At 46.5% G+C, this 142,506-nt stretch overlaps 6 protein-coding genes and 1 long non-coding RNA gene across 11 annotated transcripts; 5 read left to right on the top strand and 2 right to left on the bottom strand.

Annotated features, from left to right (window-relative positions):
- Positions 1-27,614: 27,614 nt before the first annotated feature.
- Positions 27,615-78,319, top strand: adgrl2b.1 (adhesion G protein-coupled receptor L2b, tandem duplicate 1; the record flags this gene model as incomplete). The annotated part of the gene is made up of 22 exons (XM_084457844.1): positions 27,615-27,690; positions 40,034-40,247; positions 44,749-44,858; positions 45,734-45,748; positions 47,015-47,815; positions 55,171-55,467; positions 55,904-56,004; positions 56,447-56,632; positions 57,711-57,749; positions 60,783-60,966; positions 63,224-63,346; positions 63,509-63,714; positions 64,316-64,489; positions 65,712-65,921; positions 66,236-66,456; positions 67,367-67,433; positions 70,291-70,382; positions 71,858-72,026; positions 72,447-72,575; positions 72,985-73,081; positions 74,157-74,276; positions 77,430-78,319. The coding sequence occupies 22 exons, from the start codon at positions 27,615-27,617 to the stop codon at positions 78,317-78,319; spliced, it is 4,521 nt and encodes a 1,506-aa protein (XP_084313970.1).
- A 2,906-nt stretch (positions 78,320-81,225) lies between these two features.
- Positions 81,226-100,846, bottom strand: LOC311325723. Its single transcript, XR_014631016.1, has 3 exons — positions 100,791-100,846; positions 100,549-100,686; positions 81,226-81,418 (listed from the first exon to the last, which is right to left on the bottom strand). It is a non-coding gene; the product is annotated as an uncharacterized lncRNA (long non-coding RNA).
- A 7,500-nt stretch (positions 100,847-108,346) lies between these two features.
- prkacbb (protein kinase, cAMP-dependent, catalytic, beta b) lies at positions 108,347-117,756 on the top strand. The gene is made up of 10 exons (XM_084458448.1): positions 108,347-108,597; positions 113,499-113,560; positions 113,677-113,805; positions 114,856-114,954; positions 115,062-115,144; positions 115,318-115,444; positions 115,533-115,628; positions 115,786-115,908; positions 116,028-116,192; positions 116,305-117,756. The coding sequence occupies exons 1-10, from the start codon at positions 108,552-108,554 to the stop codon at positions 116,428-116,430; spliced, it is 1,056 nt and encodes a 351-aa protein (XP_084314574.1). The 5' UTR covers positions 108,347-108,551; the 3' UTR covers positions 116,431-117,756.
- Positions 117,757-118,197: 441 nt separating this feature from the next.
- Positions 118,198-119,973, top strand: exosc4 (exosome component 4). The gene is made up of 3 exons (XM_084458444.1): positions 118,198-118,374; positions 118,740-118,946; positions 119,562-119,973. Exons 1-3 carry the CDS (start codon positions 118,204-118,206, stop codon positions 119,919-119,921), a joined length of 738 nt encoding a protein of 245 aa, XP_084314570.1. The 5' UTR covers positions 118,198-118,203; the 3' UTR covers positions 119,922-119,973.
- Positions 119,974-120,308: 335 nt separating this feature from the next.
- On the top strand, positions 120,309-128,591 carry gpaa1 (glycosylphosphatidylinositol anchor attachment 1). The gene is made up of 13 exons (XM_084457860.1): positions 120,309-120,384; positions 120,729-120,842; positions 121,038-121,217; positions 121,356-121,467; positions 121,671-121,818; positions 121,902-122,003; positions 122,082-122,278; positions 123,178-123,374; positions 123,778-123,931; positions 125,516-125,587; positions 126,569-126,765; positions 127,540-127,710; positions 127,829-128,591. Exons 2-13 carry the CDS (start codon positions 120,769-120,771, stop codon positions 128,070-128,072), a joined length of 1,848 nt encoding a protein of 615 aa, XP_084313986.1. The 5' UTR covers positions 120,309-120,384; positions 120,729-120,768; the 3' UTR covers positions 128,073-128,591.
- Positions 128,592-129,172: 581 nt separating this feature from the next.
- Positions 129,173-136,678, top strand: LOC311325445 (alanine aminotransferase 2). 4 transcript variants are annotated; one of them, XM_084458151.1, is made up of 12 exons: positions 129,173-129,340; positions 133,007-133,244; positions 133,348-133,437; positions 133,571-133,679; positions 133,829-133,962; positions 134,064-134,307; positions 134,438-134,517; positions 134,619-134,755; positions 134,832-135,006; positions 135,100-135,255; positions 135,449-135,561; positions 136,311-136,678. In XM_084458151.1, exons 2-12 carry the CDS (start codon positions 133,137-133,139, stop codon positions 136,399-136,401), a joined length of 1,437 nt encoding a protein of 478 aa, XP_084314277.1. In that variant the 5' UTR covers positions 129,173-129,340; positions 133,007-133,136; the 3' UTR covers positions 136,402-136,678. The 4 variants fall into 4 exon arrangements, with proteins under 4 accessions (XP_084314277.1, XP_084314276.1, XP_084314279.1 ...); XM_084458150.1 differs by having other exon boundaries at positions 132,945-133,244; XM_084458153.1 differs by having other exon boundaries at positions 129,173-129,344.
- On the bottom strand, positions 129,493-132,927 carry LOC311325446 (ranBP-type and C3HC4-type zinc finger-containing protein 1-like). Of its 2 annotated transcripts, XR_014631012.1 has the most exons (8): positions 132,059-132,927; positions 131,462-131,636; positions 131,172-131,285; positions 130,945-131,086; positions 130,748-130,838; positions 130,078-130,663; positions 129,600-129,707; positions 129,493-129,522 (listed from the first exon to the last, which is right to left on the bottom strand). XR_014631012.1 is itself a non-coding variant. In XM_084458154.1 (6 exons), exons 1-6 carry the CDS (start codon positions 132,314-132,316, stop codon positions 130,220-130,222), a joined length of 1,224 nt encoding a protein of 407 aa, XP_084314280.1. In that variant the 5' UTR covers positions 132,317-132,927; the 3' UTR covers positions 129,587-130,219. The 2 variants fall into 2 exon arrangements, 1 of the variants encoding a protein (XP_084314280.1); XM_084458154.1 differs by lacking the exon at positions 129,493-129,522 and having other exon boundaries at positions 129,587-130,663.
- Positions 136,679-142,506: the final 5,828 nt, after the last annotated feature.

Below are 142,506 nucleotides of genomic sequence, written 5' to 3'. Positions count from 1 at the left end.
CAGGTTGAAGAGGTGATGGGACTCATTTATATGGGGAGGAGGGGGGGGGCGGCCTGGTTCACTGCCCTACTGTTCCCCGGGGCCTCAGTCAACATACCTAGCTAGTGTGTCAAGGGCATTTCCAAGCCCCTTTCCAGACGTTTGCAAGCCAACGGAGGTCAACCTCTCAAAAACTCTGGAGGAGGAACTGAGCTGGAGTCAGTTTTCTTTTTCTCTCATCTCCTCCATGCTTCTCTCTGCTGGCACGCAGTAGTCCTAATGGATAGAGAGCGTGTATTGGATTAGACAAATCATTTGATTTGTTTGTGAAACTGTTCCAGGAAAAGAAACAACTTGACATAATTTATCGTACATTCCGAAAGAATAAATGTGTTTGTTTTGAAACATCAACCATTGAAGATTTAAACGTTTTGTTTGATAAGCCACGTGCTGTCTGCCCTGGCCTGGAGGGAGATGATTTCACTGTATGTGGATTTGACTGCATTCAAATCCATTGGCGAGAACACATCGAAAGCTTCACAGAGAGAACAGGAGTTGTGACGTGTGGATAGAGGGAAGTGGAGTGCAGGGCCGAGGTCGGGAGCTTGGTTGTTATGTTGTGGGACACTGCTGTAGTTGTCTGGTTGGAATCAGATTTGCTTCGATATACTTCCTCCAGCTGGGGACCATGCAAATGCTATGAGCTAGATAAGACTTAGGTATAGGTACTGCATTTGTAACGCGCTCCCCATCCAGTTGTTACACTGGCCCGGGGCGCCATTCACACACCAATGGCGGCAGCTGCCATGCAAGGCGCTTGCCTGCTCTTTGGGAGACTTGCCCAAGACTTACCTTCAAGCCCTGTCAGGGCCTCTGCTACTGGTTAATTGGTGCCGCGTCCTCCTCTCTTTTCTGGGTCATTGCGAAGACAGAGGTAAATCTGATGGTTTTGTCCTTCTTAATTTATGTGCAATTTGATGTGTTGACACCCTCGTGTTGAAATGTGAAAATCCGTCATGACGACACCAGAGGGTGCACAGGAAAGGGAAAGCGCGCGCAGGATTGATTTCTCGCTATCGACTGGAAAGTCCACAGGCTCTGCCTAGATGCTATATTCTAGCACAGATCTCAAACCTTTTGTAGTGAACAATACTCTTTTTTTCAGGGGGGAATTAACTCAGCATGTGATACTATTCAAAGTCTATCTCTTTCCCAAGGCAAACAGGATGGCTATTTTCTCTACAAGTCATCTGCAGTTAGTCAAAATAAAGAAGAGAGCAATCCCCCCCCCCGGTGAGGTTCACAGAATACATTTCAGCTCCAAGCCGCACTAAACGCTGCCGGCTGCCCCGCTGTACAAGCCTGCATGCTATAGTCTAGTGCAGTCTTTAGACCCGAGGCAGAAAGAACAATCCTCTCTCCTAGCTCGTGGCTGCTTCCTTGAACTGAAAAAAACATGTTAGTGAACCGAAGCGCCTCTGAGTCAAAGAAAAAAAAATCTATCATTTATTATTCAAATGAAAAAGGTCCGGCAGATGGTGGGAGAGAGGGGCCGTGGACTCGCGGCAGAAACCTCTGCTCTCTACCTCTGTGATTTACTCCGCCCGGGACGAAATAAAAAGTTCAAAGGGAATCAGAGATCGTGACGGATCTCATTAGCATATTCCCAATGAGGGACTTTTGGAGGCAGAGGGGGAAAAGAAATATTCCACGCAGGAACTAATCAATGTATGCTGTGTACACACAATGCAGCTGCCGCTGCTGCACCAAAGGCGTGTTCGTTTCCTCTACATACAGGAGGAAGGTCAGCCGGTTAGATTTCTTCTCTTTCAAGTGCTCATTTTTCTGGTTTGCACATATACAAGCAGATAGGCCTATTTATGTTTTCAGTTGGTGTCCAGTCCAGCAGTGATGAGTTGCAGCAGCCTATTCAGATTCACTGACAGTGACCTGAAATGAAGTTTACAGAATGAAGACGTGTCTTTATCACACAACAATGTTACAAATGGTATAGGTTCCTTCAGCATATACAATGACTTCATGAATTCTAGAAACATGAGAGCATAATAAAGTTGAGGCATATTTGACTAACCAGAGCACTGTAAAATACAGACATGTGTCTGTTGAATCCACCATAAAATCGAGGCTGGTCTTGTAAAAGTGTGGAGAGCTCTTAAGCTTCCCTCCAGACAGAAATGACCTCAGCACCTGTCCAGGGGTCACTCTTTTGTTGGGCCGTAGCCATGGGCACCCAGCAACAAGTAGGCTAGCCACACAATCAATCATATTAACCTCAGTTTGATTTATAATGTTGTTTTATTTCTCTCTGGATAGGACCTTTTCATATTCCCTCACCCCGAAAAAATGCTGAAGAGGGGCAACACCATAGGTTGACCCCTGCACGATAGTGCGTAGCCTACGTATGTGCGTCCGCAGTACCAGAGCCCGCCACTGGGAGGCGGTGGCCACAATTCATTTTTCCCATTGCCGAATATTTTGCTTGGTACAGAAAATATTATGCTTGGTGTCTCAGTAAAACGATAGTCTATTCTACCCAGGAGACCGTCTACTTTCTAAATCCACAGAGTTCAGATCTTTAGATGTTTAGTAGCTCTTTTGGTGCTTATTCTTATTTGGACCTTATTTGGAAATACTTGCACAAGACCGCCAAATGTAGCCTAGGCCTACTGTAGGCCTACATAGGACGCACCACTCTCACATATCACGTCACACACACTGTGTACACAAACTCACATACATATTACACTTTGCACTTTTACACTCACTGTATATACACACTGACCTCACTCCATTTTGTATATTGTTTTTAATTTTGTGTTCGTATTTTGCACTGCTCTTTGCACTGTCCTGTCTTTGCTCTGTCCCGTTTCATCCCTGCACCCTGTCCAATGTTGTCTCCATCGCCCAAAACAAATTCCTAGTATGTTGTAAAACTACATGGCAATAAACAAATTCTGATTCTTATTCTAATTCTGTTTCTGACCCTGTAGAATGCATTGAGCCACTATGGTGTTTAAACGTACAGCAGAGGGAGCCATCGACCAAATGAGCAGTAGACCATTTTATTGCATGGCTTGTTTAAAAATTAAAATGTTTACATTGTTGTGAGGTTCTTTTTACATTAACTATTTTAAAGGTGCAATAGTCAAGATTTTGATGTAGACTAATTTAAAAGAAAAGAATACATCCACAGCTTTTAGAAAGGCGTGGAATAAAAGTATTGCTTTTCCCCAAAATATTACAAATGTTGATGGTCCAAAATGAAGGTTTTGTTTGCCTTCGTTTGAGATGTGGTTTGGTTCCCACCTTGAACAAGGCTTGTGAGCCAATAGTATTACGACGTTGGTACCACACAAGCAATCAGGAGTTCTAATACTGTTGACTCACAAGCCTTGTTGTTAGAGTTGTGTTTTTTTTTAATGGAAGAAAAAAGATTAATCTCCAGAAAAATCTATAGCACCTTTAATCACGTATATTTGAATGCCCTACTTACTTTTGAATAAATCCTTACATTTCAGACCAAACAAAGAAATATATGGCAGCTCTATAGATAAATCTAAATACTTACACATTCGACAACTGCTGACAACATGCGTCATGGGTGGGACATAACAGGTTTACTGTCGTGGACTGTACCACTCCATTCTCTGATTTGAAATATTGGACTGGGAAATGTATTCATCCCCAGAGTGAAAACTATATTTCAGAAACTGAAATCTGAGTGAGTTTTTTTAGGCTCCCTGTGGTGCTGTTCTTATGGACCACAACAAGCCACAGATCTGGCAGCTGAGACCTGCACTCAGCGTAACTACAGAGGAACAGTCTCTTCAAATACAACAGGAATCTGGTTAGAGATAGAATGTTATAAAACATTAAAAAAGCCAAATATGACTTTACACAAAGGACCTCAGAATGTCAAAGGACCCCAAAAAACATATAAAAGAACAGAGAAAACATTCTATTTATTCCATTTGACAAAAAGTGGCTGTCATATTCATTTTGATTCATATCCCTTGTGATGAGAACACAGTATTAAGATGGAGTACTTGTACTGATGCAGACAATCTCAACTGCCACTGAAATAACAAAGTAACCTGTTGCACACTTTTGAATATTGTCATTTAAATGATTACACATTTGGTTATTCCTAACTAATCGAAGGAAATCTCAACCCTGCCCTTGTAGACATTTAATAACACAATCACATATATTATGTAGGCCTACTGTATGTTTTTAAACAGGAACACCCACATCTGATTTGGCAACCATTTGTGTCTTTGCTTGGCACAGATGAAAAATGGGCCTCAATGCTATGGAACAAAAAATCCAATAGCTTGGAAGACCCCTGAACTCCTCTCCCTTGGCAACAACTTTTACTTTTTTATTTAGTCTTTTTTAATGATTCGTGACAAGCATGTTGCAAAACAAAGACTGAGGCCATACTACGGAGCAGAGAAAGAGAGGAGGGGTTTTGGATTTGGAGGTCAGCTTGAGAATCATTTTGTAGGGAGTCTAAAAATCACAATAGTGGAGGCATTCAGAGTCTTGGCAAGACCACAGACTGCTATAGAACTCTGGCTCTGCATGCAACCCAGGGCAGATATCCATCAGACTATTACTTGTTTTAATTCCCAGTGGAAACACAGGCACTTTTATGTGCTGTAAATTTCCGCCCACCTCCTTTGCATACCGGACAGTGTTCTGGTGGTGTAAAAGAGGAAATTAAGAGACCACCATGAGCCTCACACATACCTTGGATCACTGCAGCAGCAGCACCCCGCCCCCCTACCCTCCCCCCACTACCAACACACACCCATTACCCACCCACTTCCTGCTGTTGTATTAGGGACCGGAATAGAAGCGCCAAAGTGACACTGACGTGCCCAGTGGGTCTGCGAGTGCTCAGGGCCCACCCTGGGATGGGAGAGGACCACCCCGGTTTGGCCCGATTTATGGCACCCGCACCAGCTGATTGCAGGGCTGACACTGTGCATAGCTGGCAGGTTAAGAGACATCGGGTGTGATTCAGTGTCACTGACTCACCTGGCTCTCTGCAGGTGTTTGGCAACACACATGCCTATAGGATCATACTGGACATGTCCCCCCCACCACCCCTACACCCCCCCTACTGTCATCACGCTCATGTCAGGGTTACTGTGAATTGTACATATTTTACATACATGTATTATTATTAATATTATTATTACTGTTATTACTACTATTATTACTATTATTATTACTATTGTTATTATTATTATTAATAATAATAATAATCATCATAATCAGAAGTAGTAGTAGTATTGTTAGTATGAGTCTTATTTATCATTATTTATCATTATCATTTTATGAGATCTAGCTATGCTATGCTATGCTATGCTATGCTATTATTGCTTTGAGCTATTGTGTTCAAAGACACATAGGAAGCAGCCAGTCTGACTGTAAAGGCAGCGAAATTGAGACCAGACCGGGCTAGAGATGAAGCATAATCCAGAGCAGATTCACCCTGAGTTTGAATAAGGCATTGTGGAGCGGCACTCCGGACCCACTTCCTGTACAGTTAACAAGCTTCTTCTGTGAGCGGGGGGGAGGGGGGAGGGGGTGTCATAAGCTCACTAGGTGTGATGAGCTTCCCACTCTCATTCCCACTTTGGGAGAGGCATTGGCATGCTGAGCTTTCCTGGATGGCTAGAGGAAAAAGTGCTGGGGAGTAAGAGGGGCCCCCGCCCACCCATAGCTTTTTAACCAGCCCCTGTATAGCGCAGTGTGCACGCACGCAAGGCAAACCAAAATAGATAATGAGGAATGTCAGCCTAAAGAAAATCACCTCCTCTACCAAGACCAAGCTGTTCCGGAGCACTGGCATGCATTCCACAGCAACGCGGAGTGATTTATTGCAACCAAAAAAGACAAGTCTTCCAAAAAGACACTTAGCCGCACAGCTAGTTAACGCCAACTGGTAGTGACTTCTGATGAGTAATGACATCCCTTTGAATCAGTGTCTTTATTCTACCATGTCTAAATGATGGATTTTAAGTTTGGATTAGTTTCCAAGATGGGCAGATGAACCCATTTCATAATATCTTGAAACAAAAAATATATAACGTATATATCCTTCTATATACATGCAAATATATTATATTATATACAGTATACATACATATATATATATATATATATATATATATATATATATATGAGCTATATATATATATATGAGCTATACTAGATATAATAAACTATAGAATATATTTGCTATATTTTTGCTCTGCTGTGGGTCAGTTGTGTTATCCTGTTTCCTGGACCACTGGTAGAACCAGGTTTCAGTGTGCTCACCAGCAGTACATTCAGGGTCCATACAAACCCAATTAAGAATCAATTTCAGCCAGTGTCAGACAGTCTGGCGCCTGGAGAGGGGTAAATGCTTTTGATATGAACATTTTATCGTTGTTTCACAGTCTCCCATTGTCTAACAGTCTGGCATGTGTAAAGTATCTGTCATGAGGCCTTCCTCTTTAGCATTACCACACCAACACCAAGTCAAACAGTCTTCCTCCACACATGGTATGCATATGAAAAGGGAAGCTGGAAGTCCAGCAGGGTAGAAATATTGATATGCTAAGCGATATATATATATATATCCACTTGAAAGGCAGAAGCTATACAATAGTCGAGAACAAAGTGGTTTTGGACAGTACGGATGAAATGATTGGCATATTTATTCAACCAGTTTTCTTTTTTACTCAGACTTTCAGTTTGGCCAAGAGAGAGAGGTCATAGCAGTTCCTGTGTTGTTTGCACAAGTCATATTTGTTGTTAAGTATATTGCCTTGTATTCCCAACAGCAAAAGATATAAAAATAAAAAAAAGATTTTAAAAAACACATGAAGACATAATACATGAGGAAATGCCCTATGAAACTCTCTAATTCAAAAGAGCAAATGCATATAGACTTGAGGCCCTCACACCTGTCATGTGGCATATCTGAAAGCTTCCATGACAGTGAACTGGGCCTAACCTGCTTCTTTTATCATTATTCTGTTACTTTGATGAGACTATGTAAGGATACGAGGCAGCATACACTGGCAGAAAACAGTAAACAAAATGTCTCATCAAATTACAGCACTGCACTTTCAACAACACAAGCCCCTGGTCTAAAAGCACTCATATGTGATACTTCAGTGATAGCAAAGTACTGTGTGCAAACATAAATCGCCCACATCACTGCCTAAAGTATCTTGAACTCCAATCTAGACAATCACAATTACCCATAGAGTAAACAAGCCAGCTGAGAACTTATAGCAAAACATAACAAAAATCCATCCATCACCCATCTTAGTTAAATGATAATAAAGGCATAATCACTCAATTATTATTTGTCAGTAAATGTAGTTAGAACTAATTTGGGTGCTGCATATATGGATGGGTGTTTGATGCTTGAATGAAATAGCCACATGTGTTCTGAATTCACTTAATTAAATATTGATTGAGGCAATGTATTTTGGATTCAATTATATTCTTGAGACATTATAATATCTTTATAAATTCAACAGTGAGGAGTCCATTAAACCTCACTTTTCTACTACCTGTACTTTTTTCTGCCAACAGGTAGGGTTCTATATGGTATTGATTTGTTACGTGAGATGACGAGAGTCCATGACTCACTGAGTAAAGTGTTGTCTGAAACCTACTCTCTGGTGACAGCCTCTATTGAACAACTCTATTCATTTCCAAATGCTTGTGATTCAGAAATGCTTCTCTCACTCACAGTTCACATTCTGCACCAAGCACAGACACCAGTGAAGGAGATACTACGGTTAAAGGAAAGGTACTCAAAGTGATGGTTGACAATGTAAGTACTCAAGCTGATAGATGACAATGATGTTGAACATGAAGTTATTGGATAAACCGTTAGTTTACCTTTAAAGTGCTTGGGAGCAAATCAAAAAGAAAAGATTGAGCCACAATGAACTCAATATTTTGCACTTTTGAACTGTAATTCCCAGCATCCAGTAATTGCAATATAATTTGTATAATTGGAATGGAGTATTAGTGTATTCTAGTAACGTTTTGCAAATTAAATTATTAATAATATTTATAACAGACTTAATAGTCTCAGAAGATGATCTGCATGAAAACCCTGACCCAGAAGACAGACAGAGGGACATTGTGGGCTATTAAAGCTTTTTCTGTCCTTATAAAATGTGTTCAGTTTCATTACATTCTTAAAGGAAAATATTTAAACACAAAGATACATAAATTGAGGCTATGTATGTATCTTGTACTGTATAATTTCAGTACTTTCAGTACAGTCTCATTTGACATGGACAACTCTTTTAAGTAACGAGAATTGTCTGCAACTATATTTGGTGGTATTCTGATTTATTACGTCTGTGTGTCATGGTTTGTGTGTCATGGTTAAACTGTACGGCATGTTTCTGAGCTCCAGGTGCTAAAATTAGAGACAGTCCCAGAACTCGAGTGACAGATTCCAATCAGTGGCACGCAAAGATGACCCAGTTTCCTGCCTGTGCTATCTTTTTATTGACTTAAGATATTATTATGAATATACCTGTGAAAAGTACAACACATAGCAAAGTATTTTGTTAACCTAACCTTTTTGTGTTTTTTTTGTTTTTGTTTTTGTTTTTGTTCAAGTTTTACTGTGCACATCTCAACAGAGTGGTGTGTCAGCTACTGTATAATGGAATTTTTAAACACTGTAAATCTTTTTTTCCAATCCTTTCTCACTCTTTACACAGGAGGAAGCGACATCTGGTTCCATTTGGCAGACTTGCTGCATAGAAAGGGAGAAAAGGGGATCAGCCACACAACAACAGAACGATAACCTCCCATAACCATACGCACATAGAAACGCCTATAAAAAACAAAACAGCATTGGCCATGAAGCCTGCTTTTCATTCTGAAGGAAATCATAAAGATAACAAACATGAAATATCTGCACTGCAAGGGTTCCGTGAATGTATTTCATCAGATGTTGAATCAGTGGGTCAGCATATGATAATCTGTTACGTCATCATTTTACTGTAGATTATTCATCATGTCAGCAATAGTGGGACAAGGTTCATCTGGTGAACAGTCAAACATCTTGGAAAGCTGTGACATTCTAATTCCAGTTTTGCTTTGTATGTCCCTCTTCTGCATGTTAGAACATTTCACTGTGGCTCCAAGGAAGGACTGAGGAAAGGCAAAATGCCATGAGCCAAAGAAATCCTGAGAGTGGACCAGTCTGGATTCATGTTGCTTGTCAGATTTCATCTGATGTGGAGGGCTGGAGTCTTTTTCCATGCTTGATCTAACGTCTGTCATTTGAGTCTGCAGTTGACAGAGGACCCCTGGGAGAAGATATGGGGGGACTACATGCTTTTCACAGAATGAGTGTAGCTCTGCTTCTGAATTACAAAAAAGGCTTGGGAATAGTTCCACTGCAACATAAGGGCTAAGGAGTATAGATGAGTTAAAGGTCCCGTAATAAACTCCTTTTCAACAAGTTAATATAGGTCTCTGGGGTCCCTAAAACATGTATTTGACTATTTTTGCTGAAAATACCACTTAGAATAAGCATTCTAGCATGCCTCTATACGACTCTGTTTCAGTCCTGTTCTCGACAGGCCGTTTCTGTGTCTGTAGCTTTAAATGCAAATGAGCTGTTGCTCCCCACCCCTACTCAGTTCTGCCTTCTGAAGTTCAAAACAATGCAAATGCAGCAGGACGGTTCTGAATGGTTAAGCCCACGGTAGACTTGCTGTTTAACAATGCGTACGTGTAGACAGGCGTGTATCTTGCAGCACGTTAATTTCGGAGGACCTGCACAGCCAACCACAGCCAAAAGGAATGCAGGAGATGCATCGCAACCATCTTTTGGTATGCGTACATGTAGTTAAAAGCTAGTCTACCATGGGTCGTTTTTTCAGGTGGGTGGAGGTCTCATTATAATGGGTTTTGTTCTGACGTCATGACTCATTGAATCACACATCTTCTGAATATGGCTGCCCAGAAAAAAACAGACTAGGTCTTATTGTGTGTGCTAGATGGCCCATCAGAGACACAAATGTATGTGCACAAGCACTGAAAAAGTGCATTTTTCATAATAGGAGACTTTTATAGGGGACATTTATAATTATCAGAATAACAGACTAAGGCTGGTTACACCCGACAATTAACAACTACATTTTCATGCGATGACCCCCCCCCCTGTGTTTTACTGTACTTTGTAGGACAGGCAGATCATGTGACGTCTGATCCTACATGAGACCTCAGGTGGACTCAACCTTGAGCTCTGTGTGACCATGTTTGGAGCCCTATGTAATAAAACTATAAAGAACCTCACATGAGGGACTGAAATGGAGTACACTGGGCACTCTAGGGGTGCATGGAATTAGCTTCTTCTCAACACAGCCTGAGCAGAGTGTATTTGTCTGTGTGGAACAAACATTAATCCAACACCAGAGCAAATCCCTCAAACTCGTTTTAGACTCTTTTCTTCTTTCGACGAATGTCTTTTTCCTTTCTCACAGCAGATTGTCTTTGAATTTGGGGCTTTTGATCATAATGAGTAAAACCACCAAATAATGACTCAAGACATATTTACCACAACACCCCCCCAGTACCCTCTTATTAACCGCATGAAGGCTTGTTGAAACGCTCCACAATCCTGAATGAGGTTTTGGCCATAATGTGAACAACACATTGGGAGGAACACACAGCCATGGGAACACCAAATCAAAGAGACCTTGTAGGGGTGGAGGAGTGGGAGTCTGAGACATGCTGACTTTTGGGGGGTCCTTATAACAGCAGCACAAAATCCACAAATATGCCACATTCAAAGATTTGAATAATAATCCTAAAATAATGTCTGACAAGCACATTTCTCACATTTAGTGTAGAGGTTGTTGAATGTAAATATTGTTGGCCACAAGTTATGCTCTTCTGCATATATGTATGCATGTTTAGGCTACTAAGAATACTGTCATTAATTAGGCTAATTACTCTGACAATAATGTTCAATTAAATTAAGTTAATATGTTTACCTATTAATATTAATAATTATTATTATTCTAATGATAATAATAATAATAATAATAATAATGATAATAATAATATTTATGTTCAATTACACAAGTGAATATCTTGTCATTCTAGTGTTGTGATAGTCTTCCTAACACTGAGATATCATCAAGCTTTGAAAAGCAAGGAAACCTAACAATCGTGAGAAAGACTGCAGGGTAAGGATATGCATATGTATAAGTAGGAGCTATTCCTCTCAACATTCAGCAAAGCCTCTGCCAAACACAAAAATGACTGAAAAATCATGAGGCCCATATTGAATATGGGGCAATAACGTCAGACTGCAGTGAAATGGCAAGAATAAGCATTTTCTGGGGAATAACATAAGGGCTCTGAAAACCGAGAATGGCCTCTTGTATTCCTTTGGACATATATGGACTTGACCACAAGCCGGAATGAATAAAACATACAAATATTCCAGGCACTCACGGGTCACTTCAAATAAAGTAGAACGTTTATACTTTCAGTAGTACCCTATACATAAACATTATTTCTCTAAATAAGAATATCTGCCAGTGGATTAGCATCATTACATCTGTTTTCTCTTACTCTGCTATTCTTTATTATGTAAAATTATGCCTTGGAAAACATGAGAGCTCGGCACTAATCCTCTCACTTTCCACCTGGTGAATTTGACCCAAATTCGCATTTCCCCCGTGCGGCCAGGGGACTGGTTTTTATTGAAGCCACGTGTAACAGAGCCCACTGACCTGGCTGTGTACTTTGGCTTCTGAGAAAGAGAGGGGAATTCATCTTCAGGACAATAATAGTTTCGAACTTTTGCCATTGTTTGTTTCTTAAATAGTGGCCCCTCTTTGAGGAATATGTTATATGTATTATGTGTGCAAATAGACCTCAGTAAAATAGGCAATAGTGTTTTTAAACATTGAGAACACTGCTTAGCTCTAAAAATAGGGAATAGCTCTGACCAGAAATTAATACTCTTATTAACAGTATGATATCACGTTCAAAGGAAAACTGCATGGGGGTTTGCTTTGAGAACCTGAGAGAGCATTACCATAAACCTGTTGAGCATTATCCAGCTGAGTAGATCTGTTTCGCTCCAGTGCATCTTTTGTTGAATAATGGTGATACAAAATACAGTTCACGTGATATTTTGAGGCAAAGAGGTCATAGAAAAACAGAGAAGTTACACCATTTCTGTAATTCAAAACTACATATTGTCAGCAGTGGACGATGCAAAGCTTAATCGGTGAAGTATCCCTTTAATCTCAGGGTTATGAAGTGACTGGTGGCCATGTTGATAATGTACACATAGCTGGGGAAGCCAAAACAGGTGAAACATTTCCTCTTGCTCCAAGGATCATAAGAGGGGTGTTGTTGGTTTCAAATTCGGTGTTTGGATATGATCGATTTCACTTGCTTATGTTTTTCCAATAAAGCTGAGGAAAGGTTTTTAGGCTACATTCGATTTATACGTATGATGGATGTGGAAGATAATGTGATCACAGAATTTCTGAGTTTTCTGGAGTAGGGGTGAAAAATGACCTAGACCTGTGGGTGACAAAAATATGCAAATGTATGACACGTTTAGCTAACCTGTCCAATAGGCTGTCTTTGTAGGCTATACATAATGACATCACATGAATCAGTTTCATCAGGTTTGACGCTATAGTCTCTGTCTCTCTGTGTGTGTAGAAATGTGTTGAAAAACAGTCCCTCCCGCTCTCCGCACGATCCGGGCCAGGTTTTGTGGTCGCCCTAATTCAGAGCCAGCTGCTGCAGAGCAGGGGAACCGGCGCACCGTTTCTCTCCTCTTGTTTGCCTCGTGAATCCGACTGTGGCACTGGCTGGCTGCTCGCTGTGGATGGAGCCACCAAGCAGTTGGAGCGCAAGACCGACGCATTGAGCCCCGAACTGTGAACTCTCAATGAGGTTGTTTCTGTAGTTTTCGGGACTTCTTCCGACATAATTGATCATGTGGAGAACAGCCGTTTGCTTCGTTTGAGGATTTAAGATGAGTGCTTCTCATTAGTGTCCTTTACTGAAAGGTTGAAGTCGAGTAGCCTAATTTTCCTAGCCGTTGCTTTCCCTGCTGGGGAGACTGGACGCGTGCGTGGGCAATGGTGAAAAACTATTGATAGCGTAGTTTCGAATAGCCCTTTGCGATGGAACATTTTGTCCGGTCCTCCGGGACGCACGGACTTGAGGCGCGAGTGATACCTTCCCAATAAGTAGAGCATGCATTGGAACCACGGACGTCTTTGTGTAGCCCACTGCGCACAGCGAGTGCCGGGGGGCCCCAGCTAGAGGGCTGACCGTTCTCTGTGCTCCATCGGTAGGGAGCTGCAGTCTACGTCCAACACCATTCAGGACTATAGCCTACACCCAAAGGTGAGTTAACATTCCGCCTCGGTGGTCTGTCTACACTATTTTGATAATCTGTCTGCTTCTAGTCGAGAACGCTTCCATCCTCCCCGTGATGCTCAATTAACCAAATTTAAAATGATTATCTCAATTCGTGTCAATGTATTTCTTCATTTGGCACTAACATGGCCTATAGGGTAGTAAAATGCCAAAAGAACCCATGTGAGATAATGCCTTCAGAATCTCTCCGTATCATAATGGTTCTCTTAAATTGAGCTGCTATCGGGCCTTGGGTCATTGAAAGAAAATAAAATAAAAGTTCCATGGGGCACCCATCCAGATGTGGATTTTGGCAGCCACTGAATGTGGTTGAATACCACTAGCCTATTTAACTAGCCTCGACAATTTTAGCCCTTTTTAAATGAAGAATAGAAAATAACAAAAATATTATTCTGTGTCGGAGCGAGGTTTTCTTAGGCTACATGTGGTTCAGATACCTCACCGCACTGTAGACGAAATAGTCGCATTATCAGAAATGCAATGTGCGGAAGAAAAGCTATTATATTAACTTAAAAGCTAAATGCTGTCAGTAATGCCACAAGGATGGAGTGGTACTATGAATACATGAAACATTTCCCATTATCCGTAGTCCCGAGGACACAACGACCTAAGTAGCTTCTTGTCAGTTACTGTTTTCGTCTACCTCTTGTGCTGCGGCTGTAAAATAAGATCATTTCACTGAACATGTATAATTCACAGATATCCAAGCCAGTCATGTGTGAGCACACAAACACACACACGCATACACAGCGAGGAGGTGTGTGTGTGTGTGTGTGTGTGCGCGCGCGCGTGCGTGCGTGTGTGTGTGTGTGTGTGTGTGTGAGAGAGAGAGAGAGAGAGAGAGAGAAAGAGAGAGAGAGCTATGAGCGCAGGTCTCACGCGTGAGCTGGAGTTGAGTCAGCCATGCTAGACTATAGGACTGGGTGAATGCTGAATCTTTTTCTGTTAAACCTAGTTCATTTTCTTACCTGGGATCTAAAAGTAGGTCGAATTAGAGTGTAACGTAGGCTATCCTCACGATTTACAAAGATTTACGATTATGAGAGCTATAAGAAAAATAGCCCATTCTGATCTGTGCAGGGTCGCAGAAACATTGTTATTTATTCATTATGTTATTATTTATTCGAGCTGGAATGGACATGAGGAATTTATTGGGACAAATGTTAACCCACCCCCCTCTACCCGCCGCACTGGGTTGGCCCATTTGTCCACGCCGTCTCCAAGCGCCATCTCATCTCAAATGGCTTGAATGCGTGCTAGTGTGATTTCTAGAGGTTTTTTTGTAACCGTCCATTTACATATCAAAGTGTCTGCATTTCAATAGAGACAACTTGAGCTCCCAGCCCCCTTCCTCCAACTAGTTCTGTCCTGAAAAGCTGGTGTCATGACTAGTGTTGGCCGTAATGGAAGCACTAGGCCTAAGCAGCAGCAGTGTAGGCTATGTACTGCAATGTTTCTCCGACATTTATCTTCTCTTGGGTGTCAATAAGGCTATGCTAATTTGTTTGTGTGTGTCTGTGCGTGCGTGCGTTCTTTGTAACCTATTAGGCCTACCCTCTAAAAAGAGATGTCAAAACGACACCAAATATGTGTAGCCTACTTCGATCTGTAACACAATACTGTGTTCTTTCTAACACACAATGGGTAAAATGTGTGTAAAAAAGCTATTCACACATTAACACAGGGTGTTCTTTTCTCAGGGGGTTGGGATTAAAATAGATATTCTTACAATTTAGGACATCTATATTTTCTAATTATAATAGCCTATCTTGTAATAAAAAAAAGTTGCTGATTTAGAAAAATTCAAAGACAGCCTTTTTGAATGATCAAAATGGGGAGGGGGGGGGGGGGTGACACTCACTAGGCAGGTAGTTAGGTTGACAGAATCAGAATCCGTTTATTGGCAGGTACTTTTACAGCATACTAAGAATTTGCCTTGGTCAATGGTGCATAACATGAAGACAACACTGGACAGGGTGCAGTGACGAGACAGGACACTGCAAAGACAGTGCAAATGAGCAGTACAAAATATGAATACAATATACAAAATGGAGTGCAGTGAGTGTACAAAGTGTAATGTGTGTGAGATGTTTATGTAGGGACCTATACAGTGTGTGACGTGATGTGTGTGCGCTGTGCGTGCTATGTACAGTGCAATCAGTCATTTCAAGTTGGCAACTCAAAATGATTGAATGCACTTATTACAGTTCTGCAACTTCCACAGATTACGGATTTATTTCATTTAGTGTCATAATGTCAATCATTTATTTATTGATTGCTGTCAGGATGTAATGAGAATTACAAAAAATATATCAAAACGTGATTCTGAGCCAAACTGCATACTGCACCTTCAAAATAGACTTATTGTGTACAGTCTTGTACTTTTGACTTTTTTCCAAAATGTTTTGCTCCGAATAAAATGTTATATGGTCATGATTCATCTTGCCAGTTGGTTGGTTTGTTTCCAGGCCTAAAACTCTTTATATAGCCTAAGGATTTAATTAAACGTTAATGGAGTGAATGAAGGCAAAATTCACTTCCGGAAACTGAGCCGTTCTGCCCACTCCACTGACTGATTTTGTTTGATATCAGCAGCCTATCAGGCAACCACCAGTTTGACCTCTGGTATTCCCATATTTATTCTAGACTGATGTCAAAAACGTGTGTTATACCATGACTAGTAATGATTAAGGGGCAGTGTAACATAATGTTAGCTACATTGCCACTACAAAGTGGGAAATATTAGCTAGCTAGCTATTTCAAATGGTAGGCCTACTGCCAAAAGGGCACAGAGCCAGGCATTGGTAGTTCCCCCGAGAGCTATAAACTGTGTGAAATATATTGAGCAACCTGAACCTACCCAGACAAAATATTGACAATGAAATGTGCCCTAGTTAGTGATGGCTATAAGTCGATTAGCTATCAAGTTGGTTGAAGCGAATCTAGTGGTGACATATATCTATAGCTAGCTAACGCTGTAATATTTTCCTGCTAACATCGTTACCCATAGAGCTAACATTAGCTAGCAATGGATGTCAACACTAGATTCATGTAAATTTTTTGTTTGAAAACTTATTTCTGAAACAGTGCTACAACGCTTGTGTGGACGGAGAACATTTTAGTTTTAAAACACCATTTAAAAATGAAAACATATTATTGTGGGCGTAGAAAGCCCATTTATATGTTATTTGTGCAGTAGTGTAGTATGAGGTTGTGTTGTAATTAAAATATAAGTCGGTAACATTCTTGAATTTATTTTTCATTAATTTCTCAAACTAAGCTGATTCATGATCTGTTTCTGTATTGAAACAAGAACATGTTTTTAGAGACTTTAGGGGCTTATTGAGAGGCACTAGTTTGAGGAACTTATGGCCCCTCTTGTTTTTCTGTCATAGAGAGAATGTTTATTTTCCTTGTATATGCAACTGTTGGTTAGCTGTGAAAGAATGCAATAGCCTACCGAGTGTTGTCACACAGTGTTTATTTGATTTATTGTCTCTTTTAGTCTTGCGATAAAGATGCTGGAGCAAAGTAATATCGGAAGAAATCACTCGCACACACACACACACACACACACACACACACACACACACACACACACATACACACAGTATAATAGAAAAGTACGTTCATAGAAAGTTCATAGAAAATAATCAGTCCACAGCCTTAACTCTATTACAGTCCTATAGATGTTTAATTTCTTCATTCATTTCATTTTCCCTTTAATGCCAGGATTTGCGTAGGGGCTGGCCTAGAACCTCAGCCACATGCCCTAGTTGGAGTGTGGATAAGGGCAGGTTAATAGTGATCTAGTCTCGGGATGTGTGATGTCATGATGGCTTGCTAGTGCTGCTGAGCCCCGAGGCTGGGAATGTAAATACCAGAAGGCGTAGAGCGACTTCAGACGTTGCCGTGGTCAGGGGGGTCACTGGTCCTGATCAGCCTGCTCCTGGGTAATAAAGTGGGCCTGATGGCCCCGCCCTGCCCTCCTGCATAATAAAGAGAGCCTGCTGCCTCCCGTGTGCTGTGTGCTCCCAACAAAACCACATCAGAGAAACTCAGTCAGGTACCTGTAAGACCGGGAGTTGGGTTGGCAGAGAGAGAGAGAGAGGGAGAGAGAGGGAGAGAGAGAGAGAGAGAGAGAGAGAGAGAGAGAGAGAGAGTGAGAAGTTCAGCCGTCATCTTCAATCACAACAGGTTGGTTTGACAGCTGTCTTGTTCTGTTTCTCTGACACACTCACTGTCAAAAGTTAGGAACAAATAGATGGTGAGAGAGAGAGAGAGGGAGAGAAAAAGAGAGAGGGAGAGAGAGAGAGAGAGAGAAAAAGAGAGGGAGAGAAAAAGAGAGAGGGAGAGAGAGAAGGGGGAGAGGGAGGTTGTGAGAGGAAGGGGGGAGGAGAACGAGAGGGAGGTGGATTCCATTGGGTAGTATTTCCAATTTGCCGATGTCCATCATAGTCCCTTTTCTCAGTTCCCCAGAGATGAATCAACCTCTACTGGAACAAATGATTTACCGTGAGCATAGTTGACCCGCTAGACGAATGTGTACTTTACTGAGAATGGGCATCTGAGGGGGCAAAGTCTCCCTCACCTCCTCCTGTTCTTTAAATGACAGTTAACTTTCCCCCGCCACTTTAGAAATGGATGTTTGATGATCAACAGAGGCCTGGAGCTTAGGTATATAGCACTCACACTGGCTGGATATGTTCTCACCAAAGGGCTCCCTAACGCTGAATGGATTTTCCTCTAATAAGAAAGCAGCGCCCGCGGTGTTTTTGAAGTCGTCGTTGGAGGGGCTGGTTTTGAGTGATGGATGGTCCGAGGTCTTTCAGGTCTGCGTTAACCCTTTGGTGTGTGCAAAGCTCTCCCGGTTGGGGACCCGTCGGCGGCACGTGATGGATAGTCTGGGGTCTTTAGGCTTCATCTATCAGGAGATTAGCACTGACCTGTGAGTTGTCTGGACCGCCCTCCAAGCTTCTTCACCACCCCTGGCGGCCATTAGCATAAGACAGGACGCTCCTCTGTCCCGAGGGGATACAGAGATAATGTGGTTGATTTGGTGGTCTCGAACCACCTCAGGTCACAGGAAGTGTGCAGCTTAGTATGGGTATTAGGTGTATTTGTCAGGTCATTTGTCTTTTACCAGTGAAACCCTTAAAAAAAAATGTATCCCCTACTAAAAATGCATGGCGACACGATGCCATGTGTTGCGGTAATGCATGATGCCCCACGGTAGAGACACGTCCGCCGTCTCTCTGGGATTGCTGAATCTTATAAAAATGCAAATAATTTGCATTATGGCTTTATATCTCATCCCGTTGTGGTTCTTTCTGTTAATATTTGCATCGATGGGATGGATGGGGGAAAATGGCCATCACATATAGCCAATTGCACTCTATCAGTCTAGCCTGTTTTTCCTTTGCAAAAATCTCTGGGGTCTGTTTTTATGATAGACAGATTTAATTTTTTGAAATGGTTTCAGTGGAGTACTTGAGCCAGTAGCTTTAGAAGACATGATTTTTTTTTAACAAGTGCCAAATCTATCTGGTAACTGGAATAGTTTGAGGATGATAATATGTGATAATGTTATAATGTAATAGGCTAATAAATTATAACAAAGTAAACATTATGATTGTGTATCACATGTTTCCTCTTTTATAAACAGGAGGGAAAAGGGCTTTGTATTCTCTGTTGGTTCATATTCATCTTCTGTCCAACACATAAATGTCACATCCCATGGTGTTTCTGGTATTTGATGTTGTTGTTGTTGTTTTTTCATCTTCGGAGGACCATTGGTGTGGATTTCAATGAGCTGTCTTGGTTAGACAAACAGTTCTTCATAAACACAAAAAGTCACCTCCCTTGCCCTCCACCTACCATGTCTAATGTCCGTTTGCAGCCTATTTTGTGTCACGCTTGTGGCTTGGGATGGAGCCATTATGTTTTCAAGGTGAGGAGATGTTGTCAATGCCCTTGAACGGTCCTTGGGCTTTGATTGGCAGCCCCTTGTCACTCAAGCAGAGATGCTGTGAGAGTCACGCACCAAAGAGAATCTATTACCTTGCTGGGGAGGGCACACTTCTGCAGTAGCATGGCCTGTGTCGATGTGGTCAGCCATCTTGGTCTTTATGTGTGCAGTATAACCTGTTCATACTATTGAGGTAATTGCTTTTGACAATTTGACAAAACTGAAAATGTGGATACAATTCTGGTATATTCTTGTAGGTTTGGGTTCATTTTGTTTAATTAAGACCAAAGTCTACATGACAATACTGGATTTACTTTGACTTCACCGACTCAGCAAGAAGAGCTCACTGTCTCTTTTGGAAACCCTCGTCTATCTTCATGAGGAAAACATTATGCACTCCCCAAATAGCATTCTTCCCAAACGGCATACTGCCCAAAGAGCATTCTAGCAAACCAAAGCGGTGCGGTATCGGAGATTCGAAGCGAGCCTTCTTCATTTCCCCTTCCCCCTTCAGGAGCTGGGGTGATTTGTTCCATCTCAAAAGCCTCCCGAAGACGGGGAAGCTCCAGGCTCTGTGCGCACAGAGAGAGGGGGCTTGTTGTTGATCAGCCAAGCAAATCAGATTTGGATATTTGGAGAGCTGTGAGTTGTGATTGCTGATTGCTCTCAGAGTTTTAATTAGTAGAGTCATGAGCAGCCTGTCATCTGTCTGCAGAGCAAAGTATCAAATGCTTAAAGGGAACAAGTGATTACTTTTGATGGTAGTTCTTTTAGGTAGGAGTTAGGACTAAAAAAACAAGGATGCATTTTTGTTAATATGGCCTGTTCAGTATTTCTTCTGAACATCCACTTCATACTTGTGAAGTGGTTGATGATTTATTTTTAATCCTCACAGTGATTGAGGATGGTATCACATCTGTCAATTTACATCCTGCTTATCATCTTCTATATCTGGCATATGCCCAATCCATCATGATTAAAGTACCTAGCAGGAAACATATCATGTCTGCAAAACATGATTTCCTTGCAGTTGAGTGAAGAGGGAAACTTAATCCAGAGTTGTTGTGCTTGCAGGTAGGAATGTAGATGAAAGCTTTTCTTTTTTTTTTACTGTGCAGGTTTGTGTCCTCTGCTGCGAAACCTTTGTTGGGACATTTTAATTAAGGCAGGGCTGGTTGTAATAGATCCCAGCTTAGTGGGATTTCACTGTCAATGAGAATGGGCCCAGGCATTGATACCGCCCACTGAATGTCTTTCACCTCTGCCTGCTACGGAGTCCAGACGACTCAGTCTGGGAGCAAAGCACATCAGACATCTCCGCCGATTTGTCATTCCCCGCACCTCGATACGGCGTCTGTCCTTTACGCGCAATGGCTTAATCGGTCTCCGAGGGCCAGCGAGCACATCAGAGAACGTTGGAAGTGCGACTTCGTCTCCCGCTCCTGGCTTCTGCACATCTGTTGCCAACACTGTTGCCACCTGGAGTGTCCTTTTACTGAGCACTTTCAGTATGCTTCTGTGTTGTCACCCACCATTTTGAAAAATTCATCAGGCTGTTAGATAATGCTTCCCGATGATGGTGAATTATTGATGGTTGTGTTGGTATGAGTGGGACAGGGCAGGCTTTTAACTCTGTGAGCTAGCGGGTCTCTTAACCGGTAACTAAGGGACACTACACAAACACCCAAAGGAATGATGTACTGGAGGAGAGGGGGAAAAAAACTGAGTAAGGGGGCTGAAAATAAAACCAAGAGAAGGCGTATCGGCCTGAGCCACAGAATAAGGGAAACTTGGCAGCACAGCAGAGAAAAGCTTTAAATCCTACAACAGCCTTCTCTCTTTATCTTCATCACTCTCTCCCTCACCCTCTATCTCTATCTCCCCCTCTCTCTATCTCTCTATCTGTCTGTCTCTATCTCTCCATCTCTATCTATCTCTATCTCTTCCTCTCCATCTATCTATCTCTCACTCTCTCCATCTATCTCTCTCTATACATACTGTATCTATCTATCTATCTTTCTCTCTCTGAAGCATTGTGAAGCGGTGCTGTTTATTTGTTTCTTATTTCAGTATTTTGTCTGGGGTGTGTGTGTGTGTTTGGGGGGGGGGGGTCCTTTTATTCTTTATTTTTTTGTATGCATTTGACAGAGTTACCTGGCCAACTTAAACATCTCCATAATAAAAGGTGCTGGTTTCAGTGTGACCTGGGAGCTCTCTGGTAGAACCCGGGGTGAAAGCGAGAAGGAAATGATGAACACTCTGACAGCAGGAAAAACAAGTCTAACCGGGTCTCATTTCCCAAAGGAAATACTGTTTAATGCAGGGCTCAGACTCAGGCTTGGCAGTGGAACACTGGACCCCTCCCCCACTCAGATAGCGAGGCCCCAGTCTCAACCGGTGGGCTTTCAATAGATCCATTTACAGGTACTTGGACTAAGTAACTTCTTTTGTTTGCTTTGCCATATGGCGTTTGTCTTACATTGTGTGGTTTGGTAGGTGGGTGGACTGCAAGGCGGTGTGTGTCTTTGTTGGTTTGTGTGCATGTGTGTGTGCGCGCACGTGTGTGTGCGCGTTCACTCGGTCAGAGGTGGGAAGAGGAATTCTTAGTCACCCTTGTATTTTTACTAAAACCGCTCGCGTTACCACATTTCACACAGAATAACCTCAGTCTGAATGAGGTCGACGGGTGCAGCTGCGGGCGCAGCAGAGCATGTCTGTCGTAGCGTAAGAACACGTTTCACCTGGGCGGGTGTGATGCTACCGCCACATCACCTGGGGCCAGTCTCATGGCTGCTGCCCCTTGTGCCTTGAAGGACTTGAATGTTTACATTCAGTGAATGATCACAAGCTGTCCTGCCAGTTATTCCTGCAGTTGTGAACTTGGGTGTGAGTGAGGTTGTCAAGCCAACCACAGTCTTCACTTGCAAATGGTGATTGAGTGTTTGAGTAAGGCGGGGCGTTGGATCAGTCGGGGGTGTGTTTGTGTGTGTGTGTTTGTGTGTGTGTGTGTGTGTGTGTGTGTGAGCGCGAATAAAAACCATTCGGCCGGAGGAGAACGGAGTCTGGCTTTCAGTGAGAAGATATGGAGGGACTGATTGAAAGTAGAAGCCCGGCCCGACACCGGGCAGTGTGTGTCTGCTCCACCCTGACCCCGTTCCCCTAACCCTCCAGCTTAACAAACTCAGTCAAGGTCAGTCCGTATCCATTCACTCCCCTGCCAAGGCATAGCCATTGAGCTGAGGGGGGGGGGGTCTAGTAGAATATCAGTGAATGAAACTGACATTTAAATTCTTTTTCGGCTTTCCCCTGGAATACATTTGGGCTCATTACAAGCTCAAGTAACCTTTACAAATTGGCCAGGCCGAGAATCCGTGGGATGGGTATATGTTTTGAGCGGAACTTTCATGTGGGTTTCACATTAAGTTTTCATTAGCGTGTGTAATGTCAAGGCGGGCTCCAAAGCTAGTCATTAGGCCGGCTGATTTCGGATTCTGACGGGGTAAGTGAAGGGCAGTGACGGTAATGATGATGCCGGCGGAGTTGACGAAGCCTCCGCGGCTTCTCTCGTTATCGCGCCGCGGCGGTGGCGATACGAGACAGGAGCCCTGTCTCCCGGCACGTTAACTCTTTCCGCTCCGCTCCCCCCGTGGCCTCCCTGGCGTCTACGATACGGCGCTCCCGGCGCCCACCCCCACCCCCCCCCCCCCCGTCTGGGCTTTTGCGCATTCTCTCTCTTTCCGTTTCGTCCCTCTGTCCGCTCGACGCCCCCTTTTCCTCTCCGCCGGTTGGCCGAGAGCCTCGCAGGATGCCAGCTGTTAGCAGCCGGCTACCTGTTTGCCACCGCGCCCGCCTCTCCTGTCCCCGGAAGCCCTTATTAGCTCCGCGGCGTGCGATTGCTCCCACCTGACTGCCGCGGCTGACGCTTGGCCGTCCCGGCAGCAGATGACAAGTGCTCTGCACTACTGACGCCGCCGAGGAAATGACATCATGTCCCCGAAGGGTGGAAGAGCACCGCCTGACAGGGGCTGTCATGACAAAACAGCTCATCATGAGCATCAGGGCACACTGAACACATGAAAAAATATATATACGGGGACCAGACACACACACGCACGCACACACACACACACACACACACACACACACACACACACACACACACACACACACACACACACACACACACACACACACACAGAAAGCCCATAGAAACCCACCAACCATCTCCTCATGTATGAAATTCCCCTCATACATGTCTGTTTTTGTCCTGAATGTCAGGCATGGAGGAGGAGGAGGAGGAGGAGGAGGGGAGGAGGGAGAGGAGGAGGAGGGGGAGGAGGAGGGGAGGAGGGAGAGGAGGAGGAGGAGGAGGGGAGGCGGGCTACAATAAACGTGCTAGTGGAGGAGCGAAGGACGGGGCGCTGTGGCGGGCGAGGTCCGGCCCGAGCAGACAGGGCCTCACATCTCTATTTCACTTGTAGGTTTTGAAGACTCCTGCTGGAGTTTGGCTGCAGTCTCACTTGATATGTATATATGCACGCTTTATCTCCCCCTCGCCACCGCTGACAATCGAAAATAAATTAACATTCCTGCGCTTTATTTTCTTCCTCTCTAAGCCGGCGGAGAATACTTGGGGGCGAGCCCGGGAGGTCAAGCCATACTCACGGGCTGTCAATCCCCCCTCGCTGACCCCGACGCCCCTTTCTTTCGGCTCTCCCTTCCATTCTTCTCTCTCCCTCTCCTCTCTCTCTCTCTCTCTCCCTCCCATCCATTCAGCTCCCTCCTGTCCTAGAAAGCCCAGACTCCCCTCTCTCGCCGGGCTTGTTCTTTCACTAGCCAGCTCTCCAGCTTCTAAGAGGCGACCGCAAGAGATTTGTCAAAGAAGGCTTCACCTTCACTCGGTCCGCCGGCGCGAACGGCCGGGCGTTTTTTTTTGTGTGTTTTTTTTTCCGTGCGAGGACATTGTTGGCCGTCTCTTCCCACCCATTTATTCTAATTACGTTTTAATTGCTCGCCTTCCCTTTTTAAACGCTTGCTTATTTTCTCTATCATTCCTCTGATAACATAGATTAGTCTGCAGCATGTGTTTTTTTCCACTCCATCATCTGGACTGGTGATGAATTCGCCTCCTCGGCTGTCTTTGGGTGGGAGGAGAGAAAGGAAAGCAGATGTTGTTAATGTTTGTGCGTCGTTTTTCATTACTTGGACATATTTTTCTGTGTCTGTCCACGAAGACATACTGTTAATAGAAATTGCAATGTGGTGATGCATACCTTTATTTTCCCGTGGGACTGTCCAAAAACAAAAACTGTTCATGGCTCTCAAGACATCGGGCGTGTGAAACACCGAAGCAAAAAAAATGTCATGTGCACGACGAAAGCAAGTCATAACTTTGTGCACTATTTCATAACTGCCACTGTGGCTGGATGTTATGTGAACGTTATTGGTGGAGAACCAAGTAAGCTCATCCCCATGCTTGAGGGGCTTCTGCGGGAGATAATTTCTCTCAGCAAACTCCGAGGGGTTAACTACGCCTCAGTTAGCTCTTTAGATAATTTTCTGCTTGAGAACGCCCCATCCCCCCTCCCCGTCCCAGCGTCTTCACCCGCAACGTAAAAATTATGATACGTCTGTCGGCACTGGTGAAAAGCGTCCTAATGTTAATCGGCTAATCCTTTTATCTCAAGTCCGACCCAAATCCAGTCTCCAGAAATCCCAGCAAACAAAACGGTGTTTAGGGGGATGAGCGCGGCCGGCTCCTCCGCCAGCTTAGGGGGAGAAAGGGGAAACGTGTTACTCAGCGGGGGCGACGGCGCGGGCCGGTCTGATCAGGAGGATGAGCCCCGGGGCAGGCGGGACCCCCCCAGGCCAGTCGGGCTCTCGCCCCCTGGCGTCTGATTGGGTTGAGTGGTTCAGCCTGGCCCAGCAGGCTAGGAGGGTAGGGGGGATGTAGAGGTTCCCCTCACAGCCCCCTCCCCCCCTCCCCACAACACGCTCCAGTCTTCGCCTGTCAACTACCATAATGCTGCCCCCTCCTTCACAAGCCCCCCCCTCCCCCCAGGAGTCATATTCGGAGGGGATGATAAATGGCTGAGCACTATGGGAGGGCACCGTCACGTGTGCCTCTGGAGATTTTAAATGGAAAGCATTTCTGGTCTCATGCCCAAAATGAGTCTGGTGGCCGCCTTGCTCAGAGACAGGAGGTTGTTAGCAGCTGAACCAGCAGCAGCAGACCCATGTTAAACATTCTGCTCAGGGGCAGAGCAGCGGCCATGTCTTATCACATCCGGCGGTGCCCGATGGGGAGATAAGCCATTTTCTGGACAAAATAGAATCACATGGCACTCGTCACATGTCAACTCACTTTGACTGATAACCATACGTGCTCGGCAAACCGACGGTTTGGCAAATGTGACCTCAGCTGAGGAGAAATACCCTTGGCCAACGTGCGCTCTCAGGACCAAAACAGACCTGCAGTTAGACTGTTTTTAAATGGCAGCCTCCTGCCAGGCACTGGGGCCATTTAAAGAATGAATCCATAATGGTGATTTCAATTACGACTCTGTATGCTAATATTGAGCCTCCCAATGTTTTTTTATTAGTATTTTTTATGCTGCCAGAAATCCTAGCGCATTAGCGGCGCCCGGAGGGCGATCGCAGCCGACAAGTGCTCAAATGTAGGTTCATTATAAAATAATCAGGGTAGCTGACGTTGTGGGGCTCCGGGGGGGAGGAGCAAGGACAGGACGTGAAAACTTGTCCTCTTCCTCCTCCGATCCCTCACCTTCAAAGCGTGATATCCTGTGTACTATGTAGATAAAAGTGTGTGTGTGTGTGTGTGTGTGTGTATGTGTACCGCATGTGAAACGCAGGGAATATGACCTTTGGAGGGGAGAAAAGGCGTGTGTTAGGCTGTGTTTGGGAGTGTGTGTGTGTGTGTGTGTGTGTGTACCGGATGTGAAACGCAAGGAATATGACCTTTGGAGGGGAGAAAGGGAGTGTGTTAGGCTGTGTGTTTGTGTTTGGGTGTGTTTGTGTTTGGGTGTGTGTGTGTGTGTGTGCGCGCGTGCGGCGTGTGGTATTTGACACATCCTCCCACCTCGGTATTTAACTTGTTGTCGTGTTCTGATGAGCGGTCCCCCTTCTGGGGTGTTGCGTCTCGGAGCCTAACCTTTGCCGAGACAGACAAAGGCGTCTGGGCTGTTTGTGCCTCCCCCACGAGATAAGGAAGGAGACAAAAGTAGCTCACAAAGAATCCCCTGTCTCTAATGGTGTCCTGCGCCGGCACGTCGCCTGAGCGACGAGCCTCTCCCCGTGCGGAGAGTGCCCTGCGGCCGCTCCGGGGAAAGAGAAGCACAGGGGGGCTGGAAGCAGTCAGTGTCAACATTCATCCGGCGCAGAGAAGTCAAACCGATTCTATCCAGGACAAACGAAGAGTGCTGCCAGAGACGCTAGCAGGCGTTTGTCGATTTAATTTGACTGTATGTCTATGACTGTTGTCCTGTTTCTTGTGTTTTCATTTTATTCATTCTTTCTATGCTTTTTAACCAGTGTGAAGCCCTTTGCGAGTCATCTCTGTGAGAAGTGCTTTGTAAATAAAATCGACTTACTTACTTAATCTTTAGTATTAGTTACTGGTTGTCCGCCTTGGGACAGACACTATGCTTTCAAATAGAGTTTGAATGCATACAGTTACGCAATTATACAATATGTTAGTTTGCTTGTTCACATCAAGGAGTACAGTAGACACTGTATGTGTTTTGTTTATATGCTTTTTGGAGGGGAGAGAGGGTAATTTGGTAGGCACGCCTGTCCAACAACATAGGCACATTACATGGAATTCTTGACTCTCTGAATGTGAATGTGTGTCTGTGAGTATGGCTATGTCGCTCACTGATCAAACCTGTGCTGGATGTTTTCCCTAACGGCAATGCCGATTGCATAGCCTGTGTGAAGATGATGATGGTGATTCTGAGGTGTCGCGGTGCACATTTTTACCTCATTCTTACCCCCTCTCTCTTCCTGTTCTTGCAGATGAGAAGATGACTGGTGAGGCATCGCCAAGAACCACCGATCGTTGACAGTTCTCAGCTCTCTCCTCTATTTCTGCGAAACATTGAACCACAACCATTAGGCGAGTAGGCACTCCAGAGCCCATTTCCCAGGGAGCACAATGGCCTCATCACTGTGGAGGAGTCCCATGTTCCAATGCCTCCTGCTCACTCTCATTCACTTCCATTCTTCGGAAGGTAAGTTGAGAACCATAACAGCATTTCTATGAATCTCATGCGTTTTCGAATCGGTTCCAGTTTTTTACTTTCTCAATTTCTCGGCATATTGTATATAACGATTGTGATAAAACGTAATGTTGAATGTCCTCAAAGGTTTTGCCGTTGAAGGTTCACAATTGCTTTTAGGTAGGTTTGAAGAGTGTGTACCCACTACCCAGGCTTTTGCGCATCACTGGCTATTGGTTTTTGAACGCACCTTGATGCACAGTTCTGTGCCCATCATTGCACCTGGTTCCTTCAAATGAGGGGTTTGGCGTATTGCCAAAGTGAGGAGTTCGGAAAGAATTACTGACGTTTTTCATGTTCTCTAAAGACATCCCAGAAGGCTCTATTTTCACTTCCCTCCAACACTTTTGATTGGTATGTTTGGTTGTAATTGCAAGTTTAGCCTCAAAAAGCCTTTCTGTTATATACCCATCAGAATTGCTGATGTTGGTATGTCTGCTTAATGATAATCATTATTTTTTTTGTTCTCTTTCATTGTTATTGTGCTCTAGAACAGAGTAGGCTGAAATCACATGCTTGTGTGCCAAGCATTGATTACAGCTAAGCGTCAAAGCAAATCTTTCCGGAGGTTGCTGCTGAATTGTTTTTCTCTTTTTATTACAAACTGTCACAGACTTGCCTCTCTGAGACGCATTTGGACCGGGCTGTGGGACGTGATTGGTTAACAAAGAGAGATTGCAATGTAACAGCGGAGACTGTCAGTCTCTCCGACAGAGATATTCTCTCTTTGTAGATTAGCAATTGTAGAGAATATGAAAGAACTCCCAGGGACAGCAGACTCCGAGGGGAAATTCTTCAGAGGTGCATAAAGAATAGAGCTCTGATTCGGTGGGCTTAGAAAGCGTCTGGGTCGAGTGGTCCCGGTGATTTTCTTTTTAGGGGGAGGCTCTGCGTTGGTATGCAGAGAGTCAAGGTTTTGGGTTTCGGTTGACGCAAGGGCTCTCTGCCTGTATGAATGCATATTTGCCCATCCATCAATGAAGGAATGTGTGTGTTGGTTGCTCTGAAAACAATCCCTGTCTCATCCCATCCACATGCCACCCTCCTTCACCCCCGCCAGGCCCCGTTGGCCCTGCATTTCTGAAAGTATAGAGCACATTTCCCTGGATGCCCGAGAGAAAAAGGTCTCAGTGTAATTAGCTTCCTTCTGTCAGCAGCCAGAGTCATGATGTAACCATTTACATCCAAGATCCATTGGAGAAAAATGCCTTTGTGTGCAATAGTTAGCCCTTAATCAAAGCATGTTCATAAATATCATACATTTCATATATAGCTTATAAATATTAATAAGGTAGGAAAACAGCCCACAAAATGGAGTCACAGTCTTATTAGTATAATACGCTCTTAACTCAGAGCGTTTATATTGTACAATCCATCCTGGCATTACCTACGGTTAATGCTGTTCACTGTATTGCACTCTTGTATATTTTGATTGCAAATCCTTTGTGTACTTACTGTACATTTGTTTTTAATCCAATCTATTTAAGATCTATTCAGTATTGTCTCAAGCTGACTTTTTAAGTAATCTCGGTGTGCATTAGGCTCTAATATTCCTCCTGGTATCTTTGAGTCATTATCTGACTGCTCTCTGTATGTTGACACACCTTAAGGAGCTAACTGGGCCGTGGAAGAGATCAGGTTTGTTCAGTGGTGTTTTCAGACCGCCCAGCCAGTAGGAGAAGATTTGACAAGATTCAGAGTAAGCCAACCACAAAGGACACAGGCTCATACCTGCCAGGCTCCCATAGTGCCAGTTATTATAATCTTCAAAGAAGGAGAGTCCTGACTGTGGATTATGTCTTGTGATTTATTTTGTGTAGACATTAAGGTGGCTGTTGTGTGTTCTGTAGTGCCAGGAGTAGAATAGATATCTCACAAAAGAAACATCCATACATGCACAAGAGGGACATGAAAAGATGTTGTCGTTTGTCTTTAGTATCTGTGTCATCTCTGTAAAGACAGGGATCAGGATAACTTTGGAAACAATGTTCGTTTTGTTCTGTGTTTTGATTGCCTACAACTCATTTTTAGATGTGGTTTCAACATGAGCTGAGTCTATTTGCCAAGCATATTAAACAGGCGTGGAGAAGAGGAGTCCATGTTTTGCTTCTTTGAAGACAGTATTTGTTTTGGATTTTAAGCCACAGTCAGCAATATTTCCAGCGTTTCACTAATATGAGCGTAACGTCAACTTTCATATGAATTCGACAATATTGCTCTCAAAGGGTTTTTGCCTGAGAGATGTTGTTCTATGCCCTCCCAGTACATATATGGGCTATAGACTTGACTGTAACAGCAAGCAATGATAATTATGACTCTCAACACAATCACATTACTCCCGAGCCATTGGCGCTGGAGGAGATTCCCATGTGTCACGCTGCTACGTGCCGTCGACGAATCAAACAAAGGTGAAGCGCCTGGTTCTCCAGCTCCGGTCCGCAGGCCACAGACGTCCAGCCTGTCAAGCACGGCTGCAGCTCAGCCTGGTGTGTTTATAACTCATATCTGAACGCCACCAGGCTGTGACGGGGCTATCGTGAGTGATCAGCTGAGTCACGGGATACTCCCAGATGGCCGTGTGGCGCGAGGACACGGAGATCCAATTTTTCAGTTTCTCACGGGCTTTCTGCCCCGAACAGGAAGTCATCCATGAAACGAGACCGGTTTTATCACCGGGACGTGAATTGGTCCGGGCGGACGGGTGGCTGTCGAGAGACAGATCTCACCCAGTCTACAACTATTCTTTCATTACCATCTCCTTCATTCACTAATGACCCTAATGACTGCTGCCCTGTAATATGTGTCAAATGGGATTTGTTTTGATTTCAATGTCTGTTCCCCTCAAAGTTAAGACTGCTATTTGATTAATAGCAGACGTCTCAAACTGCTATAAAAACAGATCATCTTGTTCGATACCACCACATTATGGAACAAAATTCAGAGCAAACCACCTAAGTGGAGGGAATTTTATTCAGGGGGAAATGAAATGCAATATCAACCTGGAAGGGGTCGCCCTAGATTTAGAGCAACACAGTTTTCCGGAGTTGGTCTTTGGTAAAAACCAAAAAAGCAGCAAGAATGTTCCCATGTATGCAAAGAGAGAATTTAAGAGTGCACCTTTGGAGAGGCCTGCTTTATAGTGCATTTAGATGTGATTGTAAAACACACTGTTATATGACCAGATGATGAACAGACACTCAATCTAATGGGGTGGGAGCTCCAGCCCCTGACAGTTTGGTTTCATTTGTTAAGCGTGCCTTAAATCTGGCTCGCTGGCAGCAACACGGCCCGGCTCAATTCACACCCCTCACAGTCACTAGAGTATAAACATCGGACCAGATGCCCACATCACTTTTTCCATTCAAACGTGTGCTCTGTATGGACTCTGCTCAGACAGCTCCATTGAAATAATGGAGGAGTCTAGCATATAGCGTTCTCTGTAGTCACACCCTTTCAGAGTGTAAACTTTAGGATCTAGTTTTCACAAGTCACTTCTTCCCAGGGCTTCCAGCTGTCATGACAATGTAATGCCTTTAATCCAGAAAGGAAACAGAAAGCTTTTAAGATAAGTTGAATAATCATACCTATGTCATCGGTGACACATCATCTTTATTTGAGAAAAAAATATTTGCAAACGGTGTTGATTAGGTTATATATATGAGACAGCAACAAAAGGATATTCATTTAAGATAATGGGAGGTTTGATTTGTGCCTCTATATCGACTAGTACATATTATTCAAAGAGGTTTTTCAGTGTTTTCGTTCATTCATTAGTGACAATGAACAGACCATGGAACACAGAGTCGCTGAGGTAAGACAACAAACAAGAACAAAAAAGTGATCTAAACAGGAAACGCCAAAGATAAAAGCAGCAATGATGATTCAAAGAAAACAAGGCGATGAAAGCATATTTTAGTCTCGGATACCTGTGTGCAAATTAGTTTTTCATCAGCTATCTCCATCTCCACCATGACACACATTTTAAGCTTTAATGTGTCAAGGGGAGTTTGGTCTCAGAACAATACCATCCTGTCCTGTTTGGAAGAAAAAGAACATACTCTTCAGACACTAAGAACAGAAAGGCTTTGTGCTAATATGAAAAGGCTAAGAAACCTACAATTATCCTGAAATTATCCCAACACTTTGAGACCCATTTGTTGCTGGCACTTCCTTTTTCACTTGGCTGCAGATAATGTTGAAAAAGTAGTTGATAATGAATTCCTGGCATTTTGAGCACACAGCAGATGCTAGTTTACTCAAAGAATTGTAATAATAACCGGAGGAACGCTCTTTAAAAATGAATTTGTTGCGTGCGCGTGTGTATTTGGTCGGTATTTGGTCGTGTGGATTTGTGTCTCTGCTCGACAGCTTTGTGTGGTTTATCTGTGTGTAGCTGTGTCTGGGTGTGCTCGTCTGCCAGCTCTGTCCGGGGGAGGATGAATGCTTCTCTGCAGAGTCTCACTGTATCAGTAATCCCCTGAGGCTAAGAGAGGCTGGGCCGTGGAGCATGACCACCACTGTTTTTGTCCGGGAATTAAATGTCACCTCGGGGCGGGTCACCTGCAAACAAAGGACCGCCAGGCGATTTTGCAGGTATAAAAAAAGCCCGAAATAAGGAAGCGCCCTCCCCCCACCGTGCAGGAAATTGAATAAGTGAGGGGGGGAGACACTGTGGCACAAAGAGTGTTTTTGTTTGCTTTACGCTATCAGTATTGACCTCCTCTTGTAGCATATTCCCCCCTTGAGTGCACAGGGGCACAATGGCCTCGATCAGGAGAAGGGCAGGAAGCCGTCTGTCACCAAGGTCTCCGCACCTGCCTATGTCTTATCAGTGGGCCTGCTTGTTGCTGCTATTGACCGGAGCCTGCGCTGGAGGGTGGAGGGGGGCAAGGTCATCTTGCTCTAGTCAATCAAAGTGGTCAGTGTTCCAGCGATAGCGCAGGAAGGGGGGTGACTAATGTTGTGGAATGTGACTTGATTCTGCTCATCACTCACTACCCACAAACCCTCTGGATGGGACACCTTATAGATGGGACACCTTATAGAAGCCTATGAGCCCATACAGAGCTACAGTATAGAATGAATCGCTTGTTAAACCCTCACCCTAAAAAGCATGATTGCGTGTATCCTTATGAATATCAGTGTGTGTGTGTGTGTGTGTGTGTGTGTGTGCGTGCGCGCACTAGCCCCTGTAGTCTCTCAGGCAGTGCCTAGTCCCTAGTCAGCATCTCTGTCTCAGCCTCATTATTCAGAAGCCATGTAATCCCTGTTCTAGTTGCAGATCCTCAAGGCAGTCCATCTATGTGTCGTACGGAGGGAGGGCGCGGTGGGGCGGACTCTGGCTCAGCAAGCACAGCACAGCCAACCTTCCCCACCAACCCAACCACCCACAGGGAAGCACCTGACTTTTTTATGAGGGGGGACCTTGTCTTTTTCCAAAAGCCCAGCTGGGGTTTCAAGTGCAGGGGTTAGCAGCAAAGTGCGCCACTCGGGGAGTTTAAGCAGCCCCAGTCATTCAGGGGGAGATCAAGACGACAACGACGCCCCGCCCGCCGCCCCACCTGGGAGGTTATTTGTTCAGACTCGGTCCTCCCTGTGTGTCTCATCACGGCAGATACGCCACAATACGAACAGTAAGCCCGCCGCCTCGCCTTGCGGCGGTGGTCCGATTCTGTCAACACGACGCTCTCTCCCTTGCGTACATCGGTTTTTTTTTTTCTTTCCTTCTTAACTCCCAAGAAGAATATTTTGTGCTTTTAAATGTTTAGCCCCTGAAATTGATGTTTGTGTCTTGTGTAGGGAATTTCTTTGCATATTACAAGGTGTTAGATACACCCCAGCTTTCATCTAAGGGAAGTGTGGATAGACGACAAGAACAGACACCAGAGGGATGCTACGATGCCGAAATGTTCCTTTGCCCAGTGTCATCCCTGTCATGATGAGTCATATTAATGGCCGACCCTCCTCCTGCCCTCTGAGGATTATATGCATTAGCCGTGTAATGATGTGCTGCTCTTCCTGAGATGGCTTCCTTTGATGCTCCTCCAAAAGGCCATGAGGTCATTGAGCCCATTGACAGAGAAGAGGGAGTTCAGTTTGAACAGGCATGCTAAGATAGTCATAACCTCGCCAGAGGCTGCCGTGTTAATTCTCACTCCCACGGGGGGAGTGCCTCGTCCTAGGAAGTCCTCAGCTGGAGTCGAGCCTGCTGCTTCTTAGAACCCAAATAGAGGCTTCACGCCCATACTCCACAGTGGAATTTGGAGTTGTTTTGCTAACAAACCTGACGCTCAGGACAACAACAAAAAAACAGGGCTTCAAAAAAGAAAAAGAGAACGGTGAAAATGAGGGCATCCTCGCGCGATACTTCTGAACTGAAGATTTAGGAGAGTTTAATGGGCTCGGGTGTTTGCATGCCAGGGGCGTATTTAGCTGTGAGCTGGAGAGGGAACGGGGGGGCTGAGGAATGACACCCGAGCGTCTGCTGCGACAGGATCTATCTCCGGCTGAACAGACCCACCTGAGCGCTTCAGAGGCAGCACCAGGGGGCTCTATCATGCTTAGCCCTGGCGATATGACGAATCCTCCTCCTCAATCTTCCTCCAGCAGACACGCATCAACATGCAATGCATGGGAAGCTCTCCCGCCTGCCCGTCCGCTGTTTGTCTGAGGAGAGGGGAAAAAAACATCCAGGAGATGAACCTGAGAACGCGCCACGGTCATGAATACAAATAGTGAATTTGGAACCTGAAGCGCCAAACACTGTGTTGTTGCGCTATAAAACCTGAAAATGAAGCTATTGTCCAGGACGCGTCTCTCAACCACAAATGGCCTGGCTTATATCTCCGGAGCTATTTCTGAACGCTTATATCGGAATCGTGAGTGTTTGATAGCAGTTGGCTGGGAAAGCAGGGTTTAGCCTTTGGGTTTGTGGTCTTGCCTGACACCGTCTTTAGAAGCAGTTCCCAGCAAGGTAGGGCAGAGGGAGGGCCGGGTGTCATGGGAGACGGTGCCGTATGTCCTTGTAGATTTTCATCCTGACGTTTTGGCGGTCGGGATGACATACGAGCCGTCGCTCCGCGGTCAAGCCTCCCCCTCAGACTAGCGCATGTGTTTGACAAGCAGATGTTATTTTGCAGGTCCCAAATCTCTTGCCTCATCTCCCACCTCAGTCCCGTGTGTTTGGACGTGTCTCCGTTTGAGAAACCTGGATGTGTATTTGTTAGGCCCCATCACGCACGTCAGACAGCAAACAGGGATGTGAAAATCGAAAAATAGTCCTCTATTAGTTACGTAAACAAGAGATGGACTGCCTTGCCCACATGCTGCCATCGTGCAATGTCAATTTTTATTTCTACATAAATCTATTGTTTTTGTAATACCTTGGCATGCAATCAGCAAGTTCTATTGAGCAGATTTTAAAAGCAGAGAACAAAGACCAGGAAAAATGAGTCTTCGCGGCCTTTGTTCTCACATGTTAAGTATTCAAAAAGGCTTTCGCTTTTTTTTTCCCCTGCTGTTTTTTAATTCCCTTTTGGAAATCTTGACTTCATCTTTGGAAAACATACTGTACACTCGCCCGCTCTCTCCGGATATTGGATTATGGAGGGAGGCATCCACGCAGTCGGAGGAATGCTTGACTCCGAGAACCCCGCTTTCTTCCCAAGACGTCGGCTACCAGTAATATTGAGGATAAAACAACAAAAAAAGACAAACAGTCTCGGAGCACCCCCGCCGTGTCCGCGGTGGGGCCACTCTTTTTCCACCAAAGGCTACACCCTCCTTTCTCCCGTAGAGAAAGCGTCCCTGTCAAGCCCGGGCCCAGAACAATGGGGGCCAGCCTGGGGAAACAGGCCCATTTGCATGCAGCTGTTTGCCGTTTCCAGGACCACAAAGCCCAATCAAAGGAGCCTTAATGGAGGATGACAAGCGTCAACCAACGCCTGTGCGCTCTGTCTGCTCAGCCCTCGCCACTCTGCACCCCTGCCCCCCCCCCCCCCCCCGCAACCCCCCTCCCAAAAAACGGCCCAGTTTTCGACAATGATCAAACATTCCACCGCGTTTTTTCTCACTCCGTCTGAAGTCTGAGGTCTTGGTGGAGGGAGGTTTAGGGTGGGGGAGGGGGGGGGGGGGGGTTAAAGGTCACCAAAGATTGGTCTACTAGGCACGATTCTGGGAAAGTGACAGTTAGGATGAGCCTGAACATGACTGTATGTGTCACTGCCTGGTGCTCTTCACTGCTCCTAGATTCCCCAGGTGTGAGTGGCTTTATATTACACCTTAATTATCCTTTGATTTTCTTCCGGGGTTTAAAAGCGTCAGACGATGGCACTGCATCACTGGCTGGTGGGGGGGTTTTTCTTCCCAGATTCACCCATCTGAGCCACAGTGCCACTTCCAATTTCAAGGGTGTTGATAGAAAACAAAATATGTATTATGGAGGGGGATTGTTGCCAGTGAATTACAGGCTGCGGACTGAGAAAGAGGAGACGCTCCCAGAATGCAACACTATTGAGTGGCAGTATTGGCCTCTGCCTTGCGCTCTTGAGCTCAATAGTAGGCTTAGCGCCGGTCAGGGGGAGGAAACAGAAAAGCTACTCTCCCCCCAGTCACTCACTGACCAGAATGCCTGATAAGGCGTCGTGTCAACAAGACCAGGAGAAGGGGATCACGGCCAATTACGTCCCAGCCGAGGCAGTTGCCATGGCGATTTGATTGCTTATTCCGTATGATATATTATTTACTTGGCTCGGAGCCTCGGCGTGATTTAACGTTAGTCTGATGGAGTGATAGAGCAGCCACGTACTTCACGAACATTGATTTTTCCGTCAAGTTTTCTCGAAGCTGCTCTTGGCTGCAGCTGGCGGCCTCCTGTTGCAGGCGTCAACTGCTGCAAAGTTGAGCAGTCAAACAAAAGCACGGAGCCGGAGATAAAAGGAGTTTCACACATGCTGTTGACACACGCACGCACAGACATCTCTTCAAAACCCCTCTGGACCGTTTTAACTCTATAGAACCGCACTGACATTCACTGCAGCTACAAATTTAATGTATTTCTATCTGTTTCTGGGTTACAGCTTCCCAGAGAATTTTGCAGTACTTGCAAAGCAATTCCTGCCTGAGTTGTTGAGGCCAAAATGGCAGCCTCAGACCACAAGGAAGTCTTTTTGGCCTAATGTTAGAAGCTTGGAGTTTATCCTCTCTGGGCACAAACCACCTATAAACTTTTGAGAATGATTTTGTCATTATCTGTCCAATAACTAGGAGCTAAGACAATCATTAATGAGACCAGGGCTATCTCAAGTTGAGGCGACTTAGCAATTTGTCCAATGTGGGCCTCCAGCACAGTCAAGATACTCCCTTTAATTGATGTCCTGTTGCCCTATGACCAGTCAGATCCATACAGTGCAGGGGAGGAAGACGCAGGCGAGCCCCAGGCTTAATCAATCGCTAGGCCTCTGTTGACAGCTGTGTGCGATCAGACCATAGCAGACTGATAGATGGCCTGTACTGCTGGTGGAGTTAGGGGGAGGGAGGTTACAGTTAGGGGGAGGGAGGTTACAGTTAGTGGGAGGGAGGTTACAGTTAGGGGGGTACATTCCCGAGGAAAGTCGTTCATTCACAATTTAAAAACCCCATGAAACGCATTCTTTCTGTCTGCTTTCTGTAGCCGGTGTGATAAACCTGTCACTCGCTGCATGAAGAACGGCCAGCCAGCCATTCATTAGTCTTTGTGGTGAAGCCGGGCCCTGGTCTGCGTTTCATCATTCCCTATTTTGGACAGGTTTTCTGGAAGGTATGGCTAATTATGGTCGTTATTTCTCTTATTGGACTAGATGAAGTGAGCCTCCTCCCACCCACTTACAGCTGTGCCACACTGTCATCCATTAATCCATGATAAACAGCCGAGCTAAACAGAATCTACTGCCCAGTTGATCTATTATCAGCGGGTGATATAGTGATGGAATATGCAACGGTCCCGTCGTTGTGAGTTTGTATATCATTGGTATCATAATGCCATAGGTGAGCTGCCTAACAGACGGTTGGCATCCCTTGGGAGCTACTGTAGCCCATTTTTGAGGGGAATCGGTTTGCTAACTCATCACTCGTATTACTCCTACTACCGTCTCCCAGGTATTGGCACCTGTATCCTGTCCCATGTATTTGTCTGCGACAGGCCACAACGGCAGCAGAACATCACGTTAACTGAGCAAGGCACAACCAGCCGAGATACCGTGCAGACGTGTGAGGTTGGGGTCACGGGGGTAGGAATTTCAAGCAGGAATCACTTCAACTTTTGCTTCAAACAATACTAATTGCGTCAGGCCCGGCTGTCAAAAGTGGGAGGGTAATTAGCGCGGGGGTGTGCGGAGCGGACTCGGGGTGGTTAGCGTTCATACATAACAATGCAGAGCAGCCAATGGGAGCATGAAAAAGGTAACAGACTGAAAGCACGGCTAATTAGGGGAGAGCAGAGCAGAGCAGAAAGCACAAATGGCAGCGGCCCCCTCTGGGGCACACTGTTGCCACGAACAGCAGTGATTATTGACAGTTCATAAGGCGCTCTGCCTCGCACTCCTTCCGCAGAGTGGATTAGCATTTTGGTTTGGTCTTAATCTTCGTCTCTGACACACAGTAGACCTGATAAAGGCCACAGGAATTTGTGGTTGTTTTTCCCCCTAGTTTTTTTGTGCGTGGCTGTAAGCCAGCGCACCTAGGATAGCAAATGTCCGGTTGTCAGTCCCTCCCTGGCTCCCTCCCTGGCTCCCTCCATCCTGTTGTTGACCTGCAGTTCTATGTTGCAAACACAAGAGGCAGATAGACTGCAGTTACTGTTTTCGGCCACGGGAGGGCAGCAACAGTCCACGCCACGGACCCCACAAATCAGCCCCTGAGAGGGCTAGAGAAACACGGTCTTCACCGGTGGGGGCAGGTGGGTAGCCCGGAGAGGGCTCCACTGCCCCCGTCCCAATATGACGCGAGGGGGCGGAGTCTCGCCACCACGCCACGAACCCCACAACTCAGCTCTTGAGTGGGCTAGAGACACAGGGTCTTCACTGGTGGGGGCAGGTGGGTGGCCCGGAGAGACCAGCTGACCAGCTCTGACCAGATGACCAGCTCTGACCCTAGGGGGCGGAGTCTCACCATCACGCCACTATCCACTCCACTGATCCCACAACTCAGCCCCTGAGTGGTGCTAGAGACACACTTGTCTTCACCAGTGGGTGCAAGGAGATTGCCCAGAGGTCACTGTACTGCGCTCAATCAGCTCTGACCCAAGCGGGCGGAGTCTCGCCACCACGCCACTATCCATGCCATGAACTCCACAAGTCAGCCTCTGAGCGGGCTAGAGACACACGGTTTTCACCAGTGGGTGTATGGAGATTGCCCAGAAGTAACTGCACTACACCCGAACCACTCTTGACGCGACGGGGCGGAGTCTCGCCACCACGCCACGGACCCCAATGCCTGAAAGCATTGGAACTGATGTGTCCAGGCAGGGGCGTGCTGGCCATCTGTAGGTTCTGGAGAATCACAGCCAGGCTAACTGACCTGGACCTAAAGCCCCCCCCCCCCCCGTCGACAAGTCACGCAACAAGAACATTTTCCTGCCAGCACCCCCACTCAACAAAATGTTATTATTATAAATACAGAGGCGGCTGGTTCAGACCCCAGGGCTGTTTTTTGGCATTATCACAGTCAATTGTTTAAGATTTTAAAATTGAGTGAAATAGTCAATGTTCCCAAAGCACAGCTATTTGGTTTAGCTCCTATCTTCCGGACTCCATGTATAGGTTTTTCCTCCGATAAGGACCCCAGGCCAACCCTTCTTCGTCAACGCTGTAAAATGGATTAAATTACTTTAACTTTTTTTCTGTCTTACTTTTACTGATAGAAACAAGTAAACAAAAAAAAAGAAAGGAAACGACGGCCTACTGTATTGTGTGAGACAAATCTTTGTCACTCAAGCTTGTCTGCTTGTGGCCGGAGGGTGATGGAGGCAGGGAGTGGGAGTCTTTAGTCTCCGTATTTTCTCAGGGGTATAACACAATTACATCATGTATCCCATGACTTCAGGTTTGATGTCTTTCCCAACACGTGAAGTGGTAATGTAACTGTATTGTCTGTCTTTCCGCCAGGGCTCATTGCGTGTTATGACCTGTATTCAACTGCTGCACAAAAGGCCTACTGTGCGCTTCTGAAAGCAATTACTTCTGTACATCCATTAAAATGTATTCCCTCCCGTTTCCCCCCGCCCCCCCCCCCCCCCCCCCCAACCCTTCCGTGTCTCCAGGGTTCAGCCGCGCGGCGCTGCCCTTCGGCCTGGTCAGGAGGGAGCTTTCCTGCGAGGGCTACGCCATCGACCTCCGCTGCCCGGGGAGCGACGTCATCATGATCGAGACGGCCAACTACGGCCGCACCGACGACAAGATCTGCGACGCCGACCCGTTCCAGATGGAGAACGTCAACTGCTACCTCCCGGACGCCTACAAGATCATATCGCAGAGGTAAGAGGGGAGGAGGGGGGGGCGGGGGGGGTGGAGGGGGTGGAGGATGGGATCTCGTTTCGCCAACATGACCAGGGGCGAGGGAGGCGCGGGGAGGGATCCTGCTTTTGTCTGATCCTGAACCCCCAGTTGTAGTTTTGACTCGTATCTGCTTTCACCAACCGGATGCTTTCCGAGTTATTGTCGGGGGGTGGAGGGGGGGGCACAAAAAAACAGGAAACTGGTCTATGAGTTAAAACCAAACAGGTGGAACCTGGTAACTTGGAGCAGCGCTGCCATGCCGCCTCCGCCCGCTGCGCCGGTGTGGCGGTCGACGGTCCGGTCCGCTCAGGGCCCCGTCACACGAGCCGGCGGCCTCTTGATCTCCCGTTTGGAACGTTCGGTTCCCTTTGTTCAAACACTCGTGCTGCGTCGACGCAGGGCGCGACCTCGGAGCCTCCCGAGCGCCGTCAATTCGCAGCGTCGACCGGCCGAACCCCCCGGCTCATCCGGCGAAAACAGAGCCCCGCGCTCCGTCCCTCGAGCCGTACCCCGGGGACCCGTCCTCCCCGTGCTCGCCTCACGGGCCCCGCGAGCCGTCGCAGCGGCCGGGGGGGGGGTTCCTGGGTCGGCCGGGTCGCACGCCATTTCCAGCGCGGTCACAGAGTTCTCTGACAGACAGACGGCATTAATCTCTCTCAGATACAGTGCCCCCCCCCTCCCCCCCTACCCTTTTCGCCTGTGAGCCGGTGCACTCCAGCACAGACTCACAGATAGTTACTCTCCCCGGCTGGCTAGAGCCCCCTTGAACAGCTCTTCAGACTAATCTGCCAGACCAAAGACTTGGAGAGCAGAGGTGTGAGAACGAGCGAGCGAGCCCAGAGCGTGCGCCGCCGCCACCCCCGGCTAGCGCGCTCCGCAGCGCTCTTCGTTCGCCAGATCAGAGGAAATGGATCCTGACAATAATTAACATTGATGCAATAATAACTGGGGAGTGTCTCTCTGCCCGGCCGAGCCTGGTGAGGCTCCACGCCGCTGGATGCTGGAACCGCGGAGGCGAACGCGACGCTGTGGGCGGAGATAACCGCTTCCCACCGGCCGGGAGGCTCTCGGGGGAAGAGAGGGGTGGGTGTCGCTCCCACACACTCACGCGCGCGCACACACACGCACACACCCTCAGCCCGAGAACCCTGACAGGTAGAAATTGTGTTTGAGAAAAACGCAAGAGAAGTTCATGCACACAGGCCCGACGAACAGCAAGCGCCTAAAGCGAGTGAGTCATGCTCCCGCGAATGAGCTTCTTTCCGCAACGCCTGGTGTCATTGGGATGTCATTGGAGGAGAATAGGAGACGGTAGCAGATTAATCGGCGAGGATTTTGAAAAGGAAGCTCTGGCAGGCTTTTCCTGCGCCCTCCCCGGCACTAGCCCCTCCCCACAGAGACGACCAGAGAGTAATGGCCTCAGGCAGGGGATAATGAAATTGTTCTTAATTAATATTCTCAGACGGAGGCTGGCTTAGTGTAGCCAGCAGGAGCAGCCTCAGCATAGCCTCGCAGACAACCCCTGTAATATGATCATGAGGCCCTGGTGATGTTGATGGGGGTGATGATAGTGATGGTGATGGTGATGATGATGATGATAGCAGTGATAGTGATGATCTCTTGGCTGCTTTTGTAAAGGGTGCTCCGGAGGCAGCTGGAAGGGAGACGGGAAGATGTGATGACTGTTTGTTAGTGCAGTCCATTACTAGGCAGAACTGATGGCTCAATATTTCTATGGCAGTTACATACTGTACTTTGGAGCAGATATTAAGTCACTTGTTAGGGAATATTTGACATTCCACACATTTGAACTGTATATTATGCTCAAATGGCCTGTTAGATGAATGGGTCACACGCTAGTTTTCACAGGTTTTGAATATGAATTGTCGCCTCCTTCCAAGTGGTGAGGTCTACTGCTTAGGTGATGGTTCCTTCCACAGATCAGTTCCACTGATTGTCTCTGACTTTGCATCTTCCATCTTCAATATTTATCACTCATCTGCAAGCTGTTTCTTTCCCCCTCTTGTGACAAATGTCTGTTAGCCTCTGCGTCTGCTGAGTGCCTTCTGAACCCCAAGAGACCTTGATTGAAGTGGGACCAATTTCATCACATATTTATCCAAAACCACTGCTCTCTTTCTCCATCACGCGTACACAACACATAAACGCGTACACAAACAGAAACACACACACTTTGCAGTTTGAGGTCCGAATAACATTTAAAAGCCAAGGCTACTTCAAATCCAATAAATAATAATAAATCCAATATTATTTCTTTGTCATACAGTTTTCATTTCCAAAAGAATTCCGTTTCCAGTTACACATGAAGAAAGAAAGTCATTTCACTCAATTACTGTACAGGCACTAGCCACCTGCAGTGTTTATTTAAATGATGTTTTTCCTCCCTAGGAGAGTGGTAATGAAGTCGCTGGGGTAGAGGTGGTTTCGAACTGCCACCACTGCCACTCTTCAGGCGGTAGCACTGCCATTGACCTCTGGCATTCAGAAAAACCTGGGTTTAGTCAAACTTGCACTGAAGAGGGACATGAATTATATTCTGACCTCCTCTGCAGAAAACCACATGATTCACTCATGAACGGCCATTAGCTCTTCACTTGACTCTCCCCAGTGTGTCCTGTTCACTTCTGATCTCATCTCCCATTCACCTCCGTCCTCTTCTACCTGCCCTCGGCGTCACCTACAGAACATTAAGGCCTGGGTCACACAAGCTCGTTGACCCCCCGATCACAGGACTTTCGGTTTCCGTTTGCACCTCGCAGTCACACGAACACGGCGTTAGCGTTGGGAAAACCCGTTTCAAGTTTCAAGAACGCTGCAAGGGGTGTTTTCATTCTCATTTTCCAGGATTCCGTCGTCGTGTCAACAGGCGAAGGCGATCTCGTTTTGATAACGATGATGCATATTCGGCTATTGTACAGTTATTATATTATAACAAAACATAATTTTAAAGCCCATAATGTGATTGTAGGATTCAGTGTGATTGCTTCGTTGAAATACTCTTTTCTGACCAAGATTCTATTAGTCGAGCAATAAATCTTGTTAGACAAAAAATAGGCGATAGGCTATATAACATTAAGAAAATAGACTACATTCTACATTCGTTTCCTTATTATATGATTTATGTTGTGTTAAGACTGAAGACTGATTTGCTTACATACATAGCCGCGGGAGCCTATTTTGAACAGAGTGCTGAAAAAAAGGGTCTTAAGTCCAGCCCAATCTCTAAAATGCAAGGTTGCACAACACTGTAAAATGTTGGCCTATCATTATTTCATTTTGTTCTGCTATTCTATTTGATTATGCTCTGCTATTCTAATCTGTTTTATCTATGTTATGTAACATTATGTACAGTAATAGTAGATCCAGGGTAGACCAACTTGAGATCGAGTGGAAGCGAGTTGAGTGGACGCACCTGGTCTAGAAGGCCTACATCAAAAGAAACAACTACAATAATAATAATAATAATAATAATAATAATAATAGCAATAATAATAATACAACGAATTAGGCTTACTAGTTAACTACTAAGAAATAGGATCACCCTCATTTGGAAATGAAGCCTGAGAACAGGCTGACCAAGATTTCCTTTGCTTGAAGAGAGGCAGCCCTAAATAAATCCATTCGACAAGTTTATTTAGGAACAAATTATTTTCATAGATAACTGTCAGGGTCTGATTGCATGTGCATGCCCAGAGTTGTGATACGCGTTTCCATGTGACCTTGATAACTTCTGGCAAAGCTGATAAAACGTTTGTGTAACTTGGAGATCATTCTCGGGAGTGCAGCCTTTGTCAATAATGGCCCAAAGCTATGGAACACAATAGCTATAGATATCAGGGAAGCCAGCTCGCTTAATAGTAGTTTAAAAGAAAGCTAAATACGTATCTCTTCACTTTAGCTTTAACTAGCTCCTTTTGCACTTGCGGGCTATTGCATGTTTCTTTCCTTTTTGATGTATAGTACAATATTTTATTAAATTGTCATTTTTACACTGTATTTTATTTGATTTCTTATCTTTATCTCTTGTTCTGTTTTATCTTCCATCTTATTTTCCTGCTTGTTTGTTCATTTATATCTATTTTTATGTGAAGCACTTCGCGCATGCACATTCTCTTTTGAAAAGCACTTTGAGATGCATTTATTTGTATGAAAGGTGCTATTCAAATAAAGTGTATTATTATTATTATTATTATTATTATTATTATTATTATTATTATTATTATTATTATTATTATTATTATTATTATTATTACCGTTCTTATCTCAACGTTGTGTAACCCAGGCCTAAAGTTCCTGCTCTGGTAGATCACATTTTCATCAGAGCAATGTCATAAAGGTTTCACGATTTGTGTGGACGATGCAGTCACACTATTCATTCCATCTACGTTGTCTTACTCAAGTGCTCTGCTTAGCACATCAGTTCCTGCCATGGCTCAAATCTCTGGTCCATCTCTTCCAGGTGTAACAACCGTACCCAGTGTGTGGTTGTAACTGGCTCGGACGTCTTTCCCGACCCCTGCCCTGGCACCTACAAGTACTTAGAGGTCCAGTATGAGTGTGTTCCTTATAGTAAGTATTCACCCTCAATGTTGTCCTCAAATTGCACTCCACCTGTCTTAATACATTATGTTACAAATTTCTGACCCCTTTTTGTCGTTGTGCAGTTCTGAATTAATCCCTCTTAATTCCCCTTTGAATATAACTGATCTCCCATTCCTCCTTTTATCCTTTCCCAGGTTAACTGATATCCTCTCATTCCTTAAACTTCCAGGTTCCTGTTTTCCCTTCCAGCTGTCTATCTTTGTCCTGCTTCTGGGGAAGGGAAGCCCATATTTGGGCAGACTGTACATTGTACTGTGCAGTCATTGTTCATAGCTCTGCCAGTAACGTTGGTGCCTAGTTATGTGTTGTGTGTGGGTGTGGGCCTTTGGAATCCAGTTTACATGTGTCTCCGAAGTGAACTTACCTCCCCCAGTTGGCACTGCCAGAAATAACTTGGATCGCTGTTTTTCTAAGAATTTGATTCCATCTGAAGAGATACATTTGAGTCAGAGCCTTGCCAAACACATTTACCTAAAAGGGTGCAACCGGGAGCTTTTCATAGCACTTACTGTTGTAGATGCCAGATATTAATATCTGTATAATGTTTTCGATGGCAATCTCACAAGAAAAGCCTACGCCTACTTTTCCTCTCAAGAGCAAGATAGATATGGTAATGTGTCTCATCTAACCCGTGTACCGTTTGAATCACAGGACCCGAGACCGACGTCTAATACCGTCCATTCCTCTCCTCTCTTCCTCTCCTCTCTTCCTCTCCTTCCCGCTACGCTGCCGCCGGCTGCTCCTCCCTAACCTCCTCTACTGATGTACCTGCTGGTTGACTCATGATAACCTCTCTCTCCCTTTTGCACTCTTTTTGCTTTCTTTTCCAATGCCTAAAATAGAAGTGGAACAAAAAGGTAAATGAGTGTGGTCTGGTCCTCGAACCCCTCCCCTGCCCCCCCCACCCAAACGCTCCTTGTTCAGTGGTGTTGAATCCAGACCCCCCTCTTGTCTCCCCTCCCACCCCCCCCTTTTGATTGCCTCCCTCCCCAAATGCCACCGCCCCACAGGGGGATTGATTGCAACACCGAGTCCAATTGAATTTCAAAACCCGATTCGAAAAGGAGTCCAGCGGTCTCCCGAGATATTTTCTTGGATATATATGCACAGCATGTCACAACAGAGATCGGCATCTGATGTGTTGATTTGTTTAGCGAGAGATCCCGACCCCCCCCCCCCACCCCCCCATAGTGAGACAGTGAGTAGTTACCAAACTTGTGTTTAATGCCTTCTGGTCCAGTCTCGGTATGCTTGGCCTACTCTCTGCAGCACCTTCAGCACGTGATGGTCAGGTAGCAGTGATGGCTAAGCGAGGCTGGCAAAGACTGAGCATGTCTAAAAAGAAGACAAAAAAAGAAACGACTAACCATTTGGTATCTATTGGAGTCATAGAGGTTTGCTGTAGCCACCCCCAGCCATCAATGGTTACCTGCGTGACAGAAATAGACTGAGGCGTCTACTGCTAGCTGTCGTTCTGTCTTCTCTCCCAGTCCCCCCCCCCCCTCCCATCCTACCTGCGTTTCGCTGCCACCTCCATTAAGACTCTCGCTTCGTCCCTCCGCAAGATGTGAAGTCTCCTCACTCGTTTTCACTTTGCTTCATGACCTGAGTCATCTGTGCGTATGCATGTGCAGTGTGTTCCATTTTACTTAGCTGTTAAGTCTTGTGTTTGATGCCAGATGCGGGCTGGCATTAAAAGAGACGTCTCTCCCCCCGGTTTGTGTGTTAGGAGCCCTTCTCAACACTAGTCTGAACCCTACCTCTCCCATCTCACATCTCTTGCATTTACAGGTCTTTTCTCCTTTGGTTTCCTTTCCGTTCGTTTTGTCCCTCGCAGTAAAACGACTGTACGGCAGAACCGTTACGAGCAAATCCTGTCTCCATTCCAACACTCATCATTCCACACAGCCATCTGGGCATAACCATTTGTTTACCCTTTTTTCCCTGTTCACACACAATAGCACAAAACGCCAGTGTAGTTACGATTCTACCAGATAGACTCTGACACGATGTCTCTGAGGTTTGCTCCCACGCGGTCTTTTTCGGACAGCGGCGAATGAACGACGCACGCCTCGCCTTCTAAACACTCTGTTTTGTTTTCGTTCCCCATTCTCTGTCACTAGTTTTCATTTGTCCCGGGACTCTGAAGGGGATCGGCGAGCCCACCTTCGTGTTCGAGGCGGAGCAGCAGGCGGGGGCGTGGTGTAAAGACCCCCTCCAGGCGGGCGACAAGGTGTTCTTCATGCCCTGGACCCCCTACCGCACCGACACCCTCATCGAGTACGCCTCCATGGAGGACTTCAAGAACGGCCGGCAGACCACCACGTACAAGCTGCCGCACCGCGTCGACGGCACGGGCTTCGTGGCCTACGACGGCGCCATCTTCTTCAACAAGGAGCGCACGCGCAACATCGTCAAGTTCGACCTGCGCACGCGCATCAAGAGCGGCGAGGCCATCGTGGCGAACGCCAACTACCACGACACGTCGCCGTACCGCTGGGGCGGCAAGACGGACATCGACCTGGCGGTGGACGAGCGCGGCCTGTGGGTGATCTACGCCACCGAGCAGAACAACGGGCGCATCGTGGTCAGCCAGCTCAACCCGTACACGCTGCGCTTCGAGGCCACCTGGGACACGGCGTATGACAAGCGCTCGGCGTCCAACGCCTTCATGGTGTGCGGCGTGCTGCACGTGGTGCGCTCCACCTACGAGGAGAGCGAGAGCGAGGCCAGCAAGAGCCACGTCGACTACGTGTACAACACCAAGCTGGGCCAGGGCGAGTACTCGGACCTGCCGTTCCCCAACCAGCACCAGTACATCGCCGCTGTGGATTACAACCCCAGGGACAACCAGCTCTACGTGTGGAATAACTTCTACATCCTGCGCTATGACCTGGAGTTCGGCCCTCCGGACCCTGCTGAAGGTAAGGATCAGAGCCCCATGTCTCTCTCTCTCTCTCCCTCTCTTTCTCTCTCTCTCTCTCTCTCTCTTTATCTCTATCTCTCCCTCTCTCTCTCTCTCTCTCTCTCTCTCTCTCACTCTCTCATTCTGTTTTCTTCTAACACAAGGATCCTCTTCCGTAAGCAAGCATGTACGAGAAGTCATACACGACCGCCTTTTAATTAGGAATGCATTACAGGTGTGATAGGTTGAGGAGGGGTTCTTTGAAGAGCTGATTTGCAAACAGAAGCGACAAATTCACCTCGGAGCGAGGGGCGGCATTCGCCGGGGCCTTGCTGGCACACGGCTTCGGTAAAGCCTGCTTTTTATTACCATAAGGCAAGCACAGGCCTTCGCTCCACCTGAAGCTTGGACCCTCTATCAAATTCTCTAATCTCAGGCTTTAGCTCAATCCGTTATGAACACTGACCTCACGAACCTCGTTTAATGCTCGAAATGGGATTGCACCCCGTATGACAGAAAGTTATCCCACTGCCTAGCCTTTAGACTTGGACATCTGTTGCCATGGCTACACCATCAACTGTTCCGAGGACCCCCTCCCCCCGGCCAGTACAAAATAGACACGGAGACAATCTTAGTTAAAACCCAAGTCAGAGTGTGTGTGTACGTGTGGGTGTGTGGGTATGTGTGGGTGGGTATGAGTGAGTGTGTGTGTGTGTGTGTGTGTGTGTGTGCATGGGTGTGCGTGCGCGCAAATCATGGCGGGAAGAACGCGGGCGCGGCGAACCAAGAGCTCGCTGAGGGGCGCGGCGTCCTGTCAGGCGGAGCGCGGGCTCGGATTCATCTGTGGCGTGCCGAGGAGAGACAGACATGTCACCAGATCGGCCCCCTCGCACCGCGCCCATAATGGGCGTAATTACTGTACCTGCCCTCCTCCGGGTCCCCGGGAGCCGTGCTTCGTCCCGAGCACCGCGGCGCTAGCCAGCAGGAGCTCACCCCGCCCGCCCGCCAGTCAGCCAGCCAGCCAGACGGTGTAGGATGTCACGGGCTCAAGTCCACCCCCTTGAAAATGCAGCGTTCCAGATGAAGTTGTTTGGATTCTGGACTTCTCCGTGCACCGGGTGGGTCTGTCAAGAGTGAAATGTGATCCTTGACCCGCCAGCGTCTCCGCGGAGGCCATATGTTCGTGAGCTCCCGGCTGCTTGTCAACACGGCTGTTTGTTTCTCCGCCGCGGTCTTCTCCGCTTTTGTCCCTCAGACGAGAGGCCCTGACACGGGGGCCCTGGCCAGGCTGGCCCCGGCGTCTCCTGACTCACTCTCAATTAAGTCCATGTAGACGCTAGATACTGCAGTTTTAATGAGTTCTCCATGCCTGAAGAGAGACAGTTTGCTGCTTGCTGCTTGCTGTTCACGCTCGGATGTATGTAATTGTAATTAACAACCAAATTATCATAATTACCCTCCTCGTCTTCTACCCTTCACAAATGGGGAAAAGTGGACCAGGCTGTGCGTTTTCTAAGAGGGACTTTAATGGGCACTTTGAGCCAGCAACTGTAGCGCCTCAGTAGACGCAAACACAACAGAAACTCTCTTCCCACAGCTTGTGTACATGTCATCACGAACACACTGACCGTTGTTGATTTTAGCCGTTATTTGACGAACGCTCTCTAGCTGAGGTTCTGCCGGTGTAAAACGCATACTGTAAGACTGTGTTTTGTATGCGCAACTGGCCGCCATAGACCGTTAAGTGTATTTTACGAGAGCGTGTTTTCGAAGGGCCTGTACTCTTGAGAGAAAGAGGGCGAATAGAAAAGGGAGTCAGCCTGCCAGGACGTCTATTCAGGGTTCTGTGAATAACACTGGCAAGTAATTGGTTCATGTTTATTAGGTTTCCAAGATATACACCTCTAACGGCTAGAGTATGGAGCTATTAGGATTTATTATGGCGCGCAGTAGAATGAAACAACCTGTTCATCTAATGGTGCTGAAATAATGTCTATCTCTCTGAAACTGTGAAGGACTTAAAGCGGAGAGAAAATTAATTGTGTCCATTAAGACCCCCGCACCCCCCCTCCCCCCCGCCAGGAAAGTTCCAGAAAGAGCGAAATCACAGCAATTTTCTGCTTTAGAGGCCTCAATACTGCATCCTCTGCTCTCCTCAATGTGTCAGAAACCTGGAACCCTGCTGGTCACAGAGCCAGACACAGACAAAGCCCATTAGGCATCTATGTTAAAGGGAGGAGATGAAAGCGGGTACAAATGAACCTCGATGTGGCCATGTTTATTTTCGGTGTGCAGAGAGGGGCTCCCTACACTCCAAGCCTTTATAGCCGGTCCAAGATGAATTGATTCCTATTCTGAGCTATTTAACACATGCACTACTCCGAAGTCCAAACTCTGTGAATGCTTCACGAGTACAAAGACATCGAGGATCAATGCTTAGATAGGCCACTACTTTAGAAGTCCCACTACTGAAGGAATAGGTAGCGTACATGCCAATAAATAGAACACCTTGAGTGGCGCCATTGCAAAATGTGTAGGGACACTTGCAAGGTACTGTCTGAGATGCTGAAAGACATCAACTGGGTCTCGGTCCAGCGAATTCCAAAATAGCAATCGGAGCCGCGAGTAATTGCCAGGGGTATTTCAAAGTACAAAGGAGAAAATTAATTTGCCTTTGAGGTTGCATTGATCTAGGTCTAAAGAAGAGGAGCATGAAATGAATGGCTTCATCGGGGAAAGGCAGCCAAGCAACGTACGATTTAGCCGCACGAGAGATCCAACGCCACAGATGTCGTGTGCTGCTGCGCGGAATTAGGGAGGGCTAGTTAGCCAGGCTCTAACGGACAACATCTTCTCCTGTCTCGCGAAGCTAATGCTATCAAGCCGACGTTATGCTCATTCAATTTTGCCCCTTAAAAATCAGTTATGCACATCGCCATGTTTTTTAAATCATCGCACAAAATGCGCCAGAGTGAGTCATCAGGCTGCATCCCGCCCGGACTCAATAATACATAATAAATAAATGCATCGAGCCTCGAAGCCTGGTTACTCATGTTACCCTTTGAAGCAGAAGTGACAACAATAGAAATGTTTACCAGGGTCGAGGCAGCCCGTGCCACGTGAATTGAGGGTGGAGGGAGGGGGGTGGGGGGGTGGGAGGATCGGTGCATCGGTTGAGCCATGCAGGGTCAGGGTTCAAGGTACCAGGGCACAGTTTGGAACAGCTCTGTTTGTTCTGCCTTGTTGCCATGGCTCATGGCTGACCTCACGATTGGCAGACTATGTGACTTGTTGTTCAAATGGACGCTAATGAACTGGAGGAAAGAGTTCCAGTAACTGTGTGTGTGTGCATGTGTGTGTGTGTGTGTGTGTGTGTGTGTGTGTCATCCCGTTCCCTCTTTCTCCACATGGGTGTTCTGTACATGGCGCTGGTGGGGACTGCGAGGAGGCCCCCCGGTCTTCAGTTTCAGACCTCGTAAATCTCCACAGGGGGCCGTACGGAGGTCCAGGTTCACGGCGCTTTTTCGGTCTCCTGCTCTTTAAGGAGCAAGTGTCAAGAGCACACACGCGACACTAGATACACACGGCATACATCGCCCAGTGTGCTCGTCGCTTCAGTCCAGCCTATTAAGACCAACATGTAGGATGTAAGACAAAAAAAACACGAACACTCAGCGTTCAAGACCACATGATGATGATGATGATGATGATGATGGCGGTCTGTGTCCGCTCAGCCAGGCCCGATGGTTCACTTAGGACCACTACTACGGGAGACATGATGGATGCTCGCCTGGTTTGGGCCGGAGCGCCGCGGTATGAGCCTGCATATAAACAAGCTCATGTAAAATTCATGGCTTGTGGGATTTCTTGTTGCTCTATCATTAGCTACTGAGAACTTCAAAACAGCAACAACACAGCCTATGTGCTCTTATCTTGGAGCTAGCTATTCACAGAGGCTGTCAACTAGAGTCTAAATGTTTGTGTGTGTGTGTGTGTGTGTGTGTGTGTGTGTGTGTGTGTGTGTGTGTGTGTGTGTGTGTGAGAGTGTGTGTTTGTTTGTTTGTCTTCACATACACCCACAGCCTTTTTTATTTGTCAGGATGCGGAGGTGAGCTCTGTGTTGACGTGTCCCAACAGTTTGGGGTTTTAGGCCAGACTTGCTTATTATGTCCTTGTACTTCACTGTAGTGTAGGTGTCTGTTTTCACACTTCGATAAGCACTGGAGGAGGAGTAATAGAATGTCACATCGCTCCCTAGTTTGAAACATTTGCATCGCCTACATAGACATTTCAAAGCTCACTGATGATTGTTATTGTCGGTTGTCAGGTTGACGATTTGACAGCACTTTCACGTTTTATTTCAAAGGTTCTTTCTAAACCCTTTCGCTTTTAGTTGTCAATGAATTCACTTAGTGAGTGTTGTTTTGCTGCCAAACTTCCATAAGTAGCATCTAACGCATAAATGAGTTAGCCTCTCACTCTCTCACTCTTGCACTTTGCCTTCAGCACTAGATTATGTTCTTAGTCACTTAATTAGAAAGGAGATACACTTGTGAGTAGTAGTACACTGACTTCAAGCAATTATTGTAAGTTGTTTTATGTCATGTTTTTAATGTAATGTAATAGAAATTACTTTGCCTGCTCATCAGCTGCAAGGAGCTGCAGCTTTGCCCAAAATTAGTGTGGCTGCCCTGATACAAACACTGAACTATTACCTTGCAAACTATTAAGTCTAGAATTATTTTGCCGTTGCTCAGCTTTACCCAACATTAGTGCATTAGTGCAACATTTGTCCACCCAATAGTAGTAGCTAGCTAGCTTGCAAATAATAGCCAAACCAAGCTATCATTCAAACGGAACTTGCCAAACACAGCATGTCCCCTATGTTCTGAGGGGGAGACTGGCATACAGTATAATGGACTAAATGGCTACTGATTGCTCCAACTTATCAAGACTAGCAGATACGTTAATTGGATGGGCTCAGCTGGAGTAATAGCAGATGTACAGTATATAGTTGGTGTCCAAAGTGCTACAACGCGTATCAGAACTAGTTAGTACTAATAAGTATTGTGAAGCTTCCATGAGTAACAAGCATTGTGATTATTTTCATTATTATAACAATTGCATTATGTTGGTAGACCCATGAAAAATCGGTTCTGTTCACTTCAAGAAAAGATCTTAGAGAAACAGAATAGTAAAAACATCTGATGGTCCAATTCTGGTCTATTTCATCATTTAATTAACAAGTACAAAATGAAACCTGGCCTGGAATGTTGTTTCAACTACATAATAACTCTACGGACAGTACTCAATATCCTCCATTTGAGTGCCGATGCGCCATTTCTAAGTGTTCCTTATACTAGTGAACACCTAATGTTATGTATAACTGGCGTCATTCCACATGGAGTGTGACTTGACAGGCCCTTGAGCGGAATGACAGCTAATTGGGGCACCCCTCTCTGGGCTGTGAGCAAGCAGAAGACACCAGGCTTTCACCGCGGCTGAGATGGCTCATCATAATCAAAAGCAAACTGTCGAGTGTGTGAGCTAGGGGACATCAAGAGAAATATATTAGAGGAAGGGTCGCTGTCAAGTGGCTTCGTTTGTGTTCATCTATATCTATTCATGTCTTTTTTTTTCTGTCACTGCGGCGTCAACTCTCCGAGCAGGCGCGGTATCAGACTGGACCGCATCTCTCCAAGATAATGACTGTCCAGAAGCTTGACCTGGACATGTCTCAGGTGTACACAGCCCAGCAAGCGAGTGCTATGAGCATTTCTCTCGCCGTGGTTTAATTGCCTATAATTAGCTCTCATTTTGTCAGATCGCTTTTCTGCCCAGAGACCAAAAATAAAACAAAGAGAAAGAGACACACTCCAGACACACACAGGCAGATAAAGAGAAAGAGAGAGGATGAGAGAGGAAGACGCGCGCGCACACACACACACACACACACGCACACACACACACACACAGACCGAACACTCTTCCACACTTGGCTATAAGCTCTCCACTAACATCTGTCTGTGACAACTGGACATGTGCCAGCCATCAGATTTGTATGTGCGCCACTTAAAGGGGTGCAAGGGCGCACAATGAGCGGGTGAACGCGGGGCGATCGAGCCTTGCTCCCGGCAGGGGAGAAGGTCACCGAGTGAAATGTCATAACACAACAGCACCGCGGGGCGAACCGTCCGCTTTTATAAGAGTGACTCCAGTGTCACAGACAAACTTCCGGTGCTTTCCGGCTCACGGGGGGGGGGGGGGGGGGGTCAGCTGGCTCGAGCAGCAGGCTTTGTTGTTCGCCCCCTCAGGGCTTCGAAACAACCCAAAACAGGGGCCGATTTTGCCACGGACTTCCATATTTCACCGGAATGGAAAACAAAGTCTTAGATCAGCTGATTGGCCAGGGACGCTTTGTTACTATTCAGATGCATGAAATGGAGATATGTGTCTGATGATGGGGTGTCAGATATGTTATTGCATTTTTTTCCCAGAAGCACCCAGGGCCCCAGAGACAGCACTGCGGGTCTTTTCATAATGGCAGACTCCATTGTAGGAAGCTCCAGTTATCTCCACCAGCCATCATGTGGCCAGGGGTATAATATATTTGATCATTCAGGCAGGAGACAGCCACATGCGCGCACACACACACACACACACAATATACTTTGTTTCCTGCAAAGTATATTGATTTATTGTAATTATCTCATTCCTTGTCTATGTGCATCCACACTAATGAGCACAGATTTAGTAACACACCAGGACGGAGTATGCATACGCGCGCACACACACACACACACACACACACACACACACACACACACACACACATATTCTCTAAAGATTTTGCATTGCATTGAATACAACATTATCGCTGATGTATGGTTCACTCCAGGAGCCCTGCCGTTGAGTTTGTTCCTCATGCGCGCTTTATCAAACAGAGACATGGAATGGTAAAACAAAAAAAGTAAGATTCAGGCGGGCTTCGTCTTCCCTGTTGACATTTAATCAGCCCAAGGTACTGACGGACTCGCTGTAGAAGAAATCACTGCCAGCCATGCAAACGGATGCTCCAGCACCTGTCATCCCCTTATTTGCTGCCTCACGTAAGGTAAAAAAAAATTAGCTGCACTAGTGTAGCGTTTGCAGGTTCTCCTCAACTTCGTGCGGTGTTTGGGCAGAGTTATAGCCCACAGGAATTATGGGAAGCAGCAAGTCAGAGGTGGTGCAATTAGATGATCTACTGGGAGGGGCGGAGCTAAAGCAGTAGCGCCAGGGCGAGCTGTCCCTGCCCACCGGCGCACCGTGTGAAACTCAAGGCGAGGTGTTTTCAGCGCGTTCTAACAGACGCCGTCCTGCTCCCTGCCGCAGTGCCGACCACCGGATACACCACCGCGCCGACCCCGCCCGAGACCACCACCGCCATGGTCACCACCGCCACCCCCGCCGCGAAAGGACCCCCGAACACCACCACGGCGGCGGCCGACCCCCGGGACGGGAGGGACCCCAGCCTGGGCGAGGGCCCCCGCGCCACCGCCGCCCCCCCGGCCCCGGAGATGCCCCCCACCCCCCGGCGCTTCTGCGAGAGCACGGCGAGGAGGGGCATCTCCTGGCCGCAGACGCACACCGGCACCACGGTGGACAGGCCCTGCCCAAAAGGAACCAGAGGTACTGTACGGCAGCGAGCAGATAAGGACCCGGTCTTGCTGGGTCCAATGTGGTCAGATCTAAATAAATGTGGTCAGAGTACTAAATACTTTGCTGTTATAGTCCTAGAAAATGAAAATAATGGCCGGTAAAGAATGTGAAAATGTGACATAAGAAATGCTAATTAGGACCAGTGTTGCTATCAGTTGTGAGGTCCAGGCTAAAGTCTTAAGAAATTCCCCCACTTTCCACCGATGGACAAAACAAACCTGGCAACCTTCAGTCCGGTCAGCTTTTCCTCGTCTTCCTGACCACAGCCCAATCCTGGGAGGGGGGCTTCCTGCTGTAAAGAGTCCAGATGAATGGGGAAGCAGCGCGAGGAGCTGCAGGGGGCGGCGGTCTCTTTCTCGGTCTCTCTCCCTCTCTAAAGTCTGCGTCTGTTTCCGCGCGCCTGCAGGCATCGCCTCCTACCTGTGCACTGTGACGGGGACCTGGATCTCCAGAGGGCCCGACCTCAGCAACTGCACCTCACACTGGGTGACCCAAGTGGCACAAAAGGTGAGTATTATAGTATTATAGTAAGCGATGCATCTTCCTTCCCCTGGCCGAGGGAGGGGAGCAAAGGAATACTTAGTACAAAAAATCTGCTACTTTCTCCGAGCACCAGTCGAGCTCCTCTTTTGGACTATTGGACCTCTTAGAAAAAGCATCGACCACTAGAAAACTGCACACTGAACCTCATGGGTCATGCGTGCACGGCTTTGTTTACTGAAATACACGCTGAATGTGGGCGTGTATAATCACGCCGCCCGCAGCAGAATCGCTTTGGCGCCAAGCGGAGGCGTCAACTGAGATCGGCGTGCGTGAGAGGGCGTTGCGGCGCTCATCCGTGTGCTGGTTCTGCTCTGACCCCTCTCCTGCACTGTGGTGGCCCCGCCTCCTTCCCTCCCCCTCCTCCTCCTTCCCTCCCCCTCCTCCTCCTCCTCCTCCTCCTCCCCAGATCCGGAGCGGAGAGAACGCGGCCAACCTGGCCAACGAACTGGCCCGCCACACGAAGGGCCCGGTGTTCGCCGGCGACGTCAGCTCCTCGGTGCGCCTGATGGAGCAGCTGGTGGACATCCTGGACGCCCAGCTGCAGGAGCTGATGCCCAACGAGAAGGACTCAGCCGGACGCAGCTTCAACAAGGTACGCCGGCGCCGGCAGTCTTTTCCACAGGCCCTACCGTGACCTCTCATTAGATAGTCATTAGATAGACTCCTGCGCATACACACACACACACACACACATACCCATGCTGTGTCCCTCCAGTTTAGAGGGTAGGAAAGGCCTTACCCTGAGGGGGCTCATTCCTTCCCAGTAGTGCTGCTTGGTAATTACTGGCTTTTCCCATGTAGCCTCACCTGGTAGCCCGGCCTGCTAGGAGCTGATGGCTAGGAGCTACCGCCAACATAGAGAATAACTCTCCAGTCCCAGCATGTAGAGAGAGCTGACCCCCCCCCCTCCCCAGCAGCCCTCAGCAGGGAAGGGGAGTTCTGGGACCTACAACTGCACAGCAGCTGACAGTCATCTGGAAAAATTACTGATGCTTTGAAGACAACATTGTTATTCAGACTTTTTGAGACCCAAAAAAAGGTTGCCGGGCGATTTGCACCAAAATCAGCTCGGCATATTCTCCTGTTGTTGTCTTTTAGACTGGCCCTTGGCCTTGTTGCTTGGTCAAGTGCTCTTTCCTGTACTTCTCTGCGGTTGAGGGAAAACCCAAAAGTGTGCAACGCTCCAGCTGAACTCTGTGGGGGAAATGCGATGTTCTCTTTTGACAGAGAGACTCAACAAAGGGCTTCAAACGCCGGAGCTGGTGGACAATCAGCCCCCTGCCATGAAATACAAATGACCCTGTCAAACATTGTTTATTGACTCAATGCTTTTTAAAGCACGGTTAATGCTAAGCGTGACAATCTGATCTCAGCATTTCCCCCCCACAATGCTTTGCGGTGCCGGGACCAACCCCTTGTTGTTACAGTATGTACCCTATATACTGTACATAATTCGCACACGGCCTCTGAAATACAGTTACAAGCTTAGCATTATTTCAAGGTCATATGATGTAAGAAGGTCTTAGTGTAATTATTGAGATGGAAGCTGGGTATGCAATACTGTGCACTTCTAAATGTCTTGTGATTTAAAAAGGTGCTTTGTTCCCCAAGCTCTTTTCTTCCTAACGGAGTGTGTCTGTTGTTCTTAATCCTCTCTTTGTGTGGAAAAGCTTCAAAAGAGAGAGAAGACTTGCAGGGCTTACATGAAGGTATACTCGCTGGATGTACACGGCCACTTCAGCTCACCAGCGCCCCCTCTGTCCGCTCTGCAGCATGTCTGTCTGTCCGTCCGTCTGTCTGTCTGTCCGGCCCATCTGTTCAACTGTCCTTCTGATGGCCCGTCTGTACGCATGTCGCCGTGTCTGCTTCCCCTGCTGCCGTTTCTGCCTGCGCGTCGGCGCGCCTGTCATCCTGTCAGTCCACGCGTGGATCTCTCGCCCGCGCCAGTTTGTCAATATCTCACCGCTTATCTGTGCAGCCCCGTCCCTCCCGGGTCGGTTTTCTTCTCTTTCTTCTCTCCCCCCATCCCTTTCTCTTCCTCTCCACTTCTCTGTCTTGTTCCCCCTCACCCACTCTCCCCCCTTTATCCCTCTCTCTATCTGTTCCTCCCTTGCTCCTGTCTGCTTTTTGTGCAATGTATGAGTAATTGCCTTCCCACGGCCATAATTGCACCTTCCTGTCAGCCAGAAGTGTGATCAAAGTGGCAATGTACTCAGTTTTTCAGTTGCTTACATTTTACAATTTCCAGCCTTCCTTGTTCCCCTCCCTGCCAAAGAGATCTTTTGTGTTCTTTTTTCTCTTTCTCTCCCTTCCTCCCTCTCTCTCTCTCTTCTCTCTCTATCTGAAGGATTCGTTTTCATCTCCATTAATGTGTTTTCGATCTTGATTTGTTTGTTCTTTTCCATTCCGTTCATGTCTTCTGTCTTGTGCTGAACAGTGATCTGAGTCCTGGCTCTCTTGCGTAAACACACAATGGGCCCGGGCGTCGCGGTAACGCCTGCTCATCGAGCTCGAGAGTTTCACAGCGACAGTTGGCGGCTCTCCATGAGTTAGGGTGTTTTTTTTTTGTCCGAGGTCTTTTTTACTGGGAGAACTGAGGATACATCTCCCTCCCTATTGATTTAAGGCCGACCTCTCCTTTGCACCGGTGAAGTCAGCACCACCCAAGTGGTCGCTGGTGCGCTAGCACCCACCACACATTATTTCCCGTAAACTAGCTATGCAGGCTTCTCCGGTACCACCCCTGTGATTTGTAGTGTGGTGTGACCTCCACCCAGGCGAGAATTAAAGAGGATTCAGAACACCGTCAGTACACTAGTTCTTTTCAGCGCTCCGTAAATTAGAGACGTGGAATCTTTCTTTCTTTTTTTTTGTCTGCGAGTTCCTCTCGTCCTGCGACGACGGCTCACCAGGAGGGGATACCATTTAGTGTCTGTCTGGGTGTAATGGCTCCAGCTCTGTAATCAACTCTGCTTCTCTCTCTCTCTCTCTCTCTCTCTCTCTCTCTCATATAACACGCACATATCACAGCCACAGCTCACGGACAGCTCATTCCTATGTCTCTGCTAAAGACTCATATCTCATAGAGGCACTCCAAAGCCTGTGTCCAGACTCGGCGCCTAGCTGCGCTCTGCTCTCACAGCTGCGGGTAATGCTAGCAGTGCGGTTAAACTCTGTGGTTATTTGTCGACCGCAATTTGATAGCGACTACGGTTAATCCTTGGTCTACATAATCCATGCCCCCCAAAAAGAGGTAATTGCGCCTATGGTCAATTAGTGTTGTGGATAATCACAGCTGTGGTTAATTGGTACAGTGAGCGTGGAGAGCTGTTGTGGTTAATTACTGGCATGGCTGAAACGGCCCTCTGTGGTTAATGGCACCTGTGGTTAAATTGTCACTCTGGTTTATCAGGGCCCGGCATGAGATGGATTTCAGATGATTATTGCGATGCCTATCTATGTTTAACTTATGCACTACAAGATATTATGCCCGATTTTATACACGATTCACAATCCTGCCGGGTCTGTCCTAGTCAGCAGCAGTCTGCACTAGTTGGGGGTAGTCGGAGTGGCAATTTGGCACAGAAATCTGTAAGTGTATGAGGGGTACAGATTTAAATCGGCAATTGTATGATGAGAACAGACTTCTCCCGATCCGAGTTGGAGCTAGTCAGAGCATATCAAACATGTTTGATATTTTTGAGCAGATTCTGGACGCAATCGTGTAGTGTGAACTCGTCACTCGTTGGTCCGGTCGTTAAATGTGCGATACCCAGTTTTTCAGTTGTCATACAAAAATCAGCAGAAGCCAGTCATCTAGTGTATACTCCCAGAAGCCAGTCGTCTAGTGTATACTCCCAGTCGTCTAGTGTATACTCCCAGTCGTCTAGTTCCCAGTCGTCTAGTGTATACTCCCAGTCGTCTAGTGTATACTCCCAGTCGTCTAGTGTATACTCCCAGTCATTTCATAATCTGTTAAGATTGTGAGTCTTCTAGTGTATCCGAGGCTTTAGGGAATAGTACACTAAGCTACATAGGGGCCATGAACTCTCTTTCGTGGGGTCGAAGGGACCTCTGTTTTATCAACATATGATGTCTCTTGTATGGTTTAAACTGGAATGTTTTGCTTACTTACCGCTTATCAGAAACCAGGAAATGAAAGGATTTGCCATTGAAAACAAACTGAATGATCCTCATCTTGACTGAAACTGCAACTCATGGACAGTCTTTTCCCTTGATAACAACCCTCAGGAAAGCAGCACATTTCTGGGCCATTATGGCCAATTCCTGTTATGGAATAAAATCATTGTTAGTGGAGATAATTGTTCTTTGAAGAAAGAGATATTTAAGAACCGGAACTGAAATAACTGCACACTGGATGACGGCTCCATTTGGTTTGTGTGTCTGCTTCCCCTGTGGCCTTATGGGCTTTGCAATTCAGAGAAATAAATAGGTTTTAACTAGCCAGAGGGAAGCAAGTTTCCTCAAATTACACCTTTTCTGTGAACAGCAGATTCTGTAAACAGCGCTCTTCATTTGAGTTTTTTTCTCATGTCGTACTTAGTTTGAATGACCTTTTGGTATTTTTCATTTGAGTTATTGTTATTGTTGTTGTGGATCTTGCTTGCCATTGTTCAGTGCCCCCCCCCGCCCCCCCCCACCTCCCTGTAGCCTTTGGTTCAGCAGACGTCATGAGGAGAAAAGACTGTGTGCTGACATTTCACTTGTTTCCACGGATACAGGCCATTGTGGATACGGTTGACAACCTGCTGAGGCCAGAAGCCCTGAAATCCTGGGAAGACATGAATTCCACAGAGCAAACGCACGCCGCCACCATGTTACTGGATACCCTGGAGGAAGGGGCGTTTGTCCTTGCCGACAACCTGATCGAGCCAGCTGTAGTCAAAGTGCCTGCAGAGAATATCAGTAAGTTACTTTTCGATCAAACATAAAGCAGAGACATCTGCCTGACGTATATGCCAGTCAAAATCGAGAATTTAAATGAATACTCCCGTCTTGATGAAATAGCTTTGGCTGGCTGTAAAATGTACATATATATATACATATATATATCTATACATATTTTATTTTTTTACAATTGGTTCCATCCACGGTATTAGAGGGAAAAACAGCCGGTCCCTCTGTAAGCACACTGCAGAACCCCCCCAGGCGTTGTTCTGTGGGTTTATTCATTCTAGACTGATAAAGAACCTGGACAGCTATTCCTTGAGGAGATGGAGAAGTGGTTTTAAAAAGAGCAAATTTAGTTGGAAGTCACGGTGGGAGGTTGTGATGTCTTTCTCGATGCTAGCCAGCCAATATGTTCTCACAGGCAGTTTATTACAAACGTGTGGCTGCTGTGGCTCAGGAAGTAGAGTGGGTCATCCAATGATTGTCGGGTTGGCAGTTAGAATCCCTGCAATACATTGAACCCCAAATTGCTCCCAATGAGCAGGTTAGCACCTTGCATGGCAGCTGCCGCCATCGGTGTGTGAATGGGTGATTGAGAGAGGCCATTGTAAAGCGCTTTGGATAAAAGCGCTACAGTATATAAGTCCATTTACCAACATGATCTCATTCATTTAAGTCAGCTTTGTGCGGGGAACTGTCTTTTTTTTCTTCTAGTTATTTGTTTCCATGCTTTTGGTTGCCCACTCACCTTTTTGTCTTTCATTTCACTGATTCTAAACTGTTTCTCACATAGTTAAATATCTTGCTTGAATCTTGGCTGAAGATGAAGTGTCCAACCCACAAGCCAATTTAATAGTATTCCTGTATTGTATCTGTTCTCCTCAACCATTCCCCATTAAATTGTAATACAGCGAGCTAAGCAGATAAAGCATGTGCCTAGCCAGTTGTATAGTGGCTAATATTCTGTTTAATATGTTATATAATATGCGTTACCTAATGTGGGGAAAGTTAATGGCTTAATTCAGTCACTTCCTATGTGGTTTCTGAGCTCTGGATGGAGATTATACGCAGCTCCAGTAGTAACAGAGTCGAAGCGTTCCTGGCTCAGCCGCGTGAAAAGCCGTCTATCTTCAGGCTCAAGGACAAAAATGTGCCCCGCAGCTCACCGGATGAGCTGACAAAAGTCCCTAAAAAGATCCTCTCATTCTAATTAGCATAGTTTCCCCCCCCCTAAAAGATGAATGACACCTGGAGGCGCCTGTGAAGGGCATGAGGAGAGAGAGAGAGAGAGGGGGGGGGGGGGGGGGACTAGACAGAGAGTCGGAGAACAATTCCTCATCCCCGTCTGTCAAAAGAGACTGATCTGAGGAGGCGCGGTTGCTTCTTGATGCGAGGGAGTGTCCTCCTGACCCCCCCCCCCCCCCCGCGGTAATTTCACACATCAAAGGGAGCGCCACCCAGCAGCTGGCACGCCAGCAAGCCCAGGCACGGGGGCGGCTTCTCAGAGATCTGCCCGGCGAGTCCAGCGTTACCTCAACCCACGGGGGGGGGGGGGAGTAAAGAGCCCCAATGATATTTTTGATCTTATGAATATTTGACATTTCTGCTGCACCGGCTTGTGCTGCTCACTTCCCCTCCCTCTCTCCTGCCCTCTCTCTCTCTCTCTCTCTATTTCTCTCTCTCTCTCTCCCCTTGTCCTGCTCTCTCTCTCTCTCTCTCTCTCTCCTGCCCTCTCTCGCTCTCTCTATTTCTCTCTCTCTCTCTCCCCTTGTCCTGCTCTCTCTCTCTCTCTCCCTCTCTCTCCTGCCCTCTCTCTCTCTCCTGCCCTCTCTCTCTCTCTATTTCTCTCTCTCTCCCCCCTTGTCCTGCTCTCTCTCTCTCTCTCTCCTGCCCTCTCTCTCTCTCTCCTGCCCTCTCTCTCTCTCTCTCTCTCTCCTGCCCTCTCTCTCTCTCTCCTGCCCTCTCTCTCTCTCTCCTGCCCTCTCTCTCTCTCTCTCTATTTCTCTCTCTCCCCTTCTCCTGTTCTCTCTCTCCCCGAGGAGCTCCACAGCCCGGATCTCCTAGCTTTTTTATTTTTTTGATAGTAAACAGTGCTGGATGGGCTATTGACGTTAAGATTGGATTCTGTTGCTGGTCCACTGGACCTGCGGTTTCCTGTTTCACCCTCTCTGACCTCTGAGCTCTGTGAAACTCGACGCGTTGCCGTCGCAAACGCGCCCCGCGAGTAACGCATGCCGCCCTCCCTCCCTCCCTCCCTCCCTCCCTCCCTCAGTACTGGACGTGTACGTGCTGAGCACCGACGGCCAGGTGCAGGACTTCAGGTTCCCGCAGACCAGCAAGGGCGGCGCGTCCATCCAGCTCTCCTCCAACACCGTCAAAGTCAACAGCAAGAACGGTAAGCCGAGGCGAATCCCCCTCAACCAGGCGGCGCGCTTTCAAAAGCGCCCTTGAAAATGGGCTTTAGAAAACTGAAGCGCGTAAATGCCATTTCATTTGTCCAATTTTGTTTTATTTATTCCAGTGGCATTAATGTGGGGCCCTGTGTGTTTGGTTCCAGGGGTGGCCAAGCTGGTATTTGTTCTCTACAAGAACCTGGGGCACTTCCTCAGCACGGAGAACGCCACCCTGAAGGGGGCGGGGGAGGCGGGCAGACGCAACCTCTCCCTGACCGTCAACTCCCACATCCTGTCCGCCTCCATCACCAAGGAGTCCAGCCGCGTGTTCGTGTCCGACCCGGTGGTCTTCACCCTGGAGCACCTGGATGTAAGCACCCCCAGAGCCCAGAACCTCCAGCCAGCCTGGGGATGAACCGTGGAGAGTGAAATGGCAGGGTGGTCCTTATTTATTAGATGGAGATAAAGGCCAGTGACATGATATCCAGCATAGAGCTCTACCGAGGGAGGGGGGTTGGAGGGTTGAGGGAGGGAGGTGGGGAATGGGAGTACATTCGATGTTCCTTGGTCTCTGTTGAGTGAAGGCATAAAATAGTACTAGTGTTTATCTCATCGTTGTGATGGTTGTGCTTTTAGTCTTAATGGAGCTGGGGCTGGTTGCGCTCGGAGACCAAGTCAGGTCCGTCCTAATGCTTCCTAGTAGCGTGCGCTCTGGTTCATTTCCATAGCAACCCCCCCTACCTTCTGCCAGTTGACATTGGTGTCAAGGTAATGAGGATGTCTAGACTGCGGTATATGATAACGCGCCGTAATGGACTGTCCATTCTGGCACATTATCAATATCATACTGTATACCACAGTCTAGACGTTCTCTTGGGTTTCAAGTTCATTCTCATGTGTTTCAGGTTAATGGTTTTGGTTTTATGATGAGTGAATGTGTCTTTTTATTTGCTTCTTTTTTTTTTTTGTAGAAGGAACACTACTACAACCCCAACTGCTCTTTCTGGAACTACTCGGAGAGAAGCATGATGGGATACTGGTCCACCCAGGGCTGCCAGCTGCTTGACACCAACAAGAGCCACACCACCTGCTCCTGTAGTCACCTGACCAACTTCGCCATCCTCATGGCCTACCGAGGGAACGCGGTGAGTGGCCCCACGCTCTGACCCCACCTGATGCCTGGTTGGATGCCTGGTTACCTTAGTTACTCAGTTGTCCCCCATTCCGCCTTATTAATGCTGGGATGTAAACATGGCGGGAGCGAGATGCGCAACTCAGAGGAGATGATTAGATTTGAGGAGGGGCTGGCGAAAGAGGGCGAGAGAGTGGGATGGAACGCAGAGCAGAGGTATCGTCGGAGGATGAATAGCACATCTAGACTGTCACTCACTGCGTCCAGAGCCAAGCAAAATAATTCAGGAATAAGATAGTCGGAGAACCGAGCCATTATTGGGAATGAATTACATTTTCCCTATGGTCCGTGACTAACGGCCTTCTGCGCACACGCATGTCTCCGGGAATCATGGGAGATGGCGGCGCGACGATCTTTAATTTGCATTTCCACTCGACGTGAAGTGAGCTGGATCCATATGTTGGCGAGATGCAATTACAATTCAATTACATGATAAATATCATGTGCTGCCTCGCGAGCACCGAGCCAGTTATAAATGTGGAACATAAGTTTTGTGGTTTGTGTAATGACATGTCCCAACTCGTGAACTCTGTCCCCGTCATCCGTCGCAACCCGAACCTTAACCACAAGTGGAAACCAGAGCCCCGGGGCTAAGCCTTAACACACCAGCCCCTGGAGCTCACCTCAAGTACAACTCCTACCCTCAATAAAATTACATAGGCCCTATCACGGAAGGGATTACCTCATTCTCAGACCACTGGCCTCGATGGGGATACTGTATGGTGGGTCTATTTTGGCGTACGAACAGATTGAAATGTGTTCAGCCCCATAGCCCGGGACACACGGCCCACGGCGCTCCTCGTCGAGAGGTCCCGCGTTCTGTAAGCTTGTCACACGATCGTGCCCCACTGTCTTTTGTGGCAGTTTACTAATGACCTATATTGCCACAACATGTGGCCAAGAGAGTAAACATGCCACAACATGTCATCGGAAAATGGCCAGGTTGTGTGGCAGAGATTGAATTAGCTCCATCTGCCAGTCATCATCAGGGAACTCTGCTCTTGATGACTGGAGTCGAAGACCATACATGAGGATGCTGAGTCTATTCTGTCCTACAATGAGAAATATGGACAATGATATGGATGTAATTTCTATACTGGTAGCCCTTTGTTTTTAATTGAGCTTGATTTAATTGAACACTGATAAATCCCTGCTATTCCCTGTGTGTCCTCCAGGGGGACGGAAGCGTCCACGAGCTGCTGCTGACGGTGATGACGAGGATGGGCGTGGCCGTGTCACTGGTCTGCCTGGCCGCCAGCCTCTTCACCTTCTGCTTCTTCAGGGGACTGCAGAGCGACCGCAATACCATCCACAAGAACCTCTGCCTCAACCTCTTCATCGCCGAACTCGTCTTCCTCGTGGGCATCAACATGACCGAGGCCAAGGTAGGACCGCCCAGCTTACGGTGGACAGATCAATCAGAGTCTGAAGCCTTATATTGTTCAAGGTTTCTTTCTAAGTCTTTCTAATTATTGCCTTTTTACTGCCTGCTACTAAGTGAACTATCAAAGGGAGTATTTGTCCTATTCACTGAACACAAAGCCTTATCAGTATCAGATCACATACTGGTTCCATTCCAACTGCAGTGAATGTGTTAAGCAATTCACAACAATAGGCAAAAGTCTGAATTTAAGAGGCGACCATCTTGTATCCTGCCAAGTGTGTAACCTCTAAATGAGTCCCCCTCCCGTTCTCTCAGCTGGTGTGCTCCATCATCGCGGGGGTTCTCCACTTCTTCTTCCTGGCCGCCTTTGCCTGGATGTGCCTGGAGGGGGTGCAGCTCTACCTTATGCTGGTCGAGGTGTTTGAGAGCGAGTTCTCCCGCAGGAAGTACTACTACGTCTCCGGGTACCTCTTCCCCGCCGTGGTCGTGGGCATCTCGGCCGCCATCGACTACCGCAGCTACGGGACGCAGCGGGCGTAAGTGTCCGCCTCCCTAGCGAGCGTAATTGCTCTCGTTGTCTGTGTGTGTGTGTGCGTGCAGCAGGTCCCTCAGCCCTGTTTCGTATAAGAGACCAGTCTCCTCCCACTCAGATATGGGTGCTAATGAGAGCAACATTACAGAATCTGGTCCCCCTCTGGCTGCTAGCAAATTCACACCCTGTCAGTGCTAAAAGAGAGCGCTGTGAGCAAAAGAGTTGAATTAATGAATTCTCTGGCTAGTTGTGCTGGTCTGCTGGGGGTTTCTCTCTCTCTCTCTCTGTCTCTCTCTCTCTCTCTCTCTCGCTCTCTCTCTCTCTCTGTGTAAGGAGGGCTTTTTCTCTTGTTCTCAGGACTCTACTTCCCTGTGGCCTTTATCCAAGAAGGAAGCCATTTTGTTACATCCTAGTTCCTTTGCTAGTTTGGATTTATGTGCAGCAGAGATCGGCTTTTCTCCACATTACGGTCGCGGAGGAACAACCGCTCCATTCGATTTGAAGCCCTCTTGAGATAATACACAGAGCGTACGGAGCAGTACATGGGATGAAGCACCCCATGTTTTCTATTAGGGCTGAGCTCCAGAGTCAGGCTGCTCTCATTTGTAGTACATCGGTAGACTGTGATGTCATCGATCCAGCACCAGAGCCGCTCTGGCGCTGTGTCGCTCTGGTCGGTTCTGGCCCAAAGCCAGCGAGTCTTCAAGGTCAGGCTCTCATCACTGTGGTGAAGGGGTAATCATGGTAGCCGAATACCTGTATGAGGCCACCGCCATCTATCTCCTAGCTCAGCTTGCACTGATCGATGCCTCGTAATAGGTTTGTAGTAGAGTGTGAAAAGAATGTGAAGGTTTCTCAGTCACAGAGTGAAGAAGTAGAACGGATAATTTCATCTAACGTCTTCTGGGTTGCAGGTGCTGGTTGAGGGTGGATAACCACTTCATCTGGAGCTTCATTGGACCCGTCACCTTTATAATCATGGTGAGACTTACAGGAACGACAGGAGTGTGTGTGTGTGTGTGTGTGTGTGTGTGTGTGTGTGTGTGCGTGTGTGTGTGCGCGCGTGTGCCTTCGTGAGATAAATCCCTTTCTCTCAAGGACAATCAGAGGAAAAACAAAAAACAACTTTTCGGTTGTTTTGTTTTTTCTCGGGGCCCAGTCACTTAGCGACGCTATCGCAGATCAATTTGCATGAGTGGAGAGTGGTCCATTACAGCCCGACACGAGGACACGGGCATCAGCGGCTCGGCTATGAAATCATCCCTTTGAAATCAGAGCGGATGAGCGGTGGTAATGCCAGCCTGGCTGTTAAGAGTCTGAAGAGCCGACACACAGAGGCAGCACTTCTCTACTGCAATCAGGACGAGCAGGGGAGGGAACGTCTCAGGCATGAAGGTCATTTGCTCAGTGAGAAGCAGAGAGAGAGAGAGAGAAACAGAGAGAGAGAGAGATGAACATGGAGGTAATGAGCGGGTCGCGCAGACGGCCATTACCACAGGCCAGAGCCCTGCAGGAGATCATGACACGGTCCCCGGCCCATCCCAGCGCACTGACGGACATCTCCATCTTCACTTGTTAATATTTCATGCGCCACTCGCCGAGGTCGCGCACAAGCGCGCGCGCACACACGCACACACACACACACACACACACACACACACTAGTAGAAACACACGGGGACACTCACATGCAGTATTGACAGACAGACTAACAGTCATGTAAATCTGCATGCGCTGTACATACGTAATGCACCCACGGGAAGACTCTGCCATGGCAGGTTTTTTTTTTTTTCCTCTGATGAGGGAAGAAAGTCCCGGGGACGAGGTGGAGGGACGAGGTGGAGGGACTCGGGGGGGGGGGGGGGGGGGGGCGGGCGCCGGGGCAGGACTCGCTGTGCACTCTGCGTCAGCTTCCTGTGCCTGGCTGGCTGGCTGGCTGTCTGGCTGTCTCATCAGATCTGTGTCATCACTCTGGCTGTGTTAAATGCATCTCCAGCCTCTCAACTCATGTGCTGGGAACTCAGCCCTGGTGGCTCGGAGACAAATCTCGGCGTCACTCTTCTCTCTCTCTCTCTCTCTCTCTCTCTCTCTCTCTCTCTCTCTCTCTGTTGTTGGTCTAGTCCATGGGTCTCCAACAGGCAGCTCGTGAGCGGAAAAAATCCAACAACAATAAATAGAAATTCATGGAAACCTCTTCCCATTTCACCATTTCAGTATTTTTAGGGGCCGGGCAGCTCAGCTGCTGGTCACTCTTGAATTTTCCAATATTCTGATATTTCTTCTTCCTAGGAAGTCTGACTTCCCATGCATGAAAAATCACCAAGCTTTGTACATAGGTCCAGTCCTATGCCCGAATGGAATATTGTGGGCCAATAGTCCTGATTAGGGATGGGTATCGAGAACCAGTATTTTTTGGTATGTCGATAAGTATTAAATAAAAAACGATCAGAAGCATATTTTGTGACAATTTTTTTGTCAGAACATCAGCAGACACAAGTGACCATTCGGTGAGTTTCCTGTCTTTGAACAAAAACAAAAAGAGTTTATGGTGTTTTTGAGAGATTTTGTCTATGCACCTATGGATCCATTGAGTGTGTCGGCGGCGACGGGCTTTATCTCCAGAGTGCACGGTTTGACGAACCTTTAATATCGGCCGTTGTATATGATCGTAAATAGCCTTATAACATGGCTTATAATGCTTAATTCCGAACCTGTCCTTTAACTGTCTATTGTTACTATAGGGAAAAGACCACAGAGTGTGACACATTTAAACTTGATATGTGAATATGTGAATAAATGTAAGTAATAGCTCTCTCCCACTTTCATTTTTTCAATGTAGCTCTCAGATGAAAAAAGGTTGGAGAACTCTGGTCTAGTCTATATTAGTCCTGTGTTTTAATTGGAATGGTACAACTACTGTAAGAGCCACATTAGGTAATGCTTTGTGTTCTTGCCAACCAATGCAGTTTTTGTCATTTATTTCCTTTCATAGAGAGTGGTTGGGGGTTTTGGATATGCCTGAGGGTGGATTACGGGGAGAAGCCTTTAATAAACTTTAAAATAATAAGATAATAAAAAAATTCCCTCTGAATATTCACTGAAGTGCTTTTTGGAAATTGAATACGGTAGTGAGCCATATTGAAGCAGATCCTCTGTTTTTCCCCTGGTGGTGACCGGCTCCTCCAATGGCTATTGAGAAACTGAAGTCATGGAAACCTTTTTTCAACGTATAGCTTGAATTTGTAGCTGTTTGTTCTGGCTGAGGACGATTACTGCTGAAATACGGCGCCTCTCTACTGTAGGTTCATTCCTCTCTCCCTCGTTTGTCAGAAGTTATGCTCCAGGTAGATACACTACGTGTTCTTTATTGACCATGTCTTTTTTTCTCTTTGGCTTTTGCTCTCTCTCTCCCTATTTCTCTCTCACTCTCTCTCTCCTTCTCTCGCTCCCTGATGAAGAATAACAGTCTGTGTTTGGCACCAGGCTGCGTGGCCAAGGGGCCTGGGGTTGCGTATTACATGAGCTAGAAGGAAGGGGGCTTCGGAGGCACTTTATCTTAGACAGTGTAAAAGAGTCCAAGGCAACAACCAGCCTTATTTCTTCTTCTGGACGGCATGTGTTATGATTTGCACTGAGGCCTGAAAGTTTCATGTCCCTCCTGTTGAGGCATGCTGATTCAGACTCTAGCAAGTGTGCCAAGCCCCACTGTGGGCTAAGCCTCCTTTTACGAGCGCTGTAAGTCACAGTAGAACGCAGCTATCGGCGTTAGCGTCAGGAAATTAATGCTGTTATGTATGTAAGTGCGGTGTGTTAACCTTGACGCGGCTCTGTCTCGACAGCTCAATCTCATCTTCCTGGTGGTGACGATGTACAAGATGGTGAAGCACTCCACTTCCATGAAACCCGACTCCTGCAGACTGGGGGGTATCAGGTGAGGGGCGTGGCTGCAGCCCGGGGGGCAGCTGGGTCATTTCTGGGGACCGGGGGAGGGGTGGGGGTGGGGGGGGGAGTCAGCAATATGCACTTCCCCTGCCCTGGCTTTGTTTATGCAATATTAAAGCTGTATTTGACCTTTGCATTTCCTCTCAAGTCCCCCTAAAATGACTGTCCTCCTGCACCAGTGTGACATATGCTTTCCTGATTTTATATCTATCCTCAGGTGGTGCCTTTTAAGTTTGCTTTATGAGGGCAGAGTTTGCACCATGCGGGGTTATTGCCTATTTTATTTGCTCATAACTGCATCTCTGACCTGATGTATCAGCTGCTCCTGAGCTGGCAAGGTTTACAGGCATCCCTGGAAGACTGGCTCACACAGCTCATACTTCACATTTAAAAATGGAGAAACTGGAAATGTGCCCATATCTCCATTCTAACAGTCAGTCAGGGAGCTTGATAAAAATCAAGTCCCTGGCCATGTTTTCCAGCCGGATAAACGTTCCAACAATACGTCTGAAGACAAAGCAACATGTTTTATTCCTTTTTGGTAGTTACTACAGTATGTGTGAGATAATCTATTACACATATTTGTTTCTCTCTCTATTTTAATCAGAAGAGGCACTTAGCGTAATTTAACTCTACTGTTCTTTCTGCGTGTAGAGTTGAGTTTAAAGAGAGCCTGTGTTCGTAGATAGCAACTCTTTCTTTTCTTTTCTTTCTTATTTGAAGTGCCCAAAACTCATTAACCGTCATTAATTGAGGTCCAACCTCAGCTCAAAACACTTCAGAGACTGAACAGCAAAAGCTGCCCCTACTCGCATGTGAATAGCATGAAAATAGCATACATACACATACCGTACACATACTGTACACAGTACCAGAGTTAATCAGTAGCAGCTCTCCCCACCCGACCCTGTTCTTCACCACTCTCTGTCCGCGGGTTTTTCTCTCGCCGTCTTGCTACAGCGGTGTCTCCGTTTCCCCCCCCCCCCGCGCTCTCTACCGCTCCGCTTCTCTCTCTCTCTCTCTCTCTCTCTCTCTCTCTCTCTCGCAGGGTTGCTCACTTCTCTCCTGTGTATCGATGGCTCACCCCGCCAGCCGCCGTCATTGGAACTCACCGCTGGTTATCTGATTTCCTCTAGGCCTTCCTGGAAATCTCCTTTGGAAACCTGCTGTGTTGGCAGTCTCTTTAGCCAGCCTCCAGGAAGGCCAAGGAAATATTGTTTGACTCTGTGTCAAGATACTCTGTGGACACTCACTGTAAAACTATGCATCAGCAGTTACAGCACATGTGCTGTATTATGTATATATAACATGTCCGGAGTAAAAATAGCAAACGACTCAAGGGCTTTATTTCCACCCAGGAGAAACCTCGGGAGGGGCACGGCATTCGAATCGAACGGTGGGAATGAAACAATGACGGAATTCTTCTCACGGGTGTCTTGTGGTTCCCCTGTGTTTTCTCGCCAGGTCCTGGGTGATGGGAGCGTTCGCCCTGCTCTGCCTGCTGGGCCTGACCTGGTCCTTCGGCCTCTTCTTCCTCAACGAGTCGTCCGTGGTCATGGCCTACCTCTTCACCGTCTTCAACACGCTCCAGGGGATGTTCATCTTCATCTTCCACTGCCTCCTCCAGAAAAAAGTAAGGCCTCTTTTAGACATTTAATTGTGGGATGAATCACAGCCTCTTAAGCAGTTAATCCCCCCCCCAAAAAAACAAAAACAAAAAAACATCTCAAATACCCGAGTATTTGAAAGCATCTATTGACATTTAAGTAATCGTAACACCTGTTTGTCATATTTGTCCAAAATGTCCCTTTTTTCCAGTGGCATTTTAGTGTGTTATGTTATTGTTAGAAAATCTGCCAACTCTATCTCTGGAGATATGCCATTTTGATCCGCTGTCAGCTGGATGGCATTTAAGAAAGATTTTGGATCCTGTGTGTGTGTGTGTGTGTGTGTGCGTGTGTGTGTGTGTGTGTGTGCGTGTGTGTGTGCGTGGGAGGCTGCCTGGCAGCTCTCCGCCGCGCCGACTCTGCTCTGATCATCTGCCCGTCTGCAGGTCCGTAAAGAGTACGGCAAATGTTTCCGCCAGTCCCAGTGCTGCCGGGCGCTGCCCCCCGAAGGCTCCCACGGCTCGGCCAAGACGGCCACGTCCCGGTCCACCGCCCGCTACTCCTCGGCCACGCAGGTACGGAACCCGGGTCCTCTCCGCCGGAAGAGAGAGCCGGTAAACGTGTTAGCGGAACGCTGTCGGAGAACATTCTGAAACCCTCCTCATGTTGATGGGAGTTCAGGCCAGTATTAACGCCTAGACTAGAATCGATACGCCATCAGACTATTGAATCACAGTCCATGAGTCCTTGACTCAAAGAGCCCTTGAGTGCACTCCTGATTAACTCCACAACTGTAGGACAACAGCATACAGGAGATGCATGGTGTTTGGAAGTAGTCTAAGATAAGGCTTCTAATAGACACAGCCATGAGAAGATGGGCGTATGCCATAGAAATAGCCTTGGGACGGGGCTGATACCACAGATGTAGCCGTGTCTCCGGGACGGGGTAGGCACTGATCTGCGGTGTGTCTTCCGCCTCCCCAGAGTCGCATCAGGAGAATGTGGAACGACACTGTGAGGAAGCAGTCGGAGTCCTCCTTCATCTCCGGAGACATCAACAGCACCTCCACGCTCAACCAGGGTAGGCATCCGTTCCCCCACCCGCGCCGCCACGCCAACACGCTGCTATTCTGCTTGTTATCGGCGCGGGATATTATGTGGGATCTATCACGCTCCGGCGGATACGTCCCACATGGGATATTGTGCTGCGGCGTGCCGTACCCTACGAGGCGGCTTCGCGGCGAAACCCGATCGGATGTTGCTTTCCCCGGTCCCCGGTTAGCGCCCGAGCAAGCCAAAGAGCCGCGGAACCTCCCTCCGCGCCCCCCATCCCGCTTCAGAGTCCACGGCAAAGTCGCCGGCGCCGCCGGGAGTCGCGGAGTACAGCTGCTAGTTGTCGCACCGTTAGCGGGACGCAGTGGTATGTAGTCTGGCGCGGGGAGCGTGGCGTCTGCCAATGAGGAGGCCAGGTTGAACTCTGGGAGGGGGGAGGTGGGTGGGGGGGGGGGGGGGGGGGTTGGAGCCAGAGCTGCGGCCCATCCTCCTCAGCCGCGCGATGCCCCCCCCCCCCCCCAGGGCCCGTCTTCGGAGCGCGCGTCCCCCGGCGGCAGAACTGCGGCTGTCTGCAAATCACTGTACTCTACTGTAGATCTTCACCTAGATGAAACGAGATTAAGCACACGGCAGTTGCTCTAAATCAGCTGCGCCGTTTTCCCCGACGCACGATCGTTAGAATAATAGGAACGGCACTTACGAAAATACGCTACCAACTACCGACGTTTAATCACACTGAAATGTTTTAAATGTTACTCAAGAGCAAGGGGGTCTGGCTCAGTTGTTTTATTAATAAGTGGTCACAGAACATGTATCTTGAACAGCGGGTATCTGTGACGGATTGATGGATTGATTTTTTTTTTTACTCTTGTAAAATGTGTTAATGGTTGGAGAATGAAGGCATATTTACACAAACTACAGTAGCCAACTAACCAGCGTAATGCTCCAGCATCCATACTTATGTCAATTATTCTCCCTTCTCTCTCTCTTCTCCCCCTCTCCTGTCTCGTCTCTCCCTCCTGTCTCTCATCCACACCTTCTCCCTCCTTCCTCCCTCCCTCCCTCCCTCCCTCCCCCCTTCCTCTCTCCTGCTGTTCTTACAGGGATGACTGGCAACTACCTCCTAACTAACCCCCTCCTCCGTGCCCACGACACTAACCCCTATAACAACCTGCTGGCGGAAACTGTGGTCACCCCTTCTCCTCCGGCGTTTCACTCTCCAGGTGCTCCATCACCTTTCACCTCTGACCCCCCCCCCCCCCCTTATGTAGATTTTTGTTTTGCTTTGCGGCGGAGGTTAACTGAGACAGTGCACTCTGGGGGCTGTGGCCCTTGTACAGCATGAAGTGTTGAAGAGCCTGGTTGTAGGTTTTGCACAACCACCCACCCTCACGTTGGCAGATCTTTATCCGTCTTTTTAAACACAACGAGAGACGAGGATCTGAGCCAGCATCTTACTCAGACTACGTGGCTAGTCATGAGGGAAATGATCTGAGCCTGAGTCAGGATTCATACACCTCCCACCCACAGATTATTGCAACCGTTTCTGCCGATGACACCCTAACACTTTTCTTTAGGGGGGGGCCTTGACATTTGTTCTCTCACGAACACACCCCAGCCAGTTTGACTTGAGCGCCGTCAATGTATTCTGTGACCCACTTAACCTATGGCAAAGAAAAGAAAAGCCAAGCAAAGAAAAAAGAGGTGTGAAAAAAAGGAGGAGGAAAGAAAGACACTGGAGGAGCACATGGCGCAATGCAGGCAGAGTTCTACCCCTCAGATATGCAGAGGCATTTGATGATGAAAGAGGGGGGGTGGGAGGTGGGGGGGGGGGGGTAAGGAAGGATTCATGATAACATCCGTGCTGCGGCAGCGCTCTGATTCGCCGCGTCTGGGAGCCCGCTCTCCCATCATGATGAGAGCACTTCCAGGTCTCCCTCCTCTCCCTCTGTTTGCGGCGCGGGCCTGGAACCTCTCCGTGATTTCGCGGGAATCAAAGACGTGGGGCTAATCGCATTGACAGACCCCCCCCCCCCCCCCACCACCACCACCCCCAGCATAAGCTATTTAAGAATGTCTCAAAGTGCAATCAAACAACCTTCGAAAACACCCGGACGTTTTCAGTCCCAATCAGATCGGTTTGTCCGCAAGGCAGATAGAAAGCGGCAACTACTAATGAGCAGGTTATTGTGTGCGGCAGTGGAATCACCGTCTCACCTGTGGAGAAGGCGCTTCTCCTCCTATGCATGGGCCTCCCCTACAGGCACACCAACCATGTGGAAATACATCAGTGCCTTGGTCATGAAATTACAGTTAGCATAACATACTAACAGTTTAAGAATGGTTGACTAACCACGGCTTTATAAGGAAGGAGTTATGTTGATAGGAAACGGGTCACTGGATTGGCTCTAACAGGCTTAATATTGCGATGAACATCTAAGTTTGAAGTGTATTGAGAGAGACTGTCAAGTTCCAACTTTTTTTTTTAGCTCATTTTACATTTGCTGTGCAAAGGGAGAATGAGCATGGATTCTATTATAAATGTATTAATACAAAGTAATACGCTGCAGATGTTCATTTGATGCAGTAAAACAGTAAAGAGAACATCTTGGATGAATATCCCTTGGAAGGTTTCCCAGAATGCAGCTGTCTCGGTGTCCAGTGAAATTCCGTTCACATCACTTCCCCCTTCCCAGTAGACAATACCTGTCTGAATTAGAATGACTGCTGATGCATAAACAAATGCAAATGTGGGCCGGGGTGGTTTTTTTTATCGAGTTTCTGTCTCTTTTTTTTCCTCTCGCCTCCTCATTTCCCCCACCCCCAACCCCACGCCCCAACACACACACTCACGCTTTTTTTAGAAATGTTCTTTGATGTCTGTTTTTACGCTGCTTTTCTCTCGACAAAAGAGACGCTCCTCATCTTCATGGCAGCGAGACACGGTACAGCTCAACATTCTGTCCTCAATCTCACAGTCAGGTGTGTTCATTCAGACTAATTCAGCTGAAGCCTCAGACGGCCACGTGAAAACAACTCCCAGACAGCGAGGGCTCCCTTTCATCTCTCACAGCTTCTCGTTCACGGACTCATATTCCTAACACATCAAACTCCACCGCAGAAACCAAAACACCCCCACTTAAACCCCACCACTGTTTATTATGGACAATCACAAGGATTTTCTAATGTAATCCACCGTGTATGCGTCACTGTTTTCTTACGAAGCACAGGGTCTGTGTAATAACCTATAAACCCCCCCCCCCCCCCCTTCGCTATGACAGTGTACTGTACCTGCCATTTAGACTGTAATACGCTGCGAGTGCTTGCTGCTGAGCCCGTCCACCTGCCCGGTCCTGGATTCAGTCGGCCCCGGGACGTGTCCTCCATCTCCCTCGCAAAAAAACAAAACAACCTCCGGGACATTTGGCTGCGCTATTACCGAGGTTTCCAAAGACTCTGCAGAAAGAGAGTGGCGCTCACACAAGCCAGACACCTTCCCAGGACCAAACTGGAGTCACTTCTGAGGAGCTGACATTCGCAGGACCCGGTCTTGAAACAGGCTGACTGAATCCATGCCTGGTTTTTGAAGCCCCCCCCCCCCCCCCTCCCCTTTTGTCTTATTTCAGTGATTTCTCCTCTTTGCTGCAATTGAAATAAGGCATCTGTTTTACTTTTTTTGCACATCAGCAGTTCTTAGGCCAGATAGCCTGAGCAGACACACTTGATGTGAGAGTGGTGGCAAAGTGAGTCATTGCACCCTGCCTGTGTGTCATGGTGTGGGGAGGGGTTGCTGTGCTTGTGGGCCCCAGTGCAGAGAGAGGTGGCTGGCCGTCTGTGTTCGACATTAAGTTTCTCCTTTTGTCTTGCCTTTTTTTTCTCCTTTCTTTATTTTAAAAGGATTGGAATGTTTTATTCATCGTTGCTTTCTGCCACCTCCCCACGCGGCTTTTTTCCCTTTCTTTCCCCCTCATCATTTCTGTGGCTGTTGTATCTTGCTCTGTCGTTACTTGGCCAGCTACATTTCAATGTGTTGCTGTGTGTGTGTGTGTGTGTGTGTGTGTAGTATTTTTATTCCTACTTTCTTTCTTGTTGGCCTAATATTGTTCAGGACCACCTCCAATATTGGCACCGATGATCCAAAGTCTATAAACCAGATGACCATGAAGTACAACTAAACCAAACAAAAAGATCATCTTACGCTGATCTCACTGCACACTACACAGATAAATACAGGATAATCAAAATGCCCACCGAGAGGTCCCAGTACGGAGGTGTCCTGAGCAGTATCAAGCTGTGTGTTGATGATGTGTAAATTTAATGTAGATGCGATGGGTATGACAGCCTGTCTAATCGGCGTCTCCCGTCTGTCATTGCAGGTCAACACTCTCTGACCAACAGCAGGGACATCAGCGCCATGGACACCCTCCCCCTCAACGGCAACTTCAACAACAGCTACTCCCTGCGCGACGACGACTATGAGGACGTGGGGGTGGGCGTGGTCGTGCGCGGCCCCGCGGACCTGGGGGGCCTCAGCCTGGACGACGCCGCCTTTGAGAAGATGATCATCTCCGAGCTGGTCCAGAACAACCTGAGGCCACGCGGGGCCCCCAAGGGCCGCGACCCGCCCAAGGAGAGGGACAGGGACAGGGTCCTGCCTCCCCAGACCAGGGTGGTGATGGTGGACCGGGGAGGGGGCGGGAGCGGCAGCGAGGACGATGCCATCGTGGCGGACCACGCTGAAGCCTCCGTCCCCCAGAGAGGGGTGGGAGGCGGGGGAGGGCACCCCACCCTGGAGCTGCTGCTGCACCCCCACCACAAGGAGGCGCTGGAGGCTCCGCTGCTGCCCCAGAGGACTCACTCCCTGCTCTACAGCGCCCAGAAGGCCCCCCGGAGGGCTGAGGAGCCCGGGGGCCACAACTCGGAGACCGTGGCCCCCGGGGAGGATGCGCGCTCCAATTCACCCAACAACAACAGAGACTCCCTGTACACCAGCATGCCCAACCTGAGAGACTCGCCCTCCCCCCCGGGCTCCCCCTACACCCCCGAGGAGGAGGACGAGGACCTGTCCCCGTCCTCCAGGAGCACGGGCGAGGACCTCTACCACAAGAGTATGCCTGAGCTGGGCGACGGGCCCCAGCCGCTCTCCTACTACCACATAAACCGGGGCACCAGCGCCGGGTGCATCGTCCCGCCCAGCGCCGAGGACTGCACGCCCGAGGAGGAGGCCCCCCGGGACGGACAGATGCAGCTCATCACCAGCCTCTGAGCAGGGGGGGGCACCAATCGTCTGTTTGCACAGGCATGGTTATATCTGGGTTTCTGGTTGATGTCAAGACTATTGCCAAGCCCTCCCGAGCCCCCGTATGCACTCCAAATAGCCTTCCTGTCAGCATAGGAAGTGAGACGTTTGTGGGCGGGAGATGGGTGACTTTTTTTCACACATTTCACACGTACTCAGTGAAACACCCAGATGTCCTTGTGAGACCAGGCGTCTGTGGACTGGAACTGCTTTCGCTGTCCAGCTGGAGGAGTGGAGGGAAGAACAGACCACTCCAAGTGTCAGACACGCCGGGCGCCATCCCTGTCCAGCCTGCATTTGTATTATAATGAAAGAGAGAGGGGAAAAAAAAACACATGCTCTGGGTCTAGAACTCTGGAACACTCCAGATGATGTTAGAACTCTGGAACACTCCAGATGATGTTAGAACTCTGGAACACTCCAGATGATGTTAGAACTCTGGAACACTCCAGACGATGTTAGAACTCTGGAACACTCCAGATGATGTTAGAACTCTGGAACACTCCAGACGATGTTCTCCTGGAAGCACTTCCAAAAGCAGGATGTGTCGAGTCCTGAGAGGAGTTCAAGAACAGTCAGGATTGTACAAATGAAGAAACCACTAATTCAGACTCAGGCCTTATATTTTCTCTATTGCACATTTAACTGTTGTCAGAGTAACAGCTAAAGAAAATATATTTTGCTGTACCACAAGTGTAAAAAGTAAACAACAACAACAACAAAAATGTTATGGCAACCATACCGTGAATATGACCTTTCAGTGTTAGGGTAATTATTCTGAGAGAAATAAAAGGTAAAAAGTGTGGTTTTCCTCTGACACTTGACTCATTGTCGTATGTATGAAGATAAAAAAAATGTTTTGAAAGTCCCATATGAAACCATGCCCACATCTGCTTGTGAAGTACTTTGCTTTCATGAATGATGAGTTTTGCCAGTAATATATTTAACACCATGCCATGCACAGACTTGGAGTGAATTGGATCGTTGTGTAATTTATTTTACTTGAAGGAAATTGTCAGGTTTCAAGAAACTTTCCATGTCAGTACAATATTCAAGTTTTACGAGCGTATTTCAAACGTTGACACTAATTAATTTATTAACAGCGCTATTGAAAATTTTAAAAGAAAATTGTTGGAACGTGTGACTTGTTTCAGCGGTTGTTTAGATTAATTTCATTTCTTTTGTAAGGGCCCATTGTCAGACAATATAAAGTTCAATTCTTGTTTGATATCAAATAAATGTGAGATTTTTTCTTGTTTGCAAATGTCATATTTTTCTTTTATCAGTTTTTGATCAAGAAAAGTAAGTATACATTTCCTTGCAGAGGAGTAGTTTAAGTATGCTAGCATAATAAAAAATATACTGTTGCTGATCAGGTTTATTAAAAGGTCAATAGCTTTCACCTCCCATCTCCTCATCGTTTCTGGGATAGTCTCACATGCCAGTCAACCCCTCCCAGGACAGCCAGTGAGCAGTAGGGTGGAGGCGTTGGCTGATTTGCTGTATAAATTTCATTCCATTTCTTTCCTGTGGGTCCTGGTTCAGCTGACCACCCAGCTGTTCGTAGCAGACGCATGTCTAGTCACTTCAGCATCTAGCTGTGACATGCGCTCTATTAGCCAGAGGCGGGTGCCAGTTCTCTGTCAGACTCAGAGTCTCTGGCCAAGGCGGAGTGCTAAGTCCAGCGTGGCTCCCTGCCTCACTGTTTGATTGTCGGCCTCTCCGTTTACACACAGCCATCCAAGAGGCCTGCAGGAATGAGCAGCTCTGCAAGTCATACGGAAACTTGGCTCCGGTTCAGTTATAAATCAAATTAAATGCGAAGCTGATGACCCACTCTCACAGTTAATTTGGAACCGTCCTGTGTTGTCTAGGAAATCTTCTTTAGGGTCTAACAGTAGATAGGACTCACACTATAGCGCAGGAGCTCATATCGCACTCAAGACAAAACCTTAGGGCACGTCATGTCACTGCAAGGACACTGTCACATGAGCAGCATTCTCCTATCCCTGTTCATCATAACTCAGGCAAAATAATGATGATGGAATCCAGCTACCTTTGAGAAGCTTTGGGGCTGGTTTTGCATGATGCATATATATTGGTTCATTATGTCTAGGTAATCTGTCTGCTGTATTATCTATCTCACCTTATCACCTTCAAGTACACTGGATTGTGAAATTGAACAATAACACAGTACAGGTGACCATGCACTATCCCCAAAACAGGAGGGCTTTTGAGGGGTTGAATAATCACCTATATCCTGGTAGATCTGGGGAAGTGATAGGGTCCCATTGGAGATAGGCTAACGACATGTGTGCCCTGGCCTTGATACACCCTGGCCCCCTCAACCTGCGAGAAACCATCCATATCCCATATATCCACCATCGGGCTTCTCAGATGGGTTCGTGACCATATCAACTATACCGGGTCTGTGTTGTCACTGATGAGCTATTGGATTCTGCGGGGGATGAAAGACCTCTCGACTAATCAGCCAACTTTAATGTGTTCCCAGGGCTGTGAAGCCACTGCCGTGTTTCTATTCTATTTGCAGCTATTTGATGCCGTCCCCTCGTGACATTATTTCATGTCGATCTTCAAAAGACATCAAACCACACGTTACACATTCAAACTCGGATCACACGGACCCTATTCCAAAATGTGTGTCCTGTCACCCATGCTCTTAAGACCAAACCTGTGATATATGAAACCAAAATTCAGTTTGAACATTTTTCCAACGATTTCTCCAGAGTCCCGCTGAAAGGGTCTGAGGAGAGAGAGAGAGAAAAAAGGACTGGCCATATTATGAAATGAAAAGGCGTTCTTGCGAACAACTGTTTATATTCCAGGATAGCAATCTTTTGCCAAAGCGGGAACTATGCATAATTACATTAGTAGAGGCACAAAGCAGGAGGAGTATTATATTACCTCAGGGCCCCGGTAATGTGCAGCTTACATTCCTCTACATCTCACTCTGCAGCAGGAAGATAAAGAACATGTGAATGCGTCTCTGCGTCGTTCCTATCCTGGCACCACGGTTGGCCAGAGCCACCACGCCCCTGCCTGCATCTGTAGAGGGAAAGACAGGACACAACAGCAAAAAATAAACAGAAATCTGATGAGCTTCAATTTCTATGGTTGCTATGCCACGCATATTGTGGGAATTACACTTCTGGCCTTGCGTTTTAGGATTTTAAACAAAAAAATAGCATGAATAAACCCCTTGTCTCAGTTTTCCCATGGCTCACACAGTAACCTAGAAATCCTTCTGAGCTGCAAAACGACATTGTATGTTGGGTGTTGTCTTTGCGTTGTTTTATTCCAGCACTTTTCATGTATGATTTCTACATTTAAGGGTGCTTGTACTCTGCTTTCTCAAGGGTAGTGAGTCCAGAGCTAGAACCTCCACTCCCCACCCCGCCCATAAAATGTGAACAAGAGAAAAAGGGAGAAACAGAATCTTTGGCTATCCCCACTGAAGCCTAGAAGAGATAATGCCCGTCACGGCTTAGGACACACAAGAGGCCTCCCCAGCTTCATAGCTGACATGAGCCTGATATCATTCCTCATCCGTGTGTGTGTGCGCGTGCGCTCATGTGAGTCCGTGTACACAAGTTAATACGGGTCTGTGTGTGAGTCAGCTTATCCAACTGCATGTATGGGTGCTCATCTGTCCACAATGATCACGCTTCGAGCGCTACGATTGTAAAAACGCCCTCCCTCATATGAAACACCTCCACTGACACAGAGATGGAACTGGCTGACCTGTCACCCTCAGAGCACAGTCAACACGCCACCCGAGTGTGTGTTTTTGTTAGCCTTTCCCGGCTCTGCTGTTGGAAATGAGATGAGGACATGACATTGCGTTACACTTCTTAACCCAGGTACTGCATAAAAACCAGCATCTGTCCAGCATGTGACGGCAGGTAAAAACTGGTATGTTCCTCTGAGTAATCAGCCTCCCCAAAACATACAGTAAATTACTTTGTGTTATAACCTTGCACATGGGGAAAATGGAAAATCAGGTTTATGTTTCCTGTACAGCAGTCTTACTAATTTATTACTGTACATGATCTTGCACAGGCTGAGAATAATAATGGAATTCAAATCATAGAAAATGTGGAAAACTCAATGCATGTGCTTTGAAAAATAAATAAAAAGACTTGGTGAGATTTAAAAATAAAAAATATAAAAATGCACTACTAAAATGTTTGGAAGATGCTGTGCAATCAAACATGTGGAAAAGGCATTTGAAGAAAGAATATGATGATTTTTACATCAAAGTAAGATACTAAAGATCTCAACATTTTTAGTTTTTTCACTACTAAGGTTGTTTGCAATAAAAGTATGCAACAGTAATTAAAACTTTTCTAATTGTGTTATGCAAGATCATACACAACGCAGTGGTTAGGCATCATTGTCAAGCAAAGGTTCTCCTTATTTTGATTTGTTGTCTGATATTTTCTAACATTTCTGATATTAACATTTCAAGAGCCAACCCATTATCATTATTTCAACAGCAGGTCAATGCTATTGATTTTAGATTTTTTTTTTTTTACAATTTACATTCCTAGGGAAATTAGTGGATCAGAAGAGGAATCTCACAATATGTATGGCTTTGTAGTCATTAAAGTTTATGAAATCAGGTCTAATCCATGATGTTTTGAGCTAATAATAAAGTGTGTGTGTGTGTGTGTGTGTGTGTGTGTGTGTGTGTGTGTGTGTGTGTGTGTGTGTGTGTGTGTGTGCGTGCGTGCGTGCGTGCGTGCGTGTTTGTGCATGCAAGGAAAGACTCAACAACAGGAAAGTCTAACCACCAACCACTCACGCATGCACACAACAACAGGCTCCATGGATCTAGAATCAGTCAACAGCCACCTAAAGACCCATGACACAATAATACATTGTGGATTATTGACTGTGTGAAAACATGATGTAAATAACAGGGTTGTGTGATATGCAATCAAAGAGGTTTTTCTTAGAAAAATGAGAGAGTTGGGTTCTCAGCCCACTGTGGCAGTGTCTTTGACTCATGCCTTTTAAAAGGACGTATTCACAGTTGTTTTACAAAGAGTAGCTCCAATCACTCACCCGGAATGTGAGACCAAGAATAGTACAGTTCAGCACCATGTGGAGATAATCATAGAACGAGGAAAATCAATGCTGGTGGAGAGCCGTTGCATTCAAAGCCTGTCCTGGGCAAAGTTCCTCTATTGATTTGGAAATCAAGGTGACAGCAGGTAGCAAAAACACACACACACACACACACAAACACACACACACACAGAATCGGAGCAAGCATACATGTCACACTCACACGCACTCACATACTGTACACACACACACACACATACACAAACATACACACACACACACGGATACACACGCATGCACGGATAGACATACACACACACACACACACACACACACAGCCAAACCCCTCTAGGGGCTGTTGTGGTCACCGCTGCTCACCAGCTTGGGTTTATTCCTGACCTTGAGCGGAGGGGCTGTCACATGACCGAGGGCTGGGGGGAAACAGAGCGCTCATCCCCCGGTAAAGAACTGCACGGTGTTGCCATGTTACCTGGCAACAGGTGGTGCCAGATAAACGCCAGTGGCGTAGGGACAGCTGCCGGTGGTCAAGGTCATCAATACTTTTCCACATACAATCTGTGAGGGAGGGTATTTGTAAGTTTTGAATCAGAGGGAGTTAAGAGTCATAAATGCATAGTTTGCGCTGCTTCGCATGACTACAGCGGTGAAACCTGCAACTGCATTCTCCATCCTTACATTAACGCCTCTTGGCCACCTTTGCAGAGTCGTATTTCCATGGCGACTGTATGCGGGCTACCTGTGGCAGAGAGAAGGCGCGGAGGCGTCGGCGAGACCGGCGGCGTGATCTCTGTAAGACCAGGCTCGCTGTGAACAGCAGCTAAAAGCAACGGCGGCACCGGCTGCACTCTTAAATCCTCCCCGCCATCCTCCGCATAGCTCGTCCAGCCCTCTTCACCTCCCCGTCTCACTCTCACCTCCCACTCTGCTCAAAGCTTTTAAGAGCTGCACTCATCAGCCACCATTGTCAACTTACATTTTGTGCTCATGGATATTGAAATAGACCACTTACTGGGAGACCCTTTACTTTAGAAGAATGGATTCCTAAACCGTAGGAGACAAATAATCTGTTCAATGTCAGTTCCATGAAGACCTACGGTTTGTGCGTACAAGGCAAGACCATGGCCCTTTCCAATACAGTATGCGTAGATTAAAAGCTCTTCACTGATGTGTCCTCAATGCAAAGCTGAGCACTCAACAGTTGAAGTTGAAGTCTTCCACTAGAGTAGGCTGTGTGGCCCTGCGGGAGTAAAATCTGGACTATAAGATGTTTCATGTGTTCTTACAAGTCTAAATCAAATGCAATAAGACAGTATATAAATATGTCTAGACCATCTAAAGCTTCTTATCCAGTATGGTGCTTAGACATCTCTGTGTAGAAACATTTGAGTTGTGAAACACAAAAGAGCTTCACGTTCACTCTCTTTTGAAAGTTAGAGAAGTAATGTTTGGTTCTGTGTTCAGATTGCCCCGGACAGCCAGACCTAAAACATTTGATCCTTTTTCAAATCATCCTGTTTTCCAAGAGAATGTTGAAACTGACATGACCATAATCACAAATATGATCTCTTGGTCTATGAGGGTCCATTCATCCTGCAAAGCAGATGACAAAAATACAGCAACAGAATTGTCCTTGACCCCACTTGATGTTCAAAGAGCATCGCTTGTTCTCCCTTGTGGCTTTTAGGGTTTACCGGAGTTTAATGCAGCATTTAAGAGGCACAGCTGGAAAAGTGAAAAGGAACATGTTTAACAACCTCACAAAAGCCCCTAAAGCTCGGAGCTGTCTCTGACCACCTCACGCTAGTGGGAGGAGGGTTGCTTCATCTCTGCTCATAGTCCCCCGAAGATTCAGAATCCGTCAATCTCCCAAGCAGTTCCTGCAGATGTCATCTATTGTCTATTCATTGTTCATTCTAGAGTATCCCATGACTTATTGACAGTGGGAGGAGGACCATCTAAAACCCAGATCATATTAGAGACGAAAATAGGACCAGCTGTTGGTACCCCAAAGGTGGCCCTAGAAGTAGCCTACAACGTTGTTGAGAACAGAAATGGGTCCCTTTCCATTTCCTGTACAATGTCTTTTGATTCACATTGACTCTGTCTTTTGGGCTTTTATTTTCCCTGGCAACAGCTAATCTTGGAGGAGCAGTCATAAAGGGGACATACAGCCTGTTTGCTCACAGGAGATGTGCCTGTCTGTGATATTTGTGTCAGAAAATTCTGAGGATGTCTTATAAAATCCATACTTAAAGATTTTATATCCCAGACATAAAGAGAACATGCACACACACACACATGCTGAACACACACTCCAAAAAACACAAGTACTCATATAGGCCATCTGAGTGTGTATGCGAGTCATGGAAGCTGACAGCTGGGTAAGTGGCACAACCAGAAGCACTAACGGCCAGATTAGATCCAGGCCCCAAGGGCTGCATGGTGTCTAATAAGTTTAGCATTAATTGTTGCCCTTGGGGACATTTGTTCTTGAATTAACGAGTTGGCAGTGGGAAATATGAATTCTGGATGGAGCCCAAATAACAGAGCAGAATCCTACTGTATGTGACACAGACTGTAATTCCATCTTTGCATGATGGAGGCGTGTTTCCAACTCTATTGTGTCAGCACAATAGAATCAGAATATATTTTGCCAGGTAGGTTAGGCTTGCAATGCCAACAATTTCCTTGCGGCGCTGTGAATGTACATATGCACTGTAACCCTAGAGTGTTTCGTTTTACGCTACATTCTCTCAATAGCATACCAAAGAACAATGCCATAGATTCAGAGCACGTCCATTGTCCTGCTTGATTGTTTGACATGCATACCCTCCCCCCCCCCCCCCCCCACACACACACACACACACACACACACACACACACACACACACACACACACACACACACACACACACACACACACACACACACACTGTGGACAGAGAGAGAGAGAGAGAGAGAGAGAAAGAGAGAGAGAGAGAGTGAGAGAACACACTCCGCTGACTTGGAGGCCTTGTGACCGTCTTGTCCATCTTTTCAAAAACCGTCCCGGCCAGTGAAAAAAATAAAATCTGTCTCTCCTCTCTGAAACTGTCCATCAATGTCACTCTGGATCAGTGGTGCAGAACTCCGCCTGCCTCTCTCGAAGGGCCCTGCTGGACCAGACTTTAGCTGTCTGGCCCCTCATCTCGCTGTCGGGGAGGGTCTCGTCTGACCCGGCCTGCTGCTGCTGCGTTCCAGCGCGCCGACCTGCAGGATCCGTGCCAGTGGTCTCCTCTGCGGCAGCGGACGTTGGCGTGGCGGCGCTGAATCGTAGATTCTGACAAAAATTGTCTGGGAAAATTGTTCCCAATGGGCAGGCTGGCAGCTTGCGTGGCAGCTGCCGTCACTGCTATGTGAATGTGTGTGTGAATGGGTGAATGAGAGAGGCGGTTGATTGTAAAAGTGCTATAAAGTGCGCTCCATTTAAGCATGTACTGTATTTACCATACTGGTCTGGAGCGGGTCGGGGCGCTGGGCGTGCCGCTGTGTGGGCGGCGCACCGCCCGGATGAGGGGAGAGGTGACTGAGTATACGGCCGCCATCGTCTGCAAACGTAAACGGGGATGTAAGACGCACGCTGCGGCGAGCCGCCTGCTGTCAGAGACCTGAGTGGGAAGGGCGAAGGACTGCGTTGGACCGCTCCCCGCATCTCTGTCTGACGCAGAGGCCCGCCTCCGCACGGCAACACATGTGCAAATTCCATCGTTATGGCCGGGGTTTCCAGAGAACTCTGGAGCTTTCTAACCAACCGCAACAGGCGACAATCCCAACTTCTCAGCCTCCCACGGAGCTGGGGACAGCCAGTGGAGAACGGAGAGTGGGGATTGGAATTTAATTACAGCCCTGAAGCCCTCCGAGTCCAATATGAGAGAGAAGGATGAGACATTGAGCTGGAGGAGGAGGGGGAGGAGACTGCCTTTGTTTGCATGGGTGATACAATGAGAAAACCACTCAAAACCAACCGCGGAGCAACTCAAAACTGCAGAGCTGTGGTTCCGCCATATTGTCCGATTGACTACCTGGTTGACAGACTGACAGCCTCTTTCATTCTCTCCAGCTTTCTTTCATTACGCTGTTCATTCATATTCTGTTATAGCTCAAAAGGCAATCTGTGTTCCCAATAACAATCTGGCTCTGGGAAAAAGTAGCATATGTTGCACTGTACATTCGGGAAGATATACTGTACATTTGGCTGTATCATATAAAATTGGATTATATGACATTATTTGATCCCTAGATTAGATTCAGCAGATTTTACCTGATAAGGAAAGTCAGAGATTTGATAAATGAGTGGCCGGTGTGCTGAGGGCTAGTAAACCGTTATCCTCCAGATTAACTACTGTATGGACTATTTATCTGTTATTCTCTCTTGAAATACATCACTGCGATTTGTGGGCTAGAATCAATCTGTCTTTTTCCACATTGCTGACCGTAAACGCAATTCCCCCCGCGTCTCCCTGAAGGAACACGGATGGACTATTACAGGGGGAACCTCTGGCCTCATGATTGGATTCAAAGCTGTTCTGGCTGACACATCAAGGAGCCTCTGGGCCGCGTCTTGGCCCAACTGGCGGCGGAGCATGGAATCTGCAGTGCGAGTTAAAAGTCACGGGCCTGCTCCCAATCCATTGTATACGGGCCAGGGTGGGGCAGCGGGGATGAAAACCAGACTGGCTCTGATGTGGGCCCGTATTCCTTCAGAGAGTAAGGTCTGTCGGACGGCTCCTCACTGGCACCGGCCTCCTAATAAAGACACGGAGCTGGCCAGGGACAACAGGAAGTGTTGCAGTGTTGAACTTCACAGATAGGTGTGATAGAAACGTCTCTGGGCCACATTTACAGCGCTGGTGGGTTGGAGTATTGCTTTAGAGAGCAGCTTCTGAAGCCTCTCTGGCTCGGTGAGGGGGCTCTTAGGGGGTGGGGCGCTCGCACACACAAATCCAGATGTAGGTCATTGCCAAAAAATTCCAAAATCCTGATGTGCTGGCCGACAGGGAGGCTGCAAAACTTTCCCCATGTAAATAACGTCAGCGAATCACCCCCTACACCCCATTTTATAAAAATCTGGAGGCATTTAGGCTGAGACAGCCATGAGAATAGGAACCGCATGTCTTTCTCTGTTAGCGTTTCTTAAATCACCTCAGCACCGTTAAAACAAAATATCAGAGTCCGTTTTGACAGGGACAAGTAAGACAACGGGCACAGAGGATGACGTCCACACAGCCAGGATAGAAGGTGGCGTATCAGACCTGCCAGGCCTGATTGGCTTTGGCACCAAGCGTCATGCTAATATAGCGCTCCGTTCTGGCGAGGTTTTCCCAACAAATTGTTACAAAATATTAAAGTCGTTTTGTTTGTAAAGCAAATCCTCAGACTGGTTTAACTTATGGGATTGGACAGAAGTCCGTGTTGAACTCTCCACCTCTGCTATTCCCTGTCACACTATTGGCCGTTGGCCAGCATGTGGATAAATAGGGCTTCAAAGCTAGCAGATGGCCTGTGGGTTTCATGGTAAGGACTGGCTGGTATGGGCCACTGCCATGTACTCTAGTGAGACACAACAGGGGGGTCCACTCTGGGTTTGGGCATGGATGGTTTGGAGGCTTATGAGGCAAAATGTTAGCTCTAAATATGGTCAGTGCTTTGCCTGAGATCTCAAATAATGTAATGTTCATTGCTGTGCAAGATGTCTTTGAAAAAGCCTGAAAAGAATTAAATGTTGCTGACATGGAGAATCTCCAATGTGCATGAGCAGCCAAGCCCACCTGTTTTCTATTCATTTGTGTAATACAACCCCTGCAAGTATCATCATTCCTCGGTTTCATTTTGGACTCTGCTCTGACATTCTTTTATCCATTTTTCTGACACATGTAATCTTTTCAACCAGCGTGATGACTTTCTTCCTCAGGAGCTGCGAGGTGTTATCCTCCAGATGTTCCCTTCTCAAGTCTTCCAATGTCAACACTCTGCTTTGGAGATGTGGCTCCTAATGATCTTGTCAGAATGTAGCAATGTGTAATGATGCTGGGAAATGTGGGAAGTGTTCAGAACCAGGAGGACGCTCCACATAAACGTTTATGTGGCGTTTGGGAGGCAATAGCTACCAGGGCGACCACATTGAGTTTCTCCTGCTGGGAGAAATGTATGCTTAAAATCGCAGTGGAATTCCAAGGTAGGCGGGTATTTTTCAAACACAACACCCTTGATTTCCTTTACTTTCCAGTTGCTCTCATTCAACTACAGGACTGGAGATCACCACAAGTAAACTGTTTTGTTATGTGTGTTACTCCCACGCCTACTTCTCCTTCCTCTTCTCTGAAGGCTACTACACAATTAACCATGTTGCGGTGGTTTGCTGCTTTTAGGGTAAAACAACATCATTGCAGCTGAAACTGTGAATTGTAAGACGGCATGCGCTTTGGAAACATTTCAAAAATCAGTTTAATACATACACTTGCCATATGGTCCAGCATAGATTTTATCATTTCATGTCTGCAACGTTATTCACGAGATACCATCAGCATACTACTCAAATATAATTAGGTATATTTTTGCAATACAACTGTGCTATTTGACTTCATTATGAGAAAGTGGTCTGTACTGGCATGTTTGCATAACATTATGGCAATGCACAAGTTCACTGCTCTCCTCTGTTTGGGGGAAGGGGGGCGGACGCATGACAAAATACCCTGTGAGTTCACCTCTAAATTAAGCGTGAAGGGGGCCAGTACACAGATGACATGTATAAGCAGTGACATGTTAACGTGAATGGTTCTATTTATCCCAGCACTCACTGCGACTGGTTGGCCATGTAGGACTGCCGTGCCAGTCGCTAAGGTTAATTAACTATCTGGAAAATATTTCAGCCCTGCTGAGTTTGTGTCACTTCAGGTATTTCTCCATTAAATGTCTTCCGTTCTAAGTAAAGGAGGCTGGCACAGGCTCAGAATGCTTTTCCGCTGTGTGTAATCACAATGACAGTACCAGAGATGAATTAATACGGGGCCGGGGGAAAAAAGAGAAATAATTCCCTCACAGGTTCTTTAGAAAAAACAGAAAATGTGTAAAGACTAACAATCCATAACAAGGTCACCCATGAACTGTGACTGTGCCTTGCAAGACTGTCTCTATATTTACTGTGGTTATTTGAATCAGCTGATGTATATGCACTGAGGCATTACTACATTTAATGTTTTTCCAGCATTGATGTTCCTTCTTTTTTCCATGGTTGCCAGTTTCTTGTTTCAAGCAGGGCCATGCTAAACATATGGATGATGTCAGTGAATTCATGTCCTTCTTTGTTTATCTTACTAGCATAATCAAATATTGCTGTTTGAAATACAACCATATCGGCATTGTGTGTTGTGTTGATGTTATCGTATATTTCATTGAGGCACAGTTATTTTGTGGCATAATTCATGGGAGACAACAATGCTTTTGTTTTCTACAGTATGTAAAGCAGGGCATGGTTCTCTGCATCCATCTCTATAACTTAGTAAATTGACACTTGAGCGTCCTATCTGCAGGGACACTTGTCACAACACCACAGTACAGTATGCAGTATGTCATATTGTCCAAATTAACTACAGTTTCACAGTCAGAAAATGTGCATATATGAACTTAAACCTAATTATTGTTCAATAAAGAGCTGATGGAGGGCTGACATGTGAAAATGAAATATGCATCATATTGATTTAATTGTATTCATGGTACCATGCATGCATTAGATTGCCAGGCTTAATACTTTGTGGTCGTGTCATTTTATTTTTCTGGGTGTGTGAAAATTTATTTTTTAAAGTGATTGTGACTGTCACTCTCTTGAACAATTCTGCAATTCATTTTTCATATCTGTCTCTCAAATATTTATTCAAATGACGTCTGCATGAATAAAAATGCAAATTGAATACAAATGAAAAAGGCTTTATTTTACAGTATTGTGACAAATCGTAGGTCATACAAATATGTGTGAGAGCTTAGTTTTTTGGGCTTTGACACATAAATGTTTATTTTTAAAATGTTGAGAATATTGGCATGGAGAAGCTTCCTAACTTGCTAATTTTCCATGGACTTGGCATGTGCAAAATCCTTCAGTACAAAAGAGGCCATTTTGTAAGAAATCTGCAAGCATGCTGAACAATTCAGTGGGATCCTGCGTAAATCTTACACATGGGATGGAACTGATTATTGGCATCAAATCCAGAAGATTCAAGATTTTGCATTGTTCAGTCGGCGGAGTGCTGAGTGTGAGGCATTCGTCATGCTGACTGCAGAATCATAAATAATATTTTATAGCTGTGTGTAAGGATGTGTGTGTCCATTAGCATGACATCTGGGTTTTAATTTGCAGAGAAAAAATCCCATATCTGCATGATCCTACTAATGCAAGCCATCTGAGGAGAATACAGATGATACTCCCTCAACCTCCTCAAACAACATTGCAAGGCAACGTGCAGCAACCTTGGCTGATTAAACATACCGTCCTGGTCCACGCTCCGAGAACCATGCCTTGAGCGTGTGTGGTCCATGGTGCATATCTACTGCAGTGTCTACATAGGTGCTGGACTGTGAAAATATTTTAGAATAAAAAACTAAATCTGGATATCCAATAGTATTATATGTATTTTTGCTCCTCTTGTATGGGAGTGTGAGAGTGAGTGTGTGTGTGTGTGTGTGTGTGTGTGTGTGTGTGTGTGTGTGTGTAAAGTACCATTGTGCAGTGATTTCAGTAGCAAGATAAGGGTATTTGGATTGAAATATGTGCATGTGTATGTTGATGTATGCGTATCTGTAACTCAATATGACTTCATTGCATGATCATGGTCTCCGAGGGACTTATTATCATCGCTCACTTTAATGAGGTAGCAACCGATAGGGCAACCGGATAGCAAAGGCTACTGGCAACGAGAGTGCAAACAGTGCCACCAGATGTTTCATCCTGGAATGGCAGAAAGGCCTGACGGACCTACACAGAGATTCAAATGGCCAAGGTCTTCAAACCGCATATTTCCGCATATTCCACAAGGATCAGACGTAATACCCTCATTTTAGCATGTTCCATACTCATCAAGTGTAGATTCTGCATTCCAGGGTCTTGTTTATTATTCTTTAATTCTCTACAGTATAATATTTCTTTTGTGGGCCACCGGTGGTTCTGTGGGTAAGGCTAATGGGGAGGAAGTATGGCACAGCCTGGGGGGTACCTCTACCCTTAGGCAGTACTGACAGAAACATTACTTATTCAAGACATAGTCCACGTTGGAGATATGATACTCTTTCAAATGATACCTGTTTCATTTCACAGGAAACCAGTGGGTCCCTGAAACCCCATATGAGTTGATGACAATGGGGATAGTAATTTCTGATACCTGTTCAGTTGTCATTAGGGCCCTGGGTTCCCTGGCTGTGTAAAGCCCTCGCTAAGACTGAAGGAGAACCAAAGGGATGTGAATCAAGGGGCTGGCTGATCTGTGCCGTCTAGTGACAGGCTTTCATCCCAGTCCTGTCTGGGAACACTTTCTGTTAATTACAACGGTAACAGGCAGAGCTGCGGACTAAGAAAGGGACAGTGGGCACAGGAGGCCAAGTTGCGCAACACATTAGGCTGAGATACCCCCTGGTACTGTCTGTCTGGCTTTCCTCAGAAACCGAGCGAGGGCTACAGAGAAGGCGCAGAGTCCAGCGAGACGGAAATAATTAGCATGCGTGAGAGACAAGCCGACCGTACCTTGATCCTGCGTCATACTTTGTTCAAAGCCTTTCTTTGTCAAACAAAGCTACAAAACCAGCATTTTTTGCCTTTCATACGTAAAATAAGTTGCCATGAAATATTGAAGCCATTTAAAAACTCTGATAATCTTCACGGGGTGCGGGAAGTTTTGGTCCACAGTCACATCTTATTTAGTTTGACAAAAGGCAGAGACCAGCTGATCACAATGGCCCGATATTGAGAGCAGAAGCATCGTGGTTCTATGAGCTTTGAGTCCACACTCCGACGCACTGGCGCCTACCACCGATTCTTCTACACAGAGATCTGGATGTGCCAAGTAGCAGAAGACATCGATACTGGAGGGCTGCTGCTGAGGAACTGTGAGGTAGCTGAACAGGTGACCTTGGTTGGGGGGGAAAAAACAGCAAAAGACCAGGAGACAAAACACAGACACAAAGGTAGAGGGAGAAAGAGGGGTCGAGAAAGAGAGAGTCGCTTCAGCTATTCTTGTTCAATAGACAAATAATTTTACTCTGAAAGAAATTTGAATAAACAAACCTACTCCTTGCAACTAATTAATGTTGACAGCTGTTAAAATAGAAATGATGGCCAGGGACAACATACACCATCTGTCTTTTGCAATTGCCTCTACCATTGTCACACAATAGCCAACCTCTCAAACCAAGAAGTAAAATAAAACACTCTCAATTCAATAGCTGTTGGAGATAGTGCAGTTGCTGTCTTACAAGAGGCTGAACGCATTCATGGATACCACCCATATCCTGTGGACCTCATGTATTGTTTGGACTCAAGGGTTAGTCAAAACTCGTCAAAACTGACGCTTAAGCAAACCAAGCAAAAACCCTGCTGAAGAGGAAAGCGGGGGAGACAAAAAATAAATACAAGCACGACTTCAAACGACTTGATGAAATGTAACATCATCAAAGGGAGGGTTACCCCCTAGAGGGGGCGCATGTCTGCTCTCCATACACTCATCACACAGCTGCAGTCTGCGCAAGTGACAAGAGGTGGCGCGGCATGGGGCTCCATCCCAGTCATTATCGCCATAACTCTCCTTAATTCACACAAGGTTGTCCAAATCTGCTCAGGTACAGGCAGGTTTGAATTAACACTGTCCCGTTTTGATCCACTCTATCACAGGAGGAAGTGGCGTCCACACCTGGGGAGAGGGTTGTCCGGGCCTTTCCTGGCCCATTTTGAAACGCAGAGATGCAATGCAATGGGCAAACTCTGGGGCGTGGAACATGACGGCTGTGGGAGGTTTGCTGAGATCTGCCTCCCCTCAACCTTCGTTTGAGCTTCTCTCACCATAACTAGTGCTCAAAAAAAGGAGCCCTCAGATTGTCTGGAAAATTGTGGCTTATAATAACTGAAGCAGGTGTGCATGCGCGCACACACACACACACACACCTGGCTTCTGACATGACCAGGAGATGAGTCATTTGACAGCTAATGATATTTACCTCCTGTGGGGCACTCCATGTGGTGGAGGTCTGGGCAACACTCTCTGACAGGACAGTCTGTGAGCTCACCTTCCAGCTCTCAGACTAAGGCCCCTGCATGAGTCTTGACAAGTCATTTGTCATAATATATACCATCACAAATGATTATAACCAGTGTCATGTCCTATCTATGATGGCATTAATGTAGGTGTTATGACACGGAAGTTCAAGTTTAATACTAGCTAAGGTGATCTACTATGGTGTTTGCATTGGTCTGATGGATTTATGTCTCGTCTACTCACTGTCCAATGTCCAGTTTCCGTGCAAGAGGGGATTGGGTGCCTCACAGAAGTGGAAAAGTTGGGTATGGAAACAGTTGAGGGTGATGTAACACTCAGTATGGATGGGGTGGGGAGGAAGACATTTAAAGGAGCTTACTGAGGCTGTAGCTTTCACTCTGGCTTTGATTGTCTTTGCTTTGATCTGGCTGAGGCCGCCATATTGTGCAGCGCGATCTTCCCATAATCTTTGCTCTGTCTCCAAAATGCTGCAGCAGACCTTCAGAGACTAACTGAGTCTGCCTCCATTTTCTCTGACGCGCTAATGATGAAATGTGCAGCGGCTTATTTGACATGACATTGTTCAGGGTAAAATATGACCGCATTCACTCTCACATTCCAGTTTGTTTTCTTCTCGGCATACAATCAAAACAACATCTTCATAATCATATGTCAATGTCATAATATTTAATTAAATATATAATTAGACCACAATACCATATACCATAACGTCATATTTAAACAAGAAGAGATTAGATTAACTTAAATTCAAAAGTAGAAATAGGGGCTACAAAAACAGCTGAATATGCCTATATGATCTAGTATAGAAGACATACATAGTATAAAGCCTAGGCATTTTAAATGACAGATAGGTAGTGCAGCATAGATCAAAGAGCATGACTCCAAAATGTAAAAATTATTTCTGGGTGCATGGTCTGAAAAGGTTTCTGAGTCACTGTAAAGTGCAGCATAAGTCTATAAGATACTGTAACAATGGTCTTCTCTTACAAAAGTGTTGAAAAAACTGTTGAAAAAAGGCTAGTTTCAGGGACCATCTCATCAACAACACTTCAAAGATGGCAGCCCAACCATCCCAAATGAACTGCCTAAGGACACTGGGCCTTATTCACGAAGGAAGTTAAGAATTTCTTAGGAAGCATTTCTTCTTAAACTCCACTTACACCGTTTCCAAGAAGATTCTGGCATTCACCATTGTTCTCACATGTGGGAACTAAGAAAAGAATCTACGAACATGGAAGAGCAGCCTTAAGTAGGCTACGGACTATTCATGCGAACAACATGTTTTTTTTTTATTATTTGTGTTTGCTTTTACTTCAAATCTAAGGTTGTATAACATTATAGGATTGCAATACTATAATATTTGTGTCATTTACAATATCTTATAATAATGGTTTTCATTATTTTACAAAGCGAGAGTGCTGTCTTTTCAATAATATCCCTGATGTGATTATGCATTTTGCTAAATATGACAGGTTGAGTCAGGTCTTTAGATTTTCATTTGGCCATTTTTTTTTTTTGCAGACTGTAGGCTATTGTATGTTGTATTCTATCACTTTGACATTTTGCACTGTTCTGTCTCGCTATGTTTACGCACCAAGGCAAATTCAAATCTGATTTTGATTGCCCTGTAGTTGCATGTCCTTATATGGGGCTGGTGGGGAGTTAACCTATGCTAATTCGGGTGTATGGCCACGCGCATTCAATTTACAAAACCATGGGATTCATCATTACATGAAGGCAGGTGCGAACTCATCCAACGGTTCACGAACACGTCGTGAATCAGACAGGAGCTTTCTTTAGAAACGTTCTTAGGAAGACATTTAAGAACAGAAATTCAACAAAATATTGGTGAATGAGGCCCATTATCGGGTCCTGGAACACATCTTAGCTGGTTGCAGTGAGGTTACAGCCATTTACAGTGTGTTGTAATAATAATAACAACAATATTAAATTGTATTATATATCGCTTTTCCAGATGCTGAAAGTGCTATCGCAGGGGAGGGGAGGGTGCAATGCAGGGCTCTCTCTAGGTACAGCACTAAATAGGCTTCCTGTAGCATGGGTTACCATAGAGGCCTGTCTGCAGTGGGAGAAACTTAGGAGATACAAGCCCCTGCTCCTTATGGTTTTCAGATCAACATTCCCAGACACACTGAGACCGCAAGAGACCCCCCCTGTGCCCAGCGACCCCCCCTGTGCCCGGCCGGAGAGCACCCAGACTGGAGGTGGCAGAGAGGAAGAGGGCACTAAAAAGCAAATCCCTGAATCAAATCAGTTACACTCACAACACAAGTGCTGTACAAAGGTGCGACTGTATGAGGATTTGGGAAGCTTGTCATATTCGTGAGAGCAGAGGAAAGCAGAATTATTGCTTTTTCTACAGAAGAACTGATGACTGTTCCCAGTTTAGATTCAAAAAGAACAGACGACTTGTCTCAGAGATTTACATGAGATTTACATGAGATTCATAAAATACTAGAAAGGGTGCTCAAGAGAGCACAGACCTCCGTCCATGAATGCATGTTGTCAGTGTAACCAAGTTGAATTGGGTAAATTCACTCCTCAGTATGAATAGGACCTACTGTCTTGCGCCATTGAAGAAGTAGCTGTTCGGTGGAGTAACTGGTAACTGAGATTATGAGAGGTGGTCATGTGTGTTTGTAAATCAGAGGACCAGGGTTTGATCAGTGTGGGCGGACGTTGTGGGCGATACTGACGAATGACGCACTGACACCTGTTAGATCAGAATGTGCAGTTGGTGAATGTGTACATCAACACTCTGGGCTCTCCCCCCGCACACCCCAGTCCAAACCCCGTGCCTCTAGCGCCCCCACACAGGGAGCTGGCTTCGTTCTAAGTTTTGTGTTCATTCGTGGATCCGGCCCGTGATTCGGATCTGCTCCAAAATTGTACGGGTTCTAGGTTGGCCCATGCTACACCCCTCCATCAAATTCCATGAAAATTGGTCAGGTAGTTTTTGCTTGATCCTGCAGGGAAATAAACAGACGGAATTCCCCCGCTTATTATTACCCTGGAGAAATAAGTGGTCCTGAGCCAAAGTCCAAAAAATGACTGAAGGCTCTGTGCTCTCCTTGGGTCACAGCCAGCGGGGGGCGGTGCAGTGCACTCCGGGCTCTCCCCCCGCACACCCGAAACTCCTTGTCTCTAGTGCCCCTACACAGGGAACTCGCTTTGTTCTAAGTTTTGTTTTTATTTATAGACCCGGCCAGTGATTCAGATCCGCTCTAAAATGTTATGGGTTCTAAGGTGGCCCATGATACACCTTTCCACCGAGTTTCATGAAAATTGGTCAGGTAGTTTTTGCGTAATTGTAGTCCAAAAAATGAATGGAGATGAATGGCCGACCGTGTTTGAAAACATTACCTCTCGCCCTGCACTGTCGCTGGGGTGGAGGTAGCCAGAAATGGTGCTCAGAGAGCAATGCCCATGAATGCATTTCGTAGCTCTGTGCCTGCGAGTAAGACTTTTGGTATTGCCGCATTCATTAGGTCGAGAGCTTTATGCCAGTCCAAACCCTGTGTCTCTGTGACCTCCCCACATCGAGATATGGCCGTTTCACCCCCCACCCCCTTCATTGACAATCAATGGGAAGGGAATGTTTTTGCGTAATCCTGCTAAAAGACAAACACACAAACGCACACACACACACGCCACCGAAAACATTACCTCTCGCCCTGCACTGTCGCTGGGGTGGAGGTAATAAGCAGTTACTAGACATAGCTAGTACTACAGGTTTATTCTAGTTTCCTGGGGCAGAGTGTACATAGTGTGGATGTGTCAGTTGTGTTGATTGACACACATGCGCGCACACACACACACACACACATGCACACACGCACGCACGCACGCGCACACACACACACACACACACACACACACACACACTTGGAAAACCTTCAACTGGCACACTGCTTATATCACCTGCATATTATTAGACCATGACACTATACTTGGCCAAATTAGCAGTGAGAACAGCACAGCCAAGTCAGCTCTATCACCCTGAAATATCGGATTAGTCTTCAGCTGATGAGAACAGAGGAAAAGATCATTGGCTCCAATTCCTTGATCTTAATTACATAAACAAATGCATGATTGGGGTTGCTTCGCTGTTGTATTTCAGACCTAGCACCAGCTGTTTGAGACAGGCAGACACAGCTGTATACATGTGTCTTTGCGCACTACATCAAATGTCCCATTGTGCTCATCTGGAATGAATTAGGGTGAAGGAGGGAGGGAGGGGGACTGAGTCTTTGATATACAGAGGAGGAAATGGGTAATGTCCTGGAACCACATGCAACATCCTAATAGGAGCTGGTGATTGATAATAAAGAGATTGCCAGATCATCTTTCTCACTCCACCCTCTTTTTCGCTCTCCATAATCGATTCTCACAACCTTTGATTGGTGCAGGTATTCCATTTTTTTCACAGTGTCCCACATTCTCTCACTCTTTTTTATCAAAATGTTGGTGCCAACAGAGCAACGCCCACTCCTCCCACCGCATGCGCGCACTCCCTCCGCCATCTGAACCCGACAAGCTACTACTATTTATGCAGATATTTTAGCATGCAATGATATAGGGTTTTAATGCCTTGGGGAAGTGTAGGATGTTATTAAGACAGCCTAAAGCAAATGGCTGCCCCCCAATTGCAAAAAGGACATGACTGGAAAAAGCGTGTCAGAAAATGAGATGACTGGAGGACTGAGGTAAACAAACTAGCATGCTGGATAATACATGACCTTACACCCTGATGAAATTAAATGCAATCGTCTCATGCGTTGGAGGCCTGTCAAATTCAATTATTTTTGGAGGTCAGTGAATGAGTAAGAAGGAAATCATGCAGAGTACGTTACTGTACTTCAGTCAAAACAGCAACAAGAAAATATGTGCCCTTTCATTCATTCATTCGAGGGCATCAATCATTCCCTTTGAAGAAAGACTGGCCCTGCTTGCAAGGAACATAAGAAAGCCAATGTGGAGAGCAGCTGGTCATTCTGGATAAACATGACATGCTGTTTGTTGGTGAAGGGAATGGGGAGGGAAAGAGGGAAAACATATATATATACATACTGTACATACATAAGTTAACATCACCTCAAAGTTTTGTACACTTTTTTTGTGAAAATTAGTCAACTATAGACTATCATGCCTATGCACGTTCTCTATTTATCATTAGGAGGTGTATATGGTTTTCTAAGAATGTACATCTATGGACTACATCTTAGTTGTTTGGCTGTCAGTTCAGGCACATATTTAGTCAAACACCATAGGCAAACACCATTGCTTGCACTTCAGCGATTGGTTAATACCTTCATTAGTGACAGTTAAAGTAAAATAATTTACACAAAAGTTTAAATTGACAGTCAAAGTAATTCAACGAGATAAAGCCACAAAGACCTGGCAGTAACCTCAGCAGTTCATTCCTCATTTTTTTCAAATCAGTATCACATTTCCAAAGGGCAACAATGCCCCCTACTGAAATGTTCATGTACTTAAAAATGTCAGATAAGTAAATGGAAGATCTCCAGGCAGGTGTTGTGTGGACAATCTGAGAGGACAGATTCTGTAACAAGTTCTGTAAAGCGTCCCTGTCAATCTCTCAATTGATGTACCTAGAGTTGGTGATGTGAGACAAAATAATTGGGGGTCACAGGCAAGGAAACCCATCGAGGCTTTCCACCCACCCACACCCCACGCCCCTATAAAAATGCATTTCAGTCAATTCAGTCAGGAGCAAAATGTAGTTGAGTCAGGTGCAACATGTAGGCCTACCTTCTGTAGGAGGGACATGATGGGGAGGACGAAGCAGGGTGTCGTTCTAATCATGTTCAACTTGTGCTGTATGCCCTCCCTCATGGGGTATGCTGTAGCCTATGGCACATTGTGGTTGTGTGGAAGTTGATGGAACTGCTGCAAGAAAAAGAATGCATATGCATGAATGCACAGAGAGAGAAAAAAAGAGAGAGAGAGATCAGACAGAAACAAATAAGGGGGCCGAAGAAGGATACATACACACAGTGTCAGAAGTGGTAGATGGATCTGATTCTGGAAGAATTTCAGCAATGCTCCTAAGGCCAAAAATGGAAAACAAATGACATGGCAATTGATTTTTGTGCATAGATTGAGAAAATATTAGCCCAATATTGGGCTCCACAACAAGATAATTAGATGGCAAAAAAGGATTAGTTGTAAAATGAGAGTGGAAGCATATGCTTCCTATTTCACTGCTGTTTACCTCCGCAACAGAGTTGCAGGGAGAGAGGTAATGTTTTCGGTGGCGTGTGTACATTCATTCATTCGTCTGTTAGCAGGATTACGCAAAAACTACCAGACTGATTTTCATGAAACTGGGTGGAGGGGTGTAGCATAGGCCAGCCATTCTCAACCAGTGGGCCACGGCCCAACGACGCTAGCTTGCGTTAAAGTTCCTCCAGCCACCTAAAAGGTGCCAGTTAAAGCAACAGCAAATGTAACAAAATATCAGTTAAGCGTAGCCTAATCTAGCCTATTATTTATGTAAGATATGTAAAAAAAGGCGGTGGTTGTGGTAGACGACAGGACCAGCACAGAGTGGAGGGACAGGTGAGTGAGGAGAGGATAGAGGTTGTTGAGAGGAGAGCAGGAGAAGAGAGATGAGAAGGATGATTTAAATGGCATGAGTATGCAGTTAAGCATCAATGGGCATCACACTTTTTTTTTTTTTTTTTATAAAAAAAAATCTATTATTCTCACCTCATATCTCAAAATTAAAGAAAGCATATTTCATGTAGGCTAAACATGCTGTTTCAGTATACTTTTCAGTATATCTTTCCAGATTTAGTTATTTCCATTCTTTAAAAGTCGCCAGAATACAGGAAATTAAGTTTCGGAAACTTTTTTTTTCTGGGGGAGGTCCCCAAGACCCCCCACTTTGGTATAGAAATCCTCCCTATTTTGGTGGTCTTGAGCTTGGCACCACCACACCAAGAGATCAATTCCACAGGAAACACTGCACATATGAATAAAACATGTAAGTTGTAAATGTATAATTTCAATGACCAGTTACGTTTGAATTTCACCACGTCAATCACATCCGTTGGTGTTGAGACAAATGTGTTCGGCATTCCCTCAGATCTAATGTATTTGGAAAGGTAGTCCTCTGATTTTTTTAGCAATCAAAAGTGGGCCTTAAGTTACAAAAGGTTGAGAACCCCTGGCATAGGCCATCTTAGAACCCATACAATTTTGGAGTGGATCCAAATCCAGGGGCGGGTCCATGAAAACCCTGCCGGCCATTCACCTCCATTCATTTTTAGACCAGGTTTACCTAAACTACCAGACTAATTTTCATGAAACTCAGTGGAGGGCTGCAGCATGGGTCAACGAACAGCCCATGAAATTCTGGAGCGGATCTGAATCACAGGGCAGGTCTACAAGCTGCCCAAACATGGCCGGGCTGGCCATTCACCTCCATTCATTTTTTGGACAAGGATGAGGCCTATTCAAAAACAACCAGAGCGCTTTTCATGAATCTCGGTGGAGGGGTGTAACATGGGCCAATTTAGAGCCCATTCAATTTTGGAGCAGACGGGCTCTACAGGCTCGAGCCGGAAGTAGGGGCGGGCTTAAGGCGGTGAAGTAATAGAGCCCGCCTCCTGCTTCCGCTTGCTTTATTTGTCCTTAACCGGTAGTTCTCCTCGCATCTTCTTTTACAATGTTCGTCAGTGTTATGCCTGGTGATGCCATCGTGAATGTTATCTACTCGAAACTTCACCATGTCCAGCCTACAGTAAAAACATTACAACTGTCCAGACCGGAAGATTATGCGATGCGTCATCGCGCTTCCGCTCTAAACCAGCGAAACAACTGCGAACGAGACTAGGCCCCAGACTAACGCGAGGCTACAATGTGAATCAATCAATCAATGTCAATTCCTTAAAGGGGAACAGAAATAGCCAACTAAGAACTGATCACGTGTTGTTCCTCATATTTAAAGAGAACTAGTAAATTCATTACTCCCCAAAAAACAGATAAAAACCCAAAATAAATCACATTTCCAACATTGATATTTACGTTTCTAGCTGTCTAGTGCCGCCATCTTTAAATTCCACGTCACACTACGTCACTGGTATGGTGAAACCGGCGGCGCGTTTAAAGCAAACAAGAATATAACTAGCTAGCTAGTTGTAAAGTAGCCTAAAAATGAGCGATTCAGACGACCAGGAGAGAGAAATCGTGGTGCCTTTAAACCCCATAGCGTATGCGTATGAGCCTGTGCGAGAAACACCAATCGTGCAGTTTGCAGAGGAAGAAGCTGAGGAACAAGTGGTGGTTGTTCGGGGTCAGGAGCGGGTCGGCCGCAACGACTGGTGCAGCTGTGGGGGTTGCATCCCAATGCCGACCGCGGTGGAGTGTATTTGCTGCCAGGAGGCAAACTTGGACGATTTTGTGGTTGAAGGCCAGTGCATTACCTTGAAGAGGACTTTCCAGATGTTATGTGGGGAGAGAGATGTACTGGAGGTGGCTATGCTGTCCCTGAAGGACATCAGGGCTGAGACGCTGGAGCGTCCCATAAATAGCAGGTAAGGTTAATGGATTATGGAAGGTAGCTAACGTTAGCCAGCCCAGGTAGCCACGTTGTGTCAGAAACGCACGCTAATCATCATTATAATCGAGACACCCTAGGTGTGCAGGAGCCCCCCTGTTTTATCACGAATATAGTGGATGATTCGTGCTCTTTCAGACTGTAGAAGTTATGTTAGCTAACTTGCAGTAAGTAGGCTAATTCTTCTGAATGTTTCTGACGTTCACAACTCTACTGTAGGCTGCCGTAACGTTAGATTACACGAGTTAATTTAGCGGTGTCAAAGCTGGGCTATAACTCAAGGAAAGTTAACAGACCGACCGTCTTTCATCTGTTTGTAGTCTGTTGTATTTTGTTATTTGCATAGTTTTTGGCCATTCATTTAGGCTATTATTACCTAGGCGACTAAGCCTTGTTGTAGCCTATCATTACTGTAGGCTAGTTTTTTTATTTTTAATTCTGGACATCAATGCAAATGCATGAGGCAATTCTCAATGTTCATTCGAGTTTAAATAAAGGTAGCCCAAATAACATTTTGCATACTTTTTTCAGACTCTTCAGGTTGACAGCCTACAGACAGTTCACTCTTTGGACGAGAGGGCATTTGGGGAAAAGATACCGGATTCCAATCCCATCCTGCGCTGTGGCTTTCATCAGGAATTTGTTCCCCTCTCCTGAATACCATGGATTTGAATATGCTTGTGATGAATTTGAAATATAATATGCCATTGCCAACAGTGTCATTGTCTGTTTCAATTCATTTTTTGTCTTTATCTGCTCGTATCCCTGGCTCTCGTCTGGCTCTCGTCTGCCATGTCGATTGCTGTAGTATATGCTTAGGCTATGCTTTGTTTAGAATATGCTAATAATAATAATAATAATAATACGCCTTACACATACATATGATTATGGAAGTATGAATGAGTATGAGTGAATTTTGTACTAGAGTCGTCATGTAGCCTGCTTATATTATCACACTATTTATGATACCTTGCAAATTGAAAACCGGTATGAAAGTAATTTAAAGTAATGCAATTATGTTCCAATACTCAAATAGCCTACCCCAACGTTTTCAGAAAACTGAGTTTGTGTTCCACCTCTAAAAAATATCTCAATTAGCCTACACAGAAGCGCTGCGCAGTCACCCACCCCATCTGCGTGCGTGAGTGTGATACAGTTGGAAAGCGACAGTTGAAAGTGAAGTTTCCTGTTGTGTCCGATGAAACAAATCATTCGACTTGATCGGCGAGATACCATCCAACGTGGTCCGGTGTCGACACGATACAGCATAGCCTATATCAAGTACTATGTAGCCTAGCCTACATCCTCATCTCCTGGTGGTCCCCCCACTCTTAATCCTACCTCCTGTATGAGTTACAGTACCTAAGTATCCTTGATTATGTGTAAATATGTGTAAATTCATAATGTATATCGTTTGTATAATCATGCCTTTACTGTGAGATGTCTGTCTGTTGATTGTGTTGTTCATAATGTGCAGGGCCAATGCATTGCAATTAAATTCAGTAAATCTCCAGACTTACATTTGGTCCTCCCTGGTGAGAAAAGGTAGGATTGATATTTATGGAATTAAATAGAATATTTTAAAGAAATTTCGAATTATTCATAATGTTGTTTTATGATTACTGTATTGTAAGTGTACCCACATTTTATCTTGGAACAGCCCAATGCATTAGACTAGGTAAACTGGTTTAATGTTTGAGATTACACCTGGATAAATTAACGATGCCAGTGGTGTATTGGGTGTATTCCATTGCTTGGAAATATGAGTGACTCATACTTGACACCTGAAACCTTTACGTCCCAGGGGTAAAAAAATCTTGGAAAAAACATGTCAATGTTGTAGTTTTTAAAAACGTACATTTTGTCGTAGTTTGGGGGGGCGGGGGTTATTACTATGTAAGTAGGCTATACATGATTCAACATATTTATTTTTTCGCTGGAAAAAGCCAGGCCAGCCCTAAACGCACGCGCCCTGTCTACGTGTCTGCAGTTTCTGCAAACCGTGTGGGATTAACCATTGTTTGTTTTTTTTACTATGGGAATAACTCGGACTCGGTAATCTCGGATAAAAGTATAGAAGCAAATCCCCCAAAATATTACTCTCACACTTTGGATTAATTTATTCGAAATTAAGGTAAGACCATATGTTTGCTATCTAGAGCTCTACCTTGTTCCAGAAAATGTGTGATAAACTGTTGTGCCTCGTGTGGCATGGCGTTGTTGTGAAGAAGCCTAATTGTGGTAGTTATTAACGATTAGCCTTGGTGTCCAAGTTATAGCCTAACGTTATGGGTAGCCTAGTTGATCGATTCGGCTTCCATCCATGAAATGTAGGCCACATAAGACCATTATTGAAACTTGTAAAGTGGGGGCCACTAGATAGCCTAATCACTGACTGGCTTGTTAATTAGGGTTATCTAGAGACTGGACCAAAATACCAAGAGAAAGAACGTATTTCGAGTTTAATTGCTATGCAGGCTGGAAACGGTGTGCGTGTCTGGCTGTGTGTGCATTTGCGATGTTGAAACTGGACTGGTAGCCTAACGTTAGATCTCGGCAGCCTGGCTACTTGAAAAGTAGATCTTGGTTCAAAAAAGTTTGAGGCTTGATTAGCTTGTGACTCGTAGGCCCTATTCAGTTTATTTCAGCAAGCTGCAACTGCTAAACCTACCAGTCTGTCCTCTGCCTGACTTGCGCGTTTGAGCGCTCTTTCTCTGCGGCTCACGCAGGACTGGCCCTGGCTCTGGGTTGGTCTGTCTGTTGTCCCTACGCTGTAGCCCGAAAAATCAAAAATAGTTGGCGTTACCTCTGGCTTCAGTCGTCTGGTTCTTATTTTCTCAATTTTCCCCGTCTTGTCGAATTGGTAGCTCTCCACATAGTCCGTTGGCAAGAAATGATCGCTGCAGACCCTGAATTCCGGCGCAGTTGGCGGGCTAGCTCGTTTCAGAGCTGCTAGCCAGCATTGCAGGACAGCTTTCCTTTTCAAAGGCAATCGGTGGTAGTGTGTCTCCAGACCGGCTGATGTAGTTCTGTAGAACTCGTTACTACAGCCTGGAGCAATACAATAAACTCCCCCGTAGATCTTTTAGCAGAAGTCGAAGCCATGTCAGTGTGTACAGTAGCTAGCATTACAGTAGGCTAGTGTACAGGAGCTAGCTATAACCATACCAGTGACGTCACGTTCAAAAGGGCTGCGCCCTAGTAACAAAACAACAAACTCGTATCACAGTTTTCTCATTTATAGCTAATTTGGCAGTTTTGAGTATTGGACCATGTATATGACTAATAAAACATCTGTTATGTCGCCTTCACTTCCTATATCATTTCCACTCCTCTTTAATTTAGCATAGCTCAAACCAACCCAGTTTAACATTTACCAAACCTAATTTAATAGACTAAATTGTCAATTACTGATACTGATTATCAGAACTAGTTGGTTACTCATTGTTGTCACTGCAAAATGTGCCTATAGGGTTCGGGAAAATGTAGTCCCAGACATGTTTCTACACAGGTGTATCTATTTGTCTGATGGATACACCTGTGTAGACACAAGATGGCCGGTCTGGGACTACATTTTCCCAAACCCTATATGAGTGGCCGTCGGGGGGACCTTTTCCAAGTGTAGTGCTTTGAGGTGCTGCCTCTCTTGATGGTAGGCCAAGCCGACGAAATACTTTAAATTAAACAATCATCTGAAGTGCCGGCTAGCTCACCAGCCAGTTTAGGTTAGCGACAATGAAGTTGGAGTATGCAAATGGATTCATGGACGGTAAGTGTGAACCAACCTAAGTAAATGTTAACATGTTGATGTCTTCACTAGAAAGTGACAAAATAGTAGGCTACTTTACCTGTCAGCTGGGAAACAGCCAGGCGAGGTAGTTAACCTGCGTTGTAATGACTATATGAATAAATAGAGTGCCTATAAGCGGAAGCAGGAAGAGAAACCCCCATGGGACCTTAAATCTGAAAAGAAAACAAAAAAGAATGGTAGTGTGAACGGAAATAAATCATTTCTGATCCTATTTGAATTGTGCCATGAGGATCACGCGTTTGTCAATTTGAAACATACATTTTACTTGTATGCAAGTTAGTGCTGGCTAATAGCTAGCTGACAACGCTCACCAAAACCAAAGGTAAGTAAGTAAAGTACCCAGATAAGCGGATCTGGGCCATATACAGGCCAGATCTGGCCCTTGTGGCTTAACCATGTATGGCCAGAATTATTACACATCCGCTTGCTATCTGGGTAAAGTCGACCCCAAATGCCAACTCTTACTGTACAGAACTGACTTAAGCACTCAACATGGTCAGACGAAATAGTCTCATGAGACCTCTTCCTGATCATTTTAAAACTAGTTATGGAATAATTGCTTTAGCCTACAGTTTTACGACAAACTCTGACATTCTTGACTTGCAAAATTCTGTTTTAAGTTGACAAACATCATGTTAAGCTACGTTAACGTTATCTTCTAAATCGTGGCATGACGTTAATTAATTCAAACCTTTATTTAAGCTCAAGAGACGCAACGTTAGCTAGCTATACATCAATGGGCTTAATTGTGGCCAGCTGGTTCTAGGCTCAAAATTAGCCGGCGTTATTGCGATTCAGGATTGCTCTCATTTGCTCACGTACTAGCACTAACGTTATACATTGATTATCGTTGTGTCTGGCATCTTTTCTTATTTCATGGACGGTTCATTTCATGAACACGAAGTTGTTGGCCATGTATTGCATACAAACATTCAGCAATGCTATCTGTTCAAACGTTTCGTATATAACATATCATTTCCCATATTTCGGTTGCGATTGGGAACTAACGTTACAGCTATCTCAGAGGTTAGAGGGTGAATCTTGACGCGTGTGCACCGTGCACGTAGAACGCGGAAGTAGATCAACTTCGACATCTCGAAACCAAATATCTTGACCAACCAAAGCATCCAACAGGGAACGCTACTGGGAGAAGTGACCGCTAGCTGGATGTCAGAGATATTCGGAGCGGAAAACATCGTTAGAAAACAGGTCGAAAGGAGCTTTGGACAATATATATTTACAGTTGTCTGTATCTTTCGATTTCTATTCATACTAGTGACTTGCACTAAAAATTGTATACGAAAAATCGGGGACCTCTCTCTCAATAGCTGTAGCTACCGCCATCTCCCTTAGTCCGTGCGTTCCCGTGTCTTCCCTACGATGGGAAACGCTGCCACCGCCAAGAAAGGCAACGAGCTAGAGAGCGGTGAGTTATGTGTATGATATATGTAAACAAGCTGCACAGAATCATACTTAAAACTGCTTTTAGACAAGTAGTCCCTTGGTAATGAGATTGGAGATGGCGCACACGCTTATTTATTTTATAAATAAACATTTGGCTAGCTATCTACTTGAACCCCCCCCTATATCTATCGTGGTGGTAGCATAGCTAGGCAAGTGATCAATCAAATGTGTTATTAAATTGTTGCTAGTTAGCCAGGTACTGTTTTAACAAAGGTCTTTGTGTGAGCCAACTGGCTACACAGAAGTAAGTGAGCGAATGTCATCCCGTTAGCTTCTCTGATTCAATGTTGTCATTGGCAACCCTCTTAGCTAGGGGGGGAGGGTTGGCTAAGCTAGCTAGCACTAGCTAGCTACAGGTACATTCACTGATACCAACTACGTATATGATATTGCTTTATAACATAAACTAGTTAACGTTATACGTGAGACACTTTTTTGTTTCACTGAATTTTAAGACACTCTATGGCTAGGGCTAGCTAGCTTCCTGGCTTACGGTAGCTTGGGGGATTAGCTCGGCAAAGGGCCTAGCTAGCGTCCCAGGATAGCCAGCTTTAGCTGCTCTCTTGTAGTGGTAACATTCGCTGACTTTTAGCTAGCCTTAAATCAAGTTAGCCGGGTCATTGGCTTGAGCAATTATACCGGAGACTGCCCCAAACCAGTAGTCCACTGTTCGTCGCAGTCAGCGCTAAATTAATTACTATCGCCTGGTTGGTGGCTTCATCACTACATGGTAATTCTGGGGATGAAGGCCTGGGTATTATTGTATCAGTTGCATGCAGCTGTTGGGTATCAGAGCTTGAAGGCACAAGTAGTAGACCAGCAGCAACAAGGGATGCAAATGCAAACTTTATTTTAGTACTGTAATAAACTGACCATATGAACGGTTGTGGCAAACGGTCATGGTTTATTCTAACTTTTTAGAGTACAGTTTGTTCTTTTTTCTCGATTAGCTGTATAAACACAGCTTTTCTTCTGAGTGCACCAGTGTGACCAAATATGGTGAAGATATGACATGCCCTCTTCCCATTCATAAAACCAGGCCTTTACTACAACCTGCCCAAGTGATTTATCTCACACGTCTTTTATGTTTAGAGTTCTTGTCTAATCGTAGTGCAGTGGAGGTCCACACACACACACTCTCACACAGTTTGTCATTGACTGGAACGGCTTGTCATCAGACCTTCGTCAGAGGATAAGGGGAATTACAAGCTTTGAAAGGTTTGACGTAGCCACCCCTGGGCCAGCATTCATTTGCCATGGTACACTTTGACATATGCTACTGATAACCAATGTCCATTAGCTTGATTTGATTTGAAATAGTATGTTTCTCTTCAAGGTACAGTGAGGTTTGTGTTGGTTTGTGTTCAGATTAAAATGGGACAACTAAAGGTGACTACATTTAATTTAGTGTTTTCCAGTGCTGGATGCACACATTTAATTGTTCTGCTAACCTGTGTTTTCTTGAAAATAGTTGGTGTCACATGTTAATAGTTTATGGCTAGTAACAATGTATCTACTATCTTGGCTGTTAAAGTGGTGTAGTTCCTTTTTTATTATGCTGTGAATCTATTTGCATGCCAGATTTGAGACAAACCAAATGAACCTCTTAGTTAAGTTCCTAGATGCATGCTGGCATAGTTGATCAGATCAGCAGAGCTATCACCCTGCCATAAGTGCAGCCAAGCTGTAGCTGGGTGTTAAACCTGTCTAAGCTGACACACTGCCCTGAGCTGCAGATTTACCTGAAGAGGCGACCTGGTTCCCTATAATAGCTGTGTGTGTGTGTCCGTGACTCCTCATCCCACTTTGACACTGTTTAACCTGGTCAGACATACCTGGTTAGGTGGTGTTCAGAATAGACAGAATATATATGATACTTCCTCTGCTTGAAATATAAAGAGAGGACTAATGTAGCAGTTAGTCTGACGTATTGTAGTTTAGGTTTTTGTCATGTTTTCTGGACTTCTATTCTGCACAATAAGGGCCTGTTATTGAAATGCTCTATGCTCTTTGTCTTTTTCCTGTTTTACAGAATTCTCCCAAATGTTTTACAGGGTACATTCTAATTACATCCCAGTATTTTTTTGCCCCATTGTGTCACATTGGAACACAGAAGAATGGCACCCTGTCACTGCGCCCGTCCGTCTTGACTGTTGCTCTCGTCACTACATTATGTGTGTTGGATCTGATGTACTTACATGAAATCTACCTTTCTCTCCCTCTGTCTTTTCTTCTTCCTCATCATCCCATCCATGTGGGTGATTGTTCCTGAAAATCCTTGGTGATCTATAGAGACTTTTGGTATGCTCATATTTTCCACTAGATGCCCAAAATGACAGAACACTAAACTTGGCTCTATTTGAAACTTAGAAATAAGCCTGGCTGACTTGCCGTGATTCAATACCGAATGCCTTGCCAAGATTCACATAAAACAAGTCAATAATCTAATTTATGTTGTCATCCACACTGTCATTTTGGACATCTGCTGTCTGTGTTTTCCATGCAATGCTGGTTTGGTCGTTGAATAATTCTGATGATACTGTCTGTGTGTGTTGCATAGCCTTCTCTGAAACAGTATTACTGCAAAGGCAGTGATGCACAACAGCCCTGCATGCCCTGGGAGTCCACCCTCTCCTTTCCTAAGCAAACCTGTTAACCTACTCTAGATTTGTTAAAATGCAATCAGTAATTTTATTTTACCATTGTGTATATTAAGGTTAATTGTGCCTGCCCATATAGTGTTTACCTCACGTAGCACAAGCCTTCACTTCCTGTCCATGTCGTGTATAATTATACAATGACTGACCTAAGGTGTTGAACCAATACGGAAGAATAATAGTTGAGTAAGCATGTAACGGTATCAAAAACACACGGTAAGGTAATATCACGTCACATATCAAGGTCCACGGTACGGTATATCATGGTATTAAACACAGTAAGATCAAGAAGATTTGTACTTTGGAAAAAACACCATAGCATTTATTAAACATTTCTGACGTGTACAGTTTTTTTTCTTTTAATTTAAAGTGCTTCTGCTTTCCTTACAATCACGGATCAACTGATCCGTTGCACCACTATTCAGTAGTGATGGAGGAGGTCTGTGGGTATAGATGGTGTGTTGAGCAGTGATAGAGGAGGTCTGTGGGTATAGATGGTGTGTTGAGCAGTGATGGAGGAGGTCTGTGGGTATAGATGGTGTGTTGAGCAGTGATAGAGGAGGTCTGTGGGTATAGATGGTGTGTTGAGCAGTGATGGAGGAGGTCTGTGGGTATAGATGGTGTGTTGAGCAGTGATGGAGGAGGTCTGTGGGTAGGTATAGATGGTATGTTGAGCAGTGATAGAGGTCTGTGGGTATAGATGGTGTGTTGAGCAGTGATGGAGGAGGTCTGTGGGTAGGTATAGATGGTATGTTGAGCAGTGATAGAGGAGGCCTGTGGGTATAGATGGTGTCTTGAGCAGTGAGAAGAGGGGGAAAGAGGCTGAGCAGAGAGCCCAGGTCTGATCTCTGATGCTGCGCTTCTACGGCAGGGGACTGGATGAAAGACGTGACGGGTCTAAAAAAAAAATATATATATATATTTATTTTTTTTAAACGACAGAAGAGGAAGAGAAAGAAGAGATGAGGGAGAGAATGGAAAGAAACGATGGGAGGACAAGAGGGGGAGGGGGTGCAGATCTAGGCTAGGTCCGCGGATAGGTTTCTAAAAAAAAAAAAAAAAAAAGGATGTAGGCGACGTGGTCACGTAGGGCGCATGTTCAATCCACACTAGTCATGGCTAGCGGAGGAGCTGAAGAACTTGAAAAACCTCCTGCTCAACAACCGCTCATCACCACGGCATTAAAGCAGCCCTTGGCTAAAGAATCCGACCGGGCTAAAGCAGAACTACAGTTCTGTGCACATAAATACAGGACAAATTTCGTCTTGTTTTGATTCTGTATTGAAAGTGCATTTTCTTTCAATATGGGACAATTCTGTATCGACTTGCCTACTGTACCATTGCAAACGCTTCTAGATTAGAGCCTTAAACGAAGCTAACTCGCCCACTGAATTGCATAACGTTAGTAAACAAACTACACGTAAGGTTTAGGTACGTTTTTTTAAAATATTTTTTAACCCCATCAGTTATCAATTTGTATCGCAAGTGCACATGTAGGCCAAATGCATGATCATCATTACTGGAAAATAAAGATCCAGTCATCAAAATAATCACATCTGACTAGCTCAGATTTTTTGCTTTTAAAAATTTATATAGTGCAAAAAAGAAGTACTTGAGCGCTCAAATTACATGTCCCTACCAAAGCTCAAATCAAAAATATGCCCTAGAGTCCAGCTATTCACAACACAGGCAGAAATTATGGAATAACAGGCCACCGGTAGGGATGTCATTTAAGTAGGACACTGGCTCAGTGAAACTAATGGTTTTAATTAGTTTTGACAATGTGAATAAAGTTACTGATTGCAGCTTTAAAGAAAGGAAAGGAAGCATGATATAGTGCTCTTGGCATCACTTCTTACAAGTCTGTCTCGTCTTAGTGGTCGTTGTTGTTGTTGTGGTGTTGTGTGCTTGTTTTGAAGCTGTAGAAACAGGAAAATGTTTTGTTTTTTTCTGTAGCCTGCCCATAACATGGATATCAAATGCTGATGGGAGTTTCATTAATCTCTACTTGTCTTTGTCTTCAATGATTTCAATAGATCATTTTTCCCCACACTCAAATCACCCTTTCCTGAAGAAAAGTGTTCATTCAAGTCTTCCTTTGGGTCTTTATTGCCGCTTCATCCAAATCAAATCTCAGTGTAGAATTTGACTTGGATTGATGGGCTTAATCCTTGAATGCTCACTACAGTTGTCTTATATCTTGCAGTGAAAGAGTTTCTAGCCAAGGCCAAAGAAGACTTCCTACGAAAATGGGAGTGTCCACCACAGGTGAAATGTTAATTTTTTTCCTGTGTAACTCGGAAGAAGGCAGCGGACGTGAGTTTCAAGTGAAAGTGTATTGGGGCTGTAAAGTTATCCATGTGGTTACTGTATTTCTATCACAGAGCACAACAGACCTAGATGACTTCGACAGGATAAAGACCTTGGGCACAGGCTCATTCGGAAGAGTCATGCTGGTGAAACATAAAGGAACAGAGCAGTTCTACGCCATGAAAATACTGGACAAGCAAAAGGTCAGTGGGTGACAAGCAGACATAACTTCTAATCTCTAAGAATTCTAACATTGTTCCCCTTAGTTATTTTTTTTAGATGCAAATATATATTATTCTGGCTTTTTCAACATATTTATTTGTCTTTGGCATGTGGGGCCATGGTATAAGCGGGATAATCAACTCGGATATATACTCCCGCTGCGCGTCGGGTGGTTCTTTGCCTCCACGTCGTGCCTTAAAACCGTTTAACGCACACCTACTTGTTGATTATCCCTTACTTATAAGATGGTCCTCCCAGAATGTATATTGGATTTGGAAATTAATTTGTATATTGCTATAAAAGTGGATGATGGCCTTTTCTGTTATGGGTTATGTAACTTAAGATATTATCACCTTTATTTAAACTCGAGGATCAACTGAGGATCAACTGAGGTATGAGCCTCATTTACAGTGATGTCGAGTAAATACAAAGTATGCCCTGCACCAAATAAATGATAGAAGACGAGCATAATCCTACAGTACATTTGTAGAAAAATAAAATTACAAACAAGATTCACATAAAACAAGTACATACAGAATTAAAGTGATCATAAAGTAGTGATTTAAAATGACTTGAGGGGAACGAAAGAATCAAGTTGAAAAGTAGATTGAAGTGAGTTCCAGGCCTCAGGAGCATGAAATGAAAATGCAGTTTTACCTAGTTCGGAACTCTTGGGATGTCTAATAAGAGTTGATCACAGGAGTGAGTGTAATGTGAGCCGGAGGTCTGGACAATCATTGAGATAATGTAAGATGGGAGTTTACCTAAAAGGGCCTTGTAGATAAAAATGTACAAATGCTTGTCGTGTCTCTGGGTATATAGGTGATATAGGTATGGTTTTGCTATTTGGATAGAGCAGATTTCGTTTTCCTGGCATGGTCCATCATTGACATACTGACCTTGTTATTAATAGTCAATACACAGGAATACTGTCTTTTCATTACTGAAATGGGATTCAAACCCCAAAAGCTGTGCTGTTCTCGGACTGTCATGTCATTATTGCAGCTGACAACTGATATTTTGTCCATCAGGTGGTGAAACTCAAGCAAATAGAACACACACTGAACGAGAAGAGAATATTGCAGGCAGTGTCTTTCCCCTTCCTCGTCAGACTAGAGTATGCCTTCAAGGTACAGTCCTTTTCTCTGTCTTGTTTTAATCTGGTCATTGACATTCTCTTTCTTCAGCCATCAGCTCCTCAGTAACAGTGGAATGGCCTGTTTATCTGTTCTACCAGGACAACTCCAATTTGTACATGGTGATGGAGTATGTTCCAGGTGGAGAGATGTTCTCACATCTAAGACGAATTGGAAGGTTCAGGTGAGCGTTGTTCTCTGCCCTCCAAAGAAAGGACATCCATTAGCGTTACAAATCGTCCCTGGTATGATGAGCAAGAAGGTGACTTCTCACTCCAGGCAATTTGTAAATACTCTTTGTTCTATTTTATGTTAAGGGATTTACCTCAATAACAAAATGCTCTTATTCCTCCACAGTGAACCGCATGCACGGTTTTATGCAGCCCAGATAGTCTTGACATTTGAGTACCTCCATTCACTAGACCTTATCTACAGAGATCTGAAGCCTGAGAACCTTCTGATCGATCAGCATGGCTACATCCAGGTATGCGCCGTCGAGCAGAGGACAGCACGCACGGTCGTTGGTTATGATGTGTTCCTCTGACGCGAGCGCATGTGCTCTTGGCCCTCAGGTGACAGACTTTGGTTTTGCCAAGCGAGTAAAAGGGAGGACTTGGACGTTGTGTGGGACACCAGAGTACCTGGCGCCAGAGATCATCCTCAGCAAAGTAAGCGTCTCCTGTTGGATGTGAGGATAGAAGGCTTAGAATTATGATGTGATGATGAAGGAAGACCATCTGAAGGGACAAATTAAAATAGATCATTAACACTTATTGTTTGATTGTGCTGATGTCCTTTTGTGAATTGTTGTCATTGTTTGAATAGGGCTACAACAAAGCTGTGGACTGGTGGGCCCTTGGGGTCCTCATCTATGAGATGGCTGCTGGCTACCCTCCATTTTTTGCAGACCAGCCCATCCAGATCTATGAGAAGATTGTGTCTGGAAAGGTAGGGGGAATTCTATTCCTCTTGAATTTGCATTGGTGAAATTAAGTTGCAACCAGTACAACAGAAAAATGGCCTGTAGTACCTTTCTCACCTGCGTTTTCTTCAATTGTTCCCTGCAGGTACGATTCCCCTCCCACTTCAGCTCTGACTTAAAAGACCTGCTGAGGAATCTGCTGCAAGTGGACTTGACCAAACGCTATGGCAACCTGAAGAACGGCGTCAATGACATCAAGGGCCACAAGTGGTTCGCTACAACAGACTGGATCGCCATCTACGAGAGGAAGGTATGTGGCAAGTATTCTGTTAATGCTCTTTATAGCACGATTCTCCTTCTGTATTGATTCTACTGCTGTCCTCCAGCCCTCTTCAGTACCTGTTGGTGTTCTGTGTTTGCAGGTGGAAGCCCCATTCATACCAAAGTGCAGAGGCCCTGGGGACACAAGCAACTTTGACGACTACGAGGAAGAGGAGATCCGGGTTTCCGTAACGGAAAAGTGTGCAAAGGAGTTTTCAGAGTTTTAGGACACGAGAACACGGATATATCAGGGCTAAAACACATACGAAATAAGGGGATCTTTGCACTCTTCTAAAGACTTGGGATTGGAGCAGAGACCATAATTGTTCAAAACTATTACGTAGTCCCTTCATTCCACAAGGCTGAATGAGGTCGCCATGATCCTTGGGTGCCGATAACACCTCACTGTTACACACACCTGCATATTTAAAGCAGACACATCATGTTTTCTTTTCTTTTCTTTTCTTTTTTACCTTCCCACTCTGTTTTTGAACTTTGAAGCAGTTGTAGTCTTGGATGTTGTGCTTCCCTTTACAATGTGATAACAATTTAGGAGGAAATACTGAAGCAAACTTTTTTGAGACAAAGGCCAATGTTCACGCAAAAGTCCACGCAGTGTCACTTCAAACCGATTTGTCTGAGGCAGAATCACACATGGTTTTTGTGGATTTTAGGGTATTGCCTCAAGTTGTCGACAGTGTATATCTTTGGTCTGTTACAAGTCTGTGATGCTTTTGACATCTTGGACTAGGCTTTCAGAAATAGTATTTGTCCTATGTGCATACGTTTGTCGCTTTTGTAATACATTTGAACACCTTGAGTGTTAAAAGCATGACCAAAATAGAAGCAATTGGGTGACAGATTCAGAGAAGTCCACTTTGATTCCTTTCTTTGCCTTTGCCTTACAGCACTGATTCCACTGACCCTACAAAGCTATCATTCATTCTCACATTGGTATTCTGGCTCTGTCACAGTAAGCAGTTACAGAGAATGGCAAACCTAATTACCAATAGTTGAAAAATGCAAAATGTTTTCTGTTTTTTTTTTCTTCTTAGGGGTCAATGTTTTGTTGAATCTGTAAAACTATGTATCTTACTCCATGACAAGTTCAGATCCATGAATTAAAAGGACCCTTCTGTAAATGAATTGGAGATGTCTCCAATATGGGGGGAAAAGTGAAGGGAAGTCCCTTTCAGGATTTTTTGTGTACTCTGTCATTGATCAGTTCAGTGTGTATAGTGTTGTGGCTCGAGCCTCAACTTGGTTAGTAAAAGTACACACTTCCTAATATATTAATGATATTCAGTCTTTTTGCAAACTTTTTGAAGGATTGCAAAGAAACTATTTTCCATGTTTCCCTGTTGATGTTCTTGAACTCCCATATTTGTCTCATTCTTGTGAAAGAATGCAGAGTTGAAACTTGATTTCAAGGTACAGTTTTTCCTCACATACACTGGCTAATAAACAAGACTGCTCCTTTGTATCACATATACATAATCCAGTCATTGTTCAGCTCATTACATTATACGTATATACATTGTTTCATATATATGTTTTTATTTATACACATTAGAGATGCTAATAAATTTTATTTTTAAAGTGTCAACTGTTGTATGTCTCATTTTAATCTCTGATGAAGCGTGTTTCACATACTATCACAGTTCATTGTCATAAAATATGTTTCACACTTGTATCAATTTTATTTATCCCTGAAGGGATTTTTTTAGGTATTCTTTTGAAGATGTCCTTTTTGGAGATGAAAGCTTATATCTTCATGTGTAATTTTATATGATCTGAAATTAAATTCTTGAATAAATTGGACTTTATCTAGAGGAGAAACCATGGATGTATTGGAGAAACACGACTGTTTTTGTCCTCTACGGTGACCGTAGATACTTTTGGGCTTGTGGGTAATGTAGTCTGAACGCGTACCTTTCAATGCACACGAGTTCCGCCAAAACGTGTTTCACGTATCGGCGCTGGTTGTACTCGGATAAAACATGGCCGGTTTAGAATTGCTTTCCGACCAGGGATATCGTCTGGATGGAAGAAAAGCTACTGAACTTCGCAAAGTACAAGCCCGCATGGGTGTATTTGCCCAGGCCGACGGCTCTGCATATATAGAGCAGGGGAACACCAAGGCCCTGGCTGTTGTGTATGGTCCACATGAAGTAAGTTTGTGTAGCAGTGAGTACTGATGTGAGCAGTCAGTAACGTTGTCTCGCCAATTTAGCTGATCATAATTTTGGTGGCAATCAATGGCAACGGCATTTTATGCTAAGACTGTCCTGTCTACCACACGCAGGATCATACGATTGACAGTAGGCTAACCTACATCAGTCTGTTGCATGTAGCTAACTTAGCCTATCAATATTCTGTAACATTGACCCTTTGTTTGACTTCTGTTCTAACCCATCATCTGAACTGGCGGACTGCTGAAATGTTCGGTCATGGAAATGTGTTCTTTGAAAGAGATTTGTCTGTGTTCTTCAGTTTGAAGTATCTTATCACAGAGATCTTTTCCTGATATCCCCAGGTGCGTGGAAACCGCAGTAGGACCCTCCATGATCGAGCTGTGATAAACTGTCAGTACAGCATGGCCACCTTCAGCACTGCAGAGAGGAAGAGGAGACCCCACGGAGACCGCAAGTCCACAGAGATGAGTCTTCACCTCAAGCAGACGTTTGAGGCCGCTGTGTTGACTCAGCTGTACCCACGCTCTCAAATAGACATCTATGTCAAGGTACCTGAAGTTGATAAGAGAATGTCACATGTAAACTGGTGGATTGGGACATTAATCTGGTTTTATAGGATCATTCTCCACCACTTTTTTTGTTGCTCTTTCTAGACCCCGTTTACACCTTGCTTTAAAATGCGTCTTGTATCTAGATAATGATTTAGCCTGATTACATTTACACCTGGCATTAATATGCGTTTTGATTATCTTCAACCCGATCCGTTTGAGATCCGATCGACTCTGTCCAGCTGACAATCGAACGTCACATCCTGTTTGTAGTTGAATATTTTCGTCCGACCAAATTGAGATTAGACACTTTTTTCTCGTCTGGACTCCAACCTTGACCAGGATCCATTTTAATGCTTTCTTGCTAGCTGCCATGGAAGCCAGCTCCTTGCTGGTCTTGAACCCGTGTTCCAACGGCTACGTATTTCCGCCCACGTTGTTGATATGTGGATTAAAAACGCATTTCCATTTACACTTATTAAATGTGCACCTATATTTTCATGTGGTTTAGTACAATCAGATTGCAATCTGATCACCAAAAACGCATTTTAATGTAAGGTGTAAACGGGGTCCTAGTTTCACACTCCAGTTTACTTACTGTGTCCTTCCTAAAAGATTTTGCAGTCAGACGGCGGGAACTACAGCGCGTGTGTAAACGCCGCCACCCTGGCGGTGATCGACGCAGGTATCCCCATGCGGGACTACGTGTGTGCCTGCACAGCTGGCTTCGTGGACGAGACGCCCCTGGCAGACCTGTGTCATGCGGAGGAGAGTGGAGGAGGCATGTCCTTGTCCCTGGCCCTGCTGCCCCGCGGGGGTCAAATCGCCCTGCTGCAGATGGATGCCAGGTTCCACCAGGACCACCTAGAGGCACTGATGGAGGCAGCCATGACTGCTTGCAAGGGCGTGAGCAAGGTTTTGGATGAGGTGGTGCGGCAACATTTACAGGAGGTGTCTGTGATGACCGCAGAGTGACCACTGCCCAGAAGGGGAACATAGACTGATGGGTAGAGGGAGGTGGTGGGCCAGATTCTGGAATTGTTTTTTTAGTTAGTTTTTCATGTCACACGTTTGTATTAAAATTATGGATGAACAGTAAATAATATACTTGAAGTGTCTTTTGTTTTATCATTGAGTGATCCATATGATCAGACTTCAATAAATATGAATGTATACTGTTCATGTGTAGCATCACCTATGTTGCATGTATGTAATACTAATATAGCCTACTAATGTATAGGCTGTGTTAAATGTCATTGCAAGGAGATTCATAAGTACCAGTTTGGGTATCTCGTTCGTTGTTGATGGTCGGGTTTGCTACACCGGAAATGTGTCCGCTGCGTTATAGTTCCGACAAAACAAGGAAACGAGGTGCTTTTGCTGCTGAAACAGCTGCACCTGCTAAGATTTAGCCTATCCTTCACTTGCTCTGAAAGAGGTAAGTTAAGATTGCTTCTATAAACACCGAATCAACCTTCCCCCGGTATAGATATATATTACGACGGCGCACGAACGTAGCTAGCTTCACCAGCTGTCGCATTGTCCCGGCGTTGGACTTTCTAGCTACTCTACGTGACGCTCCCTTTGTACGCGGCTCGTAGGCAGCACCATTATCTTTCAATCACTGTGATGGGTTGACTCGTTTGTAATTTGTGTGTTTGTGAACGTTTATGCTAGGTAGCTATAGCTACTAGCTACAGCCATGGTAGTTATAAAAGCCAAGTCGGTTGTGCATTAGGAAAGCATTGAGTCGTTCCACATTGAGTGTGTCCTGTGTGCCAGCGAGGGTCCACTGCTAAGCCAGGCTGAGTGGGACAAGACCATGGGACTTCTGTCTGACCCAAACAGAAGGCGCGCCCTGACCAACCTTCTCACCCGCCTCAACGCACCAATCTGGTGAATAATTGTCTTGTATTCATTCATAAGGGCAGCTGTTTGATCTTGCTGGATATGTTGCATAGGACCCTCACTTTTTCTTCATGCACCCTATAGCCTACATGTGTGCAATGCTTGAAGACACCATATTTGTAGTCCAGTGTATGAAATGCAACTGAATCCCAACTGAATCGTAGTTCTGTGCCCGACTCCCAGTGTGGTGTGTTACATGGCGGGCGTGGCCTGGTTCATGGGGCTGGCCTTCGAGCCGTTCACGCTGCGGACCTACATGTCCGAGAATGCCATGGGCTCTACCATGGTGGAGGAGCGCTTCCCGTCAGGGGAGAGGGCCCTGGCCACGGGCAAGGAGTTTGCAGCTCACAAGAGGAAGGCGGGGTGAGTGGGATAAGCGAGGTCTCCTCCCAATCACTTCACCCAGCCATTGCCAGCACAGTTGCAGTCCTTCAGTCCTACCCCTGTTCTAATGTGTCTGTCTGCATGCGTGCGTGTGTGTGTGCGCGTGTGTGTGTGTAGAGGGATGCCAGTGGACTGGCTGTTGAAAACCATGCAGGCTCGAGGGCTGGAGGTGTTCACCCAGAGCTTCACACGCACTCTTCCCTTTCCAGATGAAAACAAAGAGAGATATGTGAGTCTGTGACGACAAGTGAAATATAGGATGCGTATAGGACACACATTGGCTACTGTATGTTTCAATGGCGCCGAAACACTACCAATAATCTATTAGTGGCGAGTTCATTTCATATTGGAACTTCGCAAAGTACAAGTCTTGTCAGTTTTTGCGCTCATCTCTCTCTCTCTCTCTCTCTCTCTCTCTCTCTCTCTCATCAGATGGTGCGTGGCACTAACGTGTATGGCATCCTGCGAGCCCCCAGGGCTCCGCGTACCGAAGCCCTGGTGCTGAGCGCCCCCTGCAGCCCAGGAAACAGCAACAACCAGGCAGTGGGGCTTCTGCTCGGCCTCGCCCAGTACTTCAGGAGTGAGTGAACCACGTAAAGACACACACACACACACACACACACACACACATCCCGTCACTGAGCCCGCTGTTTTGGTCAATAGGTCAGATCTACTGGGCGAAGGACATTATCTTCCTGGTGAATGAGCACGACCTGATTGGTATGCAGGCCTGGCTGGAGGGATACCACCACACCAACACCACCGGTGAGTACTGCCCGTGTAGCCGTCCGCACAGGAGCACGACTGCTATTCAAACCCCGCCCCCTTCCCTCTGTCCCTCAGGCATGGATTGGTCGCCGCTGCAGGGGAGAGGCGGGTCTATCCAGGCGGCGCTGTCCCTAGAGCTCAGCAGTGACGAGGTCACCAGTCTGGACCTGGTTCTGGAGGGCCTCAACGGCCAGCTGCCCAACCTCGACCTGGCCAACCTCTTCCATGCTTTCTGCCAGAAGATAGGGGTCCTCTGCACCATCCAGGGCAAGGTGTGTGGGAAACCCTTTTGTCTCGCCCCGAGAAGGCCTGGCAGATAATAGGGATTAAAGTTCTGACAGTCTGTCTGACTGACTTTTTTGTTGTCCACACCATATTAAATTTTTAGCCAATCGTCCGCACCATGGGCAGGTATTTGTTTATACCCAATCGAATCACATTGGGCAGGTACAGCGGATATTGTTCATGTTTGCAGCCAATCAATGCATTCATTTGCAGGCCTACAGACAGATGTGGTGTATGTTTGCAGAAGTGTTTTCTTTTTTGTGTAACACAATTCTAAGGAATATATATATATATATATATATGTGTGTGTTTATATATATATATATATATGAATATATATGTGTAGGCCTACACATATATTCATTTTCTATCTGCACTCTGTCCTGTGTTAGACAGCACTCTCATCCATCATCATCAAGACACCAAATAATAATTTATTAATTTTAATGAGGTTAAGGACTATTTCTTTGCTTGCTTGCAACTTGTTTACCCGTGGGTAAGAGTATGTGACCCTGATGTAGGAAGAATATGGAGTTGATGTGGGGTCTGTGGCAATGTGGGGCAAGATTATCGACTGAGGGGCGGAAAACAGAATCACGGACAAATATCTACATTCCCTTGTTGTAGGTGTTTGAATGCGAAGGGAATGTAATGATCATGAAGGCATTTGGGTGCTTTAGCGTTATACTGTAGCCTCATTCCTGAGGTAGGAACTGAGCTGGTCAGGATGTTAACATGACTGACACTGTTTACATTTCCTATTTTACTGACTGTGATTGTTCTTGTGTGTGTGTGTATGTGTGTGTGCATGCATGTGTGTCTGTGTGCATGTGTGTCTGTGTGCATGTGTGTGTGTGTGTGTGTGTGTGTGTGTGCGCGCGCACAGCTCCAGAGGAACGACTGGGACACGACGTCGGGCTACAGCCACGCGGTCCAGACCATGAGTCTGATGGTGTTGAAGCAGGCCAGCGGCCGGCCCTGGGGAGACCACGGCCTCTTCCTGCGCTACCACGTAGAGGCCGCCACCATCAGGGGCGTCAACAGCTTCCGCCAGTTCAAGACCGACATCACCACCGTCGGCAGGTCAGGGTCATTTCCTTTGATGTGGACGCGCAGTGGCTCCGGATATTTTGAGCGTCACTTCATGTCCTGCATTCTAGTGAATTTATATGCACCGATTTGTGCTGGATTAGCTTGGCTGCTGTTATCTTATCTTAGCTAGAAAGCTTTTATGGGCAAGCATTATACCTTAAGATTAGTTAGCAAACTAACATTACAACTAGCAAAACAAACAACTAGCAATTAACATTACCTAGTGGCTCACAACATACTTGGTTTTGAGAATTTGAATAACATAATGGTTGTTTATGATTGGAATAAAATGTTGAACAAGTTTGGCTCAAAGCAAAAGTGATAACGGGGGGCGGGCGTGAAGAAATGCTCTCTGTGCGTCTAACGTGTGTGTTTGCCCATGTCTTCTCCTCAGGCTCCTGGAGGGAATGTACCGGAAGCTGAACAACCTCCTGGAGCGTCTGCACCAGTCGTACTTCTTCTACCTGATGCCTTCTCTCTCACGCTTCGTCTCCATTGGATACTACATGCCCGCCTTCGGCCTGCTGGCTGTCATCCTGATGCTACGCGTATCCTCTCCTTACCTACCTACACAGCACACTGTAGCTACTGCATACTTGCTCAAGAGTCATAATGAGGCGTTTGTTTGTGTGTGTGTGTGTGTGTGTGTGTGTGTGTCTCGATGGGATCACCACTTTATCGTGGTGGGGCACTTTGCGTGTCTCCATGACCAGAGCTAGGTCGGCGGGAGTCTCGTACTCCTGATAGGGTCATCCAAGCCGAACAGGTCAAAGGGTAGAGGCCAGACCAAGAGTGATCCTGAAGTCCTCATCGGCAGACCAGGCGGAAGATGGTGGGTGTGAGAACCACCACAATGGTTGCGGAAGAAGGCAGCCCCACAGCCACTTGGGTTAACCCGGGGGGGGGGGGGGGGTAAAGTGGCTAGGGGAGTAAACCCCGAAGACAAGTCTGCCCTGGGGACAGGCGCAGGCGGAGTCCAACAGACTGGACCACCGGCAGCCCCCTGCAACTCCCGCCAGACGAAGGTCGTCATGGGTTTTCTCATGCCACTGGAGGTCCATCTGGAAGGAGTGAAGATGGTGGGAGTGAGGGTTTTCGAAAACCAAAACCTGAAGGTCAGCACCAAGGTTGCAGAAACGGGGCAGAAACATGGACTCCATACAGCCGGCACATCTCAAACCTGCAGTCCTTCCATATCCGCTGCCTCCAGAAGATCCTTGGCCTCTCCTGGGAGTTCCACACAAAGAAATACTCCAGAGCACCAACTCCATCTGTATGGAAGCAGCTGTGGCCAAGAGACACCTACGCTGGATAGGGCACACCATCCGTATGCCAGACCATCGCCTGCCCCGCCAAGTCTTCTATGGCCAACTACAAGGAGCTAAGCGTGCAGCTGGCGGACAAAAAAGACGCTACAAGGACGACACCAAAGTCCTTTTAAAGCACTCAAACACCAATTCCACGCAGCTTGAAACTCTCGCACAGGACAGATCAGCCTGGCAGTTGACCTGTGCCAGAGCAGTCTCACAAATCCACCACAAAAACTTAAGAGAATGGCTGAGAGGCGCACACAACGACACCAGCGGGCGGCCGGTATTCCTTTGGCATCCGGGTTCCCCTGTTCCACCTGCGGACGAGTGTGCGGCTCAAGGATCGGCCTCAACGCCTACGAGAAGTGGCACCAGAGGCAACGTCGCTGACCCTCCACTCCCACCCTGAAGCAAGCGTCATCATCGGACACGATGGACAGCATTGGGGCGGCTGTAGCTCAGTTGGTAGAGCGGGTCGTTCAGTGATCGAAGGGTCAGTGGTTCCAATCCCAGCTCTGACTGTCCACATGTCGAAGTGTCCTTGAGCAAGACACCTAACCCCAAATTGCTCCCAATGAGCAGGTTAGCACCTTGCATGGCAGCTACCGCCATTGGTGTGTGAATGTATGTGTGAATGGGTGAATGAGAGGCCACTGTAAAGCGCTTTGAGTGCCGCTAAGGTGGAAAAGCGCTATATAAGTGCAGTCCATTTACCATTTACCATTGATGGTGTGTGTGTGTGTGCGCTTGCGTGCGCGTGTCAGGGGGGAGCGGGTCATGATTATGATGTTACGATGAACACACACCTTAACCACAGCGCAGGCCTTAGACCTGTGGGTTCAGCTGGGAGCCGTCCCTCCGAGAACAGAGGATGGTGTGGCCGAGGCGGAGCAGGTCAGTCGGCCTCTCTCTCTCTCTCTCTCTCTCTCCCTCTTCATATGCAATCTGCAGCTCCTAGTGTGTAAAGTCCTGCTGGTCTGTTTGATCTGGCACTTATCTCACTCCCTATCCTGTAATCTGTTTTTACCCAATATGTCATCAGTTACCCATCTGTTACCCAATTTGTCATGTGTTCTTACCTAATTACTATGTCCACAATTACTCCACAAGAAGTTCACCAGATTTCCATACTGCTTGAACACAGGGATAATTTACAGTTGGGTTTTTTTTGTATCAAGATCTGTATCAAGATTTTTTTTCTTTTGAACAACCTGCCAGATCATCTCAAGAAATGTGAAAAAATATTTATTATTATTTTAATGAAACCACAGTATTTTTTTATTTTCTAATTTATTTTCCCATTCTTATTGTTTTTTCTCTTGTTTCTTTATTTAGTTTGTTAATCTATACCATTTCAGCTCAGGAGGTAGAGCGGCCAGCTGGGGATCGCAAGGTTCCCGGTTCGATCCCAGCTCCCGGCATTGTGCCAAAGTGTCCTTGAGCAAGACACTGAACACCAAAATGACTTGTGCGACACGGTGGCACAGTAGTGGCCAGTAGTTCTGTGTGGAGTCTGCATGTTCTCCCTGTGTTCACAAGGGATTCCTCCAGAAAGAAAAAGAATCTAATACGAAAAACATGCTGAAGAACAGATCGCTAACACTGTCTGTCCCTGGTGAAGACAGACGGGAGCACTTGCTTGGCCGTGGGGCGCGTCCCCTGCACCCTCGCTGCCTACTGTCTGCTCCCGGCTGCCCATCCTAACTCGGGATGAGTTAAGAGCAGAGACAAGTTTCATTGGTGGATGCTCCAGCCATGTTGTGTGTGTTTCGTCGTCTTGTCACCGTGTGACAAATAAAGATGTTTGTTGTTTGTTTGTTTGTTTGTTTGGTTAAATAAATAAAACTAAAGCCCCCCCCCCACCCTCTCTCTCAGGATTCCAGCCCTAGCGTTCTGTCCATCCTGACCCCTGTGATGATCAGTCACCTGACGGGCGTGGCCCTCTACACGCTGCCCATCCTCTCCCAGGAGATGGCCATTGAACACTTCCCCGTGTCCGAGACGGAGGCCGTGGTCCTGACGGCCATCGCCATCTACACCGCAGGCCTGGCCCTGCCGCACAACACACACAGGTACACACACACACACAGAGTAGGTACAGTACACACACCTCACCTGGTCTCACACATCCACACCGTGTAGCTCACATATGCATCAGACACAGGTACTTGGTTTCACTCACTCACTCACTCAATCACACACACACACACACACACACCAAGGTTATTATAGTTAAAGAAAACTAACTAAAAAAAAAAAAAAAAAGTGTGAATAAACATTTTAGTTAACTGAAATAAAAATACAAACTAGGCTTAACAAAAATACGATAACTAAAACGCTATTGTGTGTTTACAAAACTAACTAAAATAAACTAATTGAGAAAATGTCCTTAGTTTTAGTCTTTTTCATTTCATACATAAGCCTAGTATTTTGGGTGGATATGAAATCTATCCTCCATTTTTTTCCCTGCGCAGAAGAAACCTGACATGCGCCAGATGGTTTGTTTCACACAGTAAAACAATGAGCTTGTGAGATCAGGATAGTCTCACGAGGCTAGCGCAGAAGAAAAAAAGACTACAACTAATACTGAAACTAATAAAAACTAATCTAAAACTAAGCATTTTCAAAAAATAAAAACTAAACTGAACTTGCAAACCTGCTTTAAAAACGAATCAAAACTAAACAAATTGAAAACAAAAAGACAAAACTATAATAACCTTGACACACACACACACAGGTGAACACCACACCATGTCTCTCATACAGACCAAATCACACACACATTCATACGCAACACTGACTCCCCCGCTGCCGTCCCGCGCGGCCGCGGCTCCTCTCTCCCCCAGGCTGGTGTCTGGCGTGGGGACGGAGCAGGGCTGGAGGCTGCTGAAGCTGGTGACTCTGCTCTACCTGGCCGTGCTGCTGAGCTGCACCGCCCTCCTCAACTTCTCCCTGGGCTTCATCCTGGCTCTCAGCATGGTGCCGCTGGCCGCCTTCATCACGCCACACACACCCAAGTCAGTGAACGGCGCACATGAGCGCTCGCGTCTCTTATCTCCCGCTACGTTCGCGCTCTAACATCCCTCGGTGCGGTCTTTCATCTGACTCTCTCTCTCGTCTCGCTCGTCCGTTCAGGGTGCTGTCTGCCTTCATCATGGTGGTCCTGAGCCCCGGCTTCACCCTCCTCTACTGCGTCTTCCTGTTCGAGGAGCTGCAGGAAACGCCCGTCAGCCTGCAGGAGGGCTGGATGCTCTTCCTGTCCGTCATCTCCCAGGGCATCCTGGACCACGCCCTGTACGGCTCCTTGGTCTACCCCCTGCTCGCCCTGCTGGTCTACCCCTGCTGGCTGCTGCTCTGGAACATCCTCTTCTGGAATTAGCCCCCAGACTGGCCCCAGATCAGCTGTTATGGGGGAAAGAACCCTCCAGCTGCAGACTCTTACTGTATGAGCTGTACTCGGGTCTGGCCTTCCCCTGGAGACCGAGTCTGCCTGGCTGGAGAGGAGAGAGGGCGGGGAAGGGGTTGAAAGAACTGGGTTCTATGCTTGTGTGCATTTGGGTGGGATTGGCTTTTGTTTTCTTGGTACCAGAGGGAGACGACGGCACTGATTTTGAGTTCTAGGATGAATGTGTTGACGCTGTAACCAGGCCAGCCCTCAGCATATTTGGCGAGTTCTGCTGGCATGGTGCCAGGAAGCCGGACCAACCAGACTTTAGGTGAGGAGGAATGAAGAGAATGTTGAAATGGAAACGGCAAACGAAGTCTGCTGATATGCTCTGGGAACCATCTACTCGTCCACTGTATGGTTGTTGCTTTTAATGTTTTTATACTTGTTTGTTTTGATAACGTTAATTGAACCCTGCGTACACAACTTAATTTATATGCCAAAATAAAACTTGACAAAATAGTTGCCTGGATAGATATTGCCTGGATAGTTATTGCTTTAAGTTTACAAGTCTTCAAAATGAATAAGCTTGGGACAATTTTGATGAATGTATGTTTATTCAGTTAACATCGTTTTACAATATTATGTTCTGACAAAACAAATCATTGAATCACAATCACAGTTGAGAGTAAATTATGGCAAGTAGGTGAAATGAATCGGCATCAACAACTCTAAACATTCTGGTAAAGTTAATACACTAAATACAACGTTATAAAAATAAAAGCACTTTAAAACCCTGTATCTCCTGCAGACAACACCTCAGAAGTAACTTCCTCTCAATTTGGCGCCCGACAAAGACAACCTTCAGGACCGTGATTCACACTATACAGCTTTACCAGCATCACCGCTGGTTCACTCATCGCATGACATTCTCTCATCTTCATTGGATGACAAAATGAGTCGAGCTGGACAATGCACCCCTCCTCCTCCCTCCCACCACACACACACACTTTTTGAAATAAATATTGGACTAGCCTGCACCCCCACCCCCCCCCTCCCCTCACTTTAAATAAATAACGGAGAGGTCTGGCTCCAGAGACCAAGGTCGTTGACGTTCACGTAGAATGAAAAGCGGACTCCTCTTTTAGTGACTGTCGCTCCGTTGGTGAGCCGCCTGCAGGTGGGGTTTTCCCCGAGGTGTGGATGTGACCCGGTCTCTCTCAGCCAGCCACCCCGCCGGCGGACCCCCTCAGTGGACGAGCGTGAGTACGTTTTCACCGGTCCTGTGAGCTGAACCGCCGCAGCTAGCCGTCTCCGGTTCGGGTGGATGAGTGTGCGCGCGTGCTGTTTGAGCGTGTGTTGTCGCAGGGTGTGATGCATGCTGGGTGGGCAGTCAGCTACTCGGCGCGCCGGCCTCCGCCGGCTCCTCTTTCCTTCCCTTTTCCTTCGGCGCGGGAGAGAAACGCACGTCAGCGGGATGGATACGGGAAGTGAGCGTGCGCGTGCCGGGCGGCTGCCTACCTGTTGGATGCGGCCCTTGTGCGCGTCGGGTCGGGCCGTGGCGCAGATCTCACAGCCGGGGCGAGAAGGCTTGTTGATGAAGGTGCAGGACGGACACGCCCATTCTGTCTGCATGTGCGACATAGAGGGACGTAGAATGAGGTGACACACATTGGGCTGGGCGGGGCCGTTTCGCCTCGTAAACACACTCTTTGACTTTGGAAACGTGGTCAAAACCTTTGGCACTACCCTTTGGTATTTGTGCACACTCAAGGGGAGCGAAAACCAAAGAATGTTCCCGGTCGGGATGTAGAGAAATAATCCTCTGGAACAGAGCCACCGAGTCAATTTCCTCGCATGTGAAAATGTACTTGGCAAATAAACCAAATTCTGAAAGTGTATCAAATGAAATCCAGAAGTAAGTACAAGGCCTAGCAAGGAAGTATGCATTTATAACTGTGTTATAGGCTCAGGCACATTTTAGAAGACTGTAGCTTACCTGTGATTTACTGCCTTTGCTGGGTTTGTCGTTCAGCTGCAACGTCTCCAGGTTGAGGGTGTCCCTGATCTCACCTGCGCCCGCCCCCAGTCTGTCAGCCCCTCCCACACTGCTTCCTACGGCCAATCACAACAACGGGTGGTCAGAAAAGGTGTTCCGAGAGAGACTGGGATAAAACGGGACAGTATGTACTTGTTGGCGCAGACGTGTCCATGCGGTACGAGCATACACATGAGTGTGATTGCGCCGAGCCTCCATCTGTGTGTGTGTGTGTGTGTGTGTCAAGTCCAGTGAACTCGCCCTGGCTGTTGTGGCTCAGTCTGGAGGGGAGGGTGCTGTAGCCCCTCCAGTCCTGGGACGTGGGGCCGTTGCTGGGGGGCAGGGGGGGCGCCAGGAGGGCGCTCTCCTGGTCCTGCTGGAACAGCTGGCGGGTGAGAAGGGTGTGGCGGGCGGAGACCAGGTAGAGGTACGCCGTGTCCCCGTCCTTCTGCACCCCGTAGGAGGCCAGCGACCTGGGCTCTGTGCACAAGCACTGGCCAATCACCCAGCGCTGCACCCGAGGGTGGAAGCCATACTCCAGAAACACCTGACAGAGAGAGAGAGCGATGAACATGAGTTTCTGTTGTCAAGGTTGTCTAGTAAAAAAGAGAGGATTTTCCATCCCCCTGACCTGCTGCTTGAGTGCTGCGACGGTCATGTGGGGGAAGACTTTAACCGCCACGCAACAGGAAGAGGAAACGTCCTCCACAGCCACCGATAAACTGGAAGACAGACGTGACGCGTCTTTAGTACGCCATACACTCCCCCCTACCTAACGCCGCGGCGTGTAGCGCTAGACGCCCGGCCCTCCACGAGGGTCTGCCCCACCTGATCTCTCCGTCGGCGTAGCTCTTCTCCGACAGCTGGATGGTCAGCGACGCCTTCTGCCGGGCCAGAGCGGAGGCGTGCTGGCCTGCCGCCTGGGTGTCACCTGCCTCGATCGCCCGGGCCAGCTCCAGGCACAGCTCCTCTGAGGGGGGGGGTGCACTGTATCAGTAAAATGAGTTGTATACAGTATGGCCATGCAGGTGCAGTAGAGACAGGGACCCACTCACCAGTGAGCGGCAGGGAGGCTGAGCTCCACTGATCCACGGCTGCCACTGTGTGCTGCTGCTGCTGCTGCTGCTTCTTCTGCTGGTCGTCCAGAGGATGAGGGGAACTGTTTGCCACTGAAAGAGAACTTGGAGGTTCAGGGCACGGCCTCTTAACATTGGGCTACTGTTCCCAGGCCAGACAGGAATGTGCGAGAGAAGGAGTGTGGGGAACAAAGGGAGAGAGAGACGGAGGGAGACGGAGATAGGGGGAGAGGGACAGACAGCGACAGGGAGAGAGTATGGCCTCTGACCTCTGTGTGCCTCTCTAAGTGATGACATCACCACGGTGGCCCACTCCTGTGCCTCGCGGTCACAACGGAAGTTGAATCGGATGCAGTCGTGGGGAGGCGTGGCCAGGCGCATTTCATGACAGCGAGGAGACTTCACTTCATATTGCACAGAGCGCAGGTCAAACTCAGCAATGAACTGAGGAGCAAAGGCGGATTGTCCATGTTCATCTTAGTACATTTCAATAGTAGATATTGGATTAATAGACATACACTACAACATGTAGTACTTGAAACACTTGAGCACACTTGGATGAATCTACAAGCGAGATACTGTCTCTTATTTAGTCTGGCTTGCACCAGTATCTCTCATCCAAGGACCAATGATAAGCATGTGGCAAGACATTGTGTCACACACAATAATTTCCTAAAGACAATGTGTCTCACAGCTGTGAATAGTAGCTATTGATTACCCTGGGGCATTTCATGTCAGAACTTACAAGTGATTACATCAGCTATTTGATAAACTCACGAGTGGCCTCTAGGAGAAGGACAAGAACAACCACTAAAATTACACAATATGTTTACAATATGCTCAAACCCTAATGGAACGAGAATTACCACACTGCGGCCGCTTCTACTCGAGTCTCGGAGGGCTAGGCGAAACTCTCCAGCCCGGCCAGGGTCCATGCTCAGCTGCAGCCGAAGAGCTTCGTCTCCAGCTCCGGGGAGACACAGCGGCCGGATTCCCGAATGGCAAACCGATACCCGTACCGACATCAAAACTGTGTTGCAGCAAACCGTGGGAGGCCCGCCATGCGCAGCCTGGGACGGGGGAGCCACAGGCATGGGAGCCCAACCACCGGAGCTCAGTGCCATCTCCCACACCGCGAGAAACGACAGGTGTCAAAGCGCGATCGTTGAGTGAGACTAATTCGACAGCCTACCTCTGTATGAATAGATGTAGTTTCATAGCTAATAGAGCTATACTGTTGTTAGTTGGTGTCTAGAAGGAGACTGTTAGCTGCCCTGTTGACAACAAGAAACGAAACGACTGAAAAACCAAAACAGGAAGTAGTCAAGTACGCCCTTTATTTACCTCCGACGAGAAATTCTACCGTGAAACGATGAACATGTGGTCCGAGTCGAAGACTTGCTGCAACTCTGCTCAATGGCTTATCAAGCAATGTGATGAGGAGATGGTAGATAGATAGAAAAAAAATATATATATATATATTCATTTTTTATTTATTTAATAAGAGTGTTGTATGCGCATGGTCTTGTACTTTATGAAATGTCTCTTGTATTTGGTGATGTCCAGTGTCTTATTACTTACTGTATCTTAAACATGAGTGAATGAGTGACAATGAGTAGCCCCTGCATGATATGTGGTATTGTTAATATGTGGCTTTCATGGGGTATTCATTCACACACCAAAACCTGCGTTACATTCTCGCATTCATTCAATGCAAGTCCCTGATGAGAACTCTCCTTTTCATGTACACAGAGACAAACCTAACTCGGCTCACAATTTCCTAATAAACAAAAACACTTTTACCCTGGGGATAGCGAGGACGCCAGTGCCGGACAACACAGGACAGAGGAGAGCACTATAGACCACCCTAGCAGAGGGCTTCAGAGAGGCAGACAGAAGAGAAGTGGACGGAAGACAGGTCCCCAAAGAGGAGAGAGATACAATATGACTCTCCTCCTGAGAGAGATCAGCCCCATGGTGAGGAGTATCCGGCAGTCGGAGCTGGAGAGCCTGGGGAGACGCGCTGGTCAGATCAGAGCAGAGCTCAGACAGGTGAGACTCCACTGTGCTCCTGTGGCTGGCGGTAAGCCTGGAAACACCCAAGAATAAAATAGAACAGATGTTCTTTAACATGTGTCCACTCTGTATTTGGTAGGGCGTGAAGAAGCCGTACAAGGATGTGCTGGATGTCTGTTGGGGTGACCCTCATCGAGGAGGGGTGAAACCGTTATCATTTGTTCGACAGGTAAAGCTGTCTGTCTTTCCTAACCTTTTACCCCTGTGTATCTGTCTGATGAAGCCTGCATATCCAAGCATAGTCTTTGGCTCGTCGTCTTTACTCCGGATATCTACACAGTATCTCTGCTTATGTCTGTCAGGTTCTTGCAGCCTGCCTCTACCCTCAGCTTGCCCACAGTGATAAGCTGCCAATGGACGTCAGACACAGGGCCCAGACCCTTCTGGCAGCCTGTGATGGAGGGAGTGTAGGTAAGAGTGTTTGTGATGAAAGTCTAAAGGTTTGGGAATTGTGTCATTTGTGATTTAGCTGTGTCAGTCGGTTGTAGAGTAGAAAGTATGTGCTGTGTGTTTATGTTCGCAAATCCACGTGTTTGTCTCTCCTCTGTATCACACCGAAGGGTCATACACGCCTACGGCTGGCATCGACTATGTTCAGCGAAGAGTAGCGAAATTCATCTCTCTGAGAGATGGCGGTGTGCCATCTATTCCCGAAAACATCTTCATCACCTCTGGCTCCCAGAGAGCAATGATGGTAGGAATCCTCTTCTTCCTCCTTCTCCTCCTCCTCATCATAATCTTCATCATTTCAGTCCAGTTTTAATCCTTGCTGTTCCACTCTAAATTTTGCTCTAGCAAGTTCTAAAGCTGCTGGTCAGGAGTGAGGGCTCACCTCCGACAGGTGTGTTGATTCCAATACCCACGTACCCCTTGGTCACTATGGCCCTGGAGTCGTGCGGGGCGGCCATGGTGCCCTACTACCTTAGTGAGGAACAAGGCTGGACACTGCAGATAGAGGAGCTTCGCAAGGCACTACAGGCCGCTAAGGGGGTCTGCAACCCAGCTGTGCTCTACATCACCAACCCAGGAAACCCAACAGGCGAGTAGTTGGTCCATTTCCATTTCCTGTCTCTAATCCCTTGTTCCTTCCCCTATTATTATAGTTCTTGGCACCATTTGACCTCATAAATATTGTAGATATAAAAATAGCATTGTTTTGATTTCGATAGGTCATGTTCAAAGCAGGAAGTCTATTGAAGAGGTCATCCGATTCGCTGCCGAGGAGAAACTCTTCCTGATGGCTGATGAGGTAACTTCCTGTCTACGGCATATGTATCACCACGCTGCACATGATTGAAACCTCATAAAGTAAGCCTGACCTGTCTGACCTGTTCTCTCTTTTATCTCCAGGTGTATCAGGACAATGTGTTTGGGGAAGGTAGTGAGTTTGTCTCCTACAAGAGAGTCCTGGCTGAGATGGGCCCTCCTCTCTCTTCTACAGTGGAGTTGGCCTCCATCCACTCAGCGTCCAAGGGTTACATGGGAGAGTGAGTTTCCTGGAACTATACCTCGTGGCCGTAACAGCACCACCGTCTTTATCTAACGGTGCCTTTGCTTCCCCAGGTGTGGCCTGCGTGGAGGCTATGTGGAGCTGGTGAACCTTGACCCCGCCATCACTGGGTACGTCTACACTCACTTCTCGTTGGACAACTGCACGGCGGTGACTGGTCAGCTGGCCCTGGAGCTCATGTTTGACCCCCCCAGGCCAGGGGACCCCTCCTTCCCACTCTATGCTCAGGTGAGATGGAGTTTCCTGAATGCATTTCACCACATTCGTTTTTTCAAACACAGTACATATAGAGCTGTCATTTCAAATACAATTCCCCGGCAGGAGACCAAGGCCATCCAGACCATGCTGGTCCAGAACGTGACGCGGGTCCTGGAGGTGCTGAGCGGCCTCCCCGGGTTCAGCTGCCAGCCGGTGCAGGGAGGAGTCTTTGTGTTCCCCAGACTGCACCTCCCACCTGGAGCGCTCGAAAAGGCCAAGGTGATATCACAGAGGGATTACAGTACAGTATACTAGGCGTTATACTGTCCATGGGACATGTACTGTAGGCTACCACCCAGGGCGATGGACTAGTGACAGCTCGATGGAGGCTAGTGAGCTGGAAGTGCTTACGGGATTAGCGACATCCAACTTTACTGAGTACACGTCTCTCGTCTCTCTGTGTGCTCTGCAGGAGGCGGGGGTGGAGCCTGGCCTGCTGTACTGCGCCAGACTGCTGGAGGAGGCGGGGCTCTGTGTGGGGCCTGGGTGTGAACACGGCCAGAGGGAGGGCACTCACCATGTGAGGTACGGTCTTTTCTTTTCTCTCTCTCTCTCTCTCTCTCTCTCTCTCTCTCTCTCTCTCTCTCTCTCTCTCTCACACACATTACAGTGGCTCTGGGAGAGACACACTCCTCTCTCTCTCTCTCTCTCTCTCTCTCTCACACACATTACAGTGGCTCTGGGAGAGACACACTCTTCTCTCTCTCTCTCTCTCTCTCTCTCTCACACATTACAGTGGCTCTGGGAGAGACACACTCCTCTCTCTCTCTCTCTCTCTCTCTCTCTCTCTCTCACACACACATTACAGTGGCTCTGGGAGAGACACACTCCTCTCTCTCTCTCTCTCTCTCTCTCACACACATTACAGTGGCTCTGGGAGAGACACACTCCTCTCTCTCTCTCTCTCTCTCTCTCTCTCTCTCACACACATTACAGTGGCTCTGGGAGAGACACACCTCTCTCTCTCTCTCTCTCTCTCTCTCTCACACACACACACACACACATTACAGCTCTCTCTGTCTCTCAACTGTCAGCCCTCACAAGCAGCATAATGGGAATTGAAACAAGTTGTGTCACATACCAACCACAACCATGTTCCCTCACATTTTTCAGTGCATTCCAAGCGACTGTCCAGGGAATCCACCTTATAGAGCCGTTTCATTTTATTATCAACATTTACAAACAACATTTACCTACAGCACCGAACTCACCAGACAGTTTCATAGTCTGAGTAACAAGAGTAAACACTGCACCTCCCGGCTCTCTGTGTGCAGGTTCTGTGTGTTGACACCCGAGGAGACCATGGAGGAGGTGTTGAGACGTCTGAGCAGCTTCCACCTGCGCTTCATGAAGGAGTTCTCCTGAACCTGAACCTCAGCCCTGATGCTACTCCTGAACCCTGCTCTCTCCAGCTGCTCGTGTTCCTCTACAAATGGATGTGGTTCTTTTTTCCACATGAGTGCCTTAGATATGTCAGTATCTTCCAGCATGTCAATGTTTTCCATTTAAGTTATTGCTCTACTACTCAATTCATACTGAAAACACAGAAAACCAGTATAGTGTTTTAACTGTATTTGGCATTCATACAGGATGTAAAGACTATGCATAATTATTTTAACAATAAATATAATATTTGCCCATACACTTTTCTGCATTCAAATAATTCACTGGCCTTTGGCCAAGGCATATTTCTCCTCACTGTCACACACACTAGATACTCATTAACAGAGTAAAATACATTCAACTTCTGCTTTTCAGAAAGCAAATACCAAGAGTCCATAATCCAGATCTACTCAAACAAATACATTTCATCATTCTATGTAGTCCCATAGACAGAAAACAGTGCCAAAACAATGACCCTTGTCTCACTGTGTTGGAGCTAGCTCACCATATTCTACGATTACAGATGATTGCTCAACTGTCAGTTCTACAAATGACCCCCACAGATTCCCCAACTAAGGGCATGTCAACATGTCAACTTGTCAGGGTTGGACACATAATATGACCTGGTCAGACTCTATCTCTGATTTATCCAAGATGATAAAATTACGAAAACTGGAAATGGTGCTCGGAGAGCACAGACCTCCACCCATGAATGCTTTTCGTGGTTCTGTGCGCACACATGCGTGCAAGCAGGACGTTTGGTATTGCTGCAATTGTTAGATTGAGAGCTTTATGCCAATCCAAACCCTGTGTCTCCCTGTGACAACTCTCTGTGACCTTCCCATGTCGAGATATGTCTGTTTCAATTACACCCCATGATACACCCCTCCACCAAGTTTTATGAAAATCGGTCTGGTTGTTTTTGCGTAATCCTGCTAAAGAACGAACCAACCAACACGCCACTGAAAACACAACCTGTTGCCCTGTGCTGTCGTTGGGGCGGAGGTAATGAGAGTACTCTGATTTATGTGGTGAAATATTATGACTATAAGTGATGATAATTGTACCCACAATGCATCTAACCTCTATACTAACCTCTACATTGGCTCCGTGTAGCAACTCGCATCCAGTTTAAAACTCTGGTTCCAGTTAAAAGCCTACAGGGCAATGGAAGGAAGAGCTTCCTTCTACCTTCAGGCCTTGGTTAAACCCTACACCCTCCCGACCACTACGCTCTGCTACCTCGGGGCGACTGGTTGCCCCGTCACTTCGAGGCCCCTGCAGTTGATCAACATGGTCACAGCTCTTTTCTCTCCTGGCCCTGCAGTGGTGCAATGAACTGATGACAGTGCAGCAGAGTCACTGCCCATCTTTCACTGCGGCTCAAAACTCACCTCATTAAGAAATACTACCAGGACCCTCCCTCTTAAGCAGCTATTGTATAATATGTATGTATTATATGTTAATATTTTGCTACTCTTGCTCTTTGGCTTTAGCACTAGATTATGCTCTTAGTCATTTTTTTGAGAGGAGATGCACTTGTGAGTTCTGGCGAATAGTAGTACACTGATTGCCTAAGTTAAATGCAGTTATTTTAAGTTGTTTTGGATAAAACTGTCTGTTAAAAGACTGTAATGTAATGCAATGTAAATCCTAACATTTACAACAAGCACCACCAAAAGCTACTCAACTCTCTATCTCTCTCTGTATTAGAATTGAAGAAAACAAGTAATTGTTGACAGTCTGTCAACAATTATTAGTGACAGTTCATTTAATAATGTCCAAAACAGCACAGATGATTGAGAGCTGGAGGGGTAAACTGCCGACTGGTCTATTTTGCCATGGGTTGAGTGTGGCATTAGAAATTAGTGAACAAAAATATCAACTTTCCTTCCAAGAGTCATCTGGCTGAATACAGAGGTAGTAGTAGTGATACTCCCACAGTAATCTCCCACAAAGGCGGGATCCTAACCAAAACCTTTACCCTCTGGTAATCCAAACCCTCCTCTTGGCTCCTTCTCAAGACAAAACAAGAATGATATGAGGTTCCTGTACAATAAGGAGACCTGGGGATAGGACACAAGGAATTGAGGAAACGTTTGTGAGATCAACCTTAGACCTAAGGGCTTGATTTACTAAGATCCCAGATTGTGCTAAATTGCGTAACAGGTTGTGTGGTTAATTTGTGGGTGATCAACAAAGAGTAATTGTGTGAATGATGTCAAGTCCAAACAACAACCATATTTAAATAAGAACTTTGCGTGAACAGAGCTTCTGATTCAGGACCATGGACAGCTCACCTGAGATAGCCATGTCTATAGATCATTTGTGCTGAAGATGTGACAGATGAGCTACCGTTGCTCAGTTCTAATAGGGCTGGCAGTTAGACCAACTAAGGGTAGTATAAAGCATGGGTTCATGACACAAAGTTCAACAACTTTAGTTTTTTTGGGGGGGTTGGTTGAGATCCCAACAGTGATCCAGCCGTGTTTTCAAGGTGAAGCTGATACTGAGCATCTTTTATAGTGTTTTACACATTCTGTATGTTCCAGTTTGTCTTGTTAATTCTGTATTCTGTATTTTCCAGCTAGCCTGCTTTTTTCACACAGTCTCTCTCTCTCTCTGAAGTCAGGCCACCCTCACCCTGATAGGCCTCCACTGCCTCCTAGGGGCGGTGCCTCCCTCTAGTGGCGAGTCCTGGTCAATCAATTACTGTTTCCCTCACCATCAAGGGGGGGGGGGGGGTTAGGGCCCCCCAGCTTGACACCATACTCACATTCACCCAGCAGAGATGCCATAAGAAAGGCTCAGCATAGACATGAAGGCCTCCTCCAGGAAATGCCCCGTCATTCATGTCCTCTCCGCATATTCCCCATTACCATTCGTTATTTGCTTGTTTGTATCTTCGTGTGCTTTTGTTTGGTTGTTATTATTGTTGTATTTGTGTTATGGTAAATGGTAAATAGACTGCACTTATATAGCGCTTTTCCACCTTAGCGGCACTCAAAGCGCTTTTGGCCTCTCATTCACCCATTCACACACACATTCACACACTAATGGCGGCAGCTGCCATGCAAGGTGCTAACCTGCTCATTGGGAGCAATTTGTGTTGATGTTTGGATGCTATTGTTGATGTATTTTGTGTTTATGATTAGTTGTTATTGTTGATGTATTTTTGCACTTTGAACCAGTTTCTATCCTCTAGCCCACCTCCCCTGTCCCCTCAAGCAGCTGCTGTCTCTACTCAGGACCCCATTGTAAATAAGAATCTCTTCTTAATTGACTTGCCTGATGAAATAAAGGTAAAAAAAAGTCATATCTAATCTATTATAGAATCTGCCTTTGACCAGGTGAGTCACACACACGCGCACACACACACACGCACATTCACCATGTCAACTGAACATATTCTGATATTCAAACTCGGGAAGAGTGTGTGTGTGTGTGTGTGTTGGGGACATAGACCCAAACACACACACTCGGACCAAAGAGCAGAAACAACAAATTCATTTAAAAATGCAGTTCTTATTTTTAATATTTGTCTTGAAATATAAATCCCAGATTTTACATGACTCGATTGCCACAAGAGTCGCTTAGAGGAGAACATGCTTTCACCTATCCCATTATGCTGGATCAGAATTTACCTCAAGGAGAGGAGGAAGAAATTAGGCATATTTAAAGTATTCATAGTCATCAGTTGTAGTTATCGGGTCCTAACAGGAGGTAGGAAGTATTGAGTCAGGCCCCGTGAGCTGTCCAGGTCTGGGAGGGTCCCTAGGGGGCGCTGTAGGCTGGGAGAGGCCAGAAATTAGGCATCATGTAATACCTGTAGTGGGAAGAGAAGAAGAACAAGAGGACTCAGAGGCTGCGCTGGAGCGGCCGGAAGCCAGACTGTGGCTCAAACTCTCCTCCGGCTTCAGCTAATTGGTTGAGCAGTAAGACTCAAACATACACATCTCCAGGAACATCCTTCATGCAATTCAGAATCCGCCTTTCAAATGTACCCTGATGGGATTATTAAAGTTGTAAACAGAGAGCTACTGACCCGGGGGGCATGGCAGGGGGTGGAGCTGGAGCGGAGGGAGGAGTCTGGGCTGGGTTCTGCTGGCCTCCCCACAGCCAGCCGCTGACACCCGGAGTCAGCTGGGGCCAGGGCGGCATGCTCATTGGCCCAAAAGGGACAGAGGTGGGGCCAATGGGCATCAGGTAGTAACTGTAGCAACAGAAGACAGAATTCTGAATTAGAAAATTGGACAATTGGTTGACAGTGGACGAATACTGTTGTACTACACTAGACTGTATGGTGATCTATCTCTAATGTACGTTTAATCGATCACATTCTATTCTACTGTTCTGTGCCCTGCTGTGTTGTTGTTAAATGTTTTGTACACTCCCTCCAGGATGCTGACTCACCCCGCTGGTGGGGTGGCCCTCAGGGAGACCAGGGGGGCCTCCTCCACGGGGGCAGCTCTCTTAGGGGCCAGGGGGGCCGGCTCTGGTGAAGCGGTTCTCTTGAGGGCCAGGGGAACGGGATTCTCCGGGTAAGACCGCTTATGACGGGACATCATCTCTGGCGGAACCATTAAATCAACCATCGGCGATGCTCTGCAGGGGTGAGAGAGGGAGGAGAGCAACACGGGGAGGGAGAGAGAGAACGGTCAAATAATGACTAATGGTCATCGTGGAGGTGATTGATCGCCCCCTGTAGAATAGTGGTACTGACAATCCACACAGAGGGAGATGGTTATTGCTGAGCGTGTGCGTGTGTGTGTGTGTACACATTTGATGTGCTTGTGAGTGTGTGTGTGTGTGTGTGTATCTGCGTGTGTATGAGTCTGTCTCAGGTGTGTGTGTGTGTGTGTGTGTGTGTGTGTGTGTGTGTGTGTGTGTGCGTTCCTCCAAAACACTGACTTGCGTCTCTGCTTGTGGAGCACGGCGGCCTTGATCTGGTGCAGGATCTGTTGGCGGGCGTTCCTCACGTTCGCCTGGGCCTTCTCCACCAGCTGCTGCAGCTGGGCGGGACTGTAAGACCGCCGGAATGTACGGAACTCCTCCCTCATTTCCATAATGCCTTCCTCACCTACACACCAGCAGGAGGAGGAGGAGGAGGATGAAGAGGAGGATGAAGAGGAGGATGGAGAGGAGGAGGAGGATGAAGAGGAGGATGGAGAGGAGGAGGAGAATGAAGAGGTTGAAGAGGAGGAGGAGGATGAAGAGGAGGATAGAGAGGAGGAGGAGGATGAAGAGGAGGATAGAGAGGAGGATGAAGAGGAGGTTGGAGAGGAGGAGGAGGATGAGGATAGAGAGGAGGAGGAGGAGGAGGATGAAGAGGATGGAGAGGAGGAGGAGGATGAAGAGGAGAATAGAGAGGAGGAGGAGGATGAAGAGGAGGAGGAGGATGAAGAGGAGGAGGAGAATGAAGAGGTTGAAGAGGAGGAGGAGGATGAAGAGGAGGATAGAGAGGAGGAGGAGGATGAAGAGGAGGATAGAGAGGAGGATGAAGAGGAGGTTGGAGAGGAGGAGGAGGATGAGGAGGAGGATAGAGAGGAGGAGGAGGAGGATGAAGAGGATGGAGAGGAGGAGGAGGAGGTGATGGTTCAACGCAGACCCACCTTGGCAGTTCTGCAGGTTGAAGAGGGGCATGTGCATGACGGTGGGCTCGCTGGCGTGCCCACTCTCGAACACGTAGCAGCCCTCCGGGTGGTCATGGTCATCCCTCACTCCCTTCCGCACTTTGGGGAAGGGCAGGTTCATCTTTTTGGCGTATTCTTTGGCACTGAACAGCGTCTGAGGGGAGAGGAGGAAGAGGAGGAGGAGGAGGAGGAAAAACATTTTAACCTAGAGCCAAAGTGCAGGGTATTGTGGGGTATACACACACACACACATGGACATTGAATATACAGTTTGATTAAATTCAACTGGTTTCAGTTCAGTCCAGTTCAGTTCAATGCCACTTACCTCAAAGGGGTCTCCTGCACTAAAGTCCAGGGAGATGATGAGGTCCACCTCCCTCCCAGGCCGCAGGACGGGGGGGTAGGGGGAGTTGATCTTCAACCCCGCGTCCACCAGGTGAACTTTCTTCTCCTT

The sequence above is a fragment of the Borostomias antarcticus genome (assembly GCF_949987555.1).
Source record: "Borostomias antarcticus genome assembly, chromosome: 24".
Taxonomy (NCBI): Eukaryota; Metazoa; Chordata; class Actinopteri; order Stomiiformes; family Stomiidae; genus Borostomias; species Borostomias antarcticus.
The sequence above is the reverse complement of the archived record's forward strand: the minus strand, read 5'-3'. Positions and strand labels throughout refer to the sequence as shown.

What these genes read in the sequence shown, in the direction of transcription:
- LOC311325445 (XM_084458151.1), top strand. Translation starts at nt 133,137, where the DNA reads ATGACTCTCCTCCTGAGAGAGATCAGCCCCATGGTGAGGAGTATCCGG. An exon ending in CAACCCAGGAAACCCAACAG is followed by an intron (nt 134,308 to 134,437) that starts GCGAGTAGTTGG and finishes TGATTTCGATAG; the next exon opens with GTCATGTTCAAAGCAGGAAG. An exon ending in GAGCGCTCGAAAAGGCCAAG is followed by an intron (nt 135,256 to 135,448) that starts GTGATATCACAG and finishes TGTGCTCTGCAG; the next exon opens with GAGGCGGGGGTGGAGCCTGG.
- gpaa1 (XM_084457860.1), top strand. Translation starts at nt 120,769, where the DNA reads ATGGGACTTCTGTCTGACCCAAACAGAAGGCGCGCCCTGACCAACCTT. An exon ending in ATGAAAACAAAGAGAGATAT is followed by an intron (nt 121,468 to 121,670) that starts GTGAGTCTGTGA and finishes CTCTCTCATCAG; the next exon opens with ATGGTGCGTGGCACTAACGT. An exon ending in CTGCCGCACAACACACACAG is followed by an intron (nt 126,766 to 127,539) that starts GTACACACACAC and finishes TCTCTCCCCCAG; the next exon opens with GCTGGTGTCTGGCGTGGGGA.
- prkacbb (XM_084458448.1), top strand. Translation starts at nt 108,552, where the DNA reads ATGGGAAACGCTGCCACCGCCAAGAAAGGCAACGAGCTAGAGAGCG. An exon ending in AGGCAACGAGCTAGAGAGCG is followed by an intron (nt 108,598 to 113,498) that starts GTGAGTTATGTG and finishes TATATCTTGCAG; the next exon opens with TGAAAGAGTTTCTAGCCAAG. An exon ending in AATGGGAGTGTCCACCACAG is followed by an intron (nt 113,561 to 113,676) that starts GTGAAATGTTAA and finishes TTTCTATCACAG; the next exon opens with AGCACAACAGACCTAGATGA.
- exosc4 (XM_084458444.1), top strand. Translation starts at nt 118,204, where the DNA reads ATGGCCGGTTTAGAATTGCTTTCCGACCAGGGATATCGTCTGGATGGA. An exon ending in TTGTGTATGGTCCACATGAA is followed by an intron (nt 118,375 to 118,739) that starts GTAAGTTTGTGT and finishes TGATATCCCCAG; the next exon opens with GTGCGTGGAAACCGCAGTAG. An exon ending in AAATAGACATCTATGTCAAG is followed by an intron (nt 118,947 to 119,561) that starts GTACCTGAAGTT and finishes CCTTCCTAAAAG; the next exon opens with ATTTTGCAGTCAGACGGCGG.
- LOC311325446 (XM_084458154.1), bottom strand. Translation starts at nt 132,316, where the DNA reads ATGGCACTGAGCTCCGGTGGTTGGGCTCCCATGCCTGTGGCTCCCCCG. An exon ending in GTAGAAGCGGCCGCAGTGTG is followed by an intron (nt 131,637 to 132,058) that starts GTAATTCTCGTT and finishes TTTGCTCCTCAG; the next exon opens with TTCATTGCTGAGTTTGACCT. An exon ending in TCGCAGCACTCAAGCAGCAG is followed by an intron (nt 130,664 to 130,747) that starts GTCAGGGGGATG and finishes TCTCTCTGTCAG; the next exon opens with GTGTTTCTGGAGTATGGCTT.